The following is a 144,179-nucleotide window of genomic DNA, read 5'->3' on the forward strand; positions in this document are numbered from 1 at the left end:
CATTTCTCATGATGTACTCTGCATATAAGTTAAATAAGCAGGGTGACAATATGCAGCCTTGTCGTACTCCTTTCCCAATTTTGAACCAATCGGTTGTTCCATGTCTGGTTCTTACTGTTGCTTCTTGACCCTCGTACAGGTTTCTCAGGAGACAGGTAAGGTGGTCTGGTACTCCCATCACTTTCAGAATTTGCCACAGTTTGTTGTGATCCACACAATCAAAGGCTTTAGCGTAGTCAATGAAGCAGAAATAGACGTTTTTCTGGAATTCTCTTGCTTTCTCCATGATGCAGCGAATGTTGGCGATTTGATCTCTAGTTCCTCTGCCTCTTTGAAACCCAGCTTGTACTTCCGGTAGTTCTCGGTTCGCATACTGCTGAAGCCTAGCTTGTAGGATTTTGAGCATCACCTTGCTGGCATGTGAAATGAGCGCAATTGTGCGGTAGTTTGAACACTCTTTGGCGTTGCCCTTCTTTGGAATTGGAATGTAAACTGACCTTTTCCAGTCTTGTGGCCACTGTTGAGTGTTCCAGATTTGTTGGCATATTGAATGCAGCACTTTAACAGCATCATCTTTTAGGATTTTAAATAGCTCGGCTGGAATACTGTCATCTCCGCTAGCTTTGTTGTTACTAATGCTTACTAAGGCCCACTTGACTTCACTCTCGAGGATGTCCGGCTCAAGTTCAGTGACCGCACTATCATGGCTATCAGGGACATTCAGATCTTTCCTGTATAGTTCTTCTGTGTATTCTTGCCACCTCTTCTTAATCTCATCTGCTTCTGTGAGGTCCCTGCCTTCTTTGTCCTTTATCATGCCCGTCTTTGCACAAAACGTTCCCTTGAGATCTCCAATTTTCTTGAAGAGATCTCTAGTCTTTCCCATTCTGTTGTTTTCCTCGATTTCTTTGCATTGTTCATTTAAGAAGGCCTTCTTGTCTCTCCTTGCTATTCTCTGGAACTCTGCATTCAGTTGGGTATATCTTCCCCTTTCTCCTTTGCTTTTCGCTTCCCTTCTTTCGTGAGCTACTTGTAAAGCCTCATCAGACAGCCACTTGGCTTTCTTGCATTTCTTTTTCTTTGGGATGGATTTCGTTGCTGCATCCTGAACAATGTTACGGACCTCCGTCCATAGTTCCTCAGGCACTCTGTCTATCAGGTCTAATCCCTGAAATCTATTCCTCACCTCCACTGTATATTCATCAGGGATATGATTTAGGTCATACCTGAAAGGTTTAGTGGTTTTCCCGACGTTCTTCAATTTAAGCCGAAATTTTGCAAGAAGCAGCTCATGATCTGAGCCACAGTCAGCTCCAGGTCTTGTTTTTACTGAGTGTATGGAGCTTCTCCATCTTTGGCTGCAAAGGACATAATCAATCTGATTTCGATATTGACCATCTGGTGACGTCCATGTGTAGAGTCGCCTCTTGTGCTGTTGGAAAAGAGTGTTTGCTATGATCAGCGTGTTCTCTTGGCAAAACTCTATTAGCTTTTGTCCTGCTTCATTTTGTACACCAAGGCCATGCCTGCCTGTTATCCCGGTGATTTCTTGACTTCCTACTTTAGCATTCCAATCCCCTATGATGAAGAGGACATCTTTTTTGGGTGTTAGTTCTAGAAGGTGTTGTAGGTCTTCATAGAACCGATCAACCTCAGCTTCTTCGGCCTCAGTGGTTGGGGCATAGACTTGAATTACTGTGATGTTGAATGGTTTGCCTTGGATTCGTACTGAGATCATTCTATCATTTTTAAGATTGTACCCCAGTACTGCTTTTCCCACCCTTTTGTTGACTATGAGTGCTACTCCATTTCTTCTAAGGGATTCTTGCCCACAATAGTAGATATGATGGTCACCTGAATTAAATTCGCCCATGCCTGTCCATTTTAGTTCGCTGATTCCCAAGATGTCGATGTTCAATAAATAAGTATATTTAATAAATAAATAAATAAATAAATAAATAAATAAAATGGCGCAGCCGGCCAAGGAGGAATCTGGGGGGGGAGGAACGGAGCGCCTCCCCCCCCATCCAGAATTCCAGGGGGAGGGACGGAACGCCTCCCCTCCCCATAAACACAATTCACGAACAGGTAAGTGATTTTTGTACATCCCTACCTCTAGGATCAGGGGCAGCATGCATCTGAATACTAGTTTGCGGAGGAACAACAGCAGGAGAGGGCTATTACTGACCTGCTTAGCAGAGGTATCTGACTGTGGGAAACAGGATGCTAGTCTAAATAGGCCTTTGGTCTGATCCAACACAACTCTTCTTACATTCTTATTAGGGTTGTACGAATCCCCTACCTTCCAGTCTGCGGGGGGGGGGTCCACAGGGAGAGAGACAATCTGTTCCTCCCCCCCGGAATCCTCACCAGCTGGCTCCATTCCGATTCTGTGGAGCCACTGGCCGGCTCCAAAGCGCAAGTGATATGGCCACCATGCCGTATCTCTGGCTGAAAGGGACTTGACTGACTGCGGGTGCAAATGGTGTCCAGGACACCATTTGCGGACATAAAGGCCTTAGTTTAAGGTAAATGCAGCCATTTACAGCTGCATTTATATTAAACTAAGGCCTTTATGCCCCTTCATGGATCACTGCCTTGTTGTGGTGAAGGGGCTTGCGTAACTCAGTGAAGCCATAAGCTATGCTGTGCAGGGCTACCCAAAACGGACAGGTCATGGTGGAGAGTTCTGACAAAATGTGGTCCACTGGAGAAGGAAATGGCAACCCACTCCAGGATTCTTGCCAAGAAAACCCCATGGAACGTATCACAAGGCTAAAAGAGATGATGCCAGAAGATGAGCCCCTCAGGTAGGGATGGACGGAAGTCACTTACCTGTCCTCGAAGCTTTTCGTGGTGGGGGGGGCGCTTCACTGCTCCCCCTGCGAAGTTCAGGCCGGGGGGGAGGCTTCCCGCCTTGCCCAGCCGAAATTCAGGCCGGGGGGGAGGCTTCCCGCCTCGCCCGGCCGAAATTCAGGCCGAGGAGGAGGCGCCTCACCTCGCCCGGCCGCGAACTAAAAAGTTTTAAAAAAACAAAAAAACGCCCCCGTGATAGGCTACGTGACGATTAACGTAGCCTATCACGGCTAGTTCTGCAAAGTCAGCCGTGATAGGCTACGTTAATCGTCACGTAGCCTATCACGGGTGACTTTTTTTTAAAAAAAAGCGCGTACGCAAATGGCGGCCCCCATAGGGAGCCACCATTCGCGTTCCTTATTTGGTCACAGTAGTCTACGTAAAGATTTACGTAGACTACGGCGAAAATAAGGGCAACGCAAATAGCGTTGCCCTTATTTTCGCCGTAGTCTATGTAAATCTTTACGTAGACTACAGGGACCAAATAAGGAACGCGAATGGCGGCTCCCTATGGGGGCCGCCATTATCCCTACATGCTTTTTTTTTTTTTTAAGTCACCCGTGATAGGCTATGTGACGATTTACGTAGCCTATCACGGTGACTTTGCAAATCTCGCCGTGATAGGCTACGTTAATCGTCACGTAGCCTATCACGGGGGCATTTTTTTTCTTTTATTGGAATGGCGGCGGCGGCAGCCGGTCAAAAGACTGGCTGCCGCTCCCGCCCCAGACGAACACCCGCCAAACCGCCGGCCGGACCCGCCGCCGGGAGGGACATTCACCAAAGGTAAGTCCCGTCCCGGGGGGGGCGGGGGGTGTGGAGAATTTCTCCCCGAAACTTGTTCGGGGGGCTGAACATGTTGGTGCTTGGCCCCCCGAAGTTTCGGGGAGAAATTCTCCACCAACCCTACCCTCAGGTCAGAAGGTGTCCAATATACTACTGGGGAAGAGCAGAGGGAATTTCCAAGTAGCGCCAGAAAGAGTGAAGCGGCTGGGCCAAAGCCGAAGCCCGAAAGGACACTCAGCTGTGGATGTGTCTGGTGGTGAAAAGAAAATCCGATGCTGTAAAGAACAATATTGTTTAGGAACCTGGAATGTAAGATCAATGAATCAAGGTAAGCTGGAGGTGGTCATGAGATGGCAAGATTGAACATCAACATCTTGGGAATCAGCGAGCTAAAATGGACAAGCATGGGCAAATTTAATTCAGGTGACCATTATGTCTACTACTGTGGGCAAGAATCCCTTAGAAGAAATGGAGTAGCACTCATAGTCAACAAAAGGGTGGGAAAAGCAGTACTGAGATACAATCTCAAAAACCATAGAATGATCTCAGTACGAATCCAAGGCAAACCATTCAACATCACAGTAATTCAAGTCTATGCCCCAAGCACTGAGGCCAAAGAAGCTGAGGTTGATCGGTTCTATGAAGACCAACAACACCTTCTAGAACTAACACCCCAAAAAGATGTCCTCTTCATCATAGGGGATTGGAATGCTCAAGTAGGAAGTCAAGAAATCACCGGGATAACAGGCAAGCATGGCCTTGGTGTACAAAATGAAGCAGGACAAAGGCTAATAGAGTTTTGCCAAGAGAACACGCTGATCACAGCATGCTTTCCAACAGCACATGAGGCAATTCTACACATGGACATCACCAGATGGTCAATATCGAAATCAGATTAATTATGTACTTTGCAGCCAAAGATGGAGAAGCTCTGTACAGTCAGTAAAAACAAGACTTGGAGCTGACTAGGGATGGTGAAGAATTCTGCCACGGATTTCAGTCAGGCCAAAAGCACTGGCATTCAGCCCCCTGAAACCCATGGTGGAACGGCCTCCCACCCCCCTCACCCCGGCGGAATCCCCCCCGGGACGAAGCTTACCTGGGGCGGATGTTCCAGCGGCAGCTCCAGTGGCGGCGGCAGCTGGTCTTTCGGCCGGCTGCTGCGGACTCAAATGGCAGCCGCCATAGCGGCCGCCATTTGCATCCAGCCAGGCTGCCATGATAGGCTACGTAAGTATTTACATAGCCTATCACGGCAAAGGCAGCCACACAAATGGCAGCCACATAAATACTTATGTAGCCTATCACAGCAAGCTAAAAAAAAACAAACAGCGTACGCAAATGGCAGTGGCTACAGCAGCTGCCATTTGCATTCCCTTTTTTTCGCTGTTTTAGCCTACATAAATATTTATGTAAGCTATTACGATGAAAAAAAGGGGAACGCAAATAGCATTGTGGGCGCTATTTGCTTTCCCCTTTTTTTCGCCGTAATAGCTTACATAAATATTTACATAGGCTAAAATGGCCGGGGGGGGGGAAGGAATGCAAATAGTGCCCACTACTCTAATTGCGTTCCCCTTTTTTTCGCCATATTAGCTTACGTAAATACTTACGTTGGCTAAAACAGTGAACAAAAGGGAACACAAATGGCAGCCGCCCTAGCCGCCACCATTTGCGTACACTGCTGTTTTTTTCCCTGGAAGGATGCCCAGTGGCCAGATGTCTGGCTGCAGGCAGCCCCAGCTGGCAGCTCCGCGGAATGTCCGCGGAATGGAGACGGCCAGATGACGATTTCGGGGGGAGGTGTGGAGCACCTCCCCCCCACCGTGAATCACCCCATCGAAAAGGCAAATGACTTTCGTACATCCCTAGAGCTGACTGTGGCTCAGATCATGAGCTTCTTGTTGCAAAATTTCAGCTTAAACTGAAGAACATAAGGAAAACCACGAAACCATTCAGGTATGACCTAAATAGTATCCTTTATGAATATATAGTGGAGGTGATTAATAGATTTAAGGGATTAGACCTGATAGACAGAGTGCCTGAGGAACTATGGACGGAGGTCCGTAACATTGTTCAGGATGCAGCAACTCAATCCATCCCAAAGAAAAAGAAAGGCAAGAAAGCAAAGTGGCTGTGATGAGGCTTTACAAGTAGCTGTGGAAAGAAGGGAAGTGAAAAGCAAGGAAGAAAGGGGAAGATATACCCAACTGAATGCAGATTTCCAGAGAATAGCAAGGAGAGACAAGAAGGCCTTAAATGAACAGTGCAAAGAAATCGAAGAAACCAATAGAATGGGAATGACTAGAGATCTCTTCAAGAAAATCGGAGATATCAAAGGAACATTTTGTGCAAAGATGGGCATGATATAGGACAAAGAAGGCAGGGACCTAACAGAAGCAGATGAGATTAAGAAGAGGTGGAAAGAATACACAGAAGAACTATAAAGGAAAGATCTTCATGTCCCTGATAGCCATGATAGTGCGGTCACTGAACTTGAGCCGGACATGCTCGAGAGTGAAGTCAAGTGGGCCTTAGGAAGCATTACTAACAACAAAGCTAGCGGAGATGACAGTCTTCCAGCTGAGCTATTGAAAATCCTAAAAGATGATGCTGTTAAAGTGCTGCACTCAATATGCCAACAAATTTGGAACACTCAGCAATGGCCACAAGACTGGAAAAGGTCAGTTTACATTCCAGTTCCAAAGACAGGCATTGCCAAGGAGTGTTCAAACTACTGTACAATTGCGCTCATTTCACATGCCAGCAAGGTGATGCTCAAAATCCTACAAGCTAGGCTTCAGCAGTATGTGAACTGAGAACTACCAGAAGTACAAGCTGGGTTTTGAAGAAGCAGAGGAACTAGAGATCAAATCGCCAACATTCGCTGGATCATGGAGAAAGCAAGAGAATTCCAGAAAAACGTCTATTTCTGCTTCATTAACTACGCTAAAGCCTTTGATTGTGTGGATCACAACAAACTCTGGCAAATTCTTAAAGAGATGGGAGTACCAGACCACCTTACCTGTCTCCTGAGAAACCTGTATGAGGGTCCAGAAGCAACAGTAAGAACTGGACATGGAACAACCGTTTGGTTCAAAATTGGGAAAGGAGTATGACAAGGCTGTATATTGTCGCCCTGCTTATTTAATTTATATGCAGAGTACATCATGAGAAACGCCGGGTTGGATGAATCACAGTTTGGAATTAAGATTGCCAGGAGAATTATCAACAACCTCAGATATGCAGACGATACCACCCTAATGGCAGAAAGCGAAGAGGATCTAAAGAGCCTCTTGTTGAGGGTGAAAGTGGAGAGTGCAAAAGCTGGTTTGAAACTCAACATTAAAAAAACTAAGATCATGGCATCTGGCCCCATCACTTCCTGGCATATAGAAGGGAAAGAAATGGAAGCAGTGACAGATGTTATTTTCCTGGGCTCCAAGGTCACCGCAGACGGTGACTGTAGCCATGAAATTAAAAGACGCTTGCTCCTTGGGAGGAAAGCTATGGCAAAGCTAGACAGCATAGTAAGAAGCAGAGACATCACCTTGCCGACAAAGGTCTATATAATCAAAGCTATGGTTTTCCCAGCAATGTATGGCTGTGAGAGCTGGGCTATAAGGAAGGCTGAACGCTGAAGAATCGATGCTTTCGAACTGTGGTGCTGGAGAAGACTCTTACGAGTCCCTGGACTGCAAGGAGGTCAAATCAGTCAATCCTAAAGGAAATCAACCTGACACTGACTGCTCATTGGAAGAACAGATACTGAAACTGAAGCTCAAATATTTTGGCCACCTAATGCGAATAGAAAACTCTCTGGAAAAGACCCTGATGCTGGGAAAGATTGAAGGCAAAAGGAGAAGGGGACGGCAGAGAATGAGATGGCTAGATAGCATCACTGATGCAATGAATATGGACTTGAGGATGCTCCGGGAGAGAGCGCAGGACAGGAAGGCCTGGCATGCTATGGTCCGTGGGGTCACCAAGAGTCGGACACGACTGAACAACTGAACAACAACAAAGGCCTTTATGGCTGCAAATGGCATCCTGGACGCCATATGCGTCCGCAATCAGTCCCCATCAGCCAGCGATACGGCATGGCGGCCATATCGCTGGCAATCTGGAGCCAGAGGATCCAGCCAAAGAGCATTCCACAGGGAGGTGGAGGTATGTCTCCAGGGGGCCAGATTGTTTAGAATCCAGGCTCATTGGAGTCCATGGTGGAATTCTCCGCCATTCCTAATTCATATGCCTTGCACTAGGGGAGCACACCCATCCACATATATTTTGAATGTTCGGGTGTTCGACAGTAAATACTCTTAACTCTGAGTTTTCAAGCACATGCTAGGTGCAAGCTCATGTCCCAAAGTATCATACTTGGTGCAGATTTTTGAGCATGCTGTTCATTCAGTCTGGAATCTTTGCCAAGCAGCTGCACACGGAAACAAGACTCATCAATTGTGCAAGCAGAGGTGATGTGAGCTTGCCATCATCAGTACAGCACTAATTCCACCCATATTGTTGTTTAATGGAAGCCAATGAACTCACACATAATAAGAATTCATAATCATGATGCTTTGAGCACCAGAGGGACCATAAGGGATATTAGCCTCAGCACAAACCATGCGGCACACAATTGACAAAGGGAAAGAGAAATAAAATAGGAAATATGCCAAATACTAAACTGGTAGCACAGGTTATTGAAAATGTATGAGGGCATAGCAATGTTTCTGGTGCCCCCACTGTTTCTCCAACTGAGTTGGTTGAATTATTAATTATATACTAACACCAATTTGAGTCTTCCTGTCCTTGTGGATCTAAAGTCACAACTGCACCACCCATGAAGGAGGAAATATATCATCAGTCTTGGACTAACTCTGAATTTTGCAGATATGCATACAATCTAGGAGGAGGGGGGACCCTAAGGGGCACCCCCAACAACCTCATAATAACTTAATGACATGGAATTTTGGATGAATGAGAGGGGGGCAAAACTGGAAAATAGGGTATAAGGGGGAAAATAATGTAGTGTCTGGAAAGGGAGGAGAGAAGCCACATAGATATACAAAAACAGTAGAAAGAACCATTTTATTGACTGGAAGATTGGTCAGTTCTTTGTTCAAACTGAAAAGTTATTTTAAAATATCCTCCAGTGATCAAAAACAGAGCTGCCCACAGATATGAATGGAGAAACCAAATGTTGGAATGTAGCTGGGATTGGGCACAAATATGCACACTGTACACCTCCCACAAAAATGGAGGAAAAAACCAAAATGGAAGAAGAAATCTTCCAAAGAAGGCCAGGACTGAGCATATTTAGTGGGCACCGAATGCTGGCTAACTGTTGTAAAAGAAGAAATAAAACAATAGAATTTGCTACCACAAGAAGTAGGGATAACAACTAACTTAGAATGCTTTAAAAACGGATTAGAGAAATATGAGGGAGAAATCAGTTGCTATCAATGGCTACTTGTCGTGATGGTGATACAGCACCTATAGAATCAGGAGTAACATGCCTCTGAATATCTTGGGGAGGAGGGATGGAATGGAGTGGCTGGAGATCTAAACAGAAGCACTTCACACTATAACATTTTGTTGCAGAGCCCCACATTTTGTAAATTTGAAAACAAAAGAGGTCATATTTGGAAAATGCAGGGCACTTCAATCCTGTCATTTTGGATACAAATGTCGTTTTAATATAGATCATTTTATCAGTTTTAATTTACACCTTAATTATTAACATTTTAAGCATCATAGAATTCAGTGGGATCCACTGGACAATCTAGATTAATTGCCTGCCCTGAAGCAGGACATTCCACATCTATAGCAACTGCAACAGATGTTTGTCTAATATCTTCTTGAAATGATGGCATCAGAAAATTAATTATCAGTTTAAACTAAGTGTCATGAATCACAATGATACAAAACAGAAACATGGTATTCCTTTAATTAGAACACATTGCAGAAGTACTTGTTTGCTGGTGCTTGTAGTGATGCTGGAAGCTTATTGTCAAAGATAGGCCTCCTGCAGACATCTTACCTGATGTGGACAAAAGCTGCTTTTTCCTAAATCCGGTAATGAAGTTTGCTAGCTTTGTTATTTTTTCGTGCTCCAGATTGGGAATCCAAAAGGAAAAAAATAAAATAAAACAATATTCCAAATTTACTGATCCTGGGAGTGATTGACAGACAGGATTTACTGATCCTGGGAGTGACTGATTATGCTCTACACTCATTTTATATTCCTGGCCCATATATGAGTTATCATGAATTATCTGAAACATGGATATGTGTGTATGAACCTGCTGTCAGCATAATCAGTCCACTCCCTTTTTGTGGCATATGAGAATATATTATTATTATTATTATTATTATTATTATTATTATTATTATTATTATTATTATTGATTAGATTTATTAGCCACCCATCTGGCTGGCTACCTGGCCACTCTAGGCAGCATACAATACAAATAACAACACAAAATACAACAAATTTACATAATCAACTGAACACAACAATATTGCTAAAAAAAACCCTAACCCACCCCATTGCCCTGGTGATTGCAGCATTCCAGCCATCCACCAGGGTCTTGACCAAGCGGCTATTTGCATGCTCCAAGGAATCCCCAAGGGCAGTCAGGAATCCACTTGGATCTATATGATGCCTCGGGCAGACCATCTTAATGGATCCTCCAGCTTTGCAAGGTTCCTCCACCTTGGTTCCTTTGCTGTGGAACCAAGAAGTCCAACTCCACCAAGTAGTGATCTGACCATGACAAGGGGTTACTGGATATACCCCTGATTTCCAGATCACTCCCTGCCTCTCCAGAAACAAATGCAAGGTCTAATGCATGACCAACTACATGGGAGGACCCAGTTGGAATAGGGTGAAGCTCCCAGGAAGCCATGGTCTCCATGAAGTCCTGAGGTGCCCCCATGAGGGTGGCCTCCAAATATACATTGACGTCCCCCAACACCAACAAGTTAAGGGACTGCACACACACATCAGAGACCACCTCAAGCACCTCAGCCAGGGAGTCTGTCATGCAGCAGGGTGGACATCGCATGAGCAGAATCCCCAGACTGCCCTTCAGGCCCAACCTCACCCTGGTCTAGGGATGGCGGAGAATTCCGCCACGGATTTCAGTGAGGTCGAATGCACTCACCCCCCCCCGAAATCTGTAGCGGAACAGCCTGCCCCCCCCGCCCGCCCCCCGCGGATCCCCCCTGGGACAAGACTTACCTGGGGCGGATGTTGTGGACGGTGGTGGCTCCGGCAGAGGCAGCAGTGGGTGGCTGGTCTTTCGATTGGCTGCCCCGGCTGCCATTTGCAGTCTGGTCTTTGCTGTGATAGGCTATGTAAGTCTTTACGTAGGCTATCACGTCTGGGTAAAAACAACAACAACGGCGTACACAAATGGCGGTGGCTACGGCAGCCGCCATTTTCATTCCTTATTTTTTGCCGTTTTAGTCTACGTAAATATTTACATAGACTATTACGGCGAAAAAAAAGGGGAACGCAAATAGCGTAGTGGGCGCTATTTGCATTCCTTTTTAATTCGCTGTTTTAGCCTATGTAAATATTTACATAGACTAAAATGGCAAAAAATAAGGAATGCAAATGGCAGCTGCTGTAGCCGCCGCCATTTGTGTATGCCGTTTTTGTTTTTTTGGTTTTTTACCCAGACGTGATAGGCTACGTAAAGACTTACGTAGCCTATCATGGCTCCCTGGCTGGACGTAGATGGCGGCTGCTACAGCGGCCGCCATTTGCTTCCGCACCAGCCAGTCCATGGCCAGAAATCCGGCTGCGAACGGCCCTGGCCTGGCCGGCTGCTCCGCGGAGCCGCCACGGAGCAGAGCCGGCCGTTGAGAATTCCGGGGGGGAGGACCGGATCACCTCCCCCCCCGTTGAGGATTCCAGGGGGAGGGACGGAGTGCCTCCCCCCCCCACGATGACTTTCGTACATCCCTATCCTGTTCTCCCGGAGAAGGAGTCAGGTTAGGTCCAAGCAGGACTGGTTCTTTATAGGCATAGAGGTGTTCCAATGTTGTTCCACCAGTTGTGGCAGAGTTCCAAGATTGCCTCCCCTATGCCACTGGGTGCAAGTCTGCCCCCAAGACATTTTGCTGCTTGAGTCAAAGGACAAGATGGCGCTCCACCCCCTACTCAATTCCACATACACAAATGAACTGGACTGGCAATTGCATTTGACTTCAACTAGGGGTGTACAGAACCATATTTGAGTCTACTGGGGGGGTCCGCGGGAGGAGGGAGGCAATCCAGTCCTCCTCCCGGAATCCTGCCCAGCTGGCTCCACTCTGCGGCAAGTCTGCGGAGCCACCGGCCGGGTCCACCTGCTGCCTCCCTGCCTGTCTTCAGATGCAAATGGCGTCTGGCATAGCGGACACCATTTAAGTCCCTGCCATTTGCCATGATAGGCTACATGAATCTTTACGTAGCCTCTCACGGCAAACGGCAGGGATGCAAATGGCGTAGTGGGCGCCATTTGCGTCCCTGCTCTTTGCAGTGATAGGCTACGTAAAGATTTACATAGCCTATCACAGCAAATGGCAGGGACACAAATGGAGTCCGCTACGCCAGAAGCCATTTGCGTCCTAAGACAGACAGGAGCAGATGGGGCAGGCGGCAGCAGCCAGCCGGCAGAAGGTAGGATCTGGCCCCACATGGATTCCCCCGGGTGGCGGAGGTTAGTCTTTCATTCTGCCACAGACTCCGGGGGGGGGGGCGGATTCTTAGAAACCGGCCTCATTGGAGTCGGTGGCGGAATTCTCTGCCATCCCTATCTTCAACACTGGTAAAAGGACAGTATCCATAATCCTCCACCACACCTGTAGGCACCAGTCTAGCTTAGAGGTTGGAGGACCGGCCATGTGGCACACACAGCACTGTCAAGAGACAAGAACGGCCAGAGGGTTCAGGAGGAATGGCTGGCAGGCTGCTGCTGCCCCCCAACATCTGCTGCCTGAGGCAGTTGCTTTACTTTGCCGAATGGTAGGCCTGGCTGGCCCTGACTGGGTGCAAAGTCTTCATGCTATTCATCTGGCAGCCTCTACTTGTGATTTTAATATGGCTTGTTTCCAAGAAGCATGTTCAAGGTCTTAATTTAATACTGTTTTCAGTATCTCTCAGTTCTGTGGGTGAACACATTCAAGTACTAATCAGTTATAGAGCATCTGTGTAAACATATGCAGAGTGCTTTCCCCTAAACTTCCCGTCCCACATTATAGGGCCATGACCTAGACCAAACAGCGTAATTTCCAGGAAGCCTTAAATATTAGCTCTCTTCTTTTCAAAATTAATCCAGGTTAACGTGTTTAGGATCAGAGATTTAACCTGTGACAAATGAGGCAATTGTTTTGTTTTTGTTTTATTCAGGTTCAGTGTGGGCAAGGTTTTAAAAACAAGAAAGTTACTGGCATAAAAAGGCTGGTTCAAATTTTTTATGCCGTTGTCTATTTTTTATGCACAATATGATGTCATATCAAATAGCTGTCTGGGACATTGAGACTGTATATAATCTGGCCCTGATGACTATATTTCCTAGGAGGCTTGGAGAGAAAAAGACCTAAGGACCAAATGACACATTGCACTTACTGTGTAGTGTGTAGCTCCATTTCTCCTTATTCTTAAATTTATCACAGGCATGGTGCGGGTGATGTTGGTGCCAGGTTAAAACTGCCCTCTTCTCTCAGGCATTTGGCATTGTATAATGTGTCTCTTGATTGTCTCTGGCTGATTGTTTTAAATTGGTTTAGATATATGTTGTTGTTGTGTGTGCTATTTGTTCTATGTCATTACGTGAATGATTTTATACTTTATATAATGGATTTTAATGGTTTTTTAAAATTTTGTGAACCACTCCGAGAACTTCGGCTATGGGGTGGTATAGAAATATAATAATAAATGAAATGAAATTATTTTGGGGCATTGCAGTCTTTTCCTTTCCCTTCCCTCTGCAGCCCTGACCACTGAACACCCCTCTCCCACCCACATGGCTATGTGTGATAGCAATAGCAGCAGAAAAGGATGATGGGGAAACAGGGCCATTCCACCAGCTCTGCTGAAAGGCCAGCTCTATTGGGTTCCTCTTATCCCTGAATTGTTTCCAGTCGTTTCAGTAACTACTAACTTTGAAAATTGGTTCCTGAGTTTGCTTTTGCCCTCTTCCCTCCCTGCCCCTTTTTTCCTTTAGTGTGCCTTTTAGATATTAAGCCTGCAAGCAGGGATTGTCTTGTTTTTATTGTTGGTATGTAAGCCACTCTGGGAGGCCTTTTTGGTTGAAGAAGAGCCAGGTAAAATGCTTTAGGGTGCAATTAGGGATGTCAGAGAATTCCGCCACAGACCCCAATGAGGCTGGATTTCAAGAATCCGGCCCCATTGGGGTCCGTGGCGGAATAGAGAACTCACCTCCATGCTGCTCCGGAATCCGTCCAGGCTGCTTCCTCCATGTGGTGATCTTGCAGAGCGGCAAGCACTGGCAATACGGCCAGCCGCCATTGCCGTGCCATATCGCTGCACTAAGTCCGGACGCAAATGGCGTCCACTACGCCATTTGAGTCCCTGTTTTCACGCGATAGGCTAAGCAAATTATATTTATGTCGATATTTGCATAGCCTATTGTGTGAAAAAACAGGGACACAAATGGCGCAGCGGCCAGCTCCGCAGGATCACCATGGAGCGGAGCCAGTCTGGACAGATTCCAGGGGGAGGGACAGATCACCTCCCCCCCTATGGACCCCCCCACCCGGAATGGGGTAACCCATCCCTAGATGCAATCCTATGGCTGTTAGTCAGCGGCCATAGGATAAGTCGGTTCCTGGAGAACCAACCCCCACACCTCCTGCTTCATAGGCAGCGCAGATCAGCCCTGTGCTCTGCACTTGGAAGAGCAGCACAGAGCTGCAAAAATGGGGCATTCCTGGGGCTGGGCCAGGCCAGGCTGGGCCAGGCCGGGCCAGGGAGGTCGGAAATGCCGGTACGACACATTCTATGTGCCGTCCATTCACCGCTTCCCATGGTCCGAGGTCCTGCGGCTAGACAGCCAACATCAGCTGCCTAGCTGTGAAAGCAGAATGGGGGGAGCAAGGAGGAAATCTGCTCCTCACCACTCCTCCCGCCCTGCACTGGATAGGTGGTCACTGCGGAGGTCAGAGGCGACTATCGATCCACATAGGATTGCTCCATCCAATGAAGAAATAAATAGCTTAAAAAGCCCCCACTGGCATTAGTGGGGCTTTCCCCTCCTTTTTTTTTTTTTTTTACTACCACTCATATTCATGTAGGGGGCTGAATTTCAGAGGGAAATGGATAAGCATCCCCTCCCTGCATGCTGTTCAAAATCCCCCCACACTTGAAATTAATTTAAGAAAAATGAGCAATGATAAGTGTAACATGGAGTTTGGCCATACAAAAGATAGAGAAAGACAAATGAAAACACTTATCAGACGTTTCTGTTGTAGCCCTACCTGGTGCCTTCTCCTTGATAGAATCAGACAATGAAACTTTGCTTGACTTAGGGCCAAAATAGTCATTATTTTAAATCTGTATCTAGCAGCTTAGTCTTTCTTTCATTTTTGCTCCAGAGTAGGTGTGTCTGGATTGGGACCCTTGCACAGGGTGTTCAGGGGCTTTTAAGATCTGGATTGGGGGCCCTGCCCCTAAGGTAAAGTAAAAAGTAAAAATAAGATGTAGGTGCTAGATATGGATTTAAAGTAATGTCTGTTTTGGCCTTTAACAATGAAAAATGAGCAAAAAATCAGGGGAGGGGTTTTAAAAAGACATTTGTGTTATCAGTTGATATAATATAGTGAAAACTGGTTTAAGGAAGTGGTGATTAGGGTCAAGAAGGATCATACTGGCAAAATCAAAGTGTGTTATGCTTCACATACAACCTATTTTACCAGCCATCTTTGCAAAATATTAATTTGTTTGTAGAGAAGGGGATGATTGAATGATATTATGCAGCATGAAATCATTCTGTCTTCAAGACACTTTGGCATGGATTTCTAATCATCTAAAGAAATCCCATTATTCATTCTTCTTACTTCTACCCCAATCCCATGGCAATCTCCAACTTTCCAAGCTTAAATCAAAAATGGTTCAGCCCTTTGCACCCTACTGATGCTTGGAACAGTTCCTCGGGGAAAAACCAATTTTCCCCCTATGAAGTGTATCACTCAGAGGCTATGAATTAGTATTTTAAAAATCTACCATCCTTATTACCTTGCCAAAGGGGTGGGGGAGGATCTGGAGTTTCAGCTTGTAATGAGGAGGATTATTGTGGTCTTAAGTTAGCACAGTGATCTAAGAAATCATAGAACAGTAGCAAGCTATAAGTGTGCTGTGCATTTACCCTGCAGTGGACAGACCAGACGGCCAACAAAAGGTAGGGTCCATCCCGGGGAAATTTCACGGGGTGGCGGGGAGGATTGCTCCTTTCTGCCACGGACTCCGGGGGGCCGGATTAGAATCTGGCCTCATTGGAGTCCGTGGCAGAATTATTTATTTATTATTTATTATTGCATTTATATCCCACCTTTTTTCCTCTTGCAAGGAACCCAAGGCGGCTTACATTATCCTCCTCCTCTCCATTTTATCCTCACAACAACAACCCTGTGAGGTGGATTGGGCTGAGAGTGTGTGACTGGCCCAAAATCACCCAGTGAGTTTCCATGGCCGAGTGGGGACTAGAACCCAGATGTCCCGGCTCCCAGTCCAACACTCTTGCCACTACACCACACTGGCTCTCTAACATCCCTACTTAAATCTTTTCATTTGCAACACAACAACAGCAACAACAAAAACTAGAGCTGTGCACAAATAGCCTCTTGAAATTCTCTACCATACTTGTGGGCAGAGAAATTTGGGAGACAATTTCAATGAATTTCTCAAGGAGGAGAAATTCTCAATAGTTTCTCACAGGTAGGGCTCCCTGTTGGCAGGGCTTGTAGCACAGCTGGTTTTTGGTAAGGGTTAGGGGTGTTTTTGTGCTCCAACAGCATCAACTGTGTGGGCAGGTGGGGGCCCAGTTTGCATACAATGCAATGCAGGTGGGAGCAGCATTGTGTCTAGCTCCAGAGATGACGTGAGTTAGTGCTCTGCCAAAATCTGTCCTCCAACTTCCTGAAAGTTTTCTCCCCTATGAAAGAAGGCTTCCATTATTCTGCCTCATTCAGAATGTTTTATCATTTATTTTTGTGGTGTTTTTGAGCTTGCCTAATCACAGCTGGCCTCCCAAGCTGCCTGCACATCCTGATCTTGAGAAGCCCCATGGGCGGAATTACCTCATGGTGCCCTAAACTGGGCTTTATTTGAAGTGTAGGAAGCTGAGGAGGCTACAAGCAGAAGCAGCCAGAGAGATGATTGTATGATGAAAAGCAGGACACTTGTGTTGTCTCCTCAGCCACCTCCTTAGTAAGGTAAGCCCAAGAAACCCAAACCCAGCCCATGAAATTTCTCCAGAATTTCTTCATGGTTGAATTTCTTTTCAGAAGCAATTTCTTTTCTATCAAATTGCAAGAGAATGGTAGAAAAAAATATGGGAGAAATTTTCGGTACATCACTAACAAAAGCACACACAAAATGTGAAAAATTAAACTTGAGGTTAATTTCATGAATGCAATTAATGTGTTTGTTTTTGGTTTGGTTATGTAAATTGTAGCCAAGGTGAATGCTGAGGAAGACTCAGGACCATGCAGAGGTCAACTCTTACTCCTCCATAGAAACAGAGGTTCCCCTTGAAATGCAAACAGCAACTTTGGGGAGGGAATTTTTGTCAGGACCTTGGCATGGAGAGGAAGAGTTAAGCTCTCCATCCCCAATTGTAGAGCACCTGCTTGGCATGCAGAAGGTCTCAGGCATCTCAGGGAGGGCTAGAAAAAATACTGCCTGAAACCCTGGATGGCTGCTACCAGTCAGTGTCAATAATACTGGGCTAAATGGACCAATGGTCTGGCTCAATGACCAGGTTCACACAATCACTGCAGCCCACTGTGACTTATTTAAGCCATGTTGGGCTGTAGCATGGGTGGGTGGCATTTGAGTATTCAAACTGTGACTTGTCATGTCATCCAAACCTGGTGAGGGTGGGTTGTTGATGTGGTTAGCAACCCACCCAGAACCCATGAACTGTTTTAGGGTTGTGGGTGGTTTGTTAACCACACCAACAATCCACCCTCGACAAATTCAGACAACGCAACAAGCTGCAGTCACAGCCTGAATATTCAAAATGGCCGTCCAACCACACTCAGCTCACCTTGGCTTAAATAAGCCATGGTGGGCTGCTTGATCATGCAAACAGGTCCAGCATAAGGCGGATTCTTAGGTTTCTAATCTCCATGATCCTGAGCCCACTGAGGCTTCACCTCAGCTGTTATTTACATGACACACCTGTACATTAATTGCATTCCCACAATTAACATTATATCTGGTTTGGATCCCTGGCAATGATAGCTTGGAGTAAGGGAAGTCTAAGGATGAGTGAGAAGTTCATTTGATTTGCATTTCAATGCAGACTTTCCAGATTTGCGCTATCTGAACACAAACTCATCACCAGGAAGACTGAGACAGACTCTTAGTGTGGCCTTGAAGGAATAAGCCACAGTATCAATGTACGGTGTTTCTGCAATTCCAGAATATTCAGCTCTCTCTATAAGTATGTGTATTGCATTCTGGGAGGAGGTCACTAGCTTTATAGAATCATAGCTAAGAGTAGAGGTAATGGTTTTTCCATTTATAAATTCAAGGAGAGGTGAAATAACCATCTTGCTGAGCGGGTAGGTTGGAAATTAACACTTGTGTGCTGTTGTTGCTGGCTGATGTTTGGAGAGCCTTCATTTGGAAAAAAAGATTAAGATTCCAGTTCAGCAAAACACTGCAGGAGCAACATAGAATCAGGACAACACCATGGATCTATTGATGATTAATTACTGCCCATGACCATGAACAGATCATTTAACTACTTGGAAAAGTGTATAAGAAAATGCTGGAGGAGTCCAGTAGAGTTGCCTTGTTGTAAAATAAATAGTTCAGTAGAATGCAGCACCATATGGATCAGGCACATCTGTTGATGCTGAATAGTGGCCTTGGTTTCTACATATTTGAGAATTCAGAGCTATGGCTCCCAATATGGTCTAGGAGATTCATGTGGTCCACGATGGCTTTCCTTGCCTTGTCTCTATATTCCTAGCCTCTCAAGCATCCTCCTTCTCAACTAAGATGGCACTCAAACTCCAGGGTAACACATCCAGAGCACTGTCTAGCCCACTGTCTAGGGCTTGGCAGACTTGAGGGTTGTGGGATGTACTTTATTTTATTACTAAATCCCTGGAGCCAAGTGTCTGCATAGGGCAGGAGTGGCCAACATGTGGCCGTCCAGATGTTTTGGCCTGCAACTCCTATGATTCCTCACCATTGGATATTCTAGCTACAGCTGATGGTAGCTGTAGGCCAGAACATCTGGGTGGGCCACAAGTTGCCCACTCCTGGCATAGCAACACAGGTCCTATTCAGGCATTCCTAATTAGAGTATGATAAACCCAGGAGAAGGGGTGTGTGCATTAGCTCTATCCTCCTCTGCATCACTGTCATTGCCCTCTACATGTGGAAGATGACTTTGTGAAGAGGAGAGCCTCTTCCATCTCTGTGTGGAAGGACCTCCCCTGAGAAGTTCGCCTGGCCACTTACATTGTGGCCTTTTGGGCACCAGGTGAAGACGTTATTTTCCCAGACATTTTAGCCTTTCAATTTCTGTTGTTTGTAAATCTGTTCCTGTATTTTAAATCTTTGCACTGCTGCAGGCTTTTATTCTGGTTTTATTCTTCTGGCTGGGGGAATGCTGGGAGTTGTAGGGCTTCTTTCTGTCTAAACATGCGTAGGATTGCACCTTTAATTGTTGTCAACTGCCCAGAGAGCTTCAGCTATTGGCTGGTAATGTAATAAATAAATAAGTCACCCAGAGATCTGCCAATAGGTCCTGATCTATCTTTTGCCCATCCCTGGTCTAGGCTCACTTTGTTGGATGAATTCGTTTGTTGTTTGTTGAACCATGGGTTAGCATATTGTCTGAACCCAGGACATTGTTAACCGTGCAATGTGGCTTGTTAACCACCCTGAGCAACCCAACAAAAAATCATGGGTTCTCATGGTGGCTTGTTCCATAAAAATAAGCCACACTTCATGGTTAACAAGCCAACATGCAAAAAATGTCCTGGGTTCAGACAATACGCTAACCCACAGTTCAACAAAGAATCCATGGTTCAACAGAGAACCCACACTCAACCACTGAGTGTGGGTTAGCATGTTGTGGGAACCCAGTCAGTATAAAATAGTCTCCATTTATTTATATTACCTGGAGCAGTCATTTTAATTGAGTTTTTATTTGCTGTATCCTAATCTCTCTTCTGATCATTTAGCATTTTAAATTGTACTTTTTTTGATGTTCATAGACTTAAAAATCTGTTGTAAGCCACCTTGAGTAGTTGATTTTCTTTAATGAAAATGTGGGTTGTTGTTTTCTTTTTTCAACTATGATATCTTATTATGAAATCTATTACAGAACGTATCAGAATCTTCCATTTTCTATTATGGCTTACTGAGGAAAAGACTATCCTTTGCAGAAAATATTCTTTTTCTTGCTTAACGAACATGGAAGTTTCACTGCTTCAACCTGTCACAGAGATCAGTGCCAATGGGAAATGTTAGTAGACTACCAACATAGAGACAGCTTTTCTTTTTCTTTTTTGCAATAGTGAATGTAGAAAATCTTTCAAAATGTCAAATATAACCACATTCAGAAATGGTGATTGTAACAATCAAGTGAAAGGGTTATGTAGTCCTTAGGTCAATCGGCGATGCCATGTTCAGTTCTGAATCTGAATACCATCTTTTAAGAAAGGTGTTGGAATGGAGTCTCAAGAGAGCTCCAGAGATGATAAAAGATGAATCCTAGTAGAAATGCTGAAGAAACTAAGATAAAACAAGACTGAAACTGAAGTCAGGAGAGGGAGGGGCTACATGCTGGCTCTTTTCAAATATGTAATAGAATGATTGCTGGACACACTGGGTATAAAGACATAGGGTTGGATCCAGACTTAGTCCTGCTTAGAGTAGACCCATTAAAATCAATGGGACTTAAGTTAGTTGCTTAACTAACGAATGGGTCTACTCTAACCATGACTAAGTCTGGATCCAAACCACAGACATTTGCTATATGACTTGTCTGGTGTTGGTGTGACCTATCTCAGAAAATAGCAGGCATAGTTTTCATGTTGACTCTTGGTTGTGTTGCCAATGGCATTGATGCACATGATCACTGAGATGATCATGTGCATAAGAGCAGTCTCAGTGGAATGGGCCAAACAAAGGTCAGTTTAGTCCATTATTCCCCTGCCCCCCCCAAGAGCATCCTGCCAATGACTCTGAGAAACTTACAAGCATGACATTAAGAGGATGCCCTTCACCTCGTCTTTGTCCCCTGTATATGTTACTCACAGATACATTTCCTTGGAATATGGAGGTTTTCTAGCTGTTGCTAGACCTATCCAAAATTAGTCTAATCATTTTTTAAAGTCATCTAACCTAATTGCCACCACCACATCTTGTGGTAACAAACTCCATACATTTATTATGCATTCTGTGAAGAAGTATTTCATAGTACTTTCGCCAGTCACTGTTCTACTGCTAATCAGCTTTTGTTGGCCCTGGATTTCTAGCATTATGACCGAGAGAGCTGCTCTTTAATCATCAGCTTTTGGCATGTCAATGCAAGTGCTTAAAAAGTAGGGATGGCGGAGAATTTCTGAGAATTTTTCCACGAATCTCGGTGAGGCCGAATGCCAATGCATTCGGCCCCCCAAAATTGGCGGTGAAATTCTCCACCCCCCGCCCCCCCTGGGATGGGACTTACCTCCTGCGACTGTCCGTCTCGGCGGTGGGTCCCGGCGGCGGTTCGGCGGCGGTTCGGCGGGGGCGGGGGCAGCGGCCGGTCTTCTGACCGGCTGCCACTAGGGGTGCACGAAAGTCCCTTACCTGTCCTCGAAGCTTTTCATGGTGGGGGGGAGGCACTTTGCTGCTCCCCCCATGAAGTTCAGGCCGGGGGGGAGGCTTCCCGCCTCGCCCGGCCGAAATTCAGGCCGGGGAGGAGGCGCCTCGCCTCGCCCGGCCACGAACTAAAAAGTTAAAAAAAAACCCAAAAACGCCCCCGTGATAGGCTACGTGACGATTAACGTAGCCTATCACAGCTAGATCTGCAAAGTCAGCCATGATAGGCTACGTAAATCGTCACATAACCTATCACGAGTGACTTTAAAAAAAAAGCGCGTACGCAAATGGCGGCCCCCATAGGGAGCCGCCATTCGCGTTCCTTATTTGGTCGCTGTGGTCTACATAAATCTTTACATAGACTACAGCGAAAATAAGGGCAACGCAAATAGCGTAGACTACGTAAATCTTTATGTAAATCTACATAAAGATTTACGTTGACTACGGCGAAAATAAGGGAACGCTATTTGTGTTGCCCTTATTTTCACCGTAGTCTATGTAAATCTTTACGTAGACTAGACGTGCCAAAATAAGGAACGCAAATGGTGGCGCCCATGGGCCGCTGCCATTTGCGTACGCACTTGTTTTTTTTTTTCAAAGTCACTCGTGATAGGCTATGTGACGATTTACGTAGCCTATCACGTTTTTTTTTTTCACTTTTTGTTTCGTGGCTGGGGAGACGGGGCGCTTCTCCCCGGCCTGAATTTCGGCCGGGCGAGGCAGGGCGCCTCCCCCCCCGGCCTGAATTTTGGCCAGGCAAGGCAGGACGCCTCCCCCCCTCGCAATGGAACTTCGGGGGGAGAAGCGAAGCGCCTCCCCCACACCGCGAAGCCAAGCTGCAAAAAGGTAAGTGACTTTCGTACATCCCTATTAAAAAGCCACCCCCAAGCTGGCATGCCAAAAGCCAGTATCTATGCTGAGTATGTGCACTGCATTCAGGCTCTGCCCATGGCAGCTGCTGCTGCAGGGATAAGAGGGAATTGAGAACAGTTCCTAAACCAAATAAGAGAGAATGTTGCTTGAATTTCCAAGTCAACTACAATGGAACAGAAGAAGCTAGATAGAATTCTTTGCAAACTACCATTCACAAAATATAGAATTGGACTTCAGCACAGGTTTACCACATAAGACTTAAAGTTCTGTAGGATTGCAAAGGGAAGTCTCTCATTGAACTGAATAAGATTTAAATCAAGGTCATGAATTGAATGATCCTCTTCTCGTATGTTCTCTTATCCTCATGTATATGTACATCTATTTTTTTCTTTTCCAAAAAGAATATATTTCTATTGCCATCGCTTAAAAGATTCCATGGTGGCATTTTTATTATACAGGTCAATTCACTTATGGTGGTGAATAGTTTGGTCATAAATACTGTGTCAGGCTGCATGCACATAGATCTATTCTTTTCAAGATATACGCCATTCTGGACTGATCTATTGCATTAGAGCAGTGCTGTGCAGAGACAATGGAGAGAGAAATTAGAATATTTTAGGTAATGTAAGACAATCAAGCCAGGCATTTCCTGTGAGAAAAGATGTGGTGTGGAGAACATGTTACATGTAGTTCCTACATAATAGCATATATTCCGTAAGGAGATGTCTAAAGACAGTAATTAGCTGTGAAACAAAGGTATGACTGGAATAATGAGTCCATTAAGCTAAAAGAGAATGTAATAAGTAAAATTTCAATCCTCCAAGGGTTACAGTATTAATATTGAAATTTGGTCACTTGTGAACAACGGTGATAAAAGAATAAATAGTCTGAGTATGCGTCTATGTGAATGAATGGCTATTATTCACACTAGACTTTGTAGTTGAAGTAGGATTTTGTGGGGGTTGTGCCAGCACAAGAACTGTCTGTCGGATGGTTATTGCCAGCAGATACATATAAATATATAGGTTTGTTCCAATACTGAATCAAGGAGAAATAGGTCACCGTTAAGAGACTGCAATGTGCATGTGAATGTCTGCATGCACAGGAGTATCTCATTGATTCTTATACATGGAGAGTGCAACAAGAAATGCCTTGAAAAATGGCATGACAAAATGATGCACCTTCAAGAGATCCCAAGACATGGTCTGAAGGCACATGAGGCAGCCACCTTGCTGAAGCTAAGCAGGTCTGGGTCTGGTCAGTGCTTGGAGAGGAGACCACCTGGGAACCACATGTAGCCACCTTGAGTTCTACAATGGAAGAAAGGTGGGATATAAGTGTAATAAATAAACAAACAAACAAACAAATAAATAGGCTGCAAGGTCAGTTATGGCTCCACCCATGCTAGGCTTTTATTTGGAGGCCACTGCACATATGAAGTAGACTATTGTCACTCTTAGATATTCAAATGTTGGCAGGTTCCTGCTATTCCTTCCTTAATCGATTACCACATCCCAGTGGATTCTACCAACTACTTATCATCAAGCCAAGGATCAGAGGGGAAAAAGTCAACTAATCAATTGCATAAGTCAGGGGTGGGCAACTTGTCTTAGCCTACTGTCAAGTATCACCACTAGCTATGCTAGGTAGGACTAATGGGACTTGTACAGAAAAATGTGTAGAGGATCACAAGTTGCCCATCCCTGGCATAAACAAACTTATGAATTCCAAATATCACTTATAACAAAAGTTGATCCTGGAAGGAAAAAATTCAGTGGTAAAGACAACCAAGCTGATCACTCTAACATCTGAAACTGAAATCGTTTCTGGGGAATGTAGCTTCATTGGTTTGTATGGTCTCTTATGTTTTGAGCCTGTGACGCTTAAGTTCATCAGTTCTCTCCTTCTAGACAGCTCTCAAATCTCTCTCTCTCTCTCTCATTTATTTTTTAAGAATGTAACTGAACTACATTAGTCTATCTAATTGTCTTGGATGTTTCTGAGTGAACCATTTAATGGTATCCTGTATGACTAATGAACTCTGATTAGTTATTGTGCCATGTCCTAGAAACATTTATAAAATCAATGGGAAGTGACACTCCAGATAACACCAGCATTTTCTCTAGTCAGGCCATTCATGCTGCCATCTTGGAAGAAGTACACACAGAGAGAGGAAACAGTTCCCATTTAAAGTCAAAACTATAAATATCAATATATATTCTTAGAGAATCTATTGGCAAAGTTTGGCACAAAAGCCAGATCTGAAAAAAGAGATAATATGCACATCAGATATTTCCATATCTAAAAAGTTTTGCATTGTACAGAACTGTATTCTTTAAAATATTTTTATTGTCTTTTGTCTTTTAAACTGTTTCTATGCCAATTTAGTTGTTTAACTGTTTGTAATCAGCCCAGAAAACATTGATTATTGGGCATATTGAAATGTAATACATAAATATTAGAAACGTAATACATAATATTAGAAATGTAATACATAAATAAATAGTCAAAATGATGACCCCTTTCTCTGAATTGGAGCATCTCTTTTAAAAATAAAAATAAAAATGACATAGACATAGACATAGACATATTTATGGGATCAGGGGAATATTCTGTCCATTTCATATTGCTTCATAAGGCAGACCTTGAGTCCAGAATCCAGATTTTCAAAATGTGAACAGGCTCAACATTCTTTCAGAATCGGTGTCTGAATTCAACTGATGATGATAGACAAAATTAGAACTTGATACAGGTGGAATGAAAAGCTTACTCTCTTCAAGGTCTCATAGTTGTTTTTGTAATCTGTGTATCCATGTAGTTTATAGATATACAATTATTAATCTATTGTTGCTTGAACAGAAATACTTGAAAGGCAGATGATTTTTTTTAACTGATAACATCCAGATAGATGGTGAGAACAAAGCTGTAGGAAGGGTTAGGAACACGAATATAGGAACCAGCAAAAGCAGACAGATGGATATGTAGAGAAGGCTCGTTATGAAATAAGGAGTAATAAGTTCACATTTGAGTTGCAAAACAAAAGGTTTGGCACTAGGATTTGGCATTGCAAAATAATAATGAAGACGACGACAACAACAACAACAACAACAACAACAACAACAATGACAATGACAGGAAACTTTTGTTTGAACACCTTTTATATTTTCCCTCTTTCTATTAGGGGTAGGCATGCTGGAGAAATTTGAGACGACTAAAATGAGCTTGGATTTCTAAGAATCCAACCTGCAGAATCCACTGTAGAGCGACCCTCTCAGGCTGTACAGAGTCTTAGATCTTTTTTTTTACTTTCCCAAAATTTACACATATTTATTCATAGGAAAATACGAATGTTTCTGCTGAGACTAGTAAATATAAACAGGGAAAAGTTGAATGGAATGGGGGACAATATGCTAAATGTTACGTATTAAGGTAAAATATGTAAATTGTTGCAAACTCTTTTTCAGAATTATTTGCATATTTTTCCACACAATGAAAAAAAAAAATCAAATCTCTGTTAATGGACAACAGATCAAAAGGTGCCTGACAATCAGACAGAGCAGATTTTATGCAATCCGTACATCCCTAATTAGAGGTACCTTAGTTCTTTCTGGTGGATGTCTTATTGGAGTAATCTCATGTACAAACAGAAGTTCTCAACTTTTGCAATATAGAATTTGCATGAATTTAGACATCTAAGGCTACAAGTTCAGAACTGTAATGTATTTTGGCCAATCGGGGTATGTGAATTACCATTATCTTATTGCATTTTTCACATATATACAACACAGCTGAAAAATCATAGTTCCAAATTATGGGGAGGGAGCTCTACATGTATACCGTTGTACAGACATGGATTCCAAGCAGGTCCCCCTTCCCAACACACATTCATTGACCCTGGATATGTTGTCTGAACATGGCCCTTCTAGCCATTAGAAGCCATTAGGTAGTTATCACTACAATATATCAACTGAGTGTTAGTGCTCATTCGCAAGCACTTAGGGATGTGCGAACCCAGCCCTGTCTGGGATCGGCAGGTGCCTGCTGAAGCACCACCCCAGTTTGAGCCCCCACGGACCTGCGCTTGAGCCCCCACAAGCTTGGCCAGCCACCCACAGGCACCCCCCTGGTCCCTTCCAGTGGGTGCCTGCCATTTTCCCAACTTCTTTTTTTTATGAAAAAAGGGAGCTCAAAGCATGTGCATATTTAAATTTGTTGTTGTTGTTCAGTCGTTCAGTCGTGTCCGACTCTTCGTGACCCCATGGACCATAGCACGCCAGGCCTTCCTGTCCTGCGCTCTCTCCCGGAGCGTGCTCAAGTTCATATTCATTGCATCGGTGATGCTATCTAGCCATCTCATCCTCTGCCGTCCCCTTCTCCTTTTGCCTTCAGTCTTTCCCAGCATCAGGGTCTTTTCCAGGGAGTTTTCTCTTCGCATTAGGTGGCCAAAATATTGGAGCTTCAGCTTCATTATCTGTCCTTCCAAAGAGCAGTCAGGGTTGATTTCCTTTAGGATGGACTGATTTGACCTCCTTGCAGTCCAGGGGACTCGTAAGAGTCTTCTCCAGCACCACAGTTCGAAAGCATCAATTCTTGGGCGCTCAGCCTTCCTTATAGTCCAGCTCTCACAGCCATACATTACTACTGGGAAAACCATAGCTTTGATTAGACGGACCTTTGTCGGCAAGGTGATGTCTCTGCTTCTTACTATGCTGTCTAGGTTGGCCATAGCTTTCCTCCCAAGGAGCAAGCGTCTTTTAATTTCATGGCTACAGTCACTGTCTGCGGTGATCTTGGAGCCCAAGAAAGTAAAATCTGTCACTGCTTCCATTTCTTCCCCTTCTATATGCCAGGAAGTGATGGGGCCAGATGCCATGATCTTAGTTTTTTTAATGTTGAGTTTCAGACCAGCTTTTGCACTCTCCTCTTTCACCCTCAACAAGAGGCTCTTGAGATCCTCTTCGCTTTCTGCCATTAGGGTGGTATCGTCTGCATATCGGAGGTTGTTGATAATTCTCCCGGCAATCTTAATTCCGATCTCTGATTCATCCAACCCGGCATTTCTCATGATGTACTCTGCATATAAGTTAAATAAGCAGGGTGACAATATGCAGCCTTGTCGTACTCCTTTCCCAATTTTGAACCAGTCGGTTGTTCCATGTCTGGTTCTTACTGTTGCTTCTTGACCCTCGTACAGGTTTCTCAGGAGACAGGTAAGGTGGTCTGGTACTCCCATCACTTTAAGAATTTGCCACAGTTTGTTGTGATCCACACAATCAAAGGCTTTAGCGTAGTCAATGAAGCAGAAATAGACGTTTTTCTGGAATTCTCTTGCTTTCTCCATGATGCAGCGAATGTTGGCGATTTGATCTCTAGTTCCTCTGCCTCTTCGAAACCCAGCTTGTACTTCCGGTAGTTCTCGGTTCGCATACTGCTGAAGCCTAGCTTGTAGGATTTTCAGCATCACCTTGCTGGCATGTGAAATGAGCGCAATGGTGCGGTAGTTTGAACACTCTTTGGCGTTGCCCTTCTTTGGAATTGGAATGTAAACTGACCTTTTCCAGTCTTGTGGCCACTGTTGAGTGTTCCAGATTTGTTGGCATATTGAATGCAGCACTTTAACAGCATCATCTTTTAGGATTTTAAATAGCTCGGCTGGAATACTGTCATCTCCGCTAGCTTTGTTGTTACTAATGCTTCCTAAGGCCCACTTGACTTCACTCTCGAGGATGTCCGGCTCAAGTTCAGTGACCGCACTATCATGGCTATCAGGGACATTCAAATCTTTCCTGTATACTTCTTCTGTGTATTTTTGCCACCTCTTCTTAATCTCATCTGCTTCTGTTAGGTCCCTGCCTTCTTTGTCCTTTATCATGCCCGTCTTTGCACAAAACGTTCCCTTGAGATCTCCAATTTTCTTGAAGAGATCTCTAGTCTTTCCCATTCTGTTGTTTTCCTCGATTTCTTTGCATTGTTCATTTAAGAAGGCCTTCTTGTCTCTCCTTGCTATTCTCTGGAACTCTGCATTCAGTTGGGTATATCTTCCCCTTTCTCCCTTGCTTTTCGCTTCCCTTCTTTCGTGAGCTACTTGTAAAGCCTCATCAGACAGCCACTTGGCTTTCTTGCATTTCTTTTTCTTTGGGACGGATTTCGTTGCTGCCTCCTGAACAATGTTACGGACCTCCGTCCATAGTTCCTCAGGCACTCTGTCTATCAGGTCTAATCCCTGAAATCTATTCCTCACCTCCACTGTATATTCATCAGGGATATGATTTAGGTCATACCTGAAAGGTTTAGTGGCTTTCCCTACGTTCTTCAATTTAAGCTGAAATTTTGCAAGAAGCAGCTCATGATCTGAGCCACAGTCAGCTCCAGGTCTTGTTTTTACTGACTGTATGGAGCTTCTCCATCTTTGGCTGCAAAGGACATAATCAATCTGATTTCGATATTGACCATCTGGTGACGTCCATGTGTAGAGTCGCCTCTTGTGCTGTTGGAAAAGAGTGTTTGCTATGATCAGCATGTTCTCTTGGCAAAACTCTATTAGCTTTTGTCCTGCTTCATTTTGTACACCAAGGCCATGCCTGCCTGTTATCCCGGTGATTTCTTGACTTCCTACTTTAGCATTCCAATCCCCTATGATGTAGAGGACATCTTTTTTTGGTGTTAGTTCTAGAAGGTGTTGTAGGTCTTCATAGAACCGATCAACCTCAGCTTCTTCGGCCTCAGTGGTTGGGGCATAGACTTGAATTACTGTGATGTTGAATGGTTTGCCTTGGATTCGTACCATGGAACGTATCACAAGGCATATTTAAATACATGCACATTTGGGCCAGGAAAGCTTAATCTATGCAATATTAGCGGCATAATGCCTCTAATATTGGACAGACTTAGCTTTCCTGGCCTGTATGTGTGCATATTTAATCATGCACATGTTTTGAGCTCCCTTTTTTCGAAAAAAAAAAAGTTGGCAAAATGGTGGATACTCACTGGATGGGTCTAGCATCTGGGAGGGTGCAAGTGGGGGCAAGTGAGGCCAGGGTCTTGGTGGGTGTGGTCTGGGGGTGTAGGCAGGTGGGAGCCTGACAGATTCGCAGACCCAGTTGGGCGTCCACAACATCCCTATAAGCACTTAAGATATGCAGTAGATGGCTATATCACAATAACATCAAAAGATGCCTGCCAGTAGTATAGCTAATGTTTGGAGAGGACAGCAGGGCTGCACCTGGCAGTTTCAAGAATGTTATTCAAGTTGGCAGAGGGATGTAATAGGGCTGGCAGTGCCAACAAGGAGATAGAGACCTAAGAGTGCTAAGAGCAAGGCTAGGGACCAAGGCAAAGTATTGAGCATGAGTTCCACACACAGCAGTTGATTCATTGTTGTCTTCTGGCTCAGAGGTTGAGTCCCCAGCAGAACCTCCACCTCCCAAGTTTTGCAGAAGTCTCGGGCTACAAAATCAGGTGAGGGACCTTTTACAGTCAGCTCCTCTCTCTCTCTCTCTCTCTCTCTCTCTCTCTGTGTGTGTGTGTGTGTGTGTAGCTGGCCACACTATAGGTCTTGTTAGTCTACATAGGGCTTCAGTTGGTTTTAGCTCCTTGCTGAGCTAATGTTTTCCTGTTGTTGTAGTAGGAGAGAGTTCCAGGTAGCAGGACCCACTCTGAGCTGTCCAAGGCCCTATTTTTTTCTTGCCTTGTTGTTCCTACTGCCATCAAATACTACCAGCTTCTCCTGTGAGCTGTGAGGAACCACAGAACAGGGCAGGAGGACAGCAGCCAACCAATGAGCATATTCTCACCGGCTTCCACAAAGGCTCTGAATCCCTGGCTGATCTGAACAAAAGCCAATACATAATCAGATCAACCAGCAAAAGCAAGATCTCTGCTATGCAACACGGCCATGGATGCAAGAAGAAGCACTCCACACTGCACATACAGGTGATGTTTCAAGTGCAACAAATGGAAGGACTAAGATACATCCTGCATGACCAGAAACTCCCCTGCATATGGGGGAGGTTTGAATATGCCAGAGAGCTGGGGACTGGCAGAGGGCAGGGCTACGTTATGCCAGAATCTTCATTGATATAGATAGTACCCCAGGAAACTGGACCCCTGCACAAGTCTGAAGTTGAGACCTCCCAACACACTGCTACAGATAATTGAGAATATATGTACATTTATATTCTTAAATCAAAACATTGCTGCCAGCTATCAGTTGTGTTGATAGGAACATAACTGCTTCATATGAATGTTATCTACTGAAAGTTTCTGAAGCGGTCACCATGTAAATGCTTGTATATATTGATTTCTTAATCCACTCTATCTCATGACCTGGTTACAGAGCAGGTCTTCAGCAGGCAGCAGCTGGGTAAAATTCTTCAAGTTGTCCTGTCACTGTGTTCTCAGCCCTGTCGCTTTGAGAATTACTTTGGCCCAGAAGCCCAATTAATCTGACAACACTGTCAACGAAGATGTCACAGCGTTTCTGGGATGTAGGCACCTGTCTAAAACACAAGAAATGACTTCATCTTGCTTATATAGGCCAACATGTGGTAAAAGTTTGATAACTACTCAGCTCAGGTTGCTTTGCTCATTTCCAATTCTCTAGTAGGGGGGTAGACAAATGCCTGGGAATCAGGATCCCTGCATTGGACTCAATGGTCTTGCAGGCCCCTTCCAATCCTATGAGTCTATGAATCATTAGCTGCAATGAACTTGTTCAGGATTAAGTTCTAATCAGACACTTACAACAAGTCAAACTGCTACATAGCTAATTCACTTTTTTGATTAATACATGTTTTAACATTTGCCTGCACACAGTAAATCCCAGACTGTGAACAGGAGATCTATTATACTTTGCTTATGTCACTTTCTTTTTCCTGTGTCAGACTAGAAGTGAAATTTGTGATGGAGATGGATTTAGAAATATACCTGTATACCATAGTAGCAGCAGTCTTAAAGAAAAAGAAAAAAGTAACAATTCCCATCTTGGCCTTCCAGTTTGTACTGTAAGATTCTTCAGGGATCCAGGAAAATGCAGAGAAGTGGTGTGAGCAGAGTATGGTTTTATTACAAAAATGTCAGTATCAAACAAGTACTTAAACTGAGGTCAACCAGGATCTTTCATGGTTGCCTGACCAGGTCTACCTTATGTAGAGAGCTTGAGTCTTAAATGAAATCTGGTTCAGAGCTGCTCCAGATTCTAATCTGCTAGAACTGCTAGGAAAAAAATGGAGCCGAATTCTCAACATTACATGCATCATGTCCAAAGATTATAATTCTAGGCTAAGCAAGTCTGTCTCTCTCACACACTCCGCAATGAATACTGAAACATTCACATTTCCCCTTGAACACCACTCTTTAACTTCCTGTCTTCCTGGCTGCCATACTGACAATTTATGCTAATAGGATTTCTTTCCACTAGTCTATTGTCACATGTACTTTCTGTGTTTCATCTGCATATTAATCAGTCTATTGCTAAATGGATAGTGGTGACTTTCACATGTGAATAATCCATCATCAGACATTGCAGTCAGAACTTTTGTACCAACTCGCCTGAACTGTGCACACGATGCTTTTCAGTGGAGTCTATTCACACAGCTCCAAGTCATGCATGTGTGAGCTGAGCTGTCCCTAAACTGTTTCAGCTGCAGAATTTGCTACCATAGAACACAGTCCTGGCAGCTGCAATTCCTGGTCATGTTAATCCCATGCAAACAAATGTCTGTGCGCCATTTTTCACAGTATAATGAAAAAAGTCTTCCCTCTTCTACTGCTTCTTATACAGGCTTCTTGTGGTCTTTTCTTCCATCATCAAGTTGTCTAAATGTGAACCAGCACAATTTGACAGTATTCCTTGCTAATTTGGGCATTTTTTTTTACATCCCCTGGGCCATTTGTTATATAATCATAATTATTTTCTGCTGGGCAGATGAGATCGATAACACCAAGCTCCCCCTCTTCCTATCACCTCTTTAGTAGTGTTAGTACAGAGATGGGAATATTTAGCTCCCTGAAGGCACCATCTGGTGCTACCATGTATGGAGATAACTACATAAATTACATACTGTAAGATACTTCCAACTTGTTACCAGTTCTTTGTCCCAGCATACTCAACTAATCTTTTTTAAAAAAAATAAAAATAAAAATAATACCATTACATATTCTCTCAATATTCTCATAATCTCATTATCTCCTTGCGTTTATGGAACATCTAACAATCCCAGAGAAGTAAACAACAACTGACAAGGGGGAAGAAAACTGGCACATTGAAGGGTTCATAATATGAAGGAAGATAATGTGAAGTCAGGAATGAATAAGACTGTGCAGGATTTACATTTAAAATACTCGTGGTGACTGACAGAAGCAATCCTAGAAGCCACCTTGAAGAGCATATTAGCATAACTGGGAGAGATGTCAGACTATGGTAAAAAAACTCTTGCTTGCCCATAGTTAATGAGTTAACTTCCGATGTCAAAGAATGCATCTTTGATTTGTAAATAATATGCAAGCTTTGAAAGGCTTGATGGTTGGTGATGAGCCCGTGTGGACCAGGGGATGGATTGCTCAGTTCAAACCTCTGCACCTCAAGGCCTAATTTCCCTGTCCATGAAGAACGATAGTAACCTCTAGTGAGGATGAAGGGCTAAAGAATGTGTTCTCCTTCAAGCCTTAGGTATAGCATAGGATACCAAAAAGGGACAATGCTATTTGTCATTAAACCTGCTGAGAATTTACCCATCATATGTGTTCCATAAATTGACTTCAGTACATGTAATAGTAAGAACCATTGGAGAAGCATGTGGTGGGTGCAAACTTGTGCTGATTTTTCCAGACACGATAGGTCCAGCAGTGAGTCTACAACCAAGTCTGTGCTCTTTGTTACTTTTGCACCTCACAAAATTGGTCCCGGGAGTCTTTGCAATGAGATCATTAGGAGCAGATTTCATGATGCTAGCATTAAAAATGGTTTTAAAAATCCTTTAGGGACTACAAACTCCATTTTACAGTACAGATCAGCCTTGTCAAGACAACTTAAAACATAATTTAAAAAGCCAGCACTTGTTAGTCTAAATAGGGTGACATTCTACAATAAGAGTTGAGGCAAATACCTACAGTCCTGTTCATCAGCTACTGTCAATATTGAGACACTTTAACAGGTAATGGGTAGCAGGGAGCCAAGGCCCCAACCTGCACATTCCACACCAAGTGTCTCCCCACCAAGCCTTTGCCACAGTTAACACCCTTCTCTTGCTTCTGGGGTTGAGGTTGTAGCATCTATCAGGGGACAGCTTTGGTCCAAAGTTTTCCAGTTGCTAACCCCTATTTTATACAGTACATGTCAGTCAACAACATATTAAGGTCTCTCCCATGCACAGTCTTTGGTGGTGACTCAAGAAGGTGACACACACCCAGTGGTGTCCAACACTGATGTATCTTTCCAGGTGCAAAGGCACAATCTAGAATCATAGAATAGTAGGTTTGGAAGGGGCCTACAAGACCATCGAGTCCAACCCCCTGCTCAGTGCAGGAATCCCAAAGCATCCCTGACAAGTGGCTGTCCAGCTTCATCTTGAATGCCTCCAGTGTGGGAGAGCCCACCACCTCTCTAGGTCATTGGTTCCACTGTCATATTACTCTAACAGTCAGGAAGTTTTTCCTGATGTTCAGCCGGAATCTGGCTTCCTGTAACTTGAGCCCATTATTCCGTGTCCTGCATTCTGGGATGATGGAGAAGAGATGCTGGCCTTCCTCTCTGTGACAACCTTTCAAGTACTTGAACAGCGCTACCATATCTCCCCTCAGTCTTCTCTTCTCAAGGCTAAACATGCCCAGTTCTTTCAGTTTCTCTTCATAGGGTTTTGTTTCCAGTCCCCTGATCATCTTTGTTGCCCTCCTCTGAACCCTCTCCAGCTTGTCTGCATCCTTCTTAAAGTGTGGTGCCCAGAACTGGACACAGTACTCCAGATGAGGTCTAACCAGTGCTGAGTAGAGGGGAACTAGTACTTCACAGGATTTGGAAGCGATGCTTCTATTAATGCAGCCCCAAATAGTATTTGCCTTTTTTTGCAGCCACATCACATTGTTGGCTCATATTCAGCTTGTGATCTACAACAATTCCAAGATCCTTCTCACTTGTAGTATTGTTGACTGCGCATTCAGTTTCTTTTTCCTAGGTGCAGAATTTGGCATTTATCCCTATTAAATGTCATTCTGTTGTTTTCTGACCAGCACTCCAGCCTATCTAGATCACTTTGAATTTTGTTTGTCTTCCAGGGTATTAACTATCCCACCCAGTTTTGTGTCATCTGCAAATTTGATCAGCATTCCCTGCACCTCCTCCTCCAAGTCATTCATACAAATGTTGAAGAGCACTGGGCCCAGGACTGAGCCCTGCGGTACCCTGCTCATTACCTCTCCCCTGTTTGAGAAGATTCCATTGATGAGCACTTTTTGAGTCTGTTTCTGTTGCCAACTGTGGATCTACCTGATAGTTGTTTCATCTAGCCACCTTTGAGCTAGTTTGCTCATCAGGATATCATGGGGCACTTTGTCGAAAGCTTTGCTGAAGTTGAGGTATATTATGTCCACAGCATTCCCACTGTCCACAAGGGAGGTTACCTGATCAAAAATTGAGATCAGATCAGTCTGGCAGGATTTAGTCTTGACAAATCCATGTTGGCTTCAAGTAATCACTGCATTGTTTCCAAGGTGCTTACATACTGATCCCTTTATAATCTGCTCCAGAATTTTCCCAGGGATTGATGTCAGACTGACTGGTGTGTAGTTCCCAGGTTCCTCCTTTTTGCCCTTTTTGAAGATAGGGACAATTTAGCCCTCCTCCAGTCATCTGGCACTTCACCTGTCCTCCATGATTTCTCAAAAATAATAGACAGTGGTTCTGAGTTCTTCAGTCAGTTCCTTTATGACTCTAGGATGCAGTTCATCTGCCCCTGGAGACTTGAACTCATTCAAAGTAATTAGGTGTTCCTTGACCATATGCCTATCGATCTCAAGCTGCAATCCTGCCCCTTCAGCCTGTACTTCGCCTTTGCCAGGGGGCTCATAGACCCTCTTTCAGGAGAAGACTGAGCCAAAGTAGGAAATGAGCACTTCTGCCTCTTCTTTGTCACCTGTTATCATTTTGCCATCCTGATTTAACAGCTGAAGCACCATTTTTTTCTTCTCTCTTTTAGTATGCACATATCTAATACATTCCATGTTCAGGTTCTCTTTAGACTGAAGGATGAATCCATGTCAGAGCCCATTTCCAGCAACTCCCATTGCATCCCTTCATATTCATGAAGGCTGCTGCCTCCGATTTCGGTGTTGCTGTGAATCCATTCTAGTTTCAGTCAGAAACTGCCAGAACTCTAAAGGAGCTATCCAAGCTGCTGAACCATATCCCCAAAATAGTTTCAGAACATTGGATAGCTCCTTTAGAGTTCTGGCTGGTTCTGACTGAAATCTGAAGTGGATCCACAGCCCCAGCGATAGCAGAGCCACCAGCCTCCACTGCTTCATATACAGACATTTGGGCAGGTCTGGCAACACTAAACTGGAGCAGAAAATCCATCCTGAAGTGATTATTTTTAGTAAATTAGCTGTGCTCTTGTGTTCTAATTGGATTGTGCAGATATTTCTGTATGTTCTCCCTAATTGATCGCTGCGATTACAATGCAAGGTGAGAGGGCTGTGAAGTCTCATAGCGAAGATCTCTAACTGCTTAGTTTAGAAGATAAGATAGCAGCATCTGCAAGCATTGGATTAACACAGGTAGAAGGAACAAAGAACTTTAGGGAGGGAAGATAAGTTGTGAGAATATTTGGTCCTTCACTTAAGATGGTTATAAAACATATGTTCAAGAATGCGGCCATTCATAGAAAGGATGCAGTACACAGATGTGTTGGAGCTCAAGTCCCATCATTAGGCTGCTTGCTTTACATTCCATTCTAGCCATCTTTCTCAAGACTCCTGTCCCATCATCCTCTTTAAAGGGATGGCTTTGCCCATCCCCTTTAAGGCCAAGATAGGGACACATGAAAGGGGAACCTGGAGTTAGCATACTGATGCCCCCCATTCCCCAGCCTCTTTGTCAAATGCAGCATTCTAACCCTAAGAGCGGTATGGGATGAATCAGCCACCTTCAGCCCACTGAGTAGTACCTTTTTTTGAGGGGGGGGGATCCATAAATTGACCATTGGGTATACCTTTTTTCACCTACTTCATACTGACGTATTGGCAGGTGATGGGTTATTTGATTTGGCTAACTGCCTGTTTGCTTTTCCTGGTCAGAGGCACAGCCAGCAGGAAGTGTGGGCAAGGAGCAAATGATGACAGGTAGGTGTGGCCAGCCCCCTTCTGTCAGTGGGTGTGGCTACATCCCTGATGTCAGGGGTGTGGCCACACTCACTTGACATCATACAGCCTGGGGAGGGCTGGGTGGCAGTGTGTGTGGGGGGGTCATTCAGCCCTCACCCGTTTTTGGTTCTGTACCCCTGAGTAAGAGAATACTCTGGTGAGCACCCTGAGGCATCTGGAGCGTGAAGGGATTTTTGCTCAATCTACCTTTCATTGACGGCTGACTCAAAGTGACGTGCAAGGAAACTTCCCTTGGCCAGGAGAGTTTTGCCCACTGATCGCTAATGAGTTAAGGTGGCACTGAACAGCAATGGGCCCCCCTAGCTATCAAGGAATCAAAAAACTGTTTTTCATTTGTCCTATCTCACTAACACCTGCACCTATTTTTCTTACCTAAGTTACTTACCTATGGAGACCTTTACAGTATACGCCATTTTCATGCAAATTATCCACAAAACTACAGTGGAGGTAAATCCCTTTTAACCCCTAAACATTAAAGACTCCCCTTGCACGAAAGCTTCCTGCACCTGTCTGAAGTTTGATAGGCTTCATCCCCCTCAAAAGGGGTATCGATGCCTGCCAAATCTGCCAAGAAAAAGAAAACATAGGCATCCCCTTAAAAACAAAACCTCAAATTCAAAGGCAGCTAGCACAGAAACCTCTGCACATATTTGTTCAAAATTTGCCATGCTTTATCCTCTCAGAGATAGATACTATACCTGTGGATTTCATCCTATTCTGTCAACAGTTCAAAACATTACAGCCCTTTGTCCATGATAGTCAATGGGGACATACGAAACTTTGGATTTCTCCAAAATGACGCTCTGCTTTGGACCTGAGGTAAGATGCTTCATGCCCAAAGTGGTCTGAGGCAAAATGACCCACTATCTGAAGTGCCAAAGTGGTTTCTGAAGTGAATCTTCTCTTCTGTCCACAACCCCTAATATTTCCCCCTTTGCTTTTGTTATTTCTGTTTAGCTTTTAGAAACTTCTTGCCTTTCCACTCCTTTTTCTTATCAGATCAGTCCTTTCCTTTATTCCCCACACACAGTCTGCATCTGCTGTAACCCTTTCTCCTATCTTGCTTCTTCTTCTGCATTCACTGACCCCCCTTTGTTGTTTATGCAGCTCCTTCGGGGCCTGAATTGATACTCTCCACCTCCATCAGCAACCCTCACACACACTTTTTTTGTATATATAAGCCAGATTTCTTTTCTACCCAGGCCTCAAAAGGGTGCATTTTGTGCCAGTCAAACTGACAACATCGCCATGTTCTCATCTATAAATATCACAGCTCCACTGGTAAAACTCTTGCGTTCAATCGCGAATGAAGCAATGGCAACAAAAAAGCCCTATTCAAATAGTTTATATACTGCTATGTAAACTGCTTTTACATACAATCCCTATGTTGTTTTGATGCTTATGAATGTAATTACACTTTTATGTAACACATTATTTATTGATTGTTTATTATAACAATATATATACACTCCATTTTTTAATCACAGCTGCAGCATAGCTTACAATAAAATATTAAAAACACAATAAAATAATGAATAAATAAAAAATAAGCTACAACAAGAAATCTAAGAACAGCATGAAATGGTATCTATGAGCTGTTATAAAACAGATCAACAAAAATTACATAGCCCAGGAAAATAAAATAAAAAAGGTCTTTGCCTTGTACCAGAAAGACATCAGAGGCGAGGCGCCAGGCAAGCCTCTCTGGAGAGAGCATTCCAAAACCAGGATGTTACTACTGAAAAAGACCCTTTCCCCAGTAACCAACCACGGTACCTCAGATAGTGGCAAACCCTGGAACAGAGGCTGGAGATTATTGGTAGGAATCACAAATAGCCACCAAATTTGAGGAAAAAACAACATTTGGGTTAAATACTGACTGTTCCTTCAGCCATGTCATGCGAAACCGGCCAGGGTGGCTCATTGCTGTGGTTAACAAGCCACCCCTGCCGGGTTCGCACAACACAGCAAGCCGTGCTGGCAAGGGTAATTATGCAATTCCCCACCCCCCACCCCGCATGCATGGTGGGGGAAATAAGCCACCGTGGCTTATTTCCCATTCTGTGATCATGTGAACAGCCCCCCCCCCCTTTGTGTGAGTGTGGGGTAATTTAAGAGCTGCAACCAGTGGAGGCTGGTGACTCCAATGTCAGTGGGGCAGAAAATCCGCTCTGGGTTTCAGTTAGAACCAATCAGAACTCTAAAAGAGCTATTCATGGTCCTGTTGAGCACCTTGGATAGCTTCTTTACAGTTCTGACTGGTTCTGTCTGAAACTCAGAGCAGATTCACTGTCCCATGACATCAGAGCCACCAGCCTCCACTCTCCACACTCTCCACACACAGAGAGAGAGAGAGAGAGAGAGAGAGAGAAAGCAACCATTCAAAGAGTGAATTGTTCCATGCTTGGCTTCTGTGCTGGGTGGGAAGAAGAGATTTCTCTTTCTCCCCTTTCAGCATGGAAATGCACTGGGCTGCTGGGGGAAGCTTGCTTGCCTTCTTCTAGAGAAATGGTTCTGTATCCAGAAGTTCCAAGTTTCAGTCCCTGTGATTTCCATGTAAATCATCTCGGGTCACATGGATGGGGAAGACCTGCACTGGGCGTGAATGGTTCTGAAAAGAGACTGACAAGGCCAATCCTGCAAGCCACATCAGTGGGGTGCTCTTAGATCCACCATTGTTACTAAGGGCACAGATGGCTTGGAGTACTTTTTATCAGCTTAGGCTCATATACCAGCTATGACCCTACCTGGGCACAGGTAGCCTTGTGACAGTTATTCGTGCTAGAGTAACCTCCCACTTGGTTTACTGCAATGTATTATATGTGGGGCTGCCTTTGAAAATGTTTCAGAAAATTCTGTTTGTCCAAAATAGGGTGGCTAGACTGCTAACTGGGATTGGTCAGTATGACCATATTATGCCAGTACTTTGGCATCTGAAGTAGCTGCCAGCCTGTTTTCAGGACCAATGGAAAGTGTTGGTTTTGACATTTAAAGCCCTAAATGGCTTGCAGGCAGGTTCCCTGAAGAAGCAGCTCTTCTCATACTACCTGGCCCATAAGGTCATCAACTGACACACTCCTCCAAGTGCCCCTGCCAAATGAGGAAGGGCAGGTAGCTACAAGAGAGAGGGCCTTTTCAATGGTGGCACCCCACTTGCAGAATGCCCAGAGAGGTTCACCTGGTGCCTACATTATTTTTTCTCAGCACCAAGTGAAGATGTTTTTTTATTCACCAAGACATTTTAAGAACTGTTTCTAGTAGGGATGTATGGATTCGATTCCCCACTGTCCGTTCTGGTGGGGAATCTGCGGGGTGGGGGGAGGCGATCTGTTCCTCCCCTCTAGAATCCTTGCAGAGCTGATTTGCTCTGCAAGGATTCCACAGAGTGGAGGGCCACCGCTTACCTGCAACCGGAGCCCTTCGGCTCTCCGCCGATCACCATTTTTTTAAAAAGGTGATCGGCAGGATATCCCCATAGACTTATATGCAAAATTTTGCGTATAAGCTGATGGACACATAGACTTATACGCAAGATTCATGGCTCTATTTTGCTTATAAGTCTATGGGGACACCCTGCCAATTGCCTTTTTTTTTTTTTTAATGGTGATCGGCACGGAGGCAGCCATGCCATCCCATGAGGAATCCTCCAGGAAAGGAGGTAAGTGGGGCCGATCCACCATGGATTCCTGAGGCCAGATTCCAAAGAATCCAGCCTCATTTGAATCCGTGGCGGATTTCTCTAACGTCCCTAGTGTCTAGTGCTTTTAGATAACCACACTTTTATTTTGCTGCTAGTTTTATTTTGATTTTATGTGCTGTGGTATTTTTACTCTTTGCTGCTGATTTTATCTTGCTTTTATTATGTGCTGTATTTATGCATTGCTTTATTGTTTGTATTTTATGTCTTACTGCCCAAATAGCTTGGGTTATTAGGTGGTTTAGAGGTATAATTAATAAATAAATAACCCAAATCATGGCTGCAAAGACAGAATTTAATCAATTTGGGGCACAATCCATGTTTAGGCAGAAAAAATTCCCACATGCTGGCTGGGGGATCCTGGGAGTTGTAGGACTATTTTCTGTCTAAATGTGCAAAGGATTATGCCCCAATTTATTAATTTTAAAAATGTCTAAAATGCATATTCATCCAGACAATGGATCCCAGGTCTGTATATTAAAAAAAATATCCAAACATCAATACAGGATTAAAGCCAAAACCAAAACCAAAGCAACATTTTAAAAAAATAGCTAGCTAAAACAACACAGCACATTTACAATGTCTGGGCGAATAAAATGCATTTTGATGTGACAATGTTGGCATCAGTCTTACCTCCTTTGGGAGGGTATTCCAAAGAAGTGATACTATCAGACCATAAAGATGTACCATTTTGTGTACCATTCATACATCCATGATGTTAACACATCAGATATAATAGAGATAAGGTGGACCATGATTTGTTCTTTTCCATTGTCCTCAACTACACCTGCATTGTGACGATCCAAGATGTTTTAACGCTCTCCTTTTATTATTATTTTCATACCATTTTTACTACATTAAGAAATGACATCACTAGAAAACCAGAATGCCCTTGAGTTACTTTGACGAGAAAGCATGAAATGGTTTCCAACTGTTGCCCTTTCGGGCAAACTTTTTGCACTGAAAACAACACATGGAATAAATTACTTGCTGTCACTCTTTGGCAAATGTTTTATGCTGGCTGCTCCCCTTCATGAAAAACATATGCTATTAGGAAGCTGGAATAAATGGAGCAGAGCAACCCATCACTTCTGCCTTTGGTTTCTGCTAAGCAGCCGTAAAGAAAACAAACAAACAGTAAAAGGATGCAGAAAATATCCTGTTAATTTCAACATAAATAAAACTAGGACAGCAAACGTATACTAGGGAAGTGCTGTACTTGTATTCTTTCTCCCTGTCACCTAAAGAACATAATGCAGTAAGGAAGGACAGATTATATACCTATGAATAAGTAACACATAGGGAGGCTACAGGGAAAGGAGCAGATCTCTTTTGAAAGGAGTGAAAGTGCTCAGTAAGTAACCCTGTTGCTTTCTGTAGTTCATCTGAGTCCACTACACAAAAACAATAGGCCATTAAAGCCTAGGAAGACAACTGGTGCTTAGCCTAGAGGTATATTAGGAGCCATTACAAGACTTTTGGCTTAACATCCCTAACTTTCCTACAACTAGAACCAATCAAAAACCTTCTGAAGTCAAACTTATCATTATAGCTTTAATGCAGCTTTTTTTTTTTTTTAAGAAAAGCATTTAAGCAATCTTTACAATCGCGAAAACGTTTGTTCAGGTCTACCTCCCTTTTAAAACAAACAAGATACTTAGCCTCTGTCTTGGTACCTTGAGCTCTAGTCATAGGCAGAGCAATCTCATTACTCACATCATGCCAAGGCTGGAGAAATGCAGGGGCTGCCATAAACAATGTGTGCATGGCCAGGGAGGGGAAGGGAAAGCCACACAAGCAGAGAATTCAAGAATGGTCTAGAAGTGATACACATGCCCACAGCTCCTCTGGAAACACTGCCAGTGGCAACCAGTCAGGGACTGTGCTGGTGCCAACACTCACATGCTGCCCACTGACAGATGGAGACAATGACCTCATGACAGTGGACACCAGCCCCAGTGCACATCCGCGCCACATGCACACAACATGCAAGCTACTGGCACAGATAGCAACAGCCTCAGGCCTCCCTCCAGGCAGGGATGAGGTGTCCTCCTCAGGCTCCTGGCAAGCCCTGTTTCTGAGCACCACACACAACAGGCGGGAAAGAGAGCACACATGGCACAGCTCCCATACAGCTCCCTGGGCAGGGTGCCTGCAGAGAGGACACACAGCCCTCCTAGGAAAAGGAGTCAAGGCCCACACAGGGAGGGAAACATTTATTTTCCCAAGCAGCCAAAAGGAAAGGCCAGGATATGCAACAAGGATCGCCAGAAACACAAACTGATCGCACACGCCCCCATCTTGATAATTTTTAATTTGTCATTTAATTTGCCTAGAGCTTCAACTCTTGTCAACACAATTTTCCTCAATTCTTCAGATCCCCTTCCTGGAAAAGTTAGTTTGGGCAAAAGTTATCTGCCATGTTTGACAGTGAAGACAAGTGCAAGGAATTTATATGGTTTCTCTGCAGTCTCCTTATCCTACTTTAGCACGCCTTTACCTCCCTTGTCATCCAAGTGCCCCCCCCAGCCAGTTTCCTGTTTCTTACTTATATATTTGTATTGTTGGTCTTAATGTTTTGAGTCATATGCTCCTCAAGTTCTAACCAAATGCCATACTTATTGCTCACATATATAGTTGCATGCTTTTATTTCCAGCGTAGGCATTCTGTTGCAGTTATTAATATTGTTACATTTATTTATATAGTGCTTTAGAATGTTCAAAACTATTCACACATTATCTTTGCAATCCTTAAAGCAACCCTGTATGGTTGATAGACATAATCACCCCCATTTTGCTGGTTGGGGTGGTGGTGGTGGAAGAACAGAGCCTAAGATTAAGGCCACGACGTACTCAAGTTCATGGCAGAAGCGAGACTTGGGCCAACAATGTCCTGGCTCATAGTTGAGTTTCTAAGCCAAGAGTGAAGAACCTGGTTGAGCCATGGGCCAAATTTGATTTCGCAGAAGCTTTGGGTGGCCATATTGGGGGGGGCAGGTTTGAAAGCAAAGGGGATACAGCCGCCGGTAAAGGGGGTGAGGCCAGAATACCAGCATGTTTTAGCTTAAAGCTGTTCCTGCCAGCCTTAGGAGTGGCATTTCAAACTTTTAGAATGGGGAAAAATTGCATAAAAAGCTGGGAAACCACCAAAGGATTTATGGTAGGGGGGAAAGGGGCCATCTGGGAACCCTGGAGGGCCATAATGGGACACACTGGGCGCTCAGGTCTGAGGCTCTGTACGCCTGTTCTAGGCACTACACCACAGTGGTGAAAAGAAAAGAGACAAAGGGGTGAGTAATGTGTGTGAATGTGGTTGCTACAGGGAGACAGAGCTAAGATTGATCCTGACCATCAACCCTGCCTCACTAATTATGTGAGCACACAGCATTACAGATGATTTCCTCTATATGACCCAGACAGGTAAATCAGCACTAGGCAGACACAGGGCATCTCTACACCTGCAATTTATTGCACATTCATGAATGGCCACTCACAGAAGTTTGCAGGTCCATTAAATAATGTCATAATCCCCCAGTGATTTCCCTGCCATTTCCCCCTGCCTAACCCATATTATCCCCAAATGGAAAAAAAAATGCAGTATTTTTTCAGCCCATGCAACAGGAACTCCATGGCTGCCTGTGTACTTCTCCCGTAGTGCAAAACCCCCCACTTTGTTTGGGGTTGTTGGAGGCGTGGTCATGATGATGACAGTGGTGATGTCAGAGTGGTGGGTGTGTCAGCATACTGACCTGTTGGCTTGCCGCCATGCCATGATGACTAAATGCGATGCACCAACTTTTGCTCCTGACTTCAGCTGCTTACTCCACAACACAGAATAGCCAGCATGCCGGCAGTTCACTGGGAAACCGGTGCCTGCAGGGGTGGGGTTCAGGCCGTTTGATGGAGGTTGCTGTCCACCCGCATGCATGTTGATCACAACCAAACCACCAGTAATCAGCAAGGGGATGGAAAGGGGCAGGAACCAGGGAGAAAATTTTACGATGCCTCCAGTGAGTGTAATGGCTTTTTGAGGAAAAATAGCCACCCTGTGAAAAGGTAAGGAATGGAATATAGCAAGATAGGAACCACTGGGTAAAGGAGCCCAATCTAATCACGCAAACTGGACGGAGAAAGCTCTGGTATGGATGCGGATTTCTGCCCCCGTGTGATAAACCTCTTAGATGCATTGGGAAATGCAGCAGCCTTGGCTCCTCCCATCCCATCCCATCCCATCCCATCCCATCCCCTCTCCAATCCTCCCATTATTTGTTTATTACATTTGTTAAATTATGACTCCTCCTCCCATTTCCCTCACCAGCCATGAGTCACATCTGGAGTTTTGACTGCTACAGCAAGTGTGGAAGAGCTCAAATCATAGCACTGCTGATGGAATGGTAGAAGGAACCACCACTGCCTTGTTTCCCAAGGCATTTAATTTTAAATCTTTAATTTTAAAGAGATGCATCTGGTGTTTGGTCTGTGAGGTGGCAACCCTGTTCGATACTGCAACTTCTCCCTGGTGAACTATAGGCAAAAGCATTGATTAATAAACATACACTCAGTCACTGACACCAAGCTGGGGCCTGGATCCTGCCGTGTTGCACCCTTTCCTTGTATGTAATGCTTTGATGGTTTAAGATTATGGATTAGCACAATATTAAACACACACTTGGATGCCTGTAATGAAATACTGTATGCATGAAAAGGCAAGGGTAATTTATCATCCAAGAGCCAATAATACCTGTTCATTTCATCAACTCATTAATCTGTGGTACCAGTCTGGTTCTGCTCCACATCTCATTGGGAATACAACATTATAAATGACTCAACCTCTCATTATATTTTCATGATCGGATCAATATGTTGTATATTTGAGCCATTTTATATGGTATTTAAAATGTATGTATTTTTTCCTGTATAAACTATTTTTACGTATAAAGGGGGGGGGAATCCACATGTGAGTGGATGAAGGGGTGGGGGGAGGAATCTATTAACAGTGAGGTTTTTTAGGCTGTGTTATTCCACACTTGCTTAAGCTAAATGAGGAAATGTTTTCAAGCTGTTTCCAATTTGCATTTAGTTATCATTTGATGGATTATTCAGTGAATACTGTGGCAATTTTTTGGTATCATGATCCTCTGCTTGATGGACTGTAAATTGCCCCACAACGTTTAATAATGATAGCCTGGCAGCAGATGGGTAAACAGATAGATATAGATATCATGTGGCAGGTTTGATGAAGATTGTAGTAAGAACTAATAATGACCATGACTTTTGTAATTAAAAGGAAAATCAGACAAAAATGTGTTCTGTCCTTTGGAGACTCACTACCCTGCCACATAGTACTTATCTCAAAATTCTTTGGACATTTCTCCAAAGCTGAAACTCCGAATTCCCTTGAATTTTGCTTTAAAAACACATTTAAGGCACAATCCTATGCAAGTTTAGAGAGAAAACCATGCTGGCTGGGGCATGCTGGGAGTTGTAGGCCTTTTCTCTCTCTAACCTTGCATAGGATTGTACCCTTAATGGGAACTACAACTGAAACCGTATTTCCCAGCCCTGGAAGCCCAGTTCATCTCCTCTGACTTCAGAGACTTCACCATATTTTCCAGCATATATCCATAAACCATAAGAGGGGTTTTTTTAAAAGAAAAGAAACTGAGTGAATCCACTTACCTGGGAGTATGTCCTATTGAACACAATAGAGGGGTATACAATTCCACTGTGAGTTTCTGCGTGCAGCACCTTATGAAATATTTTGTACTTGGATACAGATAACCTCATTTTAAAATATAGAGATATTGCATCAGTTATGAAATACTGATCCTGTATACAACTGTGCTTTTCCTGGCCATACAGGAAAGAATCAGGACCCTTTATATAGGCACTTGAAAAGACGTACACTATATATGTGTCATCTTCCTAATGGACTGACCAATGAAGGGGGTTTCCCCAGTTTGCCTCATAATTAGATCAGTTCTTCCAAGGTTCTTTTCAGAGAATCATTAAGAAAAGCATTTAGGGTATTTCTGAGCTTCTTCTGAGAATGCTTAGAAACATGAAAGCCAGGGATGTGCACTGCCAGCCTTCCCCTTGGACTCCCTCTCCTAAGACATAACCTCTTGAAGTGGGCAGTAACACTAAGAGAACCTGGTGTGTCAGCCCGGGGGCTTCTGCAGCTGCATAGACTTCAACTTGAAGTCTAGGAAAGAGAGTCCCCAGTGCCCCTCTGCTTAATAGATTGAACTGGATTGGGAATTCCAGGTTCCAAGTTCCCTGGCAAAAATTATACCTGAGTGCATCCTCAGAGGAGTTCAGGAACTTTCAAGATAAGACTTCTGCAGTTGCTAAACCCACAAATACCACCCCTACTTGTTGGGGAAAAGGTAGACCTCACATCAGGACTATTGGCACTAGAGTAAGATATAATGAGCTGCACCTCAACTGTAGAATGGACGGTTGGTTATATTTTTTATTAGGGATGGACAGATCTGTCAATTTTTCTCTTCTGCAGTTGGATTTGTAAAATCTCAAGTTCTTTCTTTTCTGAATATGAAGACCTTTGCAAATTTTGGAAAATTCTTATCAAAAGCCAACTGAAACAATGTTTTTACACATCTGCACCATCCAAATTCAGTAAGTACATCCCTGCATGGAGAGAGCTATGCTGTACCTGCCTGCCATTTAGCAGTTACAGATGAGGAGCCTGTCAGAAAAAAAGAGGTGGCAATTAATTGCACACTAGCATGGAAGAATACACAAGGATTGAAATCGTGACTTTTAAGAACTAAGCATGCAAAGCCCTGGACCTCAGTAGATAGATGGATGGATAGATGGGTCAGTTTTGGTTTCTCCCAGATTCATTTCTTTTAAATCTCAAGTTTTTGTCTCAATATGAAGAACTTTGTGAATTTTGGTAAGTTCTTAGCAAAACTGAACTGAAATGAAATTCTCACCCATCACTAAATTACAATTTTCCCATTATAAGAATGGTGTGAAAATGTGAAACTCATTTTTTTCTGAGCTTTTTTTGGCACTGTCAATATACATGCTATGTTTATTATGCATGTTTAGTATAATAGGGTATCTATACCAGAGTATAGAAGTGTCAAGGGCTCCTTGGAGGCCTCTCTCAGTCTAATTCAGTAGCCAAGTCCAGACACAGACAAAGGGATTTCTTTCAAAGCTTTATTTTTCTTTTATAACTTAACAACTCTACAGGTAGCAACTAGATCTGAGCAGCAGAGTACCTATGCCCCAAGGTGAAACAGTTGGTCCCCATTTGAAAGGGAATTACTGGCATACCCCTGAACTTAAGGACTAGGGAGAGTCCCTCCCCTTTTCCTTTGGATCCTCTGGGCACAGCTTTTGTTTGCGCGCCAACCGGGCACTACACCTCCTTTCTGCGCCCTCCATCTGGCGCCGCTCTCTGCGTCTGCGTCGCTCATCCACCAAGTCTGCTATCTGTGCTCGGTCACTCACTGGACCGCTTTCTAATCTAGGAATGCTGGTGGGAGGAATCTCCGTCAGCTGTGGGCCCTGGGAAAGAGGAGCGCGCTCCTCTCCCAGGAGCGACTGCTCTTCCTCAGAATCAGAACTACTCTGGGATTCTATGGGCTCAGTGTCCACCCTGACAAGAAGTGATATTAAGAAGTGTCTTAAGAAACCTGAATTCCATGCAAATCCTATCCTCGCATGGGTAACTTGCCACAGGTATGGAATTGGTATACCCCTTTAGCCTTTTGGGTGCAATCCTATCCAGATAGGCAGCTGCCTCCGAACTCAGAGGCGACCACCTATCCAAAGCAGGGCAGGAGAAGCATGGAGGGGATCTGCCCTGCATTTCCAATTGTGGCTGTCTAGGTGTGGGAGGGCTGAGCGGGGGAGGAGGCTGCTGTACCACTCATAAAATGTGTTGTACAGACATTTCCGCCCTCCCCACCCTGGAACACCCTCTGGGAACACCCCTTTTTGGCTGCTCCGCTCTCTTCTTGTGAGCGCAGAGGACGGGAGGCAGCACAGAAGTGTGGGGAGGTCGGTTCTCCGGGAACCAACCTTGGAGCTCAGGCTCCAAGGTCAGTTCCCGGAAAGCAGGATATCCTGTGGCCATCTAGCCACTGTCAAGCAGCCATAGGATTGCTCCCTCCATCTCTGGTACAATGTTTGGGTCTCTGGTCACCTGCTTGGATAACACAGCCTTACAAAAGTAGCAGTAACCAAATTGAACAGAGGATTCCCTAATGTCTGCTTGCCCTGTAAATTATGGATTATGATGACAGTTGCTATATCCCCAAGGGGACTAAGATACTTAAGATGTGTTATTACTCACAGACTTTGCAAACAGTTGTCACCTTATATGTTTTTAAAACAGGTTTTGCCATGTAACCGATGTCATTAACCTAAGGAAGCATTTGTTAAGTGGCTGATAGGAGCTAGCAGGCAAAGGAAGAAGATAGATAAATAGATAGATAGATAGATAGATAGATAGATAGATAGATATTTCTTGGTAAGGGAATGGCTGAAATGGCCTTCAGTCCAGAAGACTGATGATCAGGTCTTCACCTATGTAATGCTGCAGCATCAGGCATTCCTAGACCTTTAACTCAGCCTGTGTTGGTTATAATGAAATAAAACATGGAAAGAAGAGGTGGTGGTAAAAAGGCCTTAAGATATTATTTGATTTAGGAACACGCTGAAGTCTGTCAACAAAAGAACCATCTCATAGACACAGACACCCATAGAGGGTGGGTTTAGATATAACGATCTCGGTCTAATATACCATGATTTGATAGACTGAGAATGAGCATTGTGTTCAGCACTGCCCTCTTCCACCTCTCCTTCACTTCCATGCCAGAATAGAAGACATCTGACATTTGTTAAGTCATAGTTTCCTGTTACATCCCAACAGAAGATCTGGTTTAATCTAAGACTATGAACTAAGATATTAAACTAGGATCAGATCTGGGCTCTTTCTTGGGATAATAAACCATGGTTTATAAGAATGAGATAGTTACATCTGAACAAGTCCTGTGGGTGGGGTGAGTGGTGAGAGATAAAGTGAGAGCAAGAGCACTGTCTGCAGATACTAAACCTTAGGGCAAAAATGTTTTCTTAATCCATCACTTCCAAAGAATATTCTGGTTAGAAATCAGGGAAAAGGTAGCTCCAAAGCAGATGAACAGCCATTGACAATGATGAAGGGACGTAGGGAAGCAATCTTGAAAGTAGGTATAGTCCAAGCCTTTTTGTGGGCTTTAGGCAGAGCCCCAGTTCTCAGACTTTAGATGCAAAAATAAATGAAGGTAGAAGGGAAACCCAGTTAGCTAATCATTTTCATTTGTGCTTTCCCACGCTGGAAAGTAAACCCGGAGAAGGCACACCCAGATGAAACACGGACTTGCATGGCTGTTACCACAGGAACAGCAAAGGCTGAGAATGCCACTTTTTTGACTCCTTGGGAAGTACATAAACTAATTAGCTGATCAGCATTCTGGGCCTGCTTTTGTAAACTCAGCAGCCAACTTTCAACAGGGCCAAAATTCAAACAGAAACTCAATTCACATGAAAGAAGGAGCCAGCCTTAGTCCCATTAGAACTTGGAAGGACACGGTAGTGCTGTCATAAACCTCAGCAGCCAAGAGGCTGAGACTGTGCAAGAAGAAGTAAACATTCGCTCCTTTTTTGCCAACTGGATATCTGTTAAGTAACATGAAGTGAAATTACATTCAAAACCTGCTTTACAATTACTGCAAAGACCCAACGTGTTCTAAATACCTCCAGCTTTATCCCTTCCTCCACAGGTCCTGTGGTGTCCTTAGAAATGAGGAAAGAGAGGAATTATTCTGTTAGTTGCCATTGTTGTGAAAATAGGGAAAATAGGACTTAGGGTTAGCATAGCCATGTGTCACAACTAGGGATTTATATCACTGAGAAATCCGGTTCTTTTTTGGCTTGATGGAGTTCCATGGCATGTACAACTTGCTTTGCATCTCTGGGCTGAGCTGTGGGCCAGAACTCCAGGTAAGCTTTGCACATTGGGGGGGGGGGGAGGTTTTGCAATTTGTGCAAATTTCTGAGCAAATTACACAAATCCAGCCATAATTTGTGCAAATCCAGCCATAATTTGCACACATTCGGCAGTAATTTGCACTAATTGCTCAGAAATTTGTGCGAATTGAAGAACTTACAGAAATGCACAAAATTCCCAGAAAATCCATGAACTCATTCTACTCGCTGCAGATTGAGTAGTGTGTGGCACTGGGAACTGAAATGAAGTGTGTGTGTGTGTGTGTGTAGGGGGGGGTGAGTCTAGGAAAACTCATCAAACTCCCCCCACACACACACACACAATGGATTTCTCCAACATCCTTAGTCAGGACAGTCCTCTATATGAAAGGCTGTCCAGACCAAGTCCAGTTTAAAAAGAAAGGATCACCCGAAGGTAAAGTTGGGCCTGGAAGTTGTCTATCCACAGCACCTGGACAGCAGACTGAACAGGAAGGCACACAGGTTGCCTGGTCACAATCTTCCACACTATGGTGAGATATATTGTATGTCTGTTTAACTTATAATAATTATTTCTAAATGTGCATCAGCACATATAAATTAGCATATGCAAAGTTTGTGCAATGAGCTGCCCACTTTGTTGGTGATGCACGTCCTCTTTTTTTGACAATCCACAAGTAGCCAGCCTACTCAGGGCTCATGCGGAAGTTATGAAGGGCCAGACTAACAGCTTATTGTGGGACTTTGTGTGTGAAGCTCCCCCTGTATTATTCCTTTTTTGTAAAAGCAACTGCAGGGTCACTGATTTGGCTGAGAGCCATGATGGCGAGGGTCGGGCAGAGTGGTTTTGGCCAGCTTCGGCCATTTCTAGAGAGGGATAACCCCGGTTCATTCCCTGGTAACTGATTACTGCAACGCCTTCTACATAGGACCCCCCTTGAGGAAAACACAGAAGCTACAACTAGTGCAGAGTGCCCTGGCTAGGTTGCTGTCAGAAACAGCTTATAGCAATCATACAGCACCAGCTATCCGACTGGCTTTGTTTGATTGGTGCTGTTTATTCCTATTTCAGCCATGTGCATTGGTAATCACTAACCAGTAAGGGGGGGGGGACTGAAAACTGATGCAAACTGCATATGTGCAAATAATCAGAACAAACCTTGAAGATCTATAATGATGGAATGGCAGGTGGTTAAGGCATAAGTGCATCCTTCAACGATCTCATTTGCTCCTTCATCATGGTGGGAAGTCAGCCATGCTCTGGCAAGTGAGAAAAATCAGAAGCTTTCTCCCAACACTCCTAAAACAGAGGGTGGAGGGATGACCCCCTGCCACCAGCCCCAAACTTGGGCAGAAGCTTGCCATTTGTTTTAGCTCTCTGTTTGCTAGGGGCAAGCATTGAGCCAAAATGAACCTCTGCCTTCTCCACTGGAGTGGGCTGGTACAGGTGTGTCAGTTTGTTTCTGCACTTGCCAGGTGGTTGGAGCTTCATCAGTCTGGCAGAGGAAAAGAAATCTGGAGGGGGATAGCAGGGGTGCTTCTGTTTCTTCCTCATCTCTCATGTTGCATTTCAAAGATGCATCATGAAATCAGGGACAAGACCCCTGCTTAAGCATTGCTTTTTAATACTCAGTAATTAAGAAACCCCATATGGCAGGATGGGGCAATGGGTTTTTTTGTGGGGGTTTTCTGTTGAGAGTCACATTCCTCTGTGGGTAATCTGTTAGAAGCCATATGGAGTACCTTTTATCAGTTTAGGCTGATATACCAACTATGCCCTAATCTGGACAGAGATGGCCTAGCTATAGTTATCCATGCTGTGATAACCTCTTGTCTGGATTACTGCAATGATTTATATGAGGGGCTGCCTTTGAAAACGGTCGGGAAAGTTCAGCTAGCCCAAAACAGGGAAGTGAGATGGTTAATGGGGACTGGACAATGAAATCACATTGTTGTTTATTCATTCAGTTGCTTCCGACTCTTCGTGACTTCATGGACCAGCCCACGCCAGAGCTTCCTGTCGGCCATCACCACCCCCAGCTCCCCCAAGGTCGAGTCTGTCACCTCCAGAATATCTTCCATCCATCTTGCCCTTGGTCGTAAATCACATTTATGCCAGTACTTTTCCAGTAGCAGTGGCTTCCAGTCCATGTCTGGGCACAATTCAAAGTGCTGGTATTAACATTCAAAGCCCTAAATGGCTTGGGGCCAGATTATCTGAAGGATTGCCTCCTCCCATAAGTGCCTGCCCAGACCCTAAGAACATCTTCAGGGGTCCTTCTCCAGGATTCCCTGCCAAAGGAAGTGAGGCAGGTTGCTACTAGGAAGAGGGCCTTTTCTGCTGTGGCACCTTGGCTGTGGAATGAGCTTCTGTGTAGTCTACGTAAACATTTACGTAGACTACGGCGAAAATAAGGGGAACACTATTTGCGTTCCCCTTATTTTCGCCGTACTCTACGTAAATGTTTACGTAGACTACACGTGCCAAAATAAGGAACGCAAATGGCAGCGCCCATGGGCGCCGCCATTTGCGTACGTGCTTTCTTTTCTTTTTTTTTCAAAGTCAGCCGTGATAGGCTATGTAAACATTTACATAGCCTATCACGGTGTTTTTTTAAAATCTAGCCATGATAGGCTACGTAAATCTTTACGTAGCCTATCACGTTTGTTTGTTGTTGTTTTTTTACTTGGAAATGGTGGCGGCAGCAGCCGGTTGGAAGACCGGTCACCGCCGCCGCCGTGCCGCCGCCGCCCCGCCGCCGCACCACCACCGCCAGGGACATTTGAACAAGGTAAGTCCCATCCCGGGGGGGGGGGGCGGGGGTGCAGAACGTTTCTCCACCAATTTTGGGGGGCCAAATGCGCTGGCATTCGTCCTCCCTGAGATTCATGGAGAAATTCTCTGATATCCCTACTGGCACCTACATTGTATTCTGTTTATACTTTTCTATTGTAATTTTAAGCTTTCATATTTTATATTGTTTTATGCTGTACCTTGTGGTTTAAATTTTTGTGAACCGCCCAGAGGCCAGCTACTGGGCAGTATAGAAATAAATAAATAAATAAATAAGGTGGGTGGGGCTGAAGTGGGTGGGGCCACAGCCAAAAGTAGGTGGCTTGATCCTTTTCCCTTTTCATCAGAGGCTTTTCTCTTTCTTCCCCCTTTCTACCCCCCGCCTTAATCTCTCCCTTTGTGCCTGGTAGGCTGCCAATGAAGGGACAAGTCACTCTTGCCAGAGGTCTGAACTGATCACATCTAGAGAGCTTTCGAAAGTAGGCCAAGGGACACAGGTTGCACCCCCCACCACCACGTGGGATGCTAGGGGTATGCTTAAGACCACATCGCTGAGGTAAGATTTGGATTGGAGCATTCCTGTTTCAAAGCTGAGGCTCACAGATGCCACACTATACCACCTCCTGTTCTTCAGGAAGCTGTCAGGGTGGAAACTGAGCCGATAAAACCCCAGAGCAGTTCTGATTCTCAGGAGGATCAGCAATCCGTGGGAGAGGAGCCCGCTCATCCCTCACAGGCACAGCAGCTGGCAGAGATTCCTCCTGCTGGCATTCCTGAGATAGATAGTGATCCTAGCAGTGAGAAAGTGCAGGAACGGGGCTTGCTAGATGCTCGACACAGATGCAGGGAGCGACGAGCAATGGAGGGTGTGGAAAGGAGGCGTAGCGCCCGTTTGGCGCGCAAGCAACGGCCGCCTCCTGTGGACCCAAGGGAAAGAGGGAGGATCTCTCCCTAGCCCATAAGTTCAGGGTCTTCAAGTGACTCTCCTTCAAACGGGGATCAACTGCCTACTCAGAACATAAGCTACTCTGCTGTTCCTTGCTTAGTCGCTGGTGACTAGCATCTGAAAGGGTCATTAAGTTGTAAAAGGATTAAAGCCTTGAAAAGAATCCTTTCGTCTGTGTCTTGAGTTGGCTATTGGAGTGTACTGAAAGAGGCCGCTAGGGCGCTCCTGACAGAAGCATTGGAAGGAAATCCACCAGACACCCAGGTCTTGCATCATTGGCCATACAAGTTTTGTATTCTTAAGTTGGAGGGCAAATCCTTCATGTGGAAAAACCCTTTCACATCTGCACGGTTTTGAAAAGAGCATTTTATGAACAGGTGGTTCCTTTATCTTTACTTTGACCTGCCCAGGGTTTTTGTCATCTGCAATTGCTTATTCTACAGAATGACTAAATATAAGGAAGGGAGTCAGTTTCTTTGATCTTTAATACAAAGAGAGATAAACATTCCGATTCTTTCAAAGTTGTACAAGACCTTTTAAAACAGACGTCCAGTTCCTAATGTGCATTGCTTGGTGTACTTTCATCTTTCTCCCTTGTTTAGAGGGATCGACTACAATGTATAGTCCAATCATAATCATGTTTAAATACATTTAAGTCTTGTTATTTCTGTAGGCTTTGCTTCCAGGTATGCACATTTAGGACTACAACCTGGATTGGCAAAATGAAGATGGACTAGTACAGAATATATAGGGCAGTAAAGGAGGGATCATTTACAGTGCAAAGGGAGTTCATGCCAGGAAAATGACTGGACTTTCCACATTATCCTTCACATTCAGGGCAATTCTGAACATTTAGGACAATATATTTTAGAGGGTATTTTGGGGGGAACATTTCTATTCTTTATCCTGCCAAACAATATGGAGACATGGTGTTGCCGGGTTTTTTATACAAACCATGGGATCTCTGAAATTTCTGCTCTCACACAGGAATAAAGTTGTTATTCTGATTCCATTGAAAATAATGATGATGATGATGAATCATTTTTGAGTTAAGAATAAATCAGAATTAGGTGCTGCCTGGATGCTATAAAGGTCAAAAGACATAAAAGCATTGCACAGATGCTGAGCACCCTCTAGTGGTACCTTGTACAAACATGTTTATCACTGTTTTGTTAACAAGCAAGACAAACCAGAAAATGGTGAGACACTACACTTGATGCAGAATTATTTGCATTGCTCATAAAGGTGTTTCCTACTTGTTATTGCTGTGGTGCCCAGTGCATAGGCATCCTTGTAAAAATCATGATTACCAAAATCACTTTTCAAAATAAATGTTTTTGCCTTGCACAAATCATTGTGTGTTTTCTATATCGTATTCTTTTCTTTACATCAAGGTGTTACCTCAAAAATCCTTGTTTTCATTTCTCCACTTGTCTAACATCACAGGCGTTGGCATGTTTCTGTATTTTCCCCTTTCTGATTTTGATTTTTTTAAAAACTACAACAGCTTGGCATCAAAAAATATCACAACCTGGAATGTCAGATCAATGAATCAAGGCAAGCTGAGGTGGTCAAACATGAGATGGCAAGATTGAACATTGACATCTTGGGAATCAGTGAACTAAAATGGACAGGCATGGGCGAATTTAATTCAGGTGACCATTATATCTACTACTGTGGGCAAGAATCCCTTAGAAGAAATGGGGTAACACTCATAGTCAACAAAAGGGTGGGAAAAGTAGGGATGTCAGAGAATTTTGCCATGAATCTTGGGGAGGCCGAGTGCCAGCGCATTCGGCCCCCCAAAATTTGTGGCAAAACGGTCTGCCCCCCCGCCCCCCCGGGATGGGACTTACCTTGGGCGAATCCTCCTGGCGGCGGCGGCGGCTCCAGCAGCGGTGCAGCGGCGGTGCGGCAGCGGCTGCGGTGGCCGGTCTTCCAACCGGCCGCCACCACCGCCATTTCCAGTAAAAAAAAAAAAAAAAATGTGATAGGCTACGTAAAGATTTACATAGCCTATCACGGGTGAGTAAAAAACCCCCCGCGCGTACGCAAATGGCGGCGCCCATGGGTGCCGCCATTTGCGTTCCTTATTTTGGCACGTCTAGTCTACGTAAACATTTACGTAGACTGTGGCGAAAATAAGGGGAACGCAAATAGCGTAGCGTCTACTGAGGAAAACTGAGGAAAACACTAGAATGGGAATGACTAGAGATCTCTTCAAGAAAGAGATATCAAGAGAACGTTTTGTGCAAAGTTGGGCATGATAAAGGACAAAGAAGGCAGGGACCTAACAGAAGCAGATGAGATTAAGAAGAGGTGGAAAGAGTACACAGAAGAACTATACAGAAAAGATCTTAATGTCCCTGATAGACATGAGAGTGTGGTCACTGAACTTGAGCCAGACTTCCTAGAGAGTGAAGTCAAATAGGCCTTAGGAAGCATTACTAACAACAAAGCTAGCGGAGATGACAGTATTCCAGCTGAGCTATTTAAAATCCTAAAAGATTATGCTGTTAAAGTGCTGCACTCAATATGCCAAGAATTTTGGAACACTCAACAGTGGCCACAAGACTGGAAAAAAGGTCAGTTTACATTCCAGTTCCAAAGAAGGGCAATGCCAAAGAGTGTTCAAACTACTGTACAATTGCGCTCATTTCACATGCCAGCAAGGTTATGCTCATTTCACATGCCAGCAAGGTTATGCTCAAAGTTTTCCCAGTAGCAACATATGGTTGTGAGAGCTGGACTATAAGGAAGGCTGAGCGCCGAAGAATCGATGCTTTTGAACTGTGGTGCTGGAGAAGACTCTTACAAGTCCCCTGGACTGCAAGGAGGTCAAATCAGTCAATCCTAAAGGAAATCAACCCTGACTGCTCATTGGAAGGACAGATACTGAAGCTGAAGCTCAAATATTTTGGCCACCTAATGTGAAGAGAAAACTCCCTGGAAGAGACCCTGATGCTGGGAAAGATTGAAGACAAAAGGAGAAGGGGATGGCAGAGGATGAGATGGCTAGATAGCATCACTGATGCAATGAATATGAATTTTAGCACACTCCGGGAGGGAGCGGAGGACAGGAGGGCCTGGCGTGGGGTCACAAAGAGTCAGACACGACTTAACGACTGAACAACAACAATAAAAGCTGGCTTGCCCATCTAGTCACTTCCCTATAATATGTGATTAAATCAGGGCACACACCCAGCCTTGATCTCAAGTCAGGTTGAAAGGCATTTTGTGTGAAAAAGAGGTCATAATGGTGGTGAAAGTCTGACTCACTTCATACAAACAGCTTCTCAGTCCATGACAATTCAACATTACATTACTATCAAGTTGCCTGGCCTAATGGATGATCGGCTAAGTCCTGTTTTGGTTGAAACAATTGCTTATGGCACATGGCTTCAAACATCCATCACAAGGACTTGAGCTGTTAATTACACCTCGTCCTCTCAAACAAGACCACCTGATCTTACAAGGAACCAAAATTCTACCTACACCATTCTTTCAAGGTATGAATATTCTGGTGCTGCTTTCCAAAAGTAATTCAGTAAATTCACAAGGATTCAATGACACCAAACATTGGTTCCAGTGACTTGTGTTAACAGCCCAGCCCTACAAACTCAGCTTTGTTGGAGCACTGGGAAAGGGGCTGCTCAAATGTAGAATCCCATTTTAGTCTATTCATACAATGTGGATTAATCTATTCCAGAAGCAGTTGATTGTATCTGGGGTGAGTGGGCAGGATGACCTCCCCACCTAGCTCTCCATGTGTCAAAGGATGTCAGGGGGTGAGGCCACCCCGACAACATTTGGTTTCCAGCTGACATGCTGGGTGGATGATCCCTTCACTGTAAGTGGGCTTCCCCCATGTGGGAGGTCAGCACACACTGAAGTTGATGTGCTGGATGGATCAGTCACCCAGTGTGTCAGCTGGAGCAGTTTGCCTGCTCTCTGCTGGGCACTTCATTTGTGCAACATTCCCATATGTATTACAAGGACATAAGAAGGGGATTCCTTTCCCTGCCTCCTCGCCAAGCCCCTGGTAGCCTTCAGGCCAGGGGGTGGAGCTTGGGAGGGGGAAGGGATCATGGAGGGAGCCCAAGCCTCGTGGGCCATATTTGGAACATCCACAGGCTGAATTAGGCCCACAGGATCTATGCAGACATTATCATATGTTAGCAGGATGCTCACCAAATAATAACCATGTGTATGAAAGTGTAACTATAGCTAGGCACATTCCTTCTTGGTTGGCTTTGTACCACCTTGGTTTTCCTCTTCCTGTTCCTTGGACGTGGCTTCCATCTTCAACTTCATCTGCATTCTTGCTTCAGGCCCCTGCATTCTTGCTTCAGGCTAGATTTTAAAAAAATACCGTGATAGGCTACGTAAATCTTTACATAGCCTATCACGGCTGAGTAAAACAACAACAACAACAACCGCGCATACACAAATGGCGGCGCCCATGGACGCCGCTATTTGCGTTCCTTATTTTGGCACGTCTAGTCTACGTAAACATTTACGTAGACTACGGCGAAAATAAGGGGAACGCAAATAGCGTAGTGTCTACGCTATTTGCGTTCCCCTTATATTCGCCGTAGTCTACGTAAATGTTTACGTAGACTAGATGTGCCAAAATAAGGAACGCAAATGGCGGCGTCCATGGGCGCCGCCGTTTGCGTACGCGCAGTTTTGTTTTTGTTTTTTTTACTCAGCCGTGATAGGCTACGTAAACATTTATGTAGCCTATCACAGCTGACTGCAGGGACGCAAACGGCGGCGGCCATGGCCGCCACCATTTGCGGCCTGGCCAGCCAGGATTCGGGGGTGGAGGGATGGAGCGCCTCCCCCCCCGGCCCGAATTTCGGGGGGAGGGACGGAGCGTCTCCCCCCCACTGCGAATCAAATTTCGTTCAAGGTAAGTGACTTTCGTACATCCCTACGCCCTGAAGGGCCTGGCTTCTGAACCAAGCTGATGATGGCCCTGCTTCCCTTCTTTCACTCTGGGTATCCTGACAGCTGTGGCCAGTTTGATGCCAGGGCATATTGCAAGGGTGTATTGCAGCGAATATGGAGGTTTGGGGGGCTCCAGTTCCCTGTGGGATTTCTTTTGGTGGGGGCTGTAAGGTGGATTTTGTCCTCAAGTGCAGCAGTTAATTTGCCCCGTATAGGAATGAATGGTAGCAGTGGCAGATGGATGCCTCTTGGTGATAGGAACTATAGTTCTTCCTAGGAACAAGTGAGAATTTCAGTTCAGTTCACTTTTGATAAGACTTTGCCAACATTCTCACATTTGTCCATATCTGAGTTAAAAACAATTTAAGATTTAAAAAGTTCTACTCTGGGAGAAACTAACAGATATGTCCATGCCCAGTAGGGCTGTGCACTGCTTTGGCCTGAGGTCCAAACCCCAAGTTGAAGTGGGCCGCTTCGGGCCGTTTCAGGCCCCTTCCGAGGTGAAGCGGAGGGGCCATGAAGCGACCCAAAGCAGGTTAGGGGCTCTTTGAAGCACTTGGCGCACTTTGGAGCTGTGGTACGACGGCCCAGCTGCGCCAGCACCTCCAGCTCCTTACCTGAGGTGACTCACAGAAGTCGCCACTTCTGTCATCTGCATCGCCTCTGCTGCCGCCTGCCGCCACCTCTTCCTCTGCCACTGTCGCCGCCTCTACCACCACCAATATCACTGCCACCACTGCCTGCCACCACCAGCTCCTGAGCCCTGGATGAGCGCCGGCTCTTTTTGGTGGGAGTCGCCATTTTTAAAATGGCAACTCCCTGCAACAAGAGCTGGCGCACGTCCAGGGCTCAGAAGGTAGCAGTGGTAGGTGGAGGTGATGATGGCGGTAGAGGAGGCAGAGGCAGCCGCCCAGGTAAGAAGCTGGGGGCTTGCGTGGGGGCATCACGGGGGGCCTGAAGCGGGATTCAGATGGCTGAATCCTGCTTTGGGTTTGGGGCCAAGTTGGGTCAGGGGACACCGAATCAGCCTGAGCCGAATCAGGCCCACCTCCAAAGTCACAAAGAGGCTTCTGGGTCGGATCAGGGGGTCCCTGCACAGCCCCAACACCCAGGGTTTTGAGTGCTTGGCTTGTAAAAGTCTGGGTGTGAATTCCTTTGTGAAACGATACTAGTGCTGAATTAGGATTGACACCTCTTTATGCTGAGAAGCTCCTCATCTTTAAAGAACCAAGGGCCACCGGGAAGTGGAACACATTATTGCTTCCCATGAGGGACACCACAACACTACAGCAAGGGGAGGACTAATTTGGCCTAACTCTCAGTCAGGGAAACACAGCTTGAGGGAACTTGCTTTTCCTCAGCCTCCCAGAAGAAAACACTACTCCCAACCATCAATGTCTGTGTTACTGCTGAGGCAAAGGAAAGGGCACTCTGGCCCCAGTCACTGTCCAGAGTAGGGATGGCAGAGAATTCTGCCACAGATTCCAGTGAGCAGAATGGCCTCCTGCCCCCCGCCCCCCTGCGGAATCCCCCGGGATGGCACTTACCTGGGGTGGATGTGGCGGTTCCGGCGGTGGAGGTTCCGGCGGCAGCGGCAGCTCCAGTGGCTGGTCTCCTGGCTGGCTGCGGCAAGGCGGCTGCCGCCGCCATTGCCATCCTTGCAGCCATGATAGGCTACGTAAGAAGTTATATAGCCTATCACGGCTGGGAAAAAAAAACAAAGAACACCCAGCATACATAAATATTTACGTAGGCTAGAATGACGAAAAATAAAGGAACGCAAATAACATGCACTACGCTATTTGTGTTCCCCTTTTTTTTGCCGTTTTATCTTACATAAATATTTATGTAAGATAAATCGGTGAAAAATAGGGAATGCAAATGGAGGCCGCCGTAGCTGCTGCCATTTGCGTATGCTGGGTTTTTTTGTTTTTGTTTTTGCCCAGCCGTGATAGGCTATGTAAAGACTTACACAGCCTATCACGGCTGCCTGGCTGGACGCAAATGGCGGCCGCTATGGCAGCCGCCATTTGCGTCCTCACCAGCCAGTCTGCGGCCGGAAATCTGGCTGCGGACGGCCCTGGCCGGCTGCTCTGCGGAGCCACCACGGAGCAGAGCCAGCCGTCGAGGATTCCGGGGGGAGGGATGGAGCACCTCCCCGCCCATGAACAGAATCCACAAAAAGGTAAGTGACTTTAGTACATCCCTAGTCCAGAGGAACAAGGGCTGTTGGGAAAAGCCAGTCTGCCCAAACAGAAACCAGCAGGGGAAGGTTAGCCTAGGGATGGGGGCGGGGGCAGGGGCGGGGCTATTAGTTCAATAGCTTCGGCTATTGGTCGGTATAGAAATGTAATAATGAATGAATGAATGAATGATTCTGCACTTTTGAACCACTGTGCAAACCGAAACTCAGCTATCCTTCAAATTTTGTACTTCTCTGAATCTTGCAGTGGAATTCTCCAATTTAAAAATGCAGACAAGGATGTGTATAGTAGGGGAAATAACATTAAAAATGCATTGTATTAGGAAAAATGCTTTCCGAAAAATTTGTATAGTAGGCAAAACCCATCTATTAGGAGAAATGTGCATGAAAATACTTATGAATTTTCATGGGAACTTAAAAAAAAAATATCTCAGGGTTCAGGATGAACCGAATTTAAGAACAGAGAAATTCTCCAAGTTTGAGACAAACTAAACTTAAGACTGGAAAAATGAGAAACCATTTTCATTCATCTATGGGTTAGTCTGTCACAGTGCCTCTTTTCAACTCACCTCTTTGTTCTGGCACCCACCGTCAAATGGATTTCCTGCCTTCTTTCTCCCCAACCCTCCCTCTGAAAAGTGGGGTAAAGGTATAATAAAATACATGAAAAATGTAACACAGTATGTCATGTGTTATACTCCTGAGACAATTATAATAACCCTCTTTATAGGGCACACAAAGATTCAAAGGGAACTTATTTTCTATTTGCTGTTGCACAGGAAGAAAAAAATGCTTCATGGTACCAATATTTCTTCCTGTGACATGCATACAAATGGCTTCAGCCTTTGAACAACACAAAATACCCTCTCTCTTTTTTCCTTATGAGTGCAGCAGTTTGTATAGCAATTTCTCTTCCCCTTTGTTATTATAAATCAAGGAAATGTGTCTGGTTTCACTTTGAGCAGTAGCGCTGCATTTTATATATATATTCTGTGAGGTTTTAATAGCTCCTCAAGGTGTGATATTCATTATCATAAGTATTTACTTCCATTATATTATTTGTCTATGACAGCAATATGCATTATTCTTCCAACTCTTTAATGTTTATTTGTTCCTAACAAAATAATGCAGTGAAAGTAAAGCTCAGACTTAGATTACTTCAACCCCAACCTTTTTAACTCAGAAGCAAGTCTTTGTTAATTTAAAGAGGACTCACTTCCAGGTGAGTGCATTCCAGTGTTAATGAGGGGGGAAAGGCTGGGGGGGGGGCATTGCTATTCTTTGAACTGCATACAAAGCATGAGCCACCCAGAATACACCTGCTCAGTAATTTCACCAGTTTACAAAGTGATAAACATTACCAGCTCCCCATCCTTTTCCGGACCCACTTTAAAGAGCTTGTTCAGACTTTTAAAGCTTTAAATGGTTGGGACCAAGTTACCTGAAAGACCACCACTGTCTCCCATATGTACCTACTGAAACTTCTTCAGAGGTCCAACTCCATCTGGACCCAACAAATGAAGTGAGGTGGATATCTATCAGAGAGAGGACCTTTTTGGTAATGGCATCCTGGTTATCAACCAGCCTTCCCAGAGATGTTCACCTGGTGCCACCCCTGTGGTCTTTTCGGCAACAGCTGAAGACCTTTCCATTCCCCCAGGCCTTTTAAATAACTCACATAGTCTGGGTAGCTCAGGGTTAAAAACTGTGATTTGGATCCGGAATTGTCATTCCCCCAGCAGAAGGATTCCCAGGGACCCTCTGGAAGAGAAGATGTGTAGTCGCTGGTGGAATGACAATTTTGGAGGGGCTGTGAATTTTGTCTTGCTGTATTTTAGGTTGATTTTGATTGTATAGTCTTATGTTCTATTTTGTATTTAAATTGTTTTTATGTTTGCTTATTGTAAGCCACCCATAGGACTTTATGTTAAGGGGTAGCATACAGATGTCATACATACATGCTGTGGTCTGACCATAGTTCAAAAGCAGTAAGAATATCTCTGGCACTACTGCTATTTTGGGAGCATTTTTCCCCTCACAGCCGTTATAGTTTCCATTACTCTTTGTTCATCATTCCCCCTATTTATATAGTTAAAATACGTACTTTTATAAAAGTAAAGACAACAGAATTTAGAATAAAACAATGCAAATAAAGTAGACCTTACGATGCTTTCATTGAAAAAGAGAGCCAGTGTGGTGTAACGGTTAGAACATTGGACTTGGGAGATCCATTATCTAGTGTCCACTCAAGCCATGAAGCTCCCTGGGTGACTTTGCACCAGTCCCTGGCTCTCAGCCTAACCTACCTCACAGGATTGTTGTCAGGATATAATGGAGAAAAGGAGAACCATGTAAGCCGCCTTGGGTGCCTTGCAAGAGGCAGTATATAAATAATAATAATAAATAGTAATAATAAATAAATCATGTTTTCCTCCATTTAGCAAGATGGATGGGCAGATCCTACAGGAAGGCCGCAGCAGAAGCAAGCACACAACCAGAAAAGCCAGCACACAACCATAGCCAGGAAAGCCAATAGGGGATTTTCTTCTAACACAGACAGCAACTTCAGAGGAGGGATTTTTGCCAGGATTGTAGCAAGGGAGGAAAGGGTTAAACTCCCCCTCTCCACCTGCTGCAATTCTGACAAGGATCAGCCTACATGGGTGTAAATACTGTTTGCATTTTAAGAAAGAAATGTGTGTTGGTGCAAAAACTCTTTTATCACTATGTCTAGATTAGTCCTTCGATGGAGGAAAGCAGTATATACATATTGAGATTTTACTTTCTTTCATCAACTGTAATTCCTCAAAAGTATTAACTTATTTAGGATGAAAATACACGTATCCCTTTTCTTCATTATCCTTTCCCACAAATTCCAGCTCTGAGATTTGTTTTATGGAGCAATGGGGCTTGAGGGAAACTCGACTCATTTAAAAATAAAAATAACTGGTTTATAACTCTTTTATTTTATTGTTACAGAGCCCATTCTGAAATATTACCTTTGGCCAAGATTCCATCATATGCTGCATACACTGAAGTCTACATACACTGAAGTCTACAGAAACTTTCTAATGTATTCTGTTCCTTCAAGTGTATATTAAAGACAGGAAAGAGGCCATAACTAGAGTTCGTTGTTGTTCAGTCATTCAGTCGTGTCCGACTATTCATGACCCCATGGACCATAGCACGCCAGGCCTTCCTGTCCTCCACTCTCTCCCGGACCGTGCTCAAGTTCATATTCATTGCATCGGTGATGCTATCTAGCCATCTCATCCTCTGCCATCCCCTTCTCCTTTTGCTTTCAGTCTTTCCCAGCATCAGGGTCTTTTCCAGGGAGTTTTCTCTTCGCATTAGGTGGCCAAAATATTTGAGCTTCAGTATCTGTCCTTCCAATGAGCAATCAGGGTTGATTTCCTTTAGGATGGACTGATTTGACCTCCTTGCAGTCCAGGGGACTTGTAAGAGTCTTCTTCAGCACCACAGTTCGAAAGCATCAATTCTTCGGCACTCAGCCTTCCTTATAGTCCAGCTCTCACAGCCATACGTTAATACTGGGAAAAACATAGCTTTGGTTAACGGACCTTTGTCGGCAAGGTGATGTCTCTGCTTCTTACTATGCTATGTAGGTTTGCCATAGCTTTCCTCCCAAGGAGCAAGCATCTTTTAATTTCATGGCTGCAGTCACCGTCTGCAGTGATCTTGGAGCCCAAGAAAGTAAAATCTGTCACTGCTTCCATTTCTTCCCCTTCTATATGCCAGGAAGTGATGGGGCCAGATGCCATGATCTTCATTTTTTTAATGTTGAGTTTCAAACCAGCTTTTGCACTCTCCACTTTCGCCCTCAACAAGAGGCTCTTTAGATCTTCTTCGCTTTCTGGCATTAGGCTGGTATCATCTGCATATCTGAGGTTGTTGATAGTTCTCCCGGCAATCTTAATTCCAACCTGTGATTCATCCAACCCAGCGTTTCTCCTGATGTACTCTTCATATAAGTTAAATAAGCAGGGCGACAATATGCAGCCTTGTCGTACTCCTTTCCCAATTTGGAACCAATCGGTTGTTCCATGTCTGGTTCTTACTGTTGCTTCTTAAACCTCGTACAGGTTTCTCAGGAGACAGGTAAGGTGGTCTGGTACTCCCATCTCTTTAAGAATTTGCCAGAGTTTGTTGTGATCCACACAATGCAAGGCTTTAGCATAGAAGCAGAAATAGATGTTTTTTCTGGAATTCTCTTGCTTTCTCCATGATCCAGCAAATATTGGCTATTTGATCTCTAGTTACTCTGCCTCTTCGGTACCCAGCTTGTACTTCCAGTAGTTCTCAGTTCGCATACTGCTGAAGCCTAGCTTGTAGGATTTTGAGCATCACCTTGCTGGCATGTGAAATGAGCGTAATTGTACGTAGGGATGGCGGAGAATTTCTCCACGAATCTTGGGGAGGCCGAATGCCAATGCATTCGGCCCCCCGGAATTGGCGGTGAAATTCTTCACCCCCCTGCCCCCCCCAGGATGGGACTTACCTCCCTCGAATGTCCCTCTCGGCAGCGGGTCCTGGCGGCGGTTCGGCGGGGGCGGGGGCAGCAGCCGGTCTTCCGACCAGCTGCCCCCGCCGCCATTACAAAGTGAATGTAAAAAAAAACACAACACACACGTGATAGGCTTAGGGATGTACGAAAGGGACTTACCTTGTCCCGCAACTTTTTTCACTGTGGGGGGGGGAGGCGCTTCGCTTCTCCCCCTGAAGTTCATGCGAGGGGGGGGTGTCTTCCCACCTCGCCCGGCCGAAATTGAGGCTGGGGAGAAGCGCCCCGTCTCCCTGGCCGCGAACTTCAAAAGAAAAGTAAAAAAAAAAAAAAAGCTATCTGCGTTGCCCTTATTTTCACCGTAGTCTATGTAAATCTTTACGTAGACTACAGGGACCAAATAAGGAACGCGAATGGTGGCTCCCTATGGGGGCCACCATTTGCGTACGCGCTTTTTTTTTTTTTCAAAGTCACCCGTGATAGGCTACGTGACGATTAACGTAGCCTATCACGGCTGACTTTGCAAATCTAGCAGTGATAGGCTACGTTAATCGTTACATAGCCTATCACAGGGGTGTTGTGGGGGTTTTTTTACTTTTCTTGTAATGGCGGCAGCAGCAGCCAGTCAAAAGACTGGCTGCCGCCCCTGCCCCTGCCGAAGACCTGCCAAACCGCCGCCGGGACCCGCCGCCGGGAGCGACATTCGTAAAAGGTAAGTCCCATCCCGGGGGGGGGGCCCGGGGGGGAGAATTTCTCCCTGAACCTTCAGAGGACCGAATGCGTTGGCACTCGGCCCCCCGAAGTTTCGGGGAGAAATTCTCCCCCATTCCTAGATAGACTACGTAACGATTTACGTAGCCTATCACAGCTAGATTTCCAAAGTCAGCTGTGATAGTCTACGTAAATCGTTCCATAGCCTATCACGGGTGACTTTGAAAAAAAAAGAAAAAGCGCTATTTGCGTTGCCCTTATTTTCGCCGTAGTCTACGTAAATCTTTACGTAGACTATCCGGGCCCAAATAAGGAACACAAATGGTGGCGCCCATGGGCGCCGCCATTTGCATACAAGCTTTTTTTTTTTTTTTTCAAAGTCACCTGTGATAGGCTACGTAACGATTTATGTCACCTATCATGGCTGACTTTGGAAATCTAGCCGTGATAGGCTACGTAAATCGTTATGTAGCCTATCACATGTGTGTGTTGTTGTTTTTTTACATTCACTTTTTTATTTCGCAGCCAGGGAGACGGGGTGCTTCTCCCCGGCCTGAATTTCAGCTGGGCGAGGTGGGGCACCTCCCCCCCCGGCCTGAATTTCGGCTGGGCGAGGCAGGGCACCTCCCCCCCCAGCCTGAACTTCGGGGGGAGAACCAAAGCGCTTCCCCACCACAGCAAAGCAAGCTGTGGGACCAGGTAAGTGACTTTTGTACATCCCTAAGTATGGTAGTTTGAACACTCTTTGGCGTTGCCCTTCTTTGGAACTGGAATGTAAACTGAACATTTCCAGTCTTGTGGCCACTGTTCAGTGTTCCAAATTTGTTGGCATATTGAGTGCAGCACTTTAACAGCATCATCTTTTAGGATTTTAAATAGCTCAGCTGGAATACTGTCATCTCCGCTAGCTTTGTTGTTACTAATCCTTCCTAAGGCCCACTTGACTTCACTCTCTAGGATGTCCAGCTCAAGTTCAGTGAGCGCACTATCATGGCTATCAGGGACATTAAGATCTTTCCCGTATAGTTCTTCTGTGTATTCTTGCCACCTCTTCTTAATCTCATCTGCTTCTGCTAGGACCCTGCCTTTTTTGTCCTTTATCAAGTCTGTCTTTGCACAAAACGTTCCCTTGAGATCTCCGATTTTCTTGAAGAGATCTCTAGTCTTTCCCATTCTGTTGTTTTCCTCGATTTCTTTGCATTGTTCATTTAGGAAGAACTTCTTGTCTCTCCTTGCTATTTTCTGGAACTCTGCATTCAGTTGGGTATATCTTCCCCTTTCTCCCTTGCTTTTCGCTTCTTTTCTTTCCTCAGCTACTTGTAAAGTGTCATCAGACAGCCACTTGGCTTTCTTTCATTTCTTTTTCTTTGGGATGGATTGAGTTGCTGCCTCCTGAACAATGTTATGGACCTCCGTCCATAGTTCCTCAGGCACTCTGTCTATCAGGTCTAATCCCTGAAATCTATTCCTCACCTCCACTGTATATTCATAAGGGATATGATTGAGGTCATACCTGAATGGTTTAGTGGTTTTCCCTATGTTCTTCAATTTATGCCAAAATTTTGCAATAAGAAGTCCATGTTCTGAGCCACAGTCAGCTCCAGGTCTTGTTTTTACTGACTGTATGGAGCTTCTCCATCTTTCGCTGCCAAGTACATAATCAATCTGATTTCGATATTGACCATCTGGTGATGTCCATGTGTAGAGTCACCTCTTGTGCTGTTGGAAAAGAGTGTTTGCTATGGTCAGCGTGTTCTCTTGACAAAACTCTATTAGCCTTTGTCCTGCTTCATTTTGTACACCAAGGCCATGCTTGCCTGTTATCCCGGTCATTTCTTGACTTCCTACTTTAGCATTCCAATCCCCTATAATGAAGATAGGGATGGCGGAGAATTTCTCCCCGAAACTTCGGGGGGCCGAGCGCCAACGTGAAATCCTCCGAACTCCCCCGTCCCCTGCACACACACCCCCGGGACGGGACTTACCTTCGCCGAATGACCCTCCCGGCGGCGGGTCCGGCCGGCGGTTTGGCGGGTGTTCGAGCGGGGCGGGCTATTTGCGTTGCCCTTATTTTCGCCGTAGTCTACGTAAATCTTTACGTAGACTACAGCGACCAAATAAGGAACACGAATGGCGGCTCCCTATGGGGGCTGCCATTATCCGTACGCGCTTTTTTTTTTTTTTTTAAAGTCACCCATGATAGGCTACGTGACGATTGATGTAGCCTATCATGGCTCACTTTGCAAATCTAGCCGTGATAGGCTACGTTAATCGTCACGTAGCCTATCAGGGGGCGTTTTTTTTTTTTTAACTTTCAAGTTCGCGGCCGGGCGAGGCGGGAAGCCTCCCCCCCCGGCCTGAACTTCGCGGGGGGAGCAGCAAAGTGCCTACCCCCCACCGCGAACAAGCTTCGGCGAAAGGTAAGGGACTTCCGTCCACCCCTAGATGAAGAGGACATCTTTTTTTGGTGTTAGTTCTAGAAGGTGTTGTAGTAGGTCTTCATAGAACCGATCAACCTCAGCTTCTTCTGCCTCGGTGGTTGGAGCATAGACTTGAATTACTGTGATGTTGAATGGTTTGCCTTGGATTCGTACTGAGATCATTCTATCGTTTTTGAGATTGTACCCCAGTACTGCTTTTCCCACCCTTTTATTGTCTATGAATGCTACTCCATTTCTTCTAAGGGATTCTTGCCCACAGTAGTAGATATGATGGTCACCAGAATTAAATTCGCCCATGCCTGTCCATTTTAGTTCGCTGATTCCCAAGATGTCGATGTTCAATCTTGCCATCTCATGTTTGACCATCTCCAGCTTTCCTTGATTCATTGATCTGACATTCCAGGTTCCTAAACAATATTGTTCTTTACAGCATCGGACTTTCTTTTCACCACCAGACACATCCACAGCTGAGTGTCCTTTCAGCTTTGGCCCAGCTGCTTCACTCTTTCTGGCGCTACTTGGAAATACCCTCTGCTCTTCCCCAGTAGTATATTGGACACCTTCCAACCTGAGGGGCTCATCTTCCAGCATCATCTCTTTTAGCCTTGTGATACGTTCCATCATGGGGTTTTCTTGGCAAGAATACTGGAGTGGGTTGCCATTTCCTTCTCCAGTGCACCACATTTTGTCAGAACTCTCCACCATGACCTGTCCATCTTGGGTGGCCCTGCATGGCATAGCTTATGGCTTCACTGAGTTACGCAAGCCCCTTCGCCACAACAAGGCAGTGATCCATGAAGGGGATAACTAGAGTTATTAGAGTAGAATCGCTTTCCAGGTACAGCTTTCAATGAGGCACAGTAAGGATTGAGTAACTTAGGGAGCAATCCTATGCCTGCTAGACAGAAGCTAGATGGCCATAGGGTATGTTGTTTTCCTCTTCCCAGAGAACTGACCTCCCCCCACTTCCGCGCTGCCTCGGAGGCAGCGCGGAACAGCCCCAGCCTCCGTGCTTGCAAGAGGAGTGCGGAGCGGCCAAAAAGGGGCATAGAGGGGGGCATTCAGGGGTGGGGAGGGCAGAAATGCCTGTATGATACATCCTATGTGTCATACAGCAGCCTCCTCCCCCACTCCGTCCTCCCGGGGCTAGACAGGTGCAATCAGCTGTCTAGCCAAAAATGCAGGGCAGGAGGACTGCAGAGGGAATGATCTCCTCCATGCTTCTCCTGCCCTGCTTTGGATAGATGGTCACCTCCAAGTTGGAGGCGGCCGCCTATCTGGATAGGATTGGGCCCTAAGTAGAATGTACTCTGTAGCAAAGGTTAATTAATAGCAAAAGTGTATGTGGTAGATGCACAGAAATGGACCTTCCTGAAAGGTCCATTTGTCTTAGCCCACTGGGGAAAATATTGAGGAACCTGATGAAAATCACTCCTCCTAAGAGCTCTTGGCATCGGAAGAAAACTGCCACTGGTGCCAATATGAGCTTTCCTCCAGTGCAAATACCAGCTTTGAACGAGTGATTGTCAAGACCACAACATGGGAGGAAATAGTTAAGCTTTCCCTGCCCATCTTCTCTGATGCCAATAAATATCAGCTTCTCCAACAACTGATATTTCTGCGGGTGGGAGTTAAATGTGCATGATACATTTCTGTTAACATCATGTCTGCTTTGGTCCTAACTCCTCTAGAAGCAAGGTTCAAGAGTTCAGACAAAACATAGTGTTTATGAGGGGCTTACTTCAGAAATTAAGCCTTTTATTTTCTGTTCACCCCACACTTGGGCTTCCATCCTATCACCACTATTGTAGAACCCTGATAGTATTCCATATTGCAGTGGTGACTGATGGCAGAGACTGCGCCTGGTGGGCGAGAGGATGGAACTAAGGGGTCAGCGGAGGCAGAGCCAACTAGAGGAACAGGCAACCCAATGGACATGGGGAAATTGAGGTAAAATCATTATATAAGATCATTGGACTTATATTTACGTGCACATAACGTAGAAAAGGAAAACCAAGGCAAACAAGTTAACTTCAACCCCAGGAGTGCAAAGTAGAGGACTGGGTGGTGTCTCTGGCCCACAGAACAACATCCAAACGCATCCCTTTGAATCCTCATTATCCTTCTCCACCAGCAAGTCATTGCAAAGCATCCAAAATCCGCCTCTTTACATGAGCGTCCCCACAACTACCCCTATTAATGTTGTGAAAAATAGCACAGTACAAAATTGCACAGGCAGCAAGTTCTGAGCATCCAAAATCACCCTTTTCCAATAAGCACCCCAATAAACTAGTCTCTCTGATGCTCTCACACACATACCCACATCCACCCCATTCACAAAGAAGACACACATGGGGGCGGGGGTGGGGGGAGACAATGTTACAGATGCTAGAAGACAAGGGAAGCATCATAAAAGAATGTGCAGAACACAGAAGACTTTTTTAATATACAGACTCCAGAAGACAAGGGAAGTATCATAAAATAAATTACACAGTCCAGAGGATATTTTTTAAAAAATACAGACCACAGAGGCAATTAATTTTGATGCATAGAGAAGTAAAACAAAAATTAAACATACATTGAGCCCTACAGATGGGTGAATTATCCCCCCCTCCTCAAAAAAAAGAAATGGCCGCCAAAAGTGAGGAAGAAAAAGCTCTAGAAAAATTAATTTGGCCCCAAATGAGAAAGAAATACTTTTTTTAAAAAAGCCCACTCAGACCAATAGAGAAAACAGAAAAGGATTTGGAAAGGGTGGGATGAGGGAGTTAAAAATGAGGCAAAGACACATTCCCCCCACTCACTGAGACTGCACTGGAACTTTTAAAAGTGTCTTTAAAATATGCAGAATTACAAGGAAAGTACCCCCCCAACACACACACACACACACACACACACACAGCAAGTTAAGAAATTACCTACCAGTCCTGAGGATATTCTGATTGGCTGCCACTCTGGGCAGCAAAAAAGTCTGGGCTTTGCCTTTGGTATTCTTTATGGTATTTTTGAGGGCCAGTTTGGAGGAGCTCGCCCACCAGAAAGCTTTTCTCTGTTGCAGTTACCAATATTGGTGATGCTTCTGGGCTAGGAGTTCCTTCCTGGTTTGCAGCGTCATGGCAGTAATGGAGTATCAAGTCAAAAGATGGAGGAGACAGGAGAGATGGCACTGGTAATGGAGGACTGTGTCTTTGGATTCATTGTCTCTCTAGCCTCTTGATTCCCACCACTGCCATCATATTTTTAGGAAGCCCTATGGAAACAGAAACTCTGTGTGTGTGTGTGTGTGTGTCTGTGTGTGTGTGCACACGCGTGCGTGTATTTGTTTGTGAAGGGGGGTGTATGTGTGTGAGGGGAGAATACACATTTACTAAAGTCAAAGAACAGTATAACTAGCTGTGCTAAATTTTTGTGTTCTGTTTCTGAAAGAAGAGCTCCTCACCCTACACAGCTAACTGCTTTTTAAGTGTGTGCATTGGGGTCTTAAAAGCAGTTTGTGGAATGGCATGGACACCTGCTGTTGTGAGGAGGAAAAACATTCAGAGGTTGTGCTGGGTGTATGGAAGCTTAAATTAGCTCTGTGGCCTGTGGCTGAAAGCTTAACAACTTGTGGAGAATATAGCAAACATACTGATTCATACTCTGCTCTTGACTCTCCTTCCACAAGTAAAGCTGGCCTTTTGTTGTTGTTCAGTCGTGTCCGACTCTTCGTGACCCCATGGACCATAGCACTCCAGGCCTTCCTGTCCTGTGCTCTCTCCCAGAGCGTGCTCAAGTCCATATTCATTGCAAAAACTGGTATGTATATTCTCATTCATGTGCCTTCTGTGTACCTTTAATCAGAGTCAGCTAGAATGGATAGTCGAGGGGAGCACAAACCTCTCCAAGACACATTTGTCATTCAAAATCATTTTGATTAAATTTATATAGTTTTATTATCTGTAAAAGATCCCCTCCACTGACCCCAGAGTTAAATGCAGGGCATTGGATCCTGTTCTTTATTTGTCCCAAGCCTGCAGAAACCTTAAAGTAAGCCTTGCATTCTAATCCACCTTCCATATTCCTAAATAATATAGGAAGTAAGACATCATTGTCCAGGTTGCCTAAATGTAAGTAATAAAAAAGTGCAGCTCTGACAGTTTTACAGCAAGGAATATTGACATTAAGTAGTCATGAAGCCATACATTGCCCAACTTGTATCGGAGAACTCATCAAAACCGTAGGTATAAAACATACAGCTGACTTTTGTCTCAGTATACTGCATAATTTTTATCACCTGTCCATAAATAACGGATGCATTCACACATTTATCTGTTCACAATAACAAATTTCATCCTCATGGTAATTGTAAACACATTGAAGCTTGTTACTGACCTTGCATATAAATCCACACACACACAAATGACAGAAGAACAAAAGCTCCCTCAAAGAAGCTCTCTTTGATGTGCTGATATACAGCATTTCTACATGAGGCTTTTATTGCCTGCTTATGATTGGCCTCTCATGGAAGCTTGTGGGTCCTTTACATGACATCGTCAACCTCCAGGGCTTCTCCCGCTCTTTCTGACATTTAACCCAGCTTTTAAAAGATCAGAGATCACCTGATAAGGAATGTTTATCTGCTATACCCCTGGCTGGAGCTGAAGCAGGAAAGAAAAAGCTCCCCTGGGCTAATTACAGCTGATTCGAGATGGCTGGGCCTGAGCACCCTGGGAAGACTCTTATTTGCCCAGCTCTGATGCGGGGTGGCAGCACCCCAGCAGCAGCGACACCCAAGGCAGGGTCACCCCTTTGGGGGGAGACGCTTCAGGGGAGATGCAAGGGCAAGGGCCACCCTTCATTGGGTTGACTGGTTCTTGTGGCTTCTACGTCTGGGTGTTGGTTCTTGTTGTTTTTTTATTTGTTTTGTGTCTGGTTTGCTTTAGGATCCTGTTATGTTCCTGGGTGAGAGGATATATGGCCAAGTCAGGGCACTTGAGGGGGCTCCAATTACTGTGGTTATGGGCCAAGGGAGATATGGCATTGGGAGGAGGGCTAGCCAGTTTAGGGGAACACGCCCAGACAGTTAACGGCTGTGCCGTGTTCCGGCCCTCCCCCCAACCGCAGGCATGGTGGTTGCCCTATGAGCCTGCCCTCAGGTCTCCGGATGCTGCTTTTAAATGCCAGATAGGTTCAAAGTAAGACCTCCCTCATCCATGACTTAATAGTGGATGAGGTGGCCAATCTGGCATGTATAACCAAGACCTGTGTCTCCCAGCTCTGCCCACTGAGGGACTTGGCTCAGCATCAGGGAAGACCTGAGGGCTGGGGAGGAGGGGTTGCTGTAGTCTATAGGAATTCCATCTCCCTCTGCATGCTCCCTGTCCATGGGAATACTGGTCTGGAGTAGGGGTGTACAAAACCCCACTTACCTGGCTCCGCTGGGGTCCACAGGTGGGAGGAGGCGATCCGTTCATCCCCCTGGAATCCTCGACGGGGGGGGGAGGCGATCCATTCCTCCCCACCCCTGGAATCCTGCCTGGTTGGTTCCACTCCGTGGCCAGTCCACAGAGCCACCGGCTGGGCCAACCTGCAGTGGGGCCTCCACCTGCTGCTGGGCTGCTGCAGACGCAAATAGCGTCCTACGTAGGGGACGCAATTTGCGTCCCAATGCTAGCCCATGATAGGCTACGTAAATATTTATGTAGCCTATCACGTCGAGAGCAGGGATGCAAATGGTGTCCGCTACGCCATTTGCGTCCCTGCTTTAGCCGTGATAGGCTACATAAATATTTACATAGCCTATCATGGCTAAAGTGAGAATGCAAATGGCGTAGGGGACGCCATTTGCGTCCCTGCTTTAGCCGTGATAGGCTACATAAATATATATGTAGCTTATCACGGGCTAGCGTAGGGACGCAAATGGCGGCCGCTATGACAGCCGCCATTTGCGGCCGCAGCAGCCCAGCAATGGCTGGAGCCACCGCCGCTTCATTCGCCGCCGGAGCTGCCACCGCCGCATCCACCACCAGGTAGGTCCGTCCTGGGAGGATTCCACGGGGTGGCGGTGGGGAGGGAGTCCATGGCAGAATTCTCTACCATCCCTAGTCTGGAGTGTTTGCACCTTGTGTAGGGCCAGCGGGACAGGTTGGGGACTCTTTTGGTGTACTGCCCACCCTGCTGCTCAACAGACTCCCTATCTAAACTGATGGAGGTGGTCTCCGGTGCGTTGTTGAGATTCCCAGAACCAAGACGAGGGCACCTTGTCTGGGGCGGCTCAGGATTTCATGGCCTCCATGACGACCATGGAACTGTCCCACAGGTCATTGGCTCGACGCATATAGCAGGGCACATCTAGACATGGTTTTCACAACTGGACATGAGATGGTGGTCTGAAAGTGGAGGACTTTGCATCAGTCCCCTTGTCACGGTCAGATCATTACCTGCTGAGGTTTAGACTTACAGCAGCTTTTCCCATCTGCAAGAGTGGGGGACCTATTAAGATGGTTAATTAGCTAAAGAGGCTAATGGATCTGGATAGTTTCCAGAGGACTCTGGGGAAGTTTCCAGCTGATATGGCGGGCTCTCCTGTTGAAACCCTGGTTGATCTGTGGAATGCAGAAATGACCCAGGTGGTAGACATGATTGCTCCTGAGCACCCTCTGCTGAGTAAATTAATAAAAAATTAGTAAAAAAAAAGTTTTTTTAAAAAGAAAAAAAAAAAACGCCCCTGTGATAGGCTACGTAGCGTTGCCCTTATTTTCACCGTAGTCTACGTAAGTCTTTACGTAGACTACAGGGACCAAATAAGGAACATGAATGGCAGCTCCCTATGGGGGCCGCCATTTGCGTACGCGCTTTTTTTTTTTCAAAGTCACCCGTGATAGGCTACGTGACGATTAACGTAGCCTATCACGACTGACTTTGCAGATCTAGCTGTGATAGGCTACGTTAATCGTTACGTAGCCTATCACAGGGGCTTTTTTTTACTTTATTTTTTCTTTTGAAGTTCGCTGCCGGGGAGATGGGGCACTTCTCCCTGGCCTGAATTTCGGCCAGGCGAGGCGGGAAGCCTCCCCCCCGGCCTGAATTTCGGCCGGGCGAGGTGGGAAGACTCCCCCCCCCGGCCTGAACTTCGGGGGGAGCAGCGAAGCGCCTCCCCCCCACCGCGAAGCAAGCTGCAAGATCAGGTAAGTGACTTTCGTACATCCTTAGATAGGCTACGTAAGTATTTACGTAGCCTATCACAGCTATGAAGAGGAGGAAGAGAATGGCAGCCGCAGGACGGCCGCCATTCGCAAAGCAGCACGGACGGGAGCAGGTAAGTGCTCCGTTTCGTGCACCTTTCATGGGTTGGGGGAGTGGGGGCTTCATTCTGCGACGGATTTTGGGGGGCCGAATGCACTGGCATTTGGCCTCACCAAGATCCGTCGTGGAATTCTCTGACATCCCTATTCCTGGCCAAGGTTCTTGAGCAGGTGGTTGCCAACCAGCTCCAGACACTCTTGGATGAGACCGATTATCTAGATCCATTTCAGTCAGGGTTCAGGCTGGGTTTTGGCACAGAAACAGCCTTGGTCGCCCTGTATGATGACCTATGTCGGGAAAGAGACAGGGGGAGTGTGACCTTGTTGATTCTCCTTGATCTCTCAGCACCTTTTGATACCATCAACCATGGTATCCTCCTGGGATGATTGTCTGAGCTGGGAGTGGGAGGCACTACATTGCAGTGGTTTCGCTCCTACTTGGATGGTCAGCTCCAGAAGGTGGTGCTTGGGGAATATTGCTCAGCCCCATGGATTCGCCAGTATGGAGTGCCACAGGGGTCAGTTCTATCCCCCATGCTATTTAATATCTAGAAACCGTTGAGTGCAGTCATCCGGAGTTTTGGGGTGCATTGTCATCAGTATGCTGATGACACGCAGCTCTATTTCTCCTTTTCATCTTCTTCAGGTGAGGCTGTGGATGTGCTAAATTGGTGCCTGGCTGCACCAATGGACTGGATGAGGGCTAATAAACTGAAGCTCAATCCATACAAGACTGAGATGTTGGTGGTGGGTGGTTCTTCTGACTGGATGGGGTTGCACTCCCCCTGAAGGAGCAGGCTTGTAGCTTGGGGGTTCTCCTTGAGCTATCTTTGCCACTTGAGACTCAGGTGTCCTCAGTGTCACGGAGTGCCTTCTACCAACTTCAGTTGGTGGCCCAGCTATGCCCCTATTTGGACAGGGATAACCTGGCTTCCGTTGTCTATGCTCTGTTAATCTCCAAGTTAGATTACTGCAATGCACTATACATGGCGCTGCCTTTGAAGATGGTTCAGAAACTGCAACTCATACAAAATGCGGCAGCCAGGTTGCCAACAGGGACCAGAAGGTTCAAACATATAAGACCAACTCTGGCCCGCTTGCACTGGCTGCTTATATGTTTCCAAGCTCAATTCAAGGTGCTGGTTTTAACAGAGAAAGCCTTACATGTCTTGGGACTACAATACCTGATGGAGTGCATCTCCTGACATGAACCTACCCATATACTACACTCAATGTCTAAGGCCCTCCTCCGGCTGCCTACACCAAGGGAATCTCAGAAGATGGCGAGAAGGGAGAAGGCCTTTTTGGTGGTGGCCCCCAAATTATAGAATGATCTCCCCAATGAGGCCCGCCTGGCGCCAACATTGTTATCTTTTTGGTGCCAGGTTAAGAGCTTTCTCTTCTCCCAGGCATTCAGCAGAATATGATAAGTGTTTAATCGATCCTGGAATGTCTTATGGTTATGGTTGTTTGTTTTTGAGATTGCTGTTGAAGTTGTTTTAGATATATGTTTCTTTGTGTATATTGTGTCTTCATGTGTTTTTTATGTAAATGATTTTTAATCTCTGTATATTGTATTTTTTAATGTTTTTAATCTTTGTAAACTGCCCAGAGAACTCTGGCTATTGGGCGGTATAGAAGTGTAATAAATAATAATAGTAATAGTAACAACAACAATAACATATCTGCAATGTGTAATTATGCAGTTCTGCTATATAACAGCACCATCTAGTGGTTATATAATGAAACATATAGAACTTGCAGACAAGTGAACTCCCCAAATCAAAGCACATGTCTGCCCACGTAAAGGAGCTGATCTTAATCCTGCAAAGAATCTGGAAACAAAATCCCTGGTAAGTGATGGGATAAAAAGCCCTGGATAGACTCATGACTGAGAGGTGGGAAGCCCTTGGTTCAAAGCTTGCCATGAAGACCCTCAGCACTTTGAGACAAACCCCTGCCTGTCATCCATCTGAAATATAGGATAGTATTTCTGGCCTATAGTAATGTTCAGAAGTCCACTTTGTATTTTTGGGTAATTCCATATAGGAATTTGGAGCAGTTCCAACCTAGGTTTTACCCCACCAAAGGGTAAAGTGAGCCCCTACCAAAGGAAGTGAGGTGGGTGGCTACCAGGAGGAGGGCCTTTTCTGCTGTTTCACTCTGGCTGTAGAATGAGCTCCCTAGAGAGGTTTGTCTGGCACCTACACTGTATTCCTTTCGGCACCTGGTGAAGACCTTTTCATTTTCCCAGAATTTTAGCATTCTAGTCTTTTAGCTCTGCGGTTTTAAATCTGTAATTTAAATCTCTGCATTGCTGCTAGGTTTTATTCTGGTTATACTGTTATATTGTGTTCTTAAGCTTTCATATTTTATATTGTTTTATGCTTTGCTTTGTGGTTTTAATTTCTATGAACTGCCCAGACAGCTTCAGCTATTGGGCAGTATAGATAGATAGAAATGAAATAAATATGGTTCAGTCTCTCTCTCTCTTCACAGGCTGGACCTGGTCAGGAATCCATTAAAGTTTCTGATAGGCTTCACTCTACATCTTTGTTTACTAAAGTTTTTTTAAAATAAAATCAGGTTTTGCTTTGAATGGTCCTCTGCATTTTCCTGGGTTCATGAAAATCTTACATCTAGCTTACAGGCTAGGGTGTTTCTAGGGATTACTGAGAAAATGGAAGTGAAGTGTTCTGAAAAATGCTAAATAGTGCTAAATATTATTGACTGCCAAGTAGTTAGTGAAGAAGAGCAGCCTGATCGATATGCCTCTTTCAAAACTCTTAGTAGTTATACAGCATAACACTAAACCAGGGGTGGCAATTCTGGTCCTCCAAACGTTTTGGGCTACAACTCCCATAAGCCCAGGCCAGTGTAGCCAATGGTGCGGGATCATGGGAGCTGTAGAAAAAGCATAGGGAAGGCCACAAATTGCCCTCCATTGCATTAAACCATGGTTTAAGTTGCAGTCCTACACATTCTTGAAGTAAGCCCCATTGAACTCAGTGGAACTTTTCTTTTGAGTAAATGTGTACAGGATTACGCTATTTGCATTACAAGCACAAGCAGGCATGAGCCTCAGAATCACACGATCCCTGTTCACCTTCGCCCTCGCTCTGCCCTTCACACATGGTGATAAATCTTCTGTTCTGGGTTTGCCATTTTTTTCTGAATCTGGAAAATGATGGTTTATGCAAGCCATGGTTTACAGCCCTGGTCTGTGGGCAAACTAGGATTTGCTGATAAACCAAGAACAGAAGTTTCAGTTCAGTCAGGCGGGGGGGGGGGGGGGAATCAAGGACTGTGTGAGCCAGAAACTCATGCCTGCTCATATGCAAAACTGTAGCTTTGTGTTTTGCATATGAGCCCATGGGCGCTGCCGTTTGCGTTCCTTATTTTGGCACGTCTAGTCTATGTAAAGATTTATGTAGACTACGGTGAAAATAAGGGAACGCTATTTTCGGAATCCTCTATGGGGGGAGGGGAGGTGATCCAGTCCCCCCCGCCCCAGAATCCTGCCCGGCTGGCTCCACTCCGTGGCCAGTCTGCGGAGCCGACAGCTGGGCCGATCTGCTGCCGGGCTGCTGCGGACGCAAATGGCGTCCTGCGTAGGGGACGCCATTTGCATCCCTACGCTAGGCCATGATAGGCTACATAAATATATGCATATATATATATATATATATATTGAATACAAATATATATATGTATTCAAGCATCAAGATTCTAAAATATTGAGGAAAACGTCTGTGGATAAAGGTGGCTGTCCTCTGCAGACAATTACCCTCCACATGTAAAAAGCAATGAGAACAGGGAGGGAGTGGGTGCAGCTAGTGAGCTCATCCCTGCTTCCCTTCCTCATGTGTAGAGCTGACACATGATGAGAATGACTGAATAGGGCTAGTTTCTCACAACCATCTTAACGAGCTTCCATAGAGTGTTGAACGTGCATTCAGTGTAAAATGTGAGTATACCCCTAGTGTGAGACATGATCCCTGCCGACCACACAGAAAGTAAGAATGAGGATTGGGGCTGCATTTCTTCTTTCAGAAAGGTGGTGTGAGGCCCTGATCCTTCTGCTCCCATCACCATCCCCACCCCTCCCAAATTCTCTGAAGATCAAACTGCATGTTTTTTTAAAGATATATCTAGGTTTCCTCTCCTTTTTACTCAAAAGTAAGCTCATGCGATGAACTTGAGCACACTCCGGGAGAGAGTGGAGGACAGGAAGGCCTGGCGTGCTATAGTCCATGGGGTCACGAAGAGTCGGACACGACTGAACGACTGAACAACAACAAAGCTCATGCGACTTCATATAGATCAGGACCCTGCAATGGTGGGTAGGGGGCTTTAACCCTTTGCCCTATGCCTGCAATTTACATTACAATTAGATGCTATTTCAGCAATGGGAGGCATGGGAAGGGCTGATCCAGACTGTGACCACAACAGGAGAGGACAAAGGACTAAAGTCTCCCTACCCCCACCCCCATACTAGGGTCTCAATTCATGTAGTCTCACCTTGTGAGGTCACATTCCATAACTAAAGGAATAGGCACGGCACATAGAAACCTCTATAATAGAACTTTTGAAAACCTCAGAGTACTGGAAGCTTCCTAGGTTCATAGTGAAACTGAGCATGCCTGACATAACTTTGCCAGCAATTGCTGCCATAAGCTTTCATGGGGCAGAAAAAACTTAAAAGCTTTTGAACTGCTGCTCAGAATTTCACCAAATCAATGAAAGGAACACTTCCTTGACAAGGCAGAATAACAGACATCAGAAAGTTCACCTAAATTTGAAAGAAATATATAATATGCTGACCCTCAGCTTGGAGTAAAAAGTACAAATGCGTTCATTTTCAGCACATTTTAACTTGCTGCACCTGTGGCAATTATTATCAGATTGGTTTGAAAGTAAGCACAATTGTAGAGTTCATGAGGTAGATCATGGATGCCATGTTTCAAGTTATTAGCTCAACAGCTGTCATTTTTATAGGCAGTAGAATTTTGAGGCTTATAATGGTGGAAACTTTTTTTTGCAACTCAATTTAATTAAAGGAATGCTCCCATGCGCCTTTAAAAAGGTCTACTAAAAAAAACTACAATAGAATAAAATAAACAAAAGTTCAGCTATAAATCAGTTGGGTAGCCCTGAACTTAAAAGTAGGGATGGCGGAGAATTTCTCCCCGAAACTTCGGGGGGCCGAGCGGCAACGTGTTCGGCCCCCCGAACAAGTTTCGGGGAGAAATCCTCCGCCCCCCCGCCCCCCCCCCCGGGACGGGACTTACCTTCCCTGAATGTCCCTCCCGGCGGCGGGTCCGGCCGGCGGTTCGTCCGGTGTTCGAGCGGGGCGGGAGCGGCAGCCGGTCTTTCGACCGGCTGCCTCCCCCGCCTTTGCAATGAAAGAAAAAAAAACAAACACATCCCCTGATAGGCTACGTGACGATTCACGTAGCCTATCACGGCAAGATTTGCAAAGTCAGCCGTGATAGGCTACGTGAATCGTCACGTAGCCTATCACGGGTGACTTTAAAAAAAAAAAAAAGTGTGTACGGATAATGGCGGCCCCCATAGGGAGCCGCCATTCGCGTTCCTTATTTGGTTGCTGTAGTCTACGTCAATGTTTACGTAGACTACGGCGAAAATAAGGGCAACGCTATTTGCGTTGCCCTTATTTTCGCCGTAGTCTACGTAAACATTGACGTAGACTACAGCAACTAAATAAGGAACGCGAATGGCGGCTCCCTATGGGGGCCGCCATTCGCGTACGCGCTTTTTTTTTTTTTTTTAAAGTCACCCGTGATAGGCTACGTGACGATTCACGTAGCCTATCACGGCTGACTTTCCAGATCTAGCCGTGATAGGCTACGTGAATCGTCACGTAGCCTATCAGGGGACGTGTTTTTTTGTTTTTTTTTACTTTTGAGTTCGCGGCCGGGTGAGGCGGGAAGCCTCCTCCCCGGCCTGAATTTCGGCCGGGCGAGGCAGGAAGCCTCCCCCCCGGCCTGAATTTCGGCCGGGCGAGGCGGGAAGCCTCCCCCCCCCGGCCTGAACTTCGCGGGGGGAGCAGCGAAGCGGTCCCCCCCACCGCGAAAAAGCTTCGGCGAAAGGTAAGGGACTTTCGTCCACCCCTACAAAAAAAAAAGAAACTGAACTGAATAATACAATAATACAATAATTTAGAATGACTGAAACTAAGCTTAAGCCTACACACTCTAGTTCTACCAGCTACTCATGTGGCTAAGAAGCCTAAGATTAAGGAAATGCCAATGTTTATATATTTTAAAATAATAAATATGAATATATTGCAGGAGCAGCCCCTGCCCCCATGTTATTATCGTATTACTATGTTTAAAATAACCCTTATTATTCATGCCTTAAATTACCCAGTAGAATGTTGGATATTCAGATTAGCTGCTCTCCTTCTGCAAAAGGACATCAGTTTTCTCTAGGGGTGTACGAAACCCCACTTACTTGGCTCCGCTGGGTTCTACAGCGGGGGGGAGAAGGCGATCCGGTCCTCCCTCCGGAATCCTCTATGGGGGGAGGGGAGGTGATCCAGTCCCCCCCCCCAGAATCCTGCCCAGCTGGCTCCGCTCCGTGGCCAGTCTGAGGAGCCGACAGCTGGGCCCATCTGCTGCCGGGCTGCTGCAGACGCAAATGGCGTCCTGCGTAGGGGACGCCATTTGCATCCCTACGCTAGGCCATGATAGGCTACATATATATATATGTAGCCTATCACAGCTAAAGCAGGGACGCAAATGGCGGCCGCTATGCCATTTGCGTCCCTGTCTTTTGCCATGATAGGCTACGTAGATACTTATGTAGCCTATCATGGCAAAAGCAGGGACACAAATGGAGTAGTGGCAGCTATTTGAGTCCCTGCTTTAGCTGTGATAGGCTATGTAAATATATACGTAGCCTATCATGGCCTAGCATAGGGACGCAAATGGCATCCCCTACGCAGGACACCATTTGCAGCTGCAGCAGCCTGGAAGATGACCCGGAGCTGCCGCCAGAGCTGCCACCACAGCCACTGCCAAGTAGATCTGTTCCGGGGATTTTTGGGGGTGGCGGAGAGGTAGTCCGTTCCACCACAGACTCCAGGGGGCTAGCTTCTAAAGAATCCGGCCTCACTGGACACCGTGGCGGAATTCTCCAACATCCCTAGTTTTCTCCAGGTTGGAAACATAAAGATTAAAGAGACATGAAGACAAAGGTCATCTACTGAAACTGGTAGGATGATGTCATAATTTCCTGACCACCCTTGACAATGCTTCCTTGCCAGAGGCTTATGTTTCCTCTTGAAAACTTCCCTGTAAAGTTATTCCACTCTACATTTTCCCCAAGCAAACCATTACATGTTGATAGGGATGGCGGAGAATTTCTCCACGAATCTTCGGGAGGCCGAGCGCCGAGGCATTCGGCCCCCCGAAAGTGTTGGGTAAATTCTCCGCCAGCCCCCCGCTCCCCCCCCGGGATGGGTTTTACCATGGCCGAATGTCCCTCTCGGCGGCGGGTCCCGGCGGCGGTTCGGCGGCGGTTCGGCGGGGGCAGGGGCGGCGGCCGGTCTCCCGACCAGCTGCCGCCGCCGCCATTACAAAATAAAAAAGTAAAAAAACAACAACACACACCCGTGATAGGCTATGTGACGATTTACGTAGCCTATCACGGCTAGATTTCCAAAGTCAGCTGTGATAGGCTACGTAAATCGTCACGTAGCCTATCACGGGTGACTTTGGAAAAAAAAATTGCATACGCAAATGGCGGCAGCCCATGGGCGCCGCCATTTGCGTTCCTTATTTTGGCACGTCTAGTCTATGTAAAGATTTACGTAGACTACGGCGAAAATAAGAGCAACGCAAATAGCATTCCATTATTTTCACCGTAGTCTACGTAAATCTTTACGTAGACTAGACGTGCCAAAATAAGGAACGCAAATGGCGGCGGCCCATGGGCGCCGCCATTTGCGTTCCTTATTTTGGCACGTCTAGTCTATGTAAAGATTTACGTAGACTACGGCGAAAATAAGAGCAACGCAAATAGCATTCCATTATTTTCACCGTAGTCTACGTAAATCTTTACGTAGACTAGACGTGCCAAAATAAGGAACGCAAATGGTGGCGCCCATGGGCCGCCGCCATTTGCGTACGTGTTTTTTTTTTTTTTCCAAAGTCACCCGTGATAGGCTACATGATGATTAACGTAACCTATCACGGCTGACTTTGGAAATCTAGCCGTGATAGGCTACGTTAATCGTTACGTAGCCTATCATGGGGTTTTTTTTCCCCACTTTTTCTTTCACGGCCGGGCGAGGTGGGGCGCCTCCCCCCCTCGCCTGAACTTCAGGGGGAGAAGCGAAGCGCCTCCCCCCCACCGTGAATCACCCCTGCGAAAAGGTAAGTGACTTTCATACATCCCTACATGTTGACCATTAGGAAGTGATATCAATTCAAAATCTTCATCTATGCTACCTGGATCCACAGCTTCTTGTAATTGTATTTATTATTTATTTCAATTACGTGTCACTCTGTAACTGAAACCGTCAAGGTGACAGACATAATAAAAGCAAACACAGGAAAACCAATAAGAAAACCAAAAACATCACCCTAAAACACAAGAAATCAAAGTAGCATCAAGGATTCTTGTCTGTTTCCCCAGCAAACAGCAATTGTCCTTTTTGATGAGCAAACTGGGAAGGCTTTCATTATGGGTCTTGCCTCCTAACATTCCACCGCCAGCACAAAATGCACAACATTTCTGTGGAAACATTTCCGGAAATTATCTTCGACATAAACTAATAGTGCAAAACCCATTCTTATCAAGGTCATACAATAGTACCACTACTCAGCTTTCACCTATTATATTTCAAATGTTTAAAGACTTAACCCTATGCATGTTTAGACAGAAAGAGGCCCTACTTTTTAAGGACGTTTTTCTTTCTAAACATGAATAGGATTGTATCCTAAGTGGTTCAGCAGTCCTTACAACAGCCCTCCAGTCCTGTATTGCAATATTATTTATTTTTTATTTATTATTAAATTTATTAATCGCCCATCTGGCTGGTCACCCAGCCACTCTGGGCGATGTACAACATACAATAAAACAGTTTAAAACAATAAAATTCTACAATAAAAACATTTTCTAAAATACCCTAACCCACCCCAAATGCCTGCCTGAACAACCACGTTTTTAATGCACGACGGAAGCTCATTAATGAGGGGGCATGACGGAGTTCCCTAGGGAGTGAGTTCCACAGAGTGGGGGCCACTACAGAAAAGGCCCTCTCCCTCGTCCCCACCAGTCTAGCTGTCCAGGCTGATGGGACAGAGAGAAGGCCATCCGAGGCTGATCTTGTTAAGCGGCCTGTCTGGTGCTGCCGGAGGCGCTCCTTGAGATAGGCTGGGCCGGAACCATATAGGGTTTTAAAGGTCAAAACCAACACCTTGAATTTGGCCTGGAAAACAACTGGTAACCAGTGCAACTCCTTCAGCACTGGAGTGATGTGATCTCGCCGGCGGCTGCCTTTAATCAGGTGAGCCGCCGCGTTCTGTACCAGGTGCAGTTTCCGAACCGTCTTCAAGGGTAATCCCACGTAGAGCGCATTACAGTGGTCTAAACGAGAGGAGACCAGGGCATGTACTACCGATGAGAGCAGATGGTTGGGAAGGAAGGGGCACAGCTGCCGTATCAGATGGAGTTGATACAGCGCTGTCCAGTTCACAGCTGACACCTGAGCTTCCATGGACAGCTGGGAGTCCAAAATGACTCCCAGGCTGCGGACCTGGTCTTTCAAGGGTAGCCATACCCCATTCAACACCAGGTCAACATTCCCTAGCCTCCTCTTGTCTCCTACCAAAAGTACCTCAGTCTTGTCAGGGTTCGGCTTCAGCTTATTCCTCCCCATCCGGCCACTCACCGTCTCCAGACATTTGGACAGGGATTCTACGGCCAACCTTGGTGAAGATTTGAATGAGAGGTAGAGCTGCGTGTCATCCACATATTGATGACACTGCACCCCAAACCTCCTGATGATAGCCCCCAGTGGCTTCACATAGATGTTAAATAGCATTGGGGAGAGGATGGAACCCTGTGGCACCCCAAAAGTGAGTGGCCACAGGTCCAAAACCTCCTCTCCCAGTGCTACCCTCTGGTACCTGCCGGAGAGGAAGGACCGGAACCACCGCAATACGGTGTCTCCAATGCCCAACCCCTCCAGGCGGTCCAGGAGGATACCGTGGTCAACCCCAGGTATCAAAAGCCGCTGAGAGGTCGAGGAGAACAAGGAAGGAGCATTCACCCCTATCCAGAGCCCTCCTCATATCATCTACCAAGGCGACCAAGGCCATTTCTGTCCCATGCCCAAGCCTGAAGCCCGACTGAAATGGGTCTAGATAATCAGTTTCTTCCAAGTGTGCCTTCAACTGCACCGCCACCACCCGCTCAATCACCTTGCCCAAAAATGGCAGATTTGAGACTGGGCGAAAGTTGTTCAGAACTTGAGGATCCAAGGAGGGCTTCTTTAAGAGCGGTCTTATCACTGCCTCCTTGAGGGCTGATGGCATCACTCCCTCCTCAAGGGAGGCGTTCACCACCGCCCTGATCCCCTCACCCAGTCTCTCTCTGCAGCCCATAATGAGCCAAGATGGGCAAGGATCAAGTAAGCAGGTGGTTGGCTGTACAGATGAAAGCACCTTGTCCACTTCATCAGGAGGAAGAAGCTGGAACCGATCCCACAAAACCGGTTTGCCACAGGCCGCCTCTTGCTCACTAACTGTATCCACAGCGTGCAGAGTAACACACCTAATCTGATCAATTTTATCTCCAAAGTGCCTTGCCAAGGCCACACAGGAGGCCTTAGAATGCTCCAGTGGTTCCGGAGCCACAGGACCGACCAGTCTCCGGACCACTTGGAACAGCCTCCTGGGACAGCACTCTCCAGATGCGATAGAGGCAGCATAATATTCCTTTTTTGCTGCCTTCACTGCCACGTGATAGGCTGAAGATACAGCTCTAGCCCATGTCTGATCGTCTTTGGAGCGAGACTTCCGCCACCAGCGCTCTAGCCATCTCACCTCCTGTTTCAGAGCTCATAACTGCGGATTGAACCATGGTGCAGTCCGAGCCCTGTTCAGGGGGAGAGGGCGTTTCGGAGCCACCTGATCTAATGCCCCAGTGATTGTGGCATTCCAGCCACCCACCAGGGTCTCGACCAAGTGGCCGTTGGCGTGCCCCAGAAAATCCCCAAGTGCGTTCAGGAATCCATTTGGATCCATAAGATGCCTGGGGCGGACCATTTTAATGGGTCCTCCACCCCTGCACCCCTGCAGAGGGGTTGTGGAACTGAGAAGTCCAACGTCACCAGATAGTGATCTGACCATGACAAGGGGGTGGTGGTGGATATACCCCTGACTTCCAGATCACTCCCCACTTCTCCAGAAACAAACACAAGGTCTAGTGCATGACCGGCTACATGGGTGGGCCCAGTTAGAATATGATGCAGCTCCCAGGAGGCCATGGTCTCCATGAAGTCCCGAGGTGCTCCTGTGTGGATGGCCTCCGAATGTACGTTGAAGTCCCCCAACACCAATAAGTTAGGGGACTGTACACGCACATCAGAGACCACCTCAAGCACCTCGGCCAGGGAGTCAGTTGTGCAGCGAGGTGGACGGTACATGAGCAGAATCCCCAGACTGCCCTTCGGGCCCAACCTCCAGTACATGCACTCAGCAACCTTGGTCTCCTGGAACTCTCGGTAGATAACAGCCACTCCCCCTCCCCGATCCCCAGCCCTCGGCTGCTGTGCATACGAAAATCCAGCTGGACACATGGCTGCAAGGGTTGGAGCAGCAGCCTCGGCCAGCCAGGTCTCCGTAATACATGCCAGGTCTGCACCCTCATCCAGGATCATGTCATGGATGAGTGAGGTTTTCTGGGTAACAGACCTAGCATTGCAGAGCAGCAAACGAAGGCCAGAAGATGGGGTCACGCCTCCCCCAACCATCCTTTGGCTCTGGACAGGCCCGGAGCAGGGGACAGATATTACACATCTCTCCCTTGTTCCCCTTAGCTGGCATGGCCTGCCCCTAGCGCTCCGCCAGCCCCTGCCGCCCAGCCTCGGTATGGTCTGGACCCCAACACTCCCCCCACTGCCTCCATCAGGTGGACACATGCCCCCTCGCTCCTGCCTATCAGGCAGGCTACCCACCCCTAAAAACACAACAAAATCCCCCAGAAAAAAACAAAACAAAACAAAACAAACAAAAAAACAATTAAAAATCCCCTTAAAAATAATCCCAGGCAGGAGTCCACAGGGAAGGACTGGTGGTGGTGGTGGTGGCAGCAGCGGCGGCGGCGGCAGCAGCGGCGGCGGCGGCAGGCCCACCTCTTCCCCGTTGGTGGTGGTGGCTTCTCCTGCAGGCCCTGGCTCTCCCAGGCCACCTCAGCCAGCCAGCTTATGTAGCCCCTCCAGGGAGGGGCAGGTGGAGCAGCACAGCTGGCTTGGTACCTGGGGGCCTGGTCCTGCAGGGACTAGCGGTCTGCCAGGCAGAAGTCTATAGGGAAGGCCTGGTGGTGGTGGTGGTGGTGGTGGTGGCGGCGGCGGCGGCAGCAGCAGCATATTATATGTGTAGCTGATTGAATAGTGGCTTCCTTGATGTCCTTAGGGTGCAATCCTATGCAGATAGGCGGCAGCCTCTGAACTTGCCTCCAAACTATGAACTTGTTCCCTCCATGCTCCTCCTGCCTGCATTTTTGGCTAGACAGCCACTTTCGGTGAAGCAGGGGAGGAGGCTGCCAGACAACACATTGGATGTGTCATACTGGCATTTCCGCCTCCACACCCCAGAACACCCCCCAGAACGCCCCATTTCAGCCACTCCGCGCTCCTCTTGCGAGCACGGAACATGAGGCTGTTCCACACTGCCTGTGAGGCAACGCAGAAGGGGGGGAAGGTTGGTTCTCCAGGAACCGACCTCAGAGCACGGGCTCTGAAGTCAGTTCCCAGAAAACCAAATATCCTATGGCCGTCTAGCTGGTGACTAGCGGCCTTAAGATTGCTCCCTTAGTGAGTTAATGGTTGAGGCGAGATAACTAGGGATTTGTTCCAGTAGCCATAATATTTTTACTTAAAATATTCCCCTCAGTGTGCCTTGTTCTCAAGGACCGTCAAAGGTTTCAGTTAAGCTGTCTATTAAGAATTTTCTGAATGGAACATTTCCTTTGATTGACAATACTATAATGTTAGGTAACAAAATGGTTTATTATGTACAAGCCCATGCTATAATAAAAGCCTGACAAAAGTTTGTGCACAGAAATATTGTGTTCAATGAGTCATAAGGACTGAACTGAATAATTCTGGCCATCACTGATAATGTTTTGCACTGTTATAGGGCTCATCAGCAATGCCTGTATCTTAGCTTATTTGGCATATCAATAATAGGATGTTATTTTTACAAGCTTTTCTTTTTCCCTTTGGACTACTTCTAGTGCAAGTGTGCAAATGCCTGCACAATGGTTTTTAAATCTTTGTGAAATCACATCTTGGTAAACTGGCATAATGTGTCCTGGGAAACATTTACAGCAGCTATATCTGATACATATCTGTTCGAGATTGTCCTGAACATATCACAGTCTTTCTACTTTATATTCTTTAGGGATGCACGAAAGTCACTTACCTGGTCTCGCAGCTTGCTTCACGGTGGGGGGGGGAGGCACTTCGCTGCTCCCCCCGAAGTTCAGGCCAGGGGGGGAGGCTTCCCTCCTCGCCTGGCCGAAATTCAGGCCGGGGGGAGGCTTCCCGCGTTGCCTGGCCGAAATTCAGGCCGGGGAGAAGCGCCCCGTCTCCCCGGCCGCGAACTTCAAAAGAAAAAAAAAACGCCCCTGTGATAGGCTACGTAACGATTAACGTAGCCTATCACGGCTAGATCTGCAAAGTCAGCCGTGATAGGCTACGTGAATCGTCACGTAGCCTATCACGGGTGACTTTGGAAAAAAAAAAAAAAAAGCACATACGCAAATGGCGGCCCCCATAGGGAGCCGCCATTCGTGTTCCTTATTTAGTCCCTGTAGTCTACGTAAAGATTTATGTAGACTATGGCGAAAATAAGGGCAACGCTATTTGCGTTGCTATGCTATTTGCATTCCCCTTATTTTCGCCGTCTTAGTCTACTTAAATCTTGACGTAGACTAAGACGTGTCAAAATAAGGAACGCAAATGGCGGCAGCCATGGCCGCCGCCATTTGCGTACGTGCGTTGTTGTTGTTGTTGTTTTAAGTCAGACGTGATAGGCTACGTAAACATTTACGTAGCCTATCACGGTTTTGTTTTTAATTAGCTGTGATAGGCTACATAAATCTTTACGTAGCCTATCATGTCTTTTTTTTTTTTAACTGGAAATGGTGTCGGCGGGAGCCGGTCGGAAGACCGGCCGCTGCAGCAGCCGCTGCCGCACCGCCACCTCAGCCTCCGCTGGAGCCGCCGCCGCCTGGAAGATCCGCCCCAGGTAAGTCTCGTCCCGGGGGGGGCAGGCCGTTCCGCCACCGATTTCGGGGGGCCAAATGGACTGGCTTTCGGCCTCCCCGAGATCCGTGGCGGAATTCTCTGACATCCCTAATTTAGTGCAGGAGACCCCCTGGAGGTTCACAACATCATCTAAAGGGCCTACAATCCTCCATGAGTGAGCAATCTCAATAGCAGGATAAAAGCTCCATGTGAAGGAACTAGGGATGTACGAATTGTGTACCTTCAATGCCGCTAGACTTCCGCAGTTTGCGGCCAGTGGTCCGTACTGTCATTCACAAGCCCCCAGAATAAGGGTGGATGAAAGTCCCTTACCTGGTCCCGCAGCTTCCTTCACGGTGGGGGGGAGGCACTTCGGTTCTCCCCCCGAAGTTCAGGCTGGGGGGGGAGGCGCCCCATCCCTCGCCGCCGAAATTCAGGCCGGGGAGGAGCGCCCCGTCTCCCCGGCCGCGAAATAAAAAAGTAAATGCGAAAAAACAACAACACACACATGTGATAGGCTACGTAATGATTTATGTAGCCTATCACGGCTAGATTTCCAAAGTCAGCCATGATAGGCTACGTAAATTGTTACGTAGCCTATCACGGGTGACTTTGAAAAAAAAATGCGTATGCAAATGGCGGCGCCCATGGGCGCCGCCATTTGCGTTCCTTATTTGGCCCCGGGTAGTCTACGTAAAGATTTACGTAGACTATGGTGAAAATAAGGGCAACGCTATTTGTGTAAATCTTTATGTAGCCTATTACATTTGTTTGTTTGTTTGTTTTACTTAGAAATGGCGGTGGCGGCAGCCGGTCGGAAGACCGGCCGCCGCTGCACCACCGCCAGAGCCGCCGCCGCCGCCAGGGACATTCGAGCAAGGTAAGTCCCGTCCCGGGGGGGGCGGGGGGCAGACCATTTCTCCACCAATTTCGGGGGGCCGAATGAGCTGGCATTCGGCCTCGCCGAGATTTGTGGAAAAATTCTCTGACATCCCTAAAGACAAAAGAGTTAGGGCCAAAGGCAAAAGGGACAGAACCATAAGATCAGCCTATAGTAGCTTAAAGCCTTTCCGGCCAGTAAATAAGCCATAGGAGAGGCCTTTCAACCTTTTGGAATGGGGAGAAAAATCGCACAAAAGCCGGGAAGCCACCAAACAGCCAGTGGTTGGGGGAAGGGGGTGGGGCCAGGAAAAAGGGGTGTGGCCATCCGGAGAACCGCAGAGGGCTCAAGTGGAATCTCAGGAGAGCTGGATTAAGCCCCTGTGCCTGAGGTTCTGCACCCCTGCGGTAGAGAGGCATATAAGGAAAGAACTCCTTGCAATGGCTACTTGCATGCTAACTGAGGCATTCACGGTATTAGCAAAAGGTTGGAAATCTTCCCTTCTACCATCTCTCAGTCAAAGGAGATGAAAAGTAAAGAATACTATGATAATTATAAAATCACAGGTTATAATGGTCCCAGAGTGCCATTTCCTCCATTTTAAAAGCAGCCATGTAAAGCTGCTAATTAGTCGGTTGTTGTTATTTAAGGGCGCAATCCTATGCACATTTAGACAGAAGAAAGTCCTACAACTCCCAGCATTACCCAGCCAGCTGGAAGTGGCAGGATTTTCTTCTGTCTAAATGTGCACAGGATTGCACCCTTAAAGAAAGAGTATGGAAGATCCTAGCCACACAGTCCTGCAGCATAGTATCTAATTTGTCCCTCAGTCATCATGTCAAACATGTGGTTGGTGTTAATCCAGTTTAGAACCAAAACCACAACTTGAGTCTACAGGCATATCATGATTTAGAGCTGATTTTCTGTTCTCATTTCATCTTTAGCTCTCTAGATGTAGCAACAACCAAGTATTTATTTACTGGCTATATGTGTATAGGCCATTCAATATCATATGTTCCTTGGGCAACTTACAGAAGATAAAATAATAAAATGTAATATTAACTTTAATTGCTGTGAACCGCCCAGACAGCTTTGGCTATTTGGCAGTACAGAAATTTAATAAACAAACAAACATTTATGGGAGAGAAGGAATAATAGAATGGAGACATTTCAACACAATTGGGGTTTGTTTACTCACTTTCGGAACATGTAATAGGCCTTGTGGCTTAGCACCAACAGATAGTTTGAAGATATGATCTTGAGTATCTGTTGTACTTTGGATATATGTGGTTTGTAAAGCTGGATTATATCATTGCTGTGGGAAGTTAATATGTGCAATGTATCTGAGCACAATAAACTAAGTACAGTGGTTTGCTTATTTTCTCAAGGGACTTTCAAATCATATGGCACAGTACTACATATGTGTGAAATTTGGCCTTTGGCTTTCAAAAGACACAAATTGCCCCATAGATTTGTGGGAGCTGCTTTCAGAGGATGCTGGAACTGGGGAGTGAAATAAGTGGTTGGAAAGAAAAGTGGCAAAATGCTGTTTAAATTAGTAGAATTGGTGTCTGTCTGTATCAGCCACAAACCTATTTATTTCAAGAAGTATCTGAAACTTTCAGATAATCATAAAACCGGGTAAGAGCTATTTTCAGCAGCCTGTGATCCTAGAGTAGCAGCAGAAAGAGTGGGGTGGGGGTGGGGTGGGGACTGAATTTCAACAAAGAATGGTTCCTTGAAGATACGTCTGATGTGGGCTGCCATCTGGTGGCTAAAAGGCAGAACAGTTATTTATTGGTAAAATATGACATAGTATCATTATTGAGCATGCTACTGTAGCTTATACCTATCTTAATCCTTACGATGGAAGTAAGGATTAATTCTCGATCATCCCAGGATCTCTTCTCGATCATCCCAGAGTGCAGGACACGGAATAATGGGCTCAAGTTACAGGAAGCCAAATTACGGCTGAACATCAGAAAAAACCTCCTGACAGAGCCATACAACAATGGAACCAGTTACCTAGGGAGGTGGTGGGCTCTCCCACACTGGAGGCATTCAAGACAAGGCTGGACAGCCATCTGTCAGGGATTAGGGATGTCAGAGAATTCCGCCACAGATCTCGGTGAGGCCGAATGCCAGTGCATTCGGCCCCCCAAAATCTGTGGTGGAACGAAGCCCCCCCCGCCCCCCCCCCCATGAAAGGCGTGCGAAACGGGACACCTACCTGCTGCCGTTCGCACTGATTTGCGAATGGTGGCCGCGGCCGCCATTCGCTTCATCACTATAGCCATGATAGGCGACGTAAATACTTACGTAGCCTATCATAGCTAACGCAGGAATTTCATTTGCATCCCTGTGGAAGCCGTGATAGGCTCCGTAAGTATTTAGGTGGCCTATCACGGCAAAAAAAGGGAACGCAAATGGCGGCAGCTACAGCAGCTGCCATTTGCATCCCTGCAGGCTTCCCAGTGGCCAGATGTCCGGCTGCGGGCAGCCCTGGCCGGCAGCTTCACGGAATCTCCGCAGAGCGGATCCAGCTGGAGAGAATTTGGGGGGGAGGGATGGAGCGCTTCCCCCCCACAGCAAATGTCCCCCTTCGGAAAGGTAAGTGACTTTCGTACATCCCTATCAGGGATACTCTGACTTGTTGGATTCCTGCATTGAGCAGGGGGTTGGACTCGAGGGTCTTGTGGGCCCTTCCAACCCTACTATTCTATGATTCTAAGTCAGGCAAAGGATTTTGTGAAGAAGGCAGCAAAGGATAAGAGGCTTGCCAGGAAAATCTTGGCAGCTCTAGAAACCAGCCATATAGACTTCACAGTCTGTAATTTCCCCTCTCAGTCATGTAGGCTGAAGGGGAACATTTCTGTACACCATGTGTTCCATCTGTGGTGAGCAGAAGCATTGAAACAACATTTCCTGTTCTTAAAAAAAAAGCCACCCGACCCGCCCAAGCCTTGAAAACATATAGGATAAGTCTTAAAGTTGTTCTTTGCATAGCATAGTTTCCTCTAAAAACATCATCTAGTTCTGGGGACTCATCCCTTGGTGCCCAGCAGCCTCAATGCCCCCCCCCTTGATTTTTTAAAAACTTCTAAAGATTTTTTAAATTAAAAAATAACTGGAAGTTGTTAGAAAGCTTTGGAGTGGGGAGCTAAAGGGGTGGTGTGGAGCAAGGGGTTTGTTTTGTTGGTGCTGTGCGTGTGTGCTTTGCTTCTCTTTCTGTGTGTGTGTGTGTGTGTGTATGTGTGTTTCTCTGAGCATCACCTGTTTGCCTTCTGTGAAATGGGTATTTTGCTGTGCTTTGTGGGGACAAAGATGTGATTTGGCATATGTGACTCAGATCTCACCTCCGCCTTTGTACATAGCAATTTTTGGTTACTTGTCTCTGAGGCTCATTAGTTTGCCTTCTGTAAAATGAGTGTTGGAGCAGAAAACTGTGGGTTCAGAAGGGTGGTTTGGTGTTTTGGAACTCAGAACCCACCCATACTTGGGTCTTGCCTACCTCAATTATCAGTCTGCTTGGAACATCACTGTGGAAGTGATCTCTTGCAAAGAGGAGATTAAATTATAGTACCGTGTAGGTGATAATCCTCTGCAATAGATGAAAAATTAAGATTTCATACATCCATTTGGATACACTCCTCCCAAGTGATAAGGAATACAACAAGAGAAGCAGACAAATATCTGTTTACAGAATGGCTTCTAAAGGAAAGTTTTTCAATAGGCACTGGTTTCCTGCTTAAATATCTTGCACTTGTATGTATCTCTTAAACTACTTCCAATAAATGTTCATTCAAAGATTACAATAACATCTGGGTTAACTTCCATTCTCCTCACAAAATACAACTTTTTTTTTTTTTTTTTAAGAAGAAGAAATAATCGGACCAATAAGCTTCTTTTATATTTTGTTTCATTGGATACAAGAATTTTAAATAACCATCTTGCTCAAAGGTTTCTTGTTCTGAATGGCAAGTCTGTGCAGGCTTGGAGATGTAATTAGCAAGAATGTTCATACGATTATGGAAAGAAGACAAATTGTACAGCCCTATGAAAGAGTTCTGTGGGAGTTGGTAAACAATGAAGCTAATTCCCCACCCCCACCCCCACCCTGCCCCAAATTGTATGTTATCTGAAGCAATAAAAACTGTAATTCCAAGACTATGCAGAGGGCACATGAATGTTCCATGAGAAAATTCCTAGTCTGTTGTGAAAAATAAATTCATAAAGTAATTAAGGGACCCTGTAAGTTCAAAGCACGTCCCCAAAAAAGGCTCCTGCTTTGTTGGTCACAGACTTGAATCAAGTTTTTGAAAAGCAATCCAAAAAGGTATGAATCCATCTAGGGATGGCACAGGCACTCGATTCCATCTGCAAATCCAGCAGAACCACCCCTGCCCGCACCCCCAAGCTTCACTTGCCAAGCCCCTGTTCCCACTCGCCCCCTGCCTGCCCTGAGCGAACACCTCTACTCACCCAGGCAGCCTCATTGAGCTCTGTGGTCGCCATTTTTTGAAAAATAAAATGGTGATCATAGAATAGTCATAGAATCATAGAATAGTAGGGTTGGAAGGGGCCTACAAGGCCATCGAGTCCAACCCCCTGCTCAATGCAGGAATCCAGGTCAAAGCATCCCCAACAGATGGCTGTCCAGCCTTGTCTTGAATGCCTCCAGTGTGGGGGAGCCCACCACCTCCCCAGGTAATGGGTTCCATTGTCATATTGCTCTAACAGTCAGAATGTTTTCCCTGATGTTCAGCCGGAAACTGGCTTCCTGTAACTTGAGCCCATTATTTTGTGTCTGACACTCTGGGATGATCAAGAAGAGATCCTGGCCTTCCTCTCTGTGACAACCTTTCAAGTACTTGAAGAGTGCTATCATATCTCCCCTTAGTCTTCTCTTCTCAAAGCTAATGCCCAGGTCTTTCAGTTTCTTCTCATAGGGCTTTGTTTCCAGTCCCCTGATCATTTTTGTTGCCCTCCTCTGAACCTTCTCCAGTTTGTCTGCATCATTCTTCAAGTGTGATGCCAAGTAACGAACTCAAGATGAGGCCTAACCAGTGCTGAATATAGGGGAACTAGTACTTCATGTGATTTGGAAGCTATACTTCTATTGATTCAGCCCAAAATAGCATTTGCCTTTTTTGCAGCCACATCACATTGTTGGCTCATATTCAGCTTGTGATTGACAACAATTCCAAGATCCTTCTCACTTGTAGCATTGTTGAGCCAAGTCTCCCCCATCCTGTAACTGTGCATTTGGTTTCTTTTGCCTAGGTTTGTTATCCCTATTAAATTTCATTCTGTTGTTTTCAGCCCAGTGCTCCAGCCTATCCAGATCACTTTGAATTCTGTTTCTGTCTTCCAGGGTATTAGCTATCCCACCCGATTTTGTGTCATCTGCAAATTTGATCAGCATTCCCTGCACCTCCTCATCCAAGTCATTAATAAAAATGTTCAAGATCATTGGGCCCAGGACTGAGCCCTGCGGTACCCCACTCGTTACCTCTCCCCAATTTGAGAATATTATTAATTAATTAATTAATTAAATGTCTTAATCGCCCATCTGGCTGGTCACTCGGCCACTCTGGGCGATGTACAGCAATACAAACAGTTTTAAAACAATAACATTCTACATTAAAATATTATATTTTTAAAAATACCCTAACCCACCCGAAATGCCTGCCTGAACAACCACGTGTTTAATGTGTGGTAGAAGCTCATTAAAGAGTTTAATTGGTGGAGTTCCATAGGGAGGGAGTTCCACAGAGTGGGAGCCACCGCAGAGAAGGCCCTCTCCCTCGTCCTCACCAGCCTAGCTGTCCTGGCTGATGGGACAGAGAGAAGGCCATCCGAAGCTGATCTTGTTAAGTGGCCTGTCTGGTGTTGTTGGAGGCACTCCTTAAGATAGGCTGGGCCAGAACCATATAGGGTTTTAAAGGTCAAAACCAACACCTTGAATTTGGCCTGGAAAACAACTGGTAACCAGTGCAACTCCTTCAGCACTGGAGTGATGTGATATGCCTTTAATCAGGCGAGCTGCCACGTTCTGTACCAACTGCAGCTTCCAAACTGTCTTCATGGGTAACCCCTCATAGAGCGCATTACAGTAGTCTAGACAACAGGAGACCACTGATGAGAACTCTTTGAGTCCAATTCTGTAGCCAACTGTGGATCCACGTGATCGTTGTTTCATCTAGCCCACTTTGAGCTAGTTTGCTCATCAGGATATCATGGGCCATTTTGTTGAAAGCTTTGCTGAAATGGAGGTATATTTAGGGATGTACGAAAATTCCGCCACGGATCTCGGGGAGGCCGAATGCCAGCGCATTCGGCCCCCCAAAATTGGTGGTGGAATGGCCCGCCCCCTGTCCCCCCCCCAGGGACAAGACTTACCTTGGGCGGATCTTCCTGGCAGCGGCTGCGGCTCCGGCGGTGGCAGCGGTTCGGCGGCGGCGGCTGCGGCGGCTGCGGCAGCCGGTCTTCTGACCGGCTGCCACCACCGCCATTTCCAGTTTAAAAACAAAAACAAAAACATGATAGGCTACGTAAAGATCTATGTAGCCTATCACGGCTAGGTTTAAAAAAAAAAGTGATAGGCTACATAAATGTTCATAAATAGACGCTACGCTATTTGCATTCCCCTTATTTTCGCCGTCTTAGTCTACGTAAATGTTTACGTAGACTAAGACGGGCCAAAATAAGGAACGCAAATGGTGGCGGCCGTAGCTGCCGCCATTTGCGTACGCGCGGTTTTTTTTGTTTTTTTTTTAAGTCAGCCGTGATAGGCTACGTAAACATTTACATAGCCTATCACGGCTGACTGCAGGGACGCAAACGGCAGTGGCTATGGCCGCCGCCATTTGCGTCCCTGCTAGCCAGCGGCCAGATGTCTGGCTGCTGGCGGAGCCAGCCGGCGGCTCCGCAGAATCGCCGCAGAGTACAGCTGGCCAGCCAGGATTCCGGAGGGGGAGGGACGGAATACCTCCCCCCCAACCTTAAACATAATTCGCGAAAGGTAAGTACCTTTCATACATCCCTAGGTATATTATGTCCACAGCATTCCCACAGTCCACAAGGGAGGTTACCTGATCAAAAAATGAGGTCAGATTTGTCTGGCAGGATTTGTTCTTGACAAATCCATGTTGGCTTCGAGTAGTCAGGTGGGGGAAAACTCGTGCTGAGTCTGACCGAACACAGGTAAGAGCCCACTATCGAGTCTACTCTGTGGCGGTGAGGGTGGCAAAGAGACAGTTCTTTTCCACCAGCATTGCATCTTCTCAGTGTCGTCCAGCGGAGCTTTTCTGAGTGGTTTTCAGCCTGTTACATTCTGGGCCAGGGAGAGAGACAGTGGAACCCTCGGTAGCACGCTGTGACAAGTTTGCACGGCACTTTGAGGATAAAGTCGCTCAGATTCGTCATGAATTGGACACCACCATTAATGCAGTTCCATTGGTAGAGGCGTTCAGAGCACCGTCTGGTCCAGTTTTATTGGATGAGTTTCAGTTACTGAGGCCTGAGGATGCGGACAAGGTGCTTGGCCAAGTCCGATCGACCACTTGTGTGCTTGACCCTTGCCCTTCATGGCTTATTAAATCAAACAAGGAGGGGTTGTCCGGCTGGGTCCAGGAGGTTGTAAATTCCTCCTTGAGAGAGGGAGTGGTGCCTGCTGCTTTAAAAGAGGCGGTACTTAGACCACTCCTGAAAAAGATTAACCTGGACCCAGAGGATGTTAACAATTATAGGCCAGTGGCCAACATCCCCTTCCTGGGCAAGGTGCTTGAGCGGGTGGTTGTAGAACAGCTCCAGGCACTCTTGAATGAAACGGATTATCTAGATCCATTTCAATTGGGCTTCAGGCCTGGTTTTGGAACGGAAACTGCCTTGGTCGCCCTGTGGGATGACCTCTGCTTGGAGAGGGACAGGGGGAGTGTGACCCTGTTGATTCTCCTGGACCTCTCAGCGGCTTTCGATACCATCGACCATGGTATCCTTCTGGATAGGTTGTCTGGGTTAGGAGTTGGAGGCACTGTACTACAGAGGTTCCGCTCCTACTTGGATGGCCGATTCCAGAAGGTGGTGCTGGGGGATTATTGCTCTGTGCCATGGCAATTGTGCCATGGGGTTCCACAGGGCTCTATTTTATCCCCCATGCTGTTTAACATCTACATGAAACCGCTGGGGGAGGTTATCCGGAGGTGTGGGCTGAGGTGCCATCAATATGCAGATGACACCCAGCTCTACCTCTCTTTCTCATCAAAACCAGGTGAGGCAGTGGCTGTTCTGAATCAGTGCCTGGGCACAGTAATGGACTGGATGAGGGCCAATAAACTGAAACTCAATCCAGACAAGACGGAGGTACTGTTAGTGGGTGGTTCGTCTGCCTGGCTAGGTGATATTCAACCTGTTCTGGAGGGGGTTGCACTCCCCCTAAAGGATCAGGTTCATAGTTTGGGGGTGCTCTTGGATCCAGAACTGTCACTTGAGGCACAGGTGAACTCAGTGGCACGGAGCACTTTTTATCAGCTTCGGCTGGTATACCAACTACGCCCTTATCTGGACAGAGATAGCCTAGCTACAGTTATCCATGCTCTGATAACTTCTCGTCTGGATTACTGCAATGCGTTATACGTGGGGCTGCCTTTGAAAACGGTCCAGAAACTTCAGCTGGTCCAAAATAGGGCAGCAAGATTGTTAACAGGGACTGGCCTGCGAGCTCATACTATGCCAGTACTTTTCCAGCTGCACTGGCTGCCAGTCCATTTCTGGGCCCGATTCAAAGTGCTGGTGTTAACATTTAAAGCCCTTAATGGCTTGGGGCCAGGTTACCTGAAGGATCGCCTCCTCCCATATGTGCCTGCCCAGACCTTAAGATCATCGTCAGCGGCCCTTCTCCGTGAACCCCTGCCAAAGGAAGTGAGGCGGGTGGCTACTAGGTGGAGGGTTTTTTCTGCTGTGGCACCCCGGCTCTGGAATGAGCTCCCTAGTGAGGTTCGCCTGGCGCCTACATTGTATTCCTTTCGGCGCCAGGTGAAGACGTTTTTATTTTCCCAGGCATTTTAGCTTTCTAAATTTTTATCTTTGCTGTTTTAAATCTGTATTTTAAACTCCTGCACTGCTGCTAGATTTTATCGTGGTTGTATTGTTATATTGTGGTTTTAATGTTCTATATATTTTAAATTGTTTTATTGTGTGTTGTTTGGTTTTAATTTTTGTAAACTGCCCAGAGAGCTTCGGCTATTGGGCGGTATAGAAAATAAATAAATAACTAAATAAATAACTAAATAAATAAATAGTCACTGCATTGTTTTCAAGCTGTTTACAGATCGACTGCTTTATAATCTGCTCCAGATTATTGCAAAAATGCATATATGCTCCCCCGTGCCCAGGCAGTGGCTGGGCAGGCACCCAGAGAATCTGGATGTGGGTGGGTTCACACATCCCTAAATACATCTTTCCTTTTTTCCTATGTTGAGGGATTGGGTGCAATTTCGGGTGGAAGGTAGATCTTAGTGGCACTCTTCAAATCCCCTGTCAGCCTGGCAGATGCCAGTCACAACCACCATTTTGTGTGAAAGTCACCAATTCCTCCCATCCCCCCACCAAATGCCTGCATGACAGGGCACTCTGGGACATCTGAAATGGCAGCTGCCAGCCCCATAGAGCTTTAATTTCCCAAGTGCCAGCAATTATACCTCATCTGAGGCACAGCTTCACCTGCCTCCTCCCTCTCTGCCTTGGGACTGTGAAATACCTTGTAGTCCTAGGAGGAAGGGACCAAAGAGGTTACAGTCAGGAATGACCCTTCAAATACCATCAGTTAGGATAGGGAGAAAAAAGATGATACGATCAGTCATGATTCCCTAATGAAATTGGACATCTGTAGGAAGGTAACACTTCCAGTGAACACCTTGTAACACTCCATTGAACTGAACACTGAATCAGAGGAAGAGGGGCCATCTGAGGCGAGAGCACGGCACACAGAAGCACCAGATCTGGGCCCCCTCAGTGAGACCCAATTCGGGAACCAGGAAACATGGGACTCTGAGACTCCCCGAACAGTGACATCTCAAAGTTTCTGAGGGCCCTTGGGCAAAGCACCCTCAATTGGCCTCCTCCCTCAGTGAGTCCACCTTCTCACCACCGGTAAACAAGGAGAAACAAGTCCAGGGCCCCTTGTGTGGACCCCTGCTTGGCTGTGGGCTCTTGGCAGGTGCCTCAATATTTCTACCTTTGACACCGGCTGTGTCCCCAAACCTGAAAGCTCCAAGCTAGGACTCTCAGCCAGTCTCCTCATCATTAACAGCTATATGGCAGGCGTAGTCCTCTCCATGCTGGGAATAGATGTACCTTTGGAATTTAGGGGGTGCAGATGGCTGAACTTTCTATTTTTCTACTTGCAAAGTTCTTCTTATTCAGGAGAGATCTTAAAATTTTGAATGTAAAAGAAAGTGACACTGACAGATTTGCCCATCCCGAGATACAAACTCATGGCCTGCCAGTGCCCTGCTCCAGCGAACTGCTCCAACCCTCTGCCTGATCTGCTTCCTCTAGATGCTACTATGGGCTCATCCTTGCTAGGACCGGTCACCTATAAGTCATAAGACATGGGAGCCACCCAAATTCCATTCATTCATTTTATTTCCATACTGCCCCATAGCCAAAGCTCTCTGGGAAGTTCACAAAAAATTACCATTAAAACACATTATAGAAAGTATAAAAAGAAAAGCCCTTACATAAGACCATATAAACAGATAATACAGACAACATATATCTAAAACTAATTTGTTAAACCATCAGCCAAAGATGATCCAACACCCAATTTAAAATTCATTGTATGCTGCCAAATGCCTGAGAGAAGAGGGCAGTGTTAACCTGGTGCCGAAAAGCGGACAATGTTGGCAAATGATAAAATTTGACTCTATTTTATGTACACCACCAGGGCTTCTTTCTGGATTGAAAGTCTGGGTCATTAATACATTATATTTTAAAAACACACATCTCTGGATCAAGTACGAATGGGATATTATATCTTATCCAGTGCAGAGATGCACCAGAGCTATATATGCCCAGGGGGGGCTTTCTGTCATATTCTTTTCATCAGGTATTGTTCTGGGCTTACCTCATCCTTCCAGATCAGAACATACATTGAGAACAGTGAATTATACAGAACAATCAGTTTAGGCATTTTTAATCTCACACACCAAACTTTTTCAGGTGTAAAATTATGCCTAGAAATCTTAGGGTTTTTTTTTGGGGGGGGGGAGTTCCTTGGCTATAATATTGAATTTGAATGACCACCAACAACAAAACCTTCCAGAGGACTTAATTTATAACAAATGCTGCAGCAAGAAGGCTGCTGGTGCAGCTCTCTGGGGCAGGCTCTTGGCCAATGCCTTGCTCTGAGGAAGAACCCCTCAGAACAAGCCTGGGAGGGGGGCAGCAGCATATGTCCTCCTGCCTCAGGTGGCAGGACACCTTGAGCCACCCCTCTTCTAAGGAACTTCCCATTCACACAGGACTATAGTGCCACAGATGCATGATTTTCATCTATGTGGTTGAGCAAGGAAAACAAAATACAGTAGAGAAGCCTTATGCACATTGTCACATAATGTCCATTTGGGCCCCACTGCATTACTTGCGATGGGAATGGGGATGTGTACAGAGCCAGCACCAAGTGTAGGCATGGTCAGGCATATGCCAAGGGCCCACATCTCAGCAGGGGCCTGCTGCCTACTCATTCACTGGTAGGGATGGCAGAGAATTCCACCACGGATTTCAGTGAGGAAAAACAGCAGAAAAAACGGCAGGAAAAAAAAGGAACGCAAATGGCACCCACTACGCCATTTGCATTGCCCTTTTTTTTTGCCGTAATACCTTACGTAAATATTTATGTAGGCTAAAACGGCAAAAAAAAGGGAACGCAAAAGGCGGCCACCATAGCCGCCATTTGCGTATGTGGTTGTTATTTTTTTCTTCCGGAAGGAAGGCTGCCCAGCGGCCGGATTTCTGGCTGTGGGTGGCCCTGGCTGGCAGCTCCACAGAATCTCTGCAAAGCGGAGCCGGCCGGAGAAGGATTTTGGGGGGAGGTGCGGAGCGCCTCCCCCCCACCGTGAATCGCCTCGTCAAAAAGGTAAGTGACTTTCGTACATCCCTATTCACTGGTTCTCTGCCTGTCAAGCAAGCAAGTGGTAGCCATGATGGAAAAAAAAATGTGGAACAATAGCAGCTGGTGATAACGACAGTGAAAAGGACTCACGGAAGGAAGGTGCCCACTGACGATGTCTTGCCTTCAAAACCTGGATGTGTATGCCCATTTAGGTTCAGCATTGTTTACACTTGGCTAGACCTGAATCAGGGCCAGTATGTGCAATCTAGAGATGCTCATGTCCCATTGAGGTTTGTTGAATATTAATGTTAAGCACATACTGTATGTCCCTTTGTTTTCATGTGGATTCAGGAATATTCAATTTCTCTGGACTGTGCCCAGGCCCTCTGTCTCTTTAAGAATTCTTTCGCCTGCTCAAGGACTTTCTCCCATTAGAGCAAAACAAGCCACACACATAGCCCCTGTGCTTTGCCTGAATACCCAAGGACCATCTGGCAGGCAGGGAAGAGGAATATCTCCTCAGGTTTACATCTTCCATAGCTAATTCCATGTGCTAAACAAGGTGCCAACTGTTAGCATCTGGGCCTATGTGTTTGGTTGGACCTGAAAAGCTCCAGGATCCTATCTGATTGGCTGCTTCTTTTCCCCTTGCCAGTCATCACCCGTCCTGGAGCCTAACAAAAAAATGGGGCAGCTTGAGGATTCTTTTTGTCTCTGCTTGCTTGAGGATCTCTCTTGTTCTTCCCAGCCTATAGATCCCAAACATGTCTGCATGCATAACGATGCTGTCCTTTGTTGCTGAAACTTAGGAACTGTCTCAGTAACAGCACAATCCTATGGCTGCTAGTCAGTGGCTAGATGACCATAGGATTGATCGGTTCCTGGAGAACTGCCTCCCCACCCACTCCCCCACCACCTCATAGGTGGCACAGGTTGTCCCCACACTCCGCGCTCAGAAGAGTAGTGTGGAGCAGGGCAAAAGGGGGCGTTCCCGGGGATGGGGCGGGGAGTTCGTGAGTGCCGGTACGACACTTCCTATGCGTTGCCTGGCCTCCCCACCCCGCACTCCGACATCCAATGGCTAGACAACTGAAATCGTCTGTCTAGCCTCGAATGCAGGGCGACTGGAGCACGGAGGAGATGATCCCCTCCACACTCCTCCCGCCCAGTCATCTCCAAATTCAGAGGCAGCCATCTATCCTCATAGGATTGCTCCCTCCAGCTATTTATTTAAGCTGCTTCTAGTCCACTTGACATCCCAGGATCTCCAAGTACTTTACATAGAAACACATAATGCAATATAAAAACCAATATAAAAACAGTATAAAACAATACATACCTTAAAAACATTACAACAAAAGCAATAAAACAGAACAGTGTCACAATCAAATCAGGGAAATCCTGAGTGAACAAATGCATTTTCAAGAGGCATCTGAAGCTTACCACAGTTTCTGCCTCTCAAACTACACAAGGTCATGTTCCAGAGAGGGGCTGCCACCACTGAGAAGGTCCACCTACATGCCATTACGTGGCAACACACTGGTGGTTGTGTGTTAGCTAGAAATAGCTTATTTTCTTTTAATGCCATTTCTTATCCCTCTGCTTACTTATCCTGAATCATTTCATAGATTCTTGAAGTAGAAGCCTGGAGTTTACAGAATAACTTCATTAATTTCCATTTAATCGCTAAGGCTATTCATTTAGTTAAAGGCATCTGGCTATGGTCTGTTGCCTTCTCCCAAGAAAACTCACAAGTTTGGGGTCTCACATGATCAGACTTCGGGTGTCTAAACAGGTGTGGTGGCAGCTGTTTGTTTGTTAAGAGGGAAGCACTTCTCAGCCTGTACTACCTTGCAAGGAAGATAGGAGCACTTGTCCTTTTGTCACAATCTGGAATGGTAAATCCATGTGTGGATGCATGCATTCATACACATTGCCCATGCAACTCCATATGTGCAACCTTTATCCAGGCCCCACTGAATCAGGTCAATGAATCTTTAGATGTAGGGCTGGAATCCAAAGTATTTGGAATTGGGGTGCCAAAGTCTTTTTTAACTTTATTATTTATGTATTTTATTGTACTCCACCTTTCTCAAACTATTAAAATTGATTAAAACAACAATAGAGTAAAATACAATAAAAACATAACAATTACAGAAAAAAAATATTATTAAAAACAGCACCCAGACCAACACAGACCCATTTACAGGCTAAAGGCCTTGAATAAAGTGGTCTTTTCCTGCCCACGGAAGGACAGTAGAGAGGGAGTGAACCTAGCCTGCCTTGGGAGGTTGTTCCAAAGCCAGGGAATGGCCCCTGAAAAGGTCCTCTCTGGGGTCAGCACCAAACATGCCTCTGAAGGTGGTGGTCTCAAAAGAAGGGCCTCTCCAGAAGATCTTAAGAACTGGGCAGGCTCATATGGGAAAAGGCAGGCTCTCAGTCCCACTCCATATACAGCTTTATAAGTCATAAGCAGCACATTGAATTCTGCCCGATAGCCAATGAAGCTGCTGTAAGAAGGGGTCATGTGTAGGGATGGCATGGGTGCCCGATTTGGTCTGGGAGTCCAGCACCACCACCCCCATGCCCACGAGCTGTGCCTGCCAAGCCCCTGCCCCCAGTCAACCCCCCCCCATGCTCACTGAGCCACAAGTACTCACTCGGGACCCATCCGCAAGCACCATTTTGTGAAAAGAGTACTAAATGGACTACTGTAATGCACTCTACATGGAGCTGGTGCAGAATGCTGTAGCCAGACTGTTGACCAGGGCCAGTTACAGGGAACATGCAACTAGGGATGGATGGGCACCTGGGCTTCTCCAGGTATCTGCCCAGACCTTGCCCCCACTCATGCGCCTCCAGGCCTGTGCTCAAGTTCCCTGCCACCCGCACTCACCCAGGATCCATCGTTGAATGTGGTAATCACCATTTTGCGAAAAAGTGGTGATCACAATATGCCTGTAATCTTGCATATATGGGCCATTCACAGCTCCATTTTGCATACAATTGCATGTGCACATATTGCGATCACCATTTTTTTCACAAAAAAATCCATCCCTAGTTGCATGTTCCCTGGCTGTAACTGGTCAACAAACAGTCTGGCTACAGCATTCTGCACCAGCTCCATGCAGAGTGCATTACAGTAGTCCATTTAGTACTCTAAATGATAGATACCTTACCCTGCAATCAAACATGATTTCCCATGCAGAAGGGAATGTTTAAGGCTTGGCTTGCTTTGTTGTCTAGTGACTGAATATCAGCATTCCAAGATAAAAGGAACTGAGCTTTGGGCAGCTAAAGTTGCCAGGCTCAAACCCACAGACTTGCATGTAGCTTTTAGAGTTCTGGGGCAATAAATGATGTTGGACATTTACCAGTTGGGCTGCTATTGCAAAGGAAACACCATGTCTTGGAAACTACACTACACCTTTTGCATGGGAACAATGGTGCATGTGATCTTATTAAATTGTGTTTCATCATTCCATTACTTTCACTGCTGACACCTTCCATAGTTCATTGCTATTCCATTACCTTGACATGCTCTTTGAGTCTTTAAGAGTTGCCAGTGTAGAACTGAGTTAGATTTGGATTGAAAAGCATTAACAGCACTGAAACATTTCACAAACTTCAGCTGACTTTTTGTGAACCCCTCCCCACCCCCGCCTCTAGCAGACGATGAGCGCTGCTAGTCAACTACAATATTTTTGTGGTTTCGACAAATTGGGAAAAGACTTCCTTTCCAGGCTCAATAGAGGAAAGCAATGTCTCTGAGATTACATTTTTAACAGCTTCATTTGCTAGACAGATTGAAAATTTGACATAGTTTTGCCTTTTGAAATATGAAGGAATCTGAACAAGGCTTGCAGTAGCAAACCCCTTCCATTATCTTTTTTTTTTTTTTAAATCCCATTACAGTTCCTTTATCTTTCTCATTTCAATGAATTGGCTTGGCAAGAAGCTGCCTGTCTGTGATCAAAAAGCACATTTCTGAATCACAGAACTCAGATCAATATGTTGCATATGGTCACAGCTTGTGTAAATGCGTGTTGATGGCTCGAGTGTCAAAAACCCCATCTTGCCTCTTTTTAGTGGGGGTTAGGCTGTGACTGAATTGGTCTAGTTAATTACAGTGTCAGCAATAGGATTGCCAGCATACAAGCTAAACTCAGACTTTTAAATTTCCCACTGGAGTGGGAGTATCTCAACCACCAGGTTTCTGAGGACCCTTGGGCAAGCCACCCTCAAGGGTCCCCTTCCCTCAGCGAGTCTACCTTCCCACTACCATAGTCACTAGAACGTATTGCTCCCCAGCTTCTTTCTCATCATTGTTACCATTTGCTTGCCTGCCTGATAGGCAGAGAACCAGTGAGCAAGTAGGCAGTGGCATCTACTGCTCCTCCTTCTCACCACCACCAGTGTCTGGGCCAGAGCACAAAGCAGGTGAGCAAGCAAGTTGCAATGGTAAAGATGAGGACCAAGTCCAGAGGAATCTTGTTAGTGGGCCCCTGCTGGGGTGTGGACCCTCAGCAGGTGCCCAACCATGCCTACCCTTGACATCAGTCCAGATAGCCACAAGTTCTCCATCCCATTCTGTCACTCGTTCTTTTTTCCCACCTTCTTCCTCACCTGCAATGGTGAGCAGGGCTCCAGGTGTGCCATTCAACCAATGAAATAGCAGGGAAGATGACATTACTAGAGAGAGGATGGTCAGGAGGACCCATACATGTTTCATCCCCGACTTTAATGTAAGATAAGGATATGAAAATGGGTCTTTCACACATTCCCTAAATCTCTGAGGGGGGATTGAGATCATGCCCAGGGGACACCCCCCCAACACATACACACATCAACATAACCACACTATGCCCTGATATTGGCCCATCCAGGCCCCTGTTGTGTAATTGCAGCAAGGCCCATGATCGGCAAGGCTGCCACATTCATCATCATCCTCATTAATATTATTATTAATTCAATTTATAACCTGCATATATACAAAATAATCTAGGCGGCATACATTGTTAAAAACAATTTAACAAGAAACCCAACAATAAAAACAATACAGCATGAAAACAATATATAACACAACTAGGGGTGTACAGATTCCCCACTGTCCATTCTGGTGGGGAATCTGTGGGGTGGGGAGGCAATCCGTTCCCCACCCCTCGAATCCTCCAGAGTGGCTCCACTCCGCAAGAATTCCACAGACCGCACCAGCTATAGGGTCGCTTACCTTGCTGGCCAGAGCCATTCTCCTCCTCCGCGCCGATCTCCAGTTCTTTTTTTCTTTTTTTTAAATGGCGATCGACACAAGTCTATGTGTCCATACGCTTATACGCAAGAGTCACGGCTCTATTTTGCATATAAGTCTAAGGGCACATCCTGCCCATCGCCTTTTCTTTTCTTTTTTTTAAAGAAATGGCAATCAGCGCAGAGGAGGCGAACGGCTCCGGTGGAAGAAGCAGCCGAGTGCTGTTCCACCTCCAATTGTCCTGGAGTGGAGGTCAGTGGTGCCGATCCGCTGTGGATTCCTGAGGCCAGATTCCAAAGAATCTGGCCTCATTTGAAACCGCAGTGGATTTCTCTAACATCCCTAAAACAACCAACAAAGAGGAAAGGGAGTTCTAAAAAGGGAAGGCCTGCCAGAATAAAAGCCTTCAATTCCCGCTTAAAAACATTCAAAGGGGTCAGCAGGTGCATTTCAACTAGCAGGTCATTCTGCAACTGAGGGGCAGCAAAAGAAAAGGTCTTCTTGCATGTGGCTGCCAGTCTCAAATTAGGTAGCTGCAGCAGTTAGTCCTCAGAGGACTTCAGGTGGCAGACTGGGACGTAGGGGAGAAGGCGCTCCCTAAGGTACCTTGGGCCTAGACCATGTAAGGCCTTAAAGGTAAAAACCAGCACTTTATATTTGGCCCAAAAACAAACTGGCAGCCAGTGTAAACATTTCAAAACCAGCGTAATATGGTCTCCACAGGGTGTCCCAGAGACCAACCTGGCTGCCATATTTTGTACCAGTCTGAGTTTCCAAACTAGATATACAGGCATTAATGTGAAAGGACCCTCCACACATATGGCTGTTACGTGCACAGGGCCCTTTCTCATTAACACTGCACATTGCTGCTAGGGGTGTGGTCAACAGGGGGCATGGCCAGGTTGGAAGGTGGCAACCATAGTCGGAAAGATGGGAGCAGGAAATGGTTTAATGCCAATCCCAATGCATTTCAAACATCACAGTTCCCCCTCAGGGGAAATGGCAACATACACATCACAGTAAAATGAAATAAATGTACGTATAAACTATTCACAATGTTTTAAGCTGCTTGCATAATAGTTGGGAGAACATCGTCAGAATCTGGGCAAGGACCTTAGTTCAGTGGTAGAGCACCTGCCTGGAATCCTTAATCATGCCTTAATCATGCAATCAGCAGCCTCTCCAGGAAGGGCTAGGAAGGGGCCCTGCTTTTTCTGAGTTAGAGGGACCAGTGGTCTGAGGCAGTATAGGACAGCTTCCCATGTTCCTAGAGTTGCTGGGTCCAGAGTTCTCAGAGGGCTTTTTGACCTTCAAGTGTTGCATTGAAGAGAAGCTGCGGCAGACCACATTTTCCTCACAAGTTGGCAATGATAAGCAAAATTCCCTCTTCTGTGCCACATGTTAGCCTGGTCTATTAGTGCAGCAGAATGAGGTGAAAAAATCCTGGGGCAGTAGAATGGCCAGTGTAGTGCAGACTGCATGTGCTACACTTCTAACTTCAGCTGCTGCCATCACCACCTCCACCACTAGAAATCATTTCAGAAAAAATCCCCCCACCTGCAATTTGTGATGGTACAGTCCATTCTCCCAGCAGCAACCATACTGAGGATCCTTCTCAGTATCCGGACCCAGCAGCCCTGCCTGAATTCACTAAATGTCTAAATGTATACCCATTTGAAGTGAGTTAAAAGTCAACAACCCCTTGCAAGATGGAGAGCTCTTATTGCTCTTTCACCCTAGCAGTCATGTAAGCGAGAGCAAGGTGGTGAGTAGTTGCACAGCCCACAAAACAGCGTGATCTATGAACTACTCAAGATAAAGGGCCACATTTAGTGTGGCCGAAGGACTGGTAGATCTTTTTTTGTTATGCTGAGGTAACAGAGGTAACATTACAAATTGCAATTTTTAATTAGTTCAAGAGCTAGATTAATACAGTAAATCATTTTAGGTTACTTTAGGTCACCTCCAAATGCCTCTTCTGAGGGAGGTTTGGAGGATGGCAAGAAGGGAGAGGGCCTTCTAGGTAGTGGCCCCCACCCCCCCAATTCTGAAACACTTCCCCCAATTCTGAAACACTTCCCAGTGAGGTCCACCTGGGGCCAATACTGTCATCTTTTTGGTGCTAGGTTGAGACCTTTACTCCCAGGCATTTGATAGCATTTGATAAGATTTTAACAGGTCCTGGTTTTGGTTTTGGTTTTTGATTGTTTAAAATTGTTTTATATTTTTTGATGTATTTTTTTTTTTACATTGGGCAGAATCCAATGGGCCGCTGATGTCCCCACCGATTCTCTTTAAGTCCCACCAATTGTGTTGAACAGGCGGTTTACGTAGCCTATCACGGCGAAAATAAGGGAACGCAAATGGCGATGGCTACGGCGGCCGCCATTTGCGTTCCCTTTTTTTGTCCTGACCTAAACTGAAGTTGGTTAACAAACTGCAACATTACTGACGGAAATGGAAATTATATAAACTGAAAGTTACATCTCATTGTCCTCAGTATCCCTAAAAAGGACCTATATTAAGATTTATACTTTTAAAAGTATGAACAATCAATTAATTAATCAGCTACATATGATAAAAATCTTTAATTAGTAAATAAGTAATTAATTTCCTTGTTTGTTATCCTTCCTACTGCAATATGCTATCTATTCTAGAATTTGAGCAATCTAGTTATATCATACTCTACTATTGCCCCCTGCTGGATATTGTTAATATTTCATGCAAATAAAGGAAGGTGCCTTTTAGTATGGACACATTTTTCTCTATCTTCAAATGATCCAGACAAATGCTCTTCACAGTGTTTTCAATGAATGTGTTTTCATTCTCAGGATTTCAGGTGTTTGATGAAGGTTTATAAGCATGGTTACATTTCTGTAAATCTATTGCAAATGAAGGTAATCATAAGAAATGACGCACACTGTTAAAATACTGTGAAACAGTTCAGCCAGAAATGGGTTTTATTACCCACTGCAGAGCCCTCTTTTTTTTTCTTTTTCTTTTTTACCAATGCTGCTTATGCTGTTTCCAGAGGAACACTTGATTTAAATGATATTATTGGTCCATCTGTTTGCTCAGGTGTTGTTTGTTTATTAAAGGGTCTTAATGGTTGTAAACAGCTGGGCTTTCTGGTACATTATTTGGTGGGTGGGGGAAACAAATCTAAAGTGGAATAATCAGACGATCTGGTGTAGAAGTCCAGTGCTACTTTTTGCAAGCCTCCTTCATGTATGGAAAAGTGCAGATGGAAGGTGACTTTGAGAGAATATTTCTGTTTAAACCCCTGAAAAAGATTAGGTGGGGATCACACTTAGAAAAGCCTTAATTCTAATGAGGAATGGATTTTCATCATTTCTTGGCTCCAGACTCTGCTCTTTTACAATTTATAGTCATGATAGCTAAACCGGTGTGGGACCAGCATTTCCTGTGGTCAGAGCCAACTCACCCATGAAGCAGCAGGGTGGAGCGCCACAGCAGGACAAGCGGGAAATTGCACCGCTCCACCCTCTGCCCCTCTTAGGAGGGCCCACTGCTGCAGTCTCCAGCATGTGTTCTGGAGAGTCCCACCAGCCACTGTCCCTTGACAGCATTTGCCATAGTGAGAGAACCGCTGGCAGGGATCTCTAGAGTAGCCGCCCACCCTCTCCTTCGCTTGTCAGGCACAGCAGGAAGAAACAGCCATGAAGCTTTTGTGAGAAGCTCGAGAGGTCTCATGAGATCCATACAAACTCCCACAAAAGCCCTGCGGCCACTTCTTCTGGCCTCACCATATAGCCAATGTGGCAGTAAAGGTAAGGGGGTAGGTTGCTGGGGCATGATGCGGCAGCATGAGCGCATCTTCTCTCTCACCTCAGGTGGCAAAAGACCTTGTGCCATGCCTGCCTATAGTATGTATGTCAAGAGTGCACGTCTCCAAATGCATAGTGGACATTTCCAGAAATCTGCATGTGTTATAGGCATTAGGGATGCACAAACACCCCAGTGCTTGACTTGAAAAGGGTCAGGCTTTTACAATCGTGCAATCCATCCTCTTGCAATAGCTCATGCCTTCTGCTCATGCCTTCAAGTGCCCACAAAAGGGTCAAAGGTTCCTGCAAAGCGCCCGCCTCCTCCTTCCCCACCCCAGTGCCCAAGGTGAAGATCTTACTTTGGGGACCACGAAAGGGGGAGACAACAGTGGCAGTGGCCACTCCTTGCTGTGATATGACTGGGACTACCAGTCCCAGCGTCTTCAGTGGGAAAATGATGCAATTCCTCTGCATACATGATACAGATGATATCGATTCCGCATGAGAGATTCTGGGACCAGTAGCCCCAGTCCTACCTTGACAGGGGAAGAAACTCTGCTGGCATTCTGGGAATGCCCACAGCCATCAATCACTTCTGCCTGTCTCTTTCCTTTGTCCCAAGGTAAGTAGGCTTTGGGAGAAGATAAGGGGAAGGGGAAGAGCTGTAGCTCAAGTGGTAGAGTACTTGCTTTGCATGCAGAAGCTCCTGAGTTCAATCTCTGGCACCTCCTGGTCAGAAAGACTCCTGCCTGAAAACTGAGGAGAGCCAGTGCCAGTCAGTGTCGACAACACCGGGCTAGATGTACTGATGGTCTGACTCAGTACAAGGCATCTTCCTATATTCCTAAGGTGGAGGTGACAGTGGTGTTTGCAGGATCAATGTGAGCAAAGCTCTGTTTGGCCTACTCATAGCAGGCCGTGGGCAGGGTCTTGTTCACATTGATCATGCTCACAAGTATTCAATAGTTCTGCAAACTTCCCTCTTGTATGCTTGCAGCAGCCTTAACCATCATCCTTCTCTGTGAAGTATCCACCATGTGTACTCTGGGTATCTGATCTTACTTCCATACCACTTGAGAAAGAGGTGGTGGGTGATGGAATGCCCTACTAACATTCAAAGTAAAGTGCTGCTTCCACTACCTACCTCACATATCCCTGGTTTGGACAATGGTAGCCAATGAATAATTCTTGGGGGGTGGGTAGGTTTGGCCTTGGGGTCTCCAGTTGCTGAACACTAATACAGGACACAAAAAGCACAAGTATTGGTAATCAAGTTAAGCCATCCATAAGTAGCTCCAAAGCACCTTAAATTCAAATGCACGAGACTGACCTGAAGGAATAAAACAGGATTCCTGAAAAGAATTAAGAAACAGAATACACTTGTGAAAGAGATTGCTCAGTTTCACTGCTTGGTTCTCCTGGAGATACTGATAACTTCTGGTTGCAAATTCTCCAGACAGTCACTAGTCCCAGTTCCCATTAATCATGAAAATGAAGAATAAACAAAGAGACATAATATTGCACAACACATCATATCAGCTTAGTGAAGCCATGGAAATCCTCATACCTCAAAAGATGTCCCCGAAGTGGCTCTAATTTTGATCAGTCTTCTTCAGCTACAATGGTGGAAAGTCACTCAAGCATCCATCCTTATGTTTCTGGGTAACAACAAAGGGTGGAGCGGGAGCAACACGTTACAGGAGACACCGAGCTGCTTCCAAAATGACATCTTCATGCTGAGTTTTCTCCCACCGCATCATAATGTGACAGAGAATATGAAAGTGATGCTGTACAACATTACAACATTGGGAAATGCACAATTCCACATCAATGGCTAGAACTGTAGAGGATGTTGTTGACACTGGGGCATCATAATATAGGGTAAGTTACATTAAACTTTACAAAGGGGAACAGGAAAAGCTCAACACGCAATTTTCAGAAGGGAAGGATGCCTCAAAAAGCATCTAGCATTTCACAATCATGTCTTATATATGCATTTTTTGGTATTTATTTTCTATCCCACCTTTCCACCAGAAAAATGGCATTCGGGGGACCAATAATAAAATCCAGATTAATTGCAAAATCTTAATTAAAATATACTGTAAAAACATATAAAAACACAACACTAAAAGGAATAAACAGCACTAACCAATTTTTTTAAAAAACCCATCAGGAACAGTCCAGCTTATATCACAGAATCATAGAATCATAGTAGTGTTGGAAGGGGTCTACGAGGCCATCGAGTCCAACCCCCTGCTCAATGCAGGAATCCAAGTCAGAGCATCCCTGACAGATGGCTGTCCAGCCTCGCCTTGAATGCCTCCAGTGTGGGAGAGCCCACTACCTCCCTAGGGAATTGGTTCCATTGTCGTACTGCTAACAGTCAGGAAGTTTTTCCTGATGTTCAGCCGGAATCTGGCCTCCTGTAACTTGAGCCCATTATTCTGTGTCCTGCACTCTGGGATGATCGAGAAGAGATCCTGGCCTTCCTCTCTGTGACAACCTTTCAAGTACTTGAAGAGTGCTATCATATCTCCCCTCAGTCTTCTCTTCTCAAGGCTAAACAGGCCCAGTTCTTTCAGTCTCTCCTCATAGGGCTTGGTTTCCAGTCCCCTGATCATCTTCACTGCCCTCCTCTGAACCCTCTCCAGTTTGGCTGCATCCTTCTTAAAGTGTGGTGCCCAGAACTGGACACAGGACTCCAGATGAGGCCTAACCAGTGCTGAGTAGAGGGTGACTAGTACGCCCTGGGATTTGGAAGCTATGCTTCTATTAACGCAGCCCAAAAGAGCATTGGCCCTTTTTGCAGCCACATCACATTGTTGGCTCATATTCAGCTTGTGATTGACAACAATTCCAAGATCCTTCTCACTTGTAGTGTTGTTAAGCCATGTATCCCCCATCTTGTAACTGTGCATTCGGTTTCTTTTTCCTAGGTGCAGAACTTGGCATTCATCCCTATTAAATGTCATTCTATTGTTTTCTGCCCAGTGCTCCAGTCTATCAAGATCACTTTGAATTTTGTTTCTGTCTTCCAAAGTATTAGCTATCCCGCCCAATTTTGTGTCATCTGCAAATTTGATCAGCATTCCCTGCACCTCCTCCTCCAAGTCATTAATAACAATGTTGAAGAGCACTGGGCCCAGGACTGAGCCCTGCGGTACCCCACTCGTTACCTCTCCCCAGCTTGAGAAGGTCCCATTGATAAGCACCCTTTGAGTCCGATTCTGTAGCCTACTGTGGATCCACCAGATCGTTTTTTCATCTAGCCCACTTTGAGCTAGTTTGCTCATCAGGAGATCATGGGGCACTTTGTCGAAAGCTTTGCTGAAGTCGAGGTATATGATGTCTATAGCATTCCCACGGTCCACAAGGGAGGTTACCTGATCAAAAACTGAGATCAGATTCGTCTGGCAGGATTTGTTCTTGACAAATCCATGTTGGCTTCGAGTAGTCACTGCATTGTTTTCAAGGTGCTTAAGATGGATTGCTTTTATGCTTTCTAATCTGCTCCAGAATTTTCCCAGGGATTGATGTCAGACTGACTGGTCTGTAGTTCCCAGGTTCCTCTTTTTTACCCTTTTTGAAGATAGGGACAACATTAGCCCTCCTCCAGTCATCTGGCACTTCCCCCGTCCTCCATGATTTCTCAAAGAGAATAGACAGTGGTTCTGAGAGTTCTTCTGCCAGTTGCTTTATTACTCTAGGATGCAGTTCATCTGGCCCTGGAGATTTGAACTCATTCAAAGTAATTAGGTGTTCCTTGACCATATGCCTGTTGATCTCAAGCTGCAATCCTGCCCCTTCAGCCTGTACTTCGCCTTTGCCAAGGGGGGTCATAGACCCTCTTTTGGGAGAAGACTGAGCCAAAGTAGGAATTGAGCACCTCTGCCTTTTCTTTGTCATCTGTTATCATTTTGCCATCCTTATTTAATAGCTGAACAACCATTTCTTTCCTCTGCCTTTTACTATGCACATAGTTGAAGAAAGCCTTTTTTGTTGTTTTTAGTTAATTTCCCTCTTGTATTAAGAGTTCAAGTTCGTTCTGTTTGTTTCCCATACTCTGGGCATTAGTATATAGACATTGAAGACCATGTGCTTCATAGTCTGGCTTTCTTCCTACATGTGTCTGAAGACTATTATTGGGCGCTATCAGAGCTGTTCTCTCCATTGCAGTAGATGCGCCTATGTCCATCGTTGTCCCCAACATTACATCTCCCTTCCCCGTAGGATTCAGTTTAAAGCCCTCCTGATGAAGTTCTTCATGCTGTGGCCAAACACATTCTTCCCATCCTTTGTGAGGTGCAACCCATCCCTAGCCAACAGCCCATCTTCCAGGAAGTATAGCCCGTGGTCCCAGAATCCAAATCTCTCTCGTCGGCACCACCTTCGTAGCCAGTCATTCACACGGAGTATTTTTCGTTCCCTTTCTATCCCTCTTCTAACTACTGGAAGGATGGATGAGAAAACTATCTGGGCCCCAAAGTTCTTGAGTTTCCTTCCCAAAGCTTCAAAGTCTGACGTGATCTCTTCGTAGCTCCGCTTGGCGGTATCATTTGTTCCCACATGGATGAGAAGAAAGGGATACCTGTCAGTGGGCTTTATGAGTGCAGGCAACCTTTCAGTCACGTCTCTAATCTGTCCTCCCAGGAGACAACATACCTGGCGAGTCCATGGGTCTTCACGACATACTTGGGTCTCGATCCCATGCAGCAAGGAGTCTCCCACTACTACCACTCTTCTCTTCTTCTTCTTGTAGGCCTGGGTTTCATCGCCTCTGTTTGACTGACCTTTAGCCTCTTGCTCACTCTCATGCAGGTTCCCCTGTGATTCTTCCTCTGCAGGCTGTCCTCCAGTCTCATCCGCAAGTACCTGGAATCGGTTCCACAGCTCCACTGCTTCCACCGGTGCAGAGTGGAGTCTAGTTCTTCTTCTCCTAACTGTCACCCTTTTCCAAGGAGTATCCTCTTCTCCATTTTTCTTCACCTCAGCATTTCCCACTGCCTCATCTTGCTGTTGCTCTTCAAGCTTCTGGTCTGCCCTTTGCTGCTGCAGTTCCCCCATTCTGTCCAAGAACTCTTCGTGTTCTCCTATTCCCCGGACGGTCGACAGTCGCCGCTCCAGTCCACTTACTTTTTCCTCCAGCAGCGTGATCAACTTGCACTTGTTACAGGTGTAGGCCATGTTGTTCTCCGGCAAGAAAACAAACATTGCACACACCTTGCAGGTCACCACCACTGGAGAGTCTTGTCCTTCCATAGCCTCTTTTCCCTTTTTGTGTCTAGCTTTGTGATTGTTCTAGACTCACCTGTGCCTGCTCCTCTACTCAGTAGAGGTTAAAAGCAGAGTCCCACTGGTGTGAAAGTGTGTGTTACAAGACAAATAAATGGGAAAAAGTTAGTTAAAATAAAAAATAAAAATAATTAAAAAAAATGTTAGGGACCTCCCCCTTGACCTCCCCTGGTCAACTCCCCTGGCCAACTCTTGTTTGCTCCCCCGTTCGCTCGCTCTGGTCGCTCGCTCTCTGGGAGCTTGCCTGCTTCTGTAGTCCCTGGACCAGCTGGAGCAGCTTACTCTGCTCTGCTCTGCTCTGCTCAGCTGGAAGGCGGGAAACAGACTGAAGCTTCCCACCCAGTCAGCTGCTGGGAGTACTCAGGCCACACCCCTCCAATTCAGTTGGAGCTCTCAGAAGCACCTGGTGAGCTCACAGCCAATCAGAAGGATAAAGGGCAGCCCCCTGGGCTTCCTGCAACCCACTTACCTCTTAGCCTCTGTCTCCTTTGTCTCTTCAACCACTGCAACTCCCTTGGCCAACTCCTGTTTGCTCCCCCTGTTCGCTCGCTCTGTTCACTAGCTCTCTGGGAGCTTGCCTGCTTCTGTAGTCCCTGGACCAGCTGGAGCAGCTTGCTCTGCTCTGCTCTGCTCAGCTGGGAGGCGGGAAACAGACTTTCGGAGGAGGCCCTTTTCTCAGTACTGCTGACAGTGGGGGCATGCCTGGTGGGAACGCAAGAGAGGGCCTTCTTGGTGGCTGCTCCCAGGCTCTGGAACTCCCTGCCTAGAGCAGCTTAGTTGGGCCCTCTCTGCTTTCCTTCCACCAGCAGGCAAAGATGCTGTTATTAGGGATGTCAGAGAATTCTGCCATGGACCCCCGGGATCTGTGGCGGAACGGCCTCCCACCCCCTGCCACCCCGCGGAATCCCCCCGGGACAGAGCTTACCTGGGGTGGATGTGGCGGCAATGGCTCTGGCAGCGGTGGTTCCAGTTGGTTTCCCGGCCGGCCACTGCCGGGCTGCTGCAGCCACAAATGGCGGCCATCATAGTGGCTGCCATTTGTGTGCTTGCAGGCAGCCATGATTAGCTATGTAAATATTTACGTAGCTTATCATGGCAAAGAGCAGGGATGCAAATGGCGGCCACTACGCCATTTGTGCCCCTGCTCTTTGCCGTGATAGGCTACGTAAGTATTTACATAGCCTATCACGGTAAATGTGGCCACGCAAATATTTACATAGCCTATCACGGGCTACTGTAGGGATGCAAATGGCGTCCCCTATGTGGGACGCCATTTGCGTCCGCACCACCCCGGCAGTGGCTGGAGGTTCTGCTGCGGATCGGCCCGGCCGGCGGCTCTGTGGCATGGCCGTGGAGTGGAGCCAGCCTGGCGGGATTCCGGGGGGGGGAGGACTGGATCGCCTCTCCCTGTTGAGGATTCTGGGGGGAGGAACGGATCATCTCCCCCCCCCAGCAGATGCCCCAACCGGAACCAGGTAAGGGATTCATACATCCCTAGCTGTTATCCAGGCAGGCCTTTGACATATAAGGTATAACTGAGACTTGGTGGGATGACTCTCATGACTGGAATACAGCAATTGAAGGATATAACTTGTTCAAAAAGAACAGGAGGAACAGAAAGGGAGGTGGGGTTGCACTGTATGTGAAAAATACATATCTCTGCACAGAAATACAGGAGGAGGAGCTTGGTAGCCCCATCAAGAGCATCTGGGTTGAAATAAATGGAGCAAAGAATAAAAGGAACCTGGTGGTCGGAGTCTACTACCGGCCACCCAATCAAGGAGAAGACAAGGATGAAACTTTTGAAAAGCAAATAGCCTATGTTCGAAGGAAGCAAGATGTAGTAGTAATGGGGGACTTCAATTTCCCCGATATTTGTTGGGAGACAAATTCTGCAAAACATGGCCCCTCGAGGAAATTCCTGACTTGTGTGGCGGATAACTTCCTCCTACAGAAAGTAGAGGAAGGAACTAGAGGATCGGCTATCCTTGACTTGATCCTATGTGGCTTCACAAAATCCAATGTGGCTTCACAAAAAGCTTAGGGATGATCTGAAAACAAAAAAGGACACATATAGGAAGTGGAAAGAAGGCCAAGTAACAAAGGAAGAGTACAGGCAGATAGCACAGAATTGCAGGGATGGCATCAAGAAGGCTAAAGCTGAGAATGAGCTGAGGTTAGCAAGGGATGTTAAAAACAACAAAAAGGCTTTCTTCAGCTACGTGCATAGCAAAAGGCAGAGGAAAGAAATGGTGGTTCAGCTATCAAATAAGGATGGCAAAACGATAACAGATGACAAAGAAAAGGCAGAGGTGCTCAATTCCTACTTTGGCTCAGTCTTCTCCCAAAAGAGGGTCTATGACCCCCCTTGGCAAAGGCGAAGTACAGGCTGAAGGGGCAGGATTGCAGCTTGAGATCAACAGGCATATGGTCAAGGAACACCTAATTACTTTGAATGAGTTCAAATCTCCAGGGCCAGATGAACTGCATCCTAGAGTAATAAAGCAACTGGCAGAAGAACTCTCAGAACCACTGTCTATTCTCTTTAAGAAATCATGGAGGACGGGGGAAGTGCCAGATGACTGGAGGAGGGCTAATGTTGTCCCTATCTTCAAAAAGGGTAAAAAAGAGGAACCTGGGAACTACAGACCAGTCAGTCTGACATCAATCCCTGGGAAAATTCTGGAGCAGATTAGAAAGCATAAAAGCAATCCATCTTAAGCACCTTGAAAACAATGCAGTGACTACTCGAAGCCAACATGGATTTGTCAAGAACAAATCCTGCCAGACGAATCTGATCTCAGTAGATCCCCTTCCAACCCTACTATTCTATGATTCTATGAAAATCTGAAATCTGTTTCTTTTAAAATGTTTTAATGGTGTTAATATTGTGTTTTATTCTGTATCCGTTGTTCACCCGCACTGCTCTGAAATCTTTGAGGTGGAGCAGTATATAAATACTGTAAATAAATAAATAAATAAATAAATCTTAAAACCTGGGCAGGCTTGTATGGGTCAAGGTGGTCTTTATTGTGAGTACTCAGAAGTATTGATTACAAAACCAAGATAATAACTCCTCCCCACTTCAGAAGGGAAAAAAATGACACCTTACCTTTGCAGATAAGGAGTAAGCAGTGGACAGAGCAGGTCTTGGTGCCCAGGCCAGGTGGGAGATGCAGCTACCACAAATGCAGGGAACTACAGTGCCCTCCTAGCCAGCTCCAGAAGATGTAATGACGCTTCTGAGCATGCTCATAAATGTTATTTCCTGCCAGGAGTGCTAGCAACAAATATTGTTTCTGAGCATGCTCAGAAGCATCATTTCAACTTCTGGAGTCAGCCAGGCCAGGCTGAGAAAATAGCCCACTCTGGATCCTTGGGAACAAGGGCTAACTCCCGCTCAGTGGTAAGCTGTGTAGGGGTTTTCTTCACACACGGAAAGGGAGGAGGATCTAAAACTATGGCCTGTTTCAAGACTCAATCCAGAATGGGTCACAGTTTTTTGAGTAGGTGGGTTCACGTTTATGAGGCTCAGCTTTTTCTTATCAGTGACATTCCTTCATTGTTACTAATCCTACCGCCAGTGGTGCTGTCAGAGGAGGACTTTGGGGCAGAAGTCTGAGGCCAGCAAAGACAGGAGGCCCCCCAAATGCAGCTGTGCTGATTTACCAATCCATATTCCAGAAAGAAGGATGTCAACAACCTGACCAAGTAAAAGCCCAACGTATTACAATCTCATAGACCACTAACAGCATCTTCACATTTTCACTATGAACCCCATAGAGTTTTCACAGATACAGCCGGTTGCAACCAAAGTCTTCATTTAATTCTGATTCTTTGTGCATCCCACCCCCTGTCTGTTTTCACTTCTTTGTATGGATGTTTTTCATCACTAGTAGCCAGTGTCGGCTCCAGCTTTTGGAGGGCCCTTGGGCAAAACACTCTCAATGGGCCTCCTCCCTCAGTGAGTCGACCTTCTCCCTGACACCGTCGCCAGCTGCGCTTGCTCCTCATTCTGCGTCTCGTCATTACTACCCCTTGCTAGTTTGGCAGGCAGAGAGCCAGTGAGCACGGAGACAGCCGCATCTGTTGCTCCCCCTTCTCACCACCACTATTGACTGGGCCAGAACAAGAGACATGTGAACAAGCAGGTTGCCGTGGTGAGGAGCAATTCCAGGGGGCTTTCATCAGTGGGCTCCTGTCGGGTGTGGGCCCTTGGCAGGTGCCCAACTGTGCCTACCCTGGGTGTCCGCCCTGCCGGTAGCTGAGACAGGGATTGGCTATAACTCCTTTTGTTTTCTGCACTGTATTTAGGAAGGTGTGTTGTTTTTAACTGCAACTTTTGTACAGGTGATCTGCCACTTTCCCATATCTAGCAGCTAGAGAGGCAACTGCTAGATAACTCCGTGGTAGAGCTCATGTTTGGCCTGCAGGGGGTCTGCCTGAGAACTGCTGCCAGCCCGCTAGGTGAACCAATGGGTTGACTTCGTATAAGGCAGCCTCCATGGTCCCTGTAGGTATAAGCGTGTATGTGGTGCTGGCTCCAGACTACTGAGGGCCCTTACGTAGGAGTCCTCAGTGGGCCCTCTCCCTCTCCCTGCCATGGTCACCAGCTGCTCTTGCTCTTCACCCTCTTTCTCCTCATTTGCTACCGCTTGCTGGCAGAGAGAGGGTGAACAAGCAGGCAGTGGTGGTGGCGGCGGCTGCTCCTCCCCGCTCCCCCTCCCCCTCACCTGCACCACACTGGTGAACAAACAGGTTGCAGTGGTGAAGAGGAGGAGCAACTCCGGGGAGCTTTTGTCGGTGCACCCCTGCTGGGATGTGGGCCCTCAGCAGGTGCCCAGCCATGCCTACCCTTGGCACTGGCTGGCCCTGTGTGCATATGTTGAGCAGGGAGATAATTTCCCTTACTGTCTGTCTATCAAGATAGCACCCCTATCTGTTTTTCTGACTGGGACTCTGGAGTCTGGGCTTGTAACAGCTGCACAACACGCAGACATTCAACAGCTGAAGCTTATCCCATCATTGTATCTCCATGCCAGGAAAAGCTTCATCTGTTGGTTTTCTGCCTCGTTACCTGTATATAGGCAGCAAAAATTAAAATGACAAGATTTCTTACACTGATATATCTGTGGAGGAAATCAATGTGCATAAAACAGTCCTAAATATGAGAGAGAGAGAGAGAGAGAGAGAGAGAGAGAGAATGAATATTTCCATATGTTGAAAAATAATTATCCTCTGTTGATATATTTTGCATCTTTTGAGATCAATCCAATCTTGGAATTACTAGTCAAGAGCCAGGTGTCATTATATATGAATACAGTACTGTACACTATATCATACCAGTGAGGGAAACTTTGCTGACTTAGCACAGAATATTCTCTTACTTGTCTGCTGTGTGAATGTTCTTTTGTTGGGGATTTTTGTGTGAAGACAAGTTCTCCTGAGTCCCTCTGGCTTCTGTATTTCAGAGCTTTAATAAAGTTGACAAGCTCTCCTCACAAATTTTCTTTGGAATGTACAAGTTTGCTCACCTTGAATTTTGCATTGAGGTTTTGATTCAAGCAAATACCGCCCCCACCCCCAGCTATGACTTTTCATGCAATCTCATTTTAGAATATGATCATATTTTTTTCTACTCTGACAGGCATCCATGAAAAAGCCAAAAGTTTGCTTTTGACATAAATCTTGATGCAAGTTACAACACAAATTATGGGCAAGTTGCAGCCAGACATTAAACACAAGTCTAATTGATTTGAGTGGGAGAAAGTTAAGCACAGGCTAAAGCCATCCATTGCAATCAAATGAACTTAAATGTGTTCATCTCTGGCTTGATTCTCTTTCATTAATTTACTAACATGCCCCAATCTGTGGGTTTTGTGGTTGTGGAAGGGGATTATACATAAATCACGGTCCTATTCCAGATAGTCATATGCAACAAGTCATAATATGCAGCTATTGTGCTAGACAGTGAATGACGAAATGTGACACAAAAAGCCTTGGTAGTCATGTTGTCCATAAGAAAAATTCAAAAATTTATATTAGGGCTATATCTTTGTTAGAACAACCAAAATGTTACAAAATTGCATGCAAGCTTTTGAGGTTTCCAGGACTCTTCATCAGGTTAGATGGTGAATAAAGTCAGGAGGTGCTGATGTTGAAGCCATGGGGCAGGATCCAATACTGCTGCTATGCTAGCAGGAATGACTGCTAGTGCAACAGGAAAGTAGCACTTACTAGCACAACCAGAAACTTCCCCAAACTACCACTTCTGGAATGGGACAAGTCAGTGGAGGTCATGGAAGGGAGCTCTGCTGACTTGTCTCATTCCAGAAGTGGTAGTTTCTGGGGTTGGGCTAGCAAGCCCTACTTTTCCCAAGTGCTGCTGGTCATTCCAGCTAGTGCAGCATGTTTAGAGCTGGCAGGTTGCTAGCACTGGATACTGCCCGTGGAGTCTGCCTTTAGCCACAGTCTTACGATGGAATGTGGAAGGAGGCAGCAGACATTCAAATTAGGCTGTACTAGGTGCTCTGCAGGTTCCAGAGCTCACCTAGGACTGTCCCTAGAAATGCAGGGATATAGAAAAATGCAGTGGTTAATCCCCCATGTTTGAAAATACCTTTGCTTTTTGTGTGACTTGGAGAATACTGAATTTAGGTGGGGCCCTCAACAGTGGGGCCCTAAACTGAAGGAAAATAATTTTATATCAGCTGAAGATGGGACTTCATTTCTTGAGGGTACATTACCTCCAACTACCAGGCAAAGCTACTCCATTTGGCTTCTATTTACTTTGGGTTGGATCCAGGATCTGCCTTAGCCCAAGGCAGCATACAACAATAAAATTTCCTCTACGAGAGGAAAGGGTCAGCTTGCAGAAGGTCCCTCCCTCCCTCCCCCCCCCACACACCCCACAGCTCACCCTATTCAGCAGGGTCTTCTGATTCTTTGTGTAGCATCTTCAGGGGGCTGCCATGGGAAGGAGGGGAAGGGAAGTCCACTTCTGCCGGCACGTATGATCCAGCATAATTCTACAGTGTTACCTAGTACACCTGAGAAGAGAAAACTCACTGGAAAAGACCCTGACGCTGGGAAAGACTGAAGGCAAAAGGAGAAGGGGACGGCAGAGGATGAGATGGCTAGATAGGATCACCAATGCAATGAATATGGACTTGAGCACGCTCCGGGAGAGAGCGCAGGACAGGAAGGCCTGGCATGCTATGGTCCATGGGGTCACGAAGAGTCGGACACGACTGAACGACTGAACAACAACAACCTAGTACACCACCCAGAATTAATCTTCAGCTTTGTCAATATACAGCCTGTCTATTTTATTTTTAGACAGTCTGTATGCAGTACACTTTAAAGCAGGTATCTCCAGCTAGATGAGGAGCCATATGCACAAGCAGGTCCTTCCTTCCGATCCAACAGTGGGGCCATGAATGAAATTTCAGTGGTCTGGTAGACCAACCTTATGACAAAATAGCATAATTTTAATTTTAAACTGAACCGAGGATACTGCAGTTTCTATTGCCTAACAGTACAGAATAAGATTTTGGAATCCCATTTCTCTGTTATTTAAAATTGAAGATAGAACCCAGGATCAGTTCCCCTTCGATACGTATACTGAAAATTAAGCTTTGCCAGTAAACGTAATGGCATTAGATCATGAACTGAAAATAGTGATAAATAAAAAGGTCAATTAGTAAGAACATTCATTTTGACCAATGCTACCACACATCTTTAGGGCGCAATCCTATGGGATTCCTGCCCATTAGATGGAAGCCTCTGAGCTCGGAGGCTTCTGAAAATCCTATGCCCTGCCGGGCTGTTGCAATGCCAGCAGGGCAGGAGGAGTGGCAGAGGCAATTTTGCCTCCTGTTCCTCCTCAAAAACAAAAAATTCAGCTAGACAGACCTCTGAGCCCATCTAGCTAACTTACTAGTGGTGGGTGGGTATGGATGATGGAGAGGCTGTAGGATCCTGTGGATACCTACCTCTCCTCTTCCCTTCCATCCACCAGAGCACTCCTTTTCTGGCCTCCTCAAGCTCCTCTGGGGTCATTTTTCTGACCTTGGAAAGTGGGCACCATAGTCCTTTCCATGGCAGCTGCAAGGGCAGGGGGGAATGGTCCAAACTTGGATTCCCCACCCTACCCCAAATTCATAGGAATGTCCAAGGCTTTGAAATATCCCATGGTCCCTCGGACACTCCCAGGGACCATAGGATTGTGCTGCCAGTCTTCTTTTTGTGCACAGAATACACATATGGAGAGGCTTGTTAGTATCTGGCTGGACAGATTATAATATATTTATTCATGCTAGCTTTTAGTTTCCACTTACGAGATTTAAAAGTAGGAAGAAGCCATCAAGTAGCAACAATAACAACAAAACAAACCATCAACTTACTAGACAGAACAAATTAAGCCCTTCACATAATGAGCTTATATGAAGCAATATCACAAACTTTACCAATGCCAGTGCCAAATTAGTTTTCTCACTAGGCTTCTACTTCAAATGAGGCATGTTAAAAAAAAAAAAAAGCAGGTTTTCGGTTATAGAGCCACTTTCAGATTAATTTTTAACTCAGATTAAAAGTAACATTGGGTGCAAGTGTTTTGCTTGATTAAAATGGATAAAAATAAAACTTTTTAAACTAATCTTATAGTGGAGATCCATACAAATTATGTTGTCAGACAAAACCGAGCACCAAAACAACCGTTTCCCCTAGAAGAGTTGGACTACTTTTTCTCTCTGTTTTTCTCTTCAGACCAGCCTATCTTTATTGACGCTCATTGGTGGCCATTCGAAGCATTTGCATGAGAGCTATTTAATACTCATTTGACATACTGATAAGAGCACTACAGTCTTTTATAGCTGACACCCTAAAAGGATGAATGGATAGCTAGTAGGGCTGTGCACCACTTCGGCCTGAGGCCCAAACCCTGAGTTGAAGCGGGCTGCTTCGGGTCACTTTGAGCCCCTTCCGTGGTGAAGTAGAGGGGGCACGAAGCGACCAGGAGCGGGTTGGGGGCTCTCTGAAGCACTTGGTGCACTTTGGAGCTTCACCCCCCTCGGCCCAGCTGCCCCCGGCACCTCCAGGTCCATACCTGAGCCTCCTTCTCCACTGCCGCTGCTGCCTTCTCCGCCACCGCTGCATCTCCTAAGGCTTGGATGCAGGGCGACTTTTCTTCTTGGAGGGAGTCACCATTTTTTAAATGTCAACTTCCTGGAACTTCCAGGAGGTTGCCATTTTAAAAATGGTGACACCCTGCAAGAAGAGTCGCCGTGCGTCCAGGCCTCAGGAGATGATGGCAGCGGGTGGTGGCAGAGAAGGTGGCTGTGGCAACAGAGAAGGTGGTGGCGGCAGAGAAGGTGGCGGTGGAGGAGGAGGTGGAGGAGGAGGCAGCCCAGGTAAGGAGCTGGGGGGTTGCGCGGGGGTGTCGGTGGGGACCTGAAGCAGAGTTCAGTATCTGAATCCTGCTTTGGGTTTGGGGTCGGGTCAGGGGCCCCCCAAGTCAGCCTGAACCGAATCAGGCCTGCCTCCGAACCTGCAAAGTGCCTTCCGAGTCAGATTAAGGTGTACCTGCACAGCCCTAATAGATAGACTGTAATTAGGTTATAATTTAATAATGTAGGTGCATTCAAAACATGAGTTAAGAGGTCTTAAAGGTTCTTGTTTACTTATTGCATTTGTAAGCATGTGAAGCAGACTTGGGCAAATGGAGCACTAGGTGAAGAGCATATTTGGCACACACCCATCTGTTCAACTTTTCACTATCTTTTTACAATTGCATTTGGATGCCATTTCACTTTCACAAGCTTGCATGCACGATTTACCCATCATGTAAGGCAATACATTTGCATGCATGGATCTGATCACAATCTCACACGTGACTTGCACCACTTCTTGAATGGGTGCTGATGTTTGTACTATTTGTTCTGGTTACTGAGTAGAGAGTTGAAAAATTAGGTTTAGCAGGTGCCCCCTACGTCATAGCCTATGGTACCCCAGAGAATTGTGTGGGTCATCCGCCCCTCAGTCTGTCCCTGTATTTGGGCAGCTGAGGTCTTAGTTCCCAACCAAACCTGCCTAAAGAAAGAGAGACTGAAGACAATGTATTGGACTCCCCTCCCTTCCCTCCATTTTCCTCATTTAAAGTTACTGCATGTACAAGAAGGTGGGCAAGAGCTAGGAGAACACTGGCCTGCACACAGTAGCTGGGCGGAGAGCAGGAATGGAATAAGGAATTATGGGAAGTGGACTGAAGGATGCGTCAGTAACAGCCCTTCCTCTGCTTTCTGAATCTCCAAATCCCTATCTGCCAAAACCAAACTTAGAACCTCTTTGTAGCCCTAACAAAACATTTCATTTTTAGTGGAAGTTAGGAAAACAGCAGCCTGATCCATGACCAAGTCAAATTAGTACTTAAAGGTAAGGCTAAATTGTAAGGAGCTGCATTAGCCAAGCTCCTTGCTATAGCAGAGTTGTTGATTGGGCAGGAAGTGACCTCTTTGCTTCGGGAACATCTATAACAAGCCTCTTGCCATCTTTCTGTATTATCTTCTGGAAGCAGGCTCCCTTCTTCCAGCAGCCAGGGACAAGCAGTAATAGCTACCAAGCTCTTTCCAACCGTTATCTGTTCTTCTTCTTGCTCTGTGACCTTGAAAAAAGAGGGATCTCTAAATGGTGCTGTCGCTGCACAGCTTTGAGCTGAACTTAAGTGATGACTTCCCAAAGTTTGATTGAGACTATAGTTGTGACCCGGAGCCCCAGTTCCACACATCCTAATCTATATATGTCAACAAACTCATACCTAAGCTTATTAGAGCCATTAGGATGTCCCTAGACCTTACCCTGAAAGAAAATGACATGGAGTGGAGGACTCTCTAATGAGGATTTATCTGTATCTGGTGACTCCTAGGTACAGAGTGATGGGATGAATGGGCCATTTTCTGATCTAGAATGGTCCCTTAGATGCAGCTGCTCTGAAGCCCATAAGAGCCAATGCAATGGAAAGATGTTCATCATTTTCAATAGGCTTTGTGTAAATAGCTAGTTTATACTTGTACACCGTGTTCATCCAGAAAACTCAAGTTCCTTTTTTGCACGTTCTATGGAATAGAGCACAATGGCTATTCATGTGGAAAATCAATAATACACAATCACTTTGTAACCCGTTTAAGGCACTACACCCTTGATCCTTAGTGAATGTCAAATACTGAGGCTGAATGTTAAACAGGCCCATTGCTATTCCATGCCTTCCAAGGGTATTTTGATGTGAAGTTTGTGTCTCCCAGGCTCAGATGTGTTCATCCAGCTTGAGCCCAGGGAGCCAGATCTTCCAGAGCTTCCTCTGGTCTCTTGCTCCTCCGTATAGTAGATGTGGGGAATCAGAAAATGAAATCTCGGTATGGTTATCTCCCTATTACCCATACCCAAGCCCATAACAGCCATATCTTGTTTTCCCTAGGACTGATTCCCATTTTCCCCTTGTATGCTGAGGCATACAAGCATACCCTGCTAGTCATCAGATGGGGACAGCTGGAACTCTGGGTTTCTTTTTCATTGGAATGAGAAGGTCATGCTCATTAGATCTGTGGATGATGTACATCTAAACTTGCATTATCAGAAAAATTAGCCCTGAGGCATGTCATTTCCAGACCACCTGATATCCAGGCATCCTGCAGCACTGCATTCAAGGTATCCTCCTGGCACGTGGAACATTAAGCTACCAAGAAGAAGTAGAAGTCTTGCAGACAGGCTGCCTGTGGGGCCTTTTCAACAGTGGCACCACTAGGACCAGACTACAGGATACAGGCCTAGGCTCTTGCAGCCCTCCATTTGTCTGCAGTCACCTCTTTCATTTCTACCCTTGATTTTTTACAGAGTGGGCACATGAAGTGAAGCTACAGTTAGTTGCATGTGACATCTTCCTTTCCCAGAGTGTTGTGCCTCTAGGCCCCCGATGGCCATAGGAAGGGTGAACTGCTGAGCTTAAACCCAACACCTCATAATAGTTCTGCTACTTCCTCCCACTGCAGCATAAGGATTTCTCTGGATCTCCAAGTGGATTAACTCACAAAGGTAAACATCCCAAGATCATAGCTAAAAGAAGGTCCCAGGCAGGGAGCCAGGTTCCCAGTGTGATGGAATAGACATTGCCTAAATGCAATAAAGGGTGCTTCACAGGGACTGATGCTCTTGCTGGGCGTGCAAGGCAGCAGGATAGTGTGACAAACAAGGAAAACTCTGGCCTGGAAATGTGAATTCAGACCCAAAGGGAGGGTTAGTGCTAGGAGCAGATCATGAGGAATAGGCAGTGTGCCAGGGAGAATCTCAGGTCAACGTAACAGAGTGTCTGCATATGCTGGGTGCTGTGATCACACTGAGGGAGCTGAATACAAGGGCAGTTTTATAGAATGTGGGCAAAGAAAGCAAAGGAGATCACAAATTTCCAGGTGCTCCGGCTGGGGTCATACAAAAGTTTCAGAAGCTTGATTTCGAAAGTGAACAGAGATCTTTGGACTTCTGGAGTATCTAGGTATTTAGGCATTACAAAGCTATGCTTCCAAGGGACAATGTGGTGGTGCTTTTAACCTATGGAGGTGAGGATGCTTTAGGATTGGAAGATATTTCCCACCAGGCATCTGGACTGGACAGTCAAGTTACCCTTTAAATGATATGACTATGGTGGCAACTAGGGATGGCATGGGCGCCCGATTCAGTCCAGGAATCTGGCAGACCTACTCCTGCCCAGACCCCCAAGCCCCGCTCGCCGAGCCCCTGTCCCTGCTTGCCCCCTGTCTGCGCTCGGTGAATGGCCTGAACTCACCCCAGCAGCCTTGTCGAGCTTCACCATCACCATTTTCTGAGAAATAAAATGGCGATTGCAAAAATGTGCAAATGTGCGCACATGCAAAAATGTGCATTTTGCGAATGCGCATATTTGTGTATGGGCAAAAATACATATTTTATGAAAATGCACACTTTCATGCATACACTAATGTGTGCCTTCCCCAAAATGCACATTTTGCACATGAGATTATGCGCATTTTAAAAAAATGTGCATTTTTGTGCATACAAAAATGCGCATTTTTGCAATTGCATTTTATTTGTTTTAGAAATGGCAACCACAGAGCTTGACGAGTCTTCTGGGGTGAGTGCAGGCTTCTCACCAAGAGTGGGAGGGGCTCAAGTACAGGTCGGGGACCGGCGAGTGCAGGCAGGGGCTAGGCAGCGGTCCAGAGAACTAGGACAGGGATGAGTTTGCACACCCCTAGTGGCAACCTGGTAGTTAGATAGGCATCTGCATGCACCCACAGGGCCCATGCTGTGCATAGTCTCATGAGGGCAATTAATTCAATTACACTACATGATACTTTGATTTTATTAGGTACTACTAGCTCACACGTTGCCATCTGGAACCTTGTGCTCCTAACTGCAACAAGTCTCTTGCTCACACAGCCTCCGGGAACAATGTAAACCCTTTAAATAAGGTGCTAGGGTGGGGGATGCCCAAAAATACCACGCGGGAGGCATCATGGCTGAGCAGAACCATGCTGCAGGGAGGGGTAGGGAAACCATGACAGCACACACACCCCACACACACACACACACACACACACAAGATCACAGAACCATGCAGGGCACCGTGGTTCCTTTACCCATCCCTGCTCTGTGGTTCTGTCATTGTCCTCCCACTACTGCAGCTGCATATCCCAGTGGCCACCACAGTGGGAATGGGGTTGTGCCAGCTGTTCCAGCCATCGTTATCCAAACATGAGCATAGAGTTTGGCCTCATGGGCTACAGCATTGCTGGCACTTCTGGGCACTCTAGGCAGCTGTCTCACTGGGAGCTGTGATATATCCACGGAGTGCCCAACACACAACACGGTAAGCCACCCCAGGGTCCCTTACCCACTTGGCAGAGGGTGTAACTTACTGATTGTGGGTGGGAACAATGCTCCCACATGACACTCTAACCCACCATGGGTCATGTTCAGGAGCGACCCGCGGTGGGTGAGCATGTCATCTGAACCCAGTGATTGAGTCAATATAAGGCCATTGCTTATATGGTTGAAAGTAGATCCTTTCTTTCAAAACGCAAGATGTGCACACACAGTTGACATTCAGTGATGATATATCAGGCTTGACAGGCAATTGCATTTCTTTCACCACAAAATCAATATTAGGGAAGTTATCGTTTTGCAAGTTCAAGCCTTTTGAACCTTTTCTGGGGCAAAATAAAAGCCCATCTGACCTCATTACCATGGAAATTTGAAGGGTAAAAATTCTGCTTTCATATAACCTAAAGTTGTATCATGTCAACGAGAATAGAATACATGTTGGGATCAGAGGGAGAGATGTAGGTGCAGTTATAGACCTATATATGTAGGTGCAGTTGTAGATCTATATATGTGTATTAGGTTGGTTTGTTTTTCTTTTACTTTTCCTTGGAAAGGAATGAGGCAATATGAAATAGAGAATAAAGATTTCAACTTGATACATCACTGTTCTGTACTTAGGTGCCTTCCCCAGGATTTCCAGCAGACATTGGACAGTGCTTAACATTAAATATTCAACAATACCCAGACTGACAGGCTAACAATTCATAATGCAGAGCTCTGGGGTTTTATGTTTGTGCGACACTAAGCAATTTCTTATTTCATGCTACATTGTTCCAAAAGGCAATATTTCATGATTAATAATAAGGTATTTGACAGTGTCAAAATGTAAACGTGAGGCGTTGGGATGATTTATTGAAATGCTCCAATGACAACGAAGCACAAAACTATGGCCTCAAATACAAAGTGGGACTTTGGAAGATATTTGATTTCTGCATTAGGTTTGGCTATTGCCATATTGAATATTGTCACATATTCCAGATCCCACTTTCAAGTTCTCTGGATTAATAATTCCATAATAGCTAGAGTCACAATCACCAAGATAAATTAGAATCTCATTTTATCTTTATAATCTTTTAATAAAGAGCAAAAAGCCTCAGTGTTTTATTACTCTGTTGACATACTGGTTGTGAGTACTAAAGGAGGCTAAAATACCTCTAGTGATATACAGACATATGTGAGGTATCTGTATTTAATGTCTAGTGGCTGACTATGTGAACATACAGCACAAAAATTCATTGGATACACTGTTGGATATATGAAAGCTCTACCTATGATGTTATATCTGTGACTATGGACGGATGGCCACCCTCCCTCCAGGTTCTCCAGGTGCCCACCAAGCCCCTTTGCCCACTCACGCACCCTCAGTCCCATGCCTGACCACTCGCCAAGCTGCCCACACTCACCCCAGGCCCATCCAGCTACCTCTGCACCCACTTTTTGCGAACAAAATGGCAGGCTCAGATAGACGCACATTTGAGATTCTGCGGAGCCGCTGGCCGGGGCTGCCTGCAGCCGGACATCCAGCCGCTGGGCAGCCTGCAGGGATGCAAATGGCGGCTGCCATAGCCACCGCCATTTGCGTCCCTGTATTTTGCTGTGAGAGGCTACATAAATATTTACAAGGTTGGTTCTGGTATGCATTTTCATCACTTGAAGACAACCACATAAAGTGTTGATTTGCATGTGTAAATGGGGAGCCCCTCTCTTTTGCCATAATAGCCTACGTAAATATTTACGTAGGCTATCACGGCAAAAAAAAAAAGGGAACGCAAATGGCAGCCGCCGTAGCCGCTTCCATTTGCATTCCCTTAGTTTTGCCGTAATAGGCTACGTAAATACTTACTGTAGCCTATCCGCCTTCGCTACCATATCCAGTTGTAGTCCCCTCCCCCACCTGTTCATATGCGGCGGTGTTTGTATTTCCCTCCTGTCCAGTCACAGCTCTCGATGGCCCCATGTCTTCTTCCGGCTACTGATCGCATAGCTTCCTCAGCAGCCCCCATTTCCTCAGCAACAAGCAAAGGGCTGGATGTGTGCGCGCTTGTCTGATCTTGGAAGTTAGATGGGGTCAGCCCCGGTCATTGCTTGGATGGGCGACCGCCTGGGAATCAGGCTTCCTCCACTGAGCAGTGGATTGTTGTATCCCTTCAAATGAGACTAAGTTTTACCCCCTCCTATCCCCCGCTCAGGATTTTTTTATTATTATTAAGGCGTTATCCTCGCAGAATCAGGGCTTCTCCGTGTTGTTGTTTTTTTCTAATTGAGGCATGACCTTCGAAGCTTCATATGCTGCATATATGACAATTTTTGCACATCCACATTATCAAAATGCATCTTGGGAGTTGTGGTTTGGAATCACATAGTGTGGCATGACATCCTGTGTCACCAAGTTATGGCCACTTTCTGATTGGTTGTTTTTACATGACCTGCCTGTGTGATGTCATGTGATGTTTACTCTCTGTCACCGATTACTGGTATGAAGATGGACCATGCAGAGTTGTCCTCCTCCTCATGGAGCCAGAGGTGCTGCTGCTGTGGCAGTGATGATGAGGGAAGTGGCTAAGGAGACTAGGGATGCTGCAAGCACCAGTGCAGGGGGTGGAGTCCGACAGACTCCCCCCCTGCTCAGACCTCTGGACTTGGCTCACCGAGCCCTGACCCCCACCTGCCGAGCTGCACAGGCTGCCGGGACTTTCCAGTCCCGCCCCTGAGTACCCACAGCCAAGTCTCAAATGGTGACTTGCTATTTTTCATAAATTAAACCTTGTGCACAATGGCCGGCACTTTCTGGCTGGCTATTGTACGCAAGATTTAGGGGTTTTTGAAAAGAGTTGCTGTGGGCGCACAGCTCGGCACGAGGGGGGGAGCAATCCTTTCTCCCCAGTGGCTTGATGGGAGGCAGGAGATGAGAGGGAAGCTCCTCTCGCTGCCCTCCTTTCAGCAAGCCACTGCCCCTGTGTAGCTGGTCCGGGATGGGAGGGGGAGTCAGGAACGATCCTTTCTCCTCCCGTCATCCTGGCTACATGAAGACAGCGGCTTGAAGCCACTCTCTCCTTCCTCCTCCTGCCAATCTGCTGCCCCTGTGTAGCTGGCCCAGGATGGGAGGGGGAGAATGGAATGATTCCCCCTCCTAGTACAAATATAGGGCCCCTTTTACATAAGATGGGGCTCCATATTTTAGTGGATCTATTGTTGTGCACAACAGTGGCCAGAGAGGGCCAGTTCTACAATATTAGAGGCTTCTTAATGTTGTGGAAATGGCCACCATTGTGTGCAACAATAAAGCTATGGAAACAGAGCCCCGTCTTGCATGGAAGACGGTAGCTCACATAGAGGAGCGGGCAGCTGCAGCGTGCTCCGGGACAGCTCGCCGAGCCCTGCAGGGGCTTGTGCTGCCTGGCTTGTGCAGGTGGGCAGCAAGGGCAGCTGCTTAAGCATCCACCAAGCACGGACTCTAAGGAGTGTGTCCATCCCTAAAGGAGACTGATTCATGTATGTTTGGGACAGTGGGTGTGTGTGTGTGTCTACATGGTATGTGTCAGGAGCGCCCTAGCGGCCTCTTTCAGTACACTCCAATAGCCAACTCAAGACACAGACGAAAGGATTCTTTTCAAGGCTTTAATCCTTTTACAACTTAATGACTCTTTCAGATGCTAATCACCAGTGACTAAGCAATGAACAGCAGAGTTGCCTATGCTCCGGGTAAGCAGTTGGTCCCCATTTGAAGGAGAATCACTTGTAGACCCTGAACTTATGGGCTAGGGAGAGATCCTCCCTCTTTTCCTTGGGTCCACGGGATGCAGCCATTGCTTGTGCGCCAAATGGGTGCTACGCCTCCTTTCTGCGCCCTCCATCGCTCGTCACTCCCTGCGTCTGCGTCGAGCATCTAGCAAGCCCCCCTCCCACACTTTCTCACTGCCAGGCTCACTATCTATCTCAGGAATGCCGGCAGGAGGAATCTCTGCCAGCTGCTGTGCCTGTGAGGGATGAGCTGGCTCCTCTCCCACGGATTGCTGATCCTCCTCAGAATCAGAACTGCTCTGGGGTTCTATCGGCTCAGTTTCCACCCTGACAGTATGATGACTGAAAATGTGGCAGTGGGAATCTGTGAAGTGTTTTATTGAGCATGATGCTCACAATCAATTCTGAACTTGATAGCAAGTTCATCATACCTCGATCCAGGCTTGCTGCAAAAGTGAGCATTACAAATGGATGGGTTTCAACTGGGGATGTATGGATTCCCCACCGTCCGTTCCAGTGGGGAATCTGCCCAGTGGGGGGAGGCAATCCGTTCCTCCCCCCCCCCGGAATCCTCCGGAGCAGCTACGCCATTTATGTTCCTGTTGTAGCCGTAATAGGCTTCGTAAATATTTACGTAGCCTATCACAGCTAAAGCAGCGATGCAAACGGCATCCCCTACGCAGGACACCATTCGTGGCCGCAGCAGCCCGGCTGCGGATTGGCCCGGCTGGCAGCTCTGTGGACATGCTGTGGAGCAGAGCCAGCAAGGGAGGATTCCAGGGGGGAGGAACGGATCGCCTCCCCCCCGTCGAGGATTCCAGGGGGAGGACCGGATCATCTCCCCCCCCCGTGGACCCCAGAGGAGCAAGGTAAGTGGGGTTTCGTACACCCCTATTTCTATGTCACTGGTTGGTGGATCTTGGGGTTCATGTAAAAAATAAAGTAGATCCCGCAAGTTTGAATTCTGCCCACTCCCACCTTAGAAAATCCTGAAAAATACCATCTGTTGATTTGAAACATCTGCTATTCCTGCAAAGTAGATCAGGAATTGGGGACCTGTGGTCCTTCAGATGTGGATGGATTCTAATTTCTATCAGCCCCAGCCAGCATGGCCAATAATCAGGGATGGGAGTTGTAGTTCAACAATATCAGAAGGTTCTCCACTCCTGGAGTAGATTGTACATGATTGTCATAAAGCAAGCTAAAGACATCACAAACCACCCCAAAGCAGATGTTACTGTTATAAATATTATATTAAATAATATTTTTAAGCAGAAGCAATTTGTCAAGCCTCATTAAGATCATAATAGTGGGATGATACATGTCCCTATGCCAGACACATAAGTCAGGGGGAAATCAAGAGAGAAAAGACGTTGATAAATGTGTAAGTGGCCCTGCCAGTACAGAAATATTGAGACTGTGATGGTTCAGGAATAATTTATATTAGCAATATGTACTGGATTTGGCTGAGGCTCAAACTGAAACAGGAATCTTGGACCATTTCTGGTGCTTCTCAAGGTGAAAAGGGCTTCCATCCAAGGTGACCAGAGCCAAAGCTGGACCCTGCATGAGGCTTTTGCTTGCAATTCAGCTTCAGAAAGGCAAACAGTGTGTTTCTAAATATAGTGTCTTTTGCTTTAGTTTCTTAAACCAGGGGTGAACAACCATATCCACTACATGTGAACATGTGCTCACACACCCCAAGTAAATACACACTTGCACTATTACACACATGCACTTTCTCTTACATACACACCTCAGTGGGAAGGGATGGGGAAGTTTAAACCTCCCTTCCCTGCCCACTGAGATTTAAAGATTGCTGGTGGGTTGAGGAGGTTACAGTTTCTTCCAGCCCCAGCTATCTCCTAAGAGACTGATGTTTTTCCACCCCTGCTAGCATTAGGAAAACAGAAATCTTAGAAGTGAGGTCAGTGGGTGGGGGATATTCAAGGCCACTCCCCAGGCCCTGGGGGATTGCTTTTGGCCCATGGGCTGCACTCCCTTGCTCTAAACACTGCTGAGGGGGGAGGAGGAGGGAGGGAGTGGTGTTGAGTGATGGACAAGTTCACCTTCTTTCTTGGGAATCCCAATATTATTCAATCAACAAGCCAATCAATCAAGTTGCTTTCTACGTGGCATTCATTAAAAAAAACCCAAACCTTCTTAAAGCAGATCTTTAGCCAACACTATTCACTTTAAACCCCAACCAATGCTACATATTTTAAAACCTAAAGCTTTATGCCTCTCTTTGTCAAATGAAGACACCTGTAAACCTCTGTGATTATTTAAATATCATAGTAGTATTTTAGGATACCTTCACTGAAGCTAGTTTACACCATTCTTTATTTTGGCCCACAATATCTAATGCCGGACTGGGCAACCTATGGCCCTCATTGTTAAACTACAATTCCCATCATCCCTAAGCATTAGCCATGCTGCATGGGGCTGATGCAAATAGGAGTCCAACAACATCTGGAGAGCCACAGATTTCCCATCCCTGAGTGAATTTTGGAAAATGAAGTCAGCACCAAATAATTCTTGATCATCTGCCATGAAACTCTTGTAAAGGATCCTTCAGGATATTCTAGGACACTTTCAGTCCATGCAAAGCATGTTAGGACTCACTGTTGCCCTGCATGAACTGGGAGTGCTATCTAGAACAGGGGTGGGCAGAGAGTAGATCTCCAGATGTTTGGACTTAAGTTCCCAGCATTCCTGGCCATTGCCTGTGCTGGCAGAGCCTTCTGGGAGTTGAAGTCCAGAACATCTGGAAATCTACCTTCTGCCCAGCCCAATCTGTCCTGCAGTTGTGCACTGAAGAGGAAGATTGGTACTGGAGGATGAGCTGTCTTTTAGGGAAGCTTGTTTGCCATTATCAACCATTTCATATTTTTTTTTTTTACGCCTCTGATAAGCTTCAGAGAAAACCCAGGGTTCCCAAGAACCAAGTTCTAGGGATGTATGAATCCTTTACCTTGTTCTGGTGGTGGCGTCCACTGGAGGTGGGGAGGCGCTCTGTCTCTCCCCCCAGAATCCTCCCCGGCTGGCTCCGCTCCGTGGCGACCCTGTGGAGCCGCCGATCGGGGCCGCCTGCAGCTGGACATCCAGCCACTGGGCTGCACAGGGACGCAAATGGCAGCCGCCTTAGTGGCCACCATTTGCATCCATGTCTTTAGCCGTGATAGACTACATAAATATATATGTAGCCTAACACAGCTAAAGACACGGATGAAAATAGCGGCGGCTATGGCAGCCGCCATTTGCATTCCTTCCTATTGCTGTGATAGGCTATGTATATATTTACGTAGGTTATCACGGCTAAAGACACAGATGCAAATGGTGGCAGCTATGCCATTTGCGTCCCTGTCCTGAGCCATGATAGGCTATGTAGATACTTACGTAGCCTATCATGGCTTGCCAGGGATGCAAATGGTGCCCAGCAGTGGCTGGAGCTGCTGGAGCTGCCGCTGCCGCTGCCACCGCCACCGCAGCTGCCTCTGCTGGAGCCGTAGCCAGGTAGGCTCCGTTTTGAGGGGCTTTCGCGGGGTGGTGGGGTGGGTTGCTCCATTCCGCCACGGATTCTGGGAGGGCAAATTCACTGGAATTCGGCCACCCTGGGATCCATGGTGGAATTCTCTAACATCCCTACCAAGTTCAAAATCAAAGCCTACTGCAAATAAGAGAAATATCAAGGGGAAAATGCCAGCACCAAGTATTATACTAATGTGATCCAACTTGCTTGAGTTCATCAAAACTGAAGGAAATGAGTACTTGTATATTAGGATTGCACACAAAAGCATTCTGCTGTTAAAATCCAATTGTAGTTTTTGTATCTATCTAGTGATTACATTGTGATTTAGGAAATACGTATTTTCAGCCTCTGTTTTCTTAGTCAGGAGATAATCTGCATATTAATGTTTTTATAGAGGGGTATAGGTGGGTTTGCTGTTGTATGTGCCCCCCCCCCCAGTTAGGTTCATTGAGATTCAAATTAAAAGAAAAGCAAATGAAAAATAGCCAGACTAATTATTAAAGAAATAGCTATGTTCAATATCTTAAAGCCCAGTATTTTTTCAAGTGGCAAATTAATATGCTACTATCATAACAGACTAGACAAATCTATTTTCACAAAGAAATGCTGTAAATATAGAGTAGGCATATATCTGAGAAATTATCTGGGGATGTCTGAGATGACATCCCAGTCCTGTCAACTGAATAGTTCTCTCATGGAACAAGTAAGGACTTGTGATGCTTGAGTTGTATCAGGATGAATTCTGATTTCTGCCTGTTGGCAGCCAGGAGAAACCCTGCTGCAGCTCCACATTAAGAGCCACAGTCAGGAGAAATATAAAACCCAGTTAATAACAGAACAATTCAGTGCAATCCACCTGAATATGGGGAAGGACCATAGCTCAGTGCTGGAGCTCATGCCTTGTTTCTGGATGCTCTGATTCCTGGTTCAGTCTCTGGTATCTCCAGCTAAAATTATCACATGGGTTATGTGCGTGTGGATGGACAGACAAACGCTGCCTCACTCTTTGGAAAGCCACTGCCAGTCAGCGTAGTTATTATTGACTTTGATGGACAAATAGTCTCATCTGGTAGAAGGATTCTTCCTACCGTACCTTCCATTTTTGCCTCCTAAAAATATCACCTTAGCTTCTGTGTGGCTCAAACGGTTGTGCAGGCTCATGTGGCCAATTCCTAATATATAATCCAAGGCCTTCAGACTAGAAGATATCTGATAGCATCAAGGCAATACAATGCAGACCTGTGGCTGAAACAGAGGGTGCCAAATGTACACCATTTTCTTGGTAAAATAAGCATTCAGCCCCAACATAGTCTCTTCAGACCCAGAGTGCTGGGCTATTCTTCGTTTCCATATCTCGTTCTAGCCTCCTGCAACACAATAAGCAAAATATGCCATTTAATGGGGGAGGAGGGGGCAACATTTTTGCTTTCTGTTTTATCAGACTGTAAATTATTTTTTACAACCAATTAAAAAAAAATCAGCTTTGCATAATGTGCTTAACATCTATTATCCCCAATCAAAATGTTACTGATTTGCATTATGGGAGATTATGCAAATTAGTAAATAATCAATCAAAATCATACTTCTGTCATGCCCTTCACGCAGTGTATCCCAAGGCACTATAAGGGAATAATAAAATTAGCAGCTGAATAAACAGGAAGAAGATAGGTCAAAGAAAGGAGCTTTTAGTCTTCAATTAAACAATCAAAACATTCACCAGGGACAGCTGATCCATAGTGAAGATGTGCAGTAATTCAAAGGCCTCACTCTAGAATCTTTTAAATGGAAACAATACAAAGAACCCCTAGGAAAAATAAGAGACTACAATAACAGCCATGACCAAAACACAATAAATTTTTGTACAATTGAAGTTAAACAACTCTACAAGGTGTTCATTCAAGATCTCTTTTACAATGTTTACTTCATATTTCAGTGTGGCCTTATTTTTTTAAGACTTACAGCTTCCTGCTTTTTGTTAGAAGTCTCTCAGCATTTGTTGTTTCATTTAGGTCTTCAAATTTTTTAAATTATATTAATCTTAGCTTGGGAGACCTTTTCAGATATGGCATAAAATGTGCCCTTTAATCCTTTATCTTATGGTATGTGTGCCCATGTGACGGTAGAAAAGAAAACAGAGGAGCCGTTGTTTAAATTGAATTATCACTGTTGCCCATGACAGTTTTATATCCACATGACATAGAAAACTCAAAGGGCATTTTTAGTGTGAAAATATACCCTTGTATTAATTATTTAAAAGTGTTACTTTATAATGATTGAACTGAGTTTGCTTTGCTTAGAATCATAGAATAGTAGGGCTGGAAGGGGCCTACAAGGCCATCGAGTCCAACCCCCTGCTTCCTCAAGGCCCAGTGAAATAAATGAAGCAATGGATGTGCAGACCATTTCAAAGGCAACATTTATTGTTTATAACAGGGGTAGGCAACCTGGTGCTGTCCAGATGTTTTGGATGACAACTTCCATAATCCATGGCCATTGGACATGCTGGATGGGGTTATGGGAGTTGTAATCCCATTCAGAGACCACCAGGTTGCCTGCTTCTGGTTTATAAGAGTATTCAACTATCAAAAACCTGTTAGTTTAAAAGACCAGAGTTAAGGCTATCTCATGCTGGCTCAAACTCCCAAAAGCTAGGCAATGAGAAGTGAGAGCTGATGCTGGAATATATGTGCCCCGTGATCAGTGATGACGTTGTGCAATCTCAAAAAAGTCACAAATAGTTCTTGCCTACAACTTACCCTGCATACAACCACACTTTTCCTGGGTCTTCCAGGCCACAATCCAGATGGGGAAGATGGAGTGCCCCCATGTTGTCCTCATCCTGTATTGCCTTATGAAGTATCTGAGCCTTGCTGAATTGCTGAGTGGACCAAATGGCTATTGCTGTGATTCACCATGGCAATCCCTATCTTCTTCATTTGAGGAATTAGGTCCACTCTTTCAGTACTTTTAAACCCATTTGTCCAAACATAGGCTGTTTCAGCCCATGCTGATCCTTGCTTCACTAACAGGAATCCATGGCCCACGGAAAAATGAATGTGGGCCATGTCATTCCATGACTGGTGGTCTACCATTGGAGCACTGGGATGTTTCAAGGAAAAGGCGACCACACCTCTCCATAGGATGAGTCCTAATTGTGCTTTCACACATATTCTCCTTTGTTTATGTCCAGCTGACATGGGTCACAACTTAAGATGGATTGATGCAGAGTGTAGTGAGGATGGGGATTTGGTTCATTATTTTTAGGGATCTCATGGGCACCCGACTGGGTCTGGGAGTCCGTCATCCCCCACCCCCCCACCCATGACTCCTGGACCTCACACACTGAGATGCTGTCCTTGCTTGTGCTCGCTCGCACCCCGCTCGCGTCCTCCAGGACTCACCGCAATCCCATCCGGTGAGCGCCCGCAATTTTCCCGCCTTTGCAGTGTGCACAAAAAGGAAGTTAAAAATGTTCATATTTAAATATGCGCAGTTTGGGGCCAGGAAAGCTTAATGTGTGCAATATTAGAGGCATAATGGGCACACAACAAAGGTGGGAAAATGGCAGGCACTCACCAGATGGGAGCGTGGTGAGTCTGGGCAACTCGCCAAGCTCATGGGCGGCCCGAGCACAGGTTTGGGGAGGCAGCGGGGGCTGTGCTTATTCAGGTGCCCAGAGAACCCAAGGTAAAATGGGTTCTCACGTCGTTAAGTATTTTATAAGAACTTCCCAACATTTGCACATTTCTCCATAAACAGGATAGAAAGAACTTGAGATTTTTAAAAAATGAATGTGAGACAAAGCAAAACTGACAGGTTTGTTCATTTAGGCAGAGGGCTTTGAGTGCTTAGCTCTTAAAAGTTTGGGTTTGTATCCCTGCATATTCAACACGTTTGTGGTGCTGAATTAGGTTTGCCACTTCTTTTTTCTAATAGGTTCCTCATCTTTAACAGCTACGTGGCAGACAGGTACAGTGTGATTCTCTCCGTGCTGCATCTAATGAATTTGGCTGGTGCAGATAGCTAAGAATTTCATTCAGTTCATGGTTTGATAAGAATTTACCAAAATTTCCATAAACAAGATGGAAACAACTTGAGATTAAAAACTTTCAAATGTGGGAGAAAGTGAAACTGACATATTCACCCGACCCTAGGTGGGAAGGCATATTTCAACACAGTACTCCCTCATTATTTCATTCCTGTTCAAATTCATTTCAGGATCAGCCCCCCCCCCCCCACCAAGGAATGCTCTTTGCTTCTTTCTGAGCCAAATGTAATATTGGGTCATGGTTGTGACCTCATATGTCCCTATCATTGTTATGGTATCCCTATCTAACTACCATATGGGATGTTGGAGAATTCTGCTGCGGACTCAAATGAGGCTGGATGCCAAAGAATTCAACCTCTGAAGTCTACAGTGGAGCAGCTGCACTTACCTCCGGGTCCAGAGGAGTTCCTGCAGGGCAACTCTCTGGCTCCCTATAAGACGCGATACACTAATGGCAGCTGCCATTAGCTTATTGCAGGAAAGTTACAGCCGTAAATGATTTATTGTACACCATTTGTGTCTATAAAGCACTTACTTTGACCTCAACACAGCTGTAAACAACTGCAATTTAGGTCAAAGTCAGTGCTTTATGGCTGCAAATAGTG

The sequence above is a fragment of the Heloderma suspectum genome, chromosome 2, assembly GCF_057233095.1.
Source record: "Heloderma suspectum isolate Gila_16-S chromosome 2, 16-S_ref, whole genome shotgun sequence".
Taxonomy (NCBI): domain Eukaryota; kingdom Metazoa; phylum Chordata; class Lepidosauria; order Squamata; family Helodermatidae; genus Heloderma; species Heloderma suspectum.